At 31.9% G+C, this 144,179-nt stretch overlaps 13 protein-coding genes and 1 long non-coding RNA gene across 18 annotated transcripts in view; 7 read left to right on the forward strand and 7 right to left on the reverse strand.

The window, feature by feature from the left end:
* Window positions 1-5,508: 5,508 nt before the first annotated feature.
* On the reverse strand, window positions 5,509-15,218 carry LOC126838631 (uncharacterized). Of its 2 annotated transcripts, none has more exons than XM_050573194.1 (3): window positions 14,981-15,218; window positions 14,393-14,567; window positions 5,509-5,673 (listed from the first exon to the last, which is right to left on the reverse strand). In XM_050573194.1, exons 1-3 carry the CDS (start codon window positions 15,173-15,175, stop codon window positions 5,522-5,524), a joined length of 522 nt encoding a protein of 173 aa, XP_050429151.1. In that variant the 5' UTR covers window positions 15,176-15,218; the 3' UTR covers window positions 5,509-5,521. The 2 variants fall into 2 exon arrangements, with proteins under 2 accessions (XP_050429151.1, XP_050429152.1); XM_050573195.1 differs by lacking the exon at window positions 5,509-5,673 and adding an exon at window positions 14,144-14,309.
* Window positions 15,219-18,637: 3,419 nt separating this feature from the next.
* LOC126838633 (uncharacterized) lies at window positions 18,638-19,765 on the reverse strand. The gene is made up of 3 exons (XM_050573197.1): window positions 19,507-19,765; window positions 18,908-19,085; window positions 18,638-18,819 (listed from the first exon to the last, which is right to left on the reverse strand). The coding sequence occupies exons 1-3, from the start codon at window positions 19,636-19,638 to the stop codon at window positions 18,659-18,661; spliced, it is 471 nt and encodes a 156-aa protein (XP_050429154.1). The 5' UTR covers window positions 19,639-19,765; the 3' UTR covers window positions 18,638-18,658.
* A 1,405-nt stretch (window positions 19,766-21,170) lies between these two features.
* Window positions 21,171-22,358, reverse strand: LOC126838632 (uncharacterized). Its single transcript, XM_050573196.1, has 3 exons — window positions 22,080-22,358; window positions 21,486-21,660; window positions 21,171-21,397 (listed from the first exon to the last, which is right to left on the reverse strand). Exons 1-3 carry the CDS (start codon window positions 22,230-22,232, stop codon window positions 21,246-21,248), a joined length of 480 nt encoding a protein of 159 aa, XP_050429153.1. The 5' UTR covers window positions 22,233-22,358; the 3' UTR covers window positions 21,171-21,245.
* Window positions 22,359-44,092: 21,734 nt separating this feature from the next.
* LOC126838323 (RNA polymerase II-associated factor 1 homolog) lies at window positions 44,093-48,178 on the forward strand. Its single transcript, XM_050572659.1, has 10 exons — window positions 44,093-44,327; window positions 44,397-44,489; window positions 44,575-44,763; window positions 44,897-45,032; window positions 45,100-45,243; window positions 45,361-45,464; window positions 45,649-45,891; window positions 45,969-46,159; window positions 46,373-46,453; window positions 47,479-48,178. Exons 1-10 carry the CDS (start codon window positions 44,263-44,265, stop codon window positions 48,030-48,032), a joined length of 1,800 nt encoding a protein of 599 aa, XP_050428616.1. The 5' UTR covers window positions 44,093-44,262; the 3' UTR covers window positions 48,033-48,178.
* A 2,427-nt stretch (window positions 48,179-50,605) lies between these two features.
* LOC126838418 (ras-related protein Rab-39B) lies at window positions 50,606-53,189 on the forward strand. 2 transcript variants are annotated; one of them, XM_050572817.1, is made up of 5 exons: window positions 50,606-51,078; window positions 51,176-51,247; window positions 51,314-51,479; window positions 52,484-52,624; window positions 52,718-53,189. In XM_050572817.1, the coding sequence occupies exons 1-5, from the start codon at window positions 51,062-51,064 to the stop codon at window positions 52,853-52,855; spliced, it is 534 nt and encodes a 177-aa protein (XP_050428774.1). In that variant the 5' UTR covers window positions 50,606-51,061; the 3' UTR covers window positions 52,856-53,189. The 2 variants fall into 2 exon arrangements, with proteins under 2 accessions (XP_050428774.1, XP_050428773.1); XM_050572816.1 differs by having other exon boundaries at window positions 50,613-51,078; window positions 51,138-51,247; window positions 52,718-53,185.
* LOC126838417 (SET and MYND domain-containing protein 4) lies at window positions 53,109-57,773 on the reverse strand. The gene is made up of 8 exons (XM_050572815.1): window positions 57,402-57,773; window positions 55,957-56,101; window positions 55,720-55,892; window positions 55,416-55,653; window positions 54,636-55,223; window positions 54,433-54,564; window positions 53,561-53,762; window positions 53,109-53,474 (listed from the first exon to the last, which is right to left on the reverse strand). Exons 1-8 carry the CDS (start codon window positions 57,715-57,717, stop codon window positions 53,271-53,273), a joined length of 1,998 nt encoding a protein of 665 aa, XP_050428772.1. The 5' UTR covers window positions 57,718-57,773; the 3' UTR covers window positions 53,109-53,270.
* A 695-nt stretch (window positions 57,774-58,468) lies between these two features.
* LOC126839115 (inverted formin-2-like) lies at window positions 58,469-100,279 on the reverse strand. The gene is made up of 24 exons (XM_050574175.1): window positions 100,014-100,279; window positions 89,754-89,902; window positions 77,162-77,277; window positions 75,287-75,461; window positions 74,014-74,047; window positions 69,534-69,684; window positions 66,613-67,245; window positions 64,779-64,979; window positions 64,653-64,714; window positions 64,400-64,588; window positions 64,193-64,293; window positions 64,058-64,128; window positions 63,872-63,979; window positions 63,734-63,804; window positions 63,549-63,675; window positions 63,229-63,481; window positions 63,042-63,148; window positions 62,854-62,980; window positions 62,644-62,793; window positions 62,400-62,574; window positions 62,054-62,328; window positions 61,838-61,989; window positions 60,898-61,685; window positions 58,469-60,113 (listed from the first exon to the last, which is right to left on the reverse strand). Exons 2-24 carry the CDS (start codon window positions 89,818-89,820, stop codon window positions 59,291-59,293), a joined length of 4,956 nt encoding a protein of 1,651 aa, XP_050430132.1. The 5' UTR covers window positions 89,821-89,902; window positions 100,014-100,279; the 3' UTR covers window positions 58,469-59,290.
* Window positions 100,280-103,599: 3,320 nt separating this feature from the next.
* Window positions 103,600-104,766, forward strand: LOC126839138 (adenylate kinase isoenzyme 6). Its single transcript, XM_050574220.1, has 4 exons — window positions 103,600-103,799; window positions 103,870-104,024; window positions 104,091-104,236; window positions 104,423-104,766. Exons 1-4 carry the CDS (start codon window positions 103,769-103,771, stop codon window positions 104,616-104,618), a joined length of 528 nt encoding a protein of 175 aa, XP_050430177.1. The 5' UTR covers window positions 103,600-103,768; the 3' UTR covers window positions 104,619-104,766.
* Window positions 104,767-105,205: 439 nt separating this feature from the next.
* LOC126839118 (structural maintenance of chromosomes protein 6) lies at window positions 105,206-109,509 on the reverse strand. 2 transcript variants are annotated; one of them, XM_050574179.1, is made up of 3 exons: window positions 109,353-109,509; window positions 108,573-108,643; window positions 105,206-108,478 (listed from the first exon to the last, which is right to left on the reverse strand). In XM_050574179.1, the coding sequence occupies exons 2-3, from the start codon at window positions 108,592-108,594 to the stop codon at window positions 105,357-105,359; spliced, it is 3,144 nt and encodes a 1,047-aa protein (XP_050430136.1). In that variant the 5' UTR covers window positions 108,595-108,643; window positions 109,353-109,509; the 3' UTR covers window positions 105,206-105,356. The 2 variants fall into 2 exon arrangements, with proteins under 2 accessions (XP_050430136.1, XP_050430137.1); XM_050574180.1 differs by lacking the exon at window positions 109,353-109,509 and adding an exon at window positions 108,784-108,859.
* Window positions 109,510-109,754: 245 nt separating this feature from the next.
* On the forward strand, window positions 109,755-112,033 carry LOC126839143 (uncharacterized). Its single transcript, XR_007685792.1, has 3 exons — window positions 109,755-109,916; window positions 110,118-110,347; window positions 111,558-112,033. It is a non-coding gene; the product is annotated as an uncharacterized LOC126839143 (long non-coding RNA).
* Window positions 112,034-119,131: 7,098 nt separating this feature from the next.
* On the forward strand, window positions 119,132-130,023 carry LOC126839116 (uncharacterized). 2 transcript variants are annotated; one of them, XM_050574178.1, is made up of 22 exons: window positions 119,132-119,358; window positions 120,544-120,688; window positions 120,765-121,022; window positions 121,097-121,228; window positions 121,583-121,748; window positions 121,818-121,942; window positions 122,029-122,153; window positions 122,216-122,434; window positions 122,507-122,712; window positions 123,141-123,329; window positions 124,887-125,078; window positions 125,161-125,296; window positions 125,396-125,519; window positions 125,713-125,914; window positions 126,187-126,466; window positions 126,547-126,659; window positions 126,730-127,028; window positions 127,989-128,227; window positions 128,307-128,540; window positions 128,870-129,028; window positions 129,239-129,424; window positions 129,570-130,023. In XM_050574178.1, the coding sequence occupies exons 1-21, from the start codon at window positions 119,230-119,232 to the stop codon at window positions 129,386-129,388; spliced, it is 3,822 nt and encodes a 1,273-aa protein (XP_050430135.1). In that variant the 5' UTR covers window positions 119,132-119,229; the 3' UTR covers window positions 129,389-129,424; window positions 129,570-130,023. The 2 variants fall into 2 exon arrangements, with proteins under 2 accessions (XP_050430135.1, XP_050430134.1); XM_050574177.1 differs by having other exon boundaries at window positions 129,239-130,023.
* A 6,211-nt stretch (window positions 130,024-136,234) lies between these two features.
* On the forward strand, window positions 136,235-137,434 carry LOC126839131 (EF-hand domain-containing protein D2 homolog). Its single transcript, XM_050574204.1, has 2 exons — window positions 136,235-136,348; window positions 136,630-137,434. The coding sequence occupies exons 1-2, from the start codon at window positions 136,268-136,270 to the stop codon at window positions 137,269-137,271; spliced, it is 723 nt and encodes a 240-aa protein (XP_050430161.1). The 5' UTR covers window positions 136,235-136,267; the 3' UTR covers window positions 137,272-137,434.
* A 556-nt stretch (window positions 137,435-137,990) lies between these two features.
* On the forward strand, window positions 137,991-141,209 carry LOC126837986 (uncharacterized). Its single transcript, XM_050572038.1, has 6 exons — window positions 137,991-138,107; window positions 139,320-139,461; window positions 139,600-139,673; window positions 140,173-140,320; window positions 140,589-140,662; window positions 141,042-141,209. Exons 1-6 carry the CDS (start codon window positions 137,991-137,993, stop codon window positions 141,207-141,209), a joined length of 723 nt encoding a protein of 240 aa, XP_050427995.1.
* Window positions 141,210-143,501: 2,292 nt separating this feature from the next.
* Window positions 143,502-144,179, reverse strand: part of LOC126837991 (uncharacterized) — a 2,441-nt gene continuing 1,763 nt past the window's right edge. Inside the window, exons 2-3 of the mRNA XM_050572045.1 lie at window positions 143,875-143,998; window positions 143,502-143,614 (exon numbers count right to left, since the gene is read on the reverse strand). Of these exons, the coding sequence (XP_050428002.1) occupies window positions 143,502-143,614; window positions 143,875-143,998 (237 nt within the window). The remainder of the gene's footprint in view (window positions 143,615-143,874; window positions 143,999-144,179) is intronic.

The following is a 144,179-nucleotide window of genomic DNA, read 5'->3' on the forward strand; positions in this document are numbered from 1 at the left end:
TTTTATTTCTACTGCGCTATATCATAGTTGAATTCTTTTCAAAGCAGAATATACTAACCTTAACCTTGTAAATACTACTAGAAAATTACTATTTACCTATACCGGGTGATTCATTTAACGCCCTACACAAGTTTTGTAGTGTTTATTACTATATAAGACAATATTGAAAATGCTGACTAGTCGATAACCGGTTTTGATAATTATTTTTTAAGTTGTTTAAGAGTAAAATTTAATACAGAATGTGGAGTGCTGTTGAGAAATGCGCTCAGATAAAAACAACTCTATTCTCCACCGTTCCTGTTGTATTTTGGTTTATAAAATACCACTTTGGTTAAAAAAATAAAAATCAAATATTCATCTAGAAATAAAACTGCACTCTTGTCTAAAATTTTAATAAAATACATATTGTTATTTTGTGTGTTTCAGGTAACAAGTTTGTAATATACTTAAATTCAATTTATTTCAAATGTTTATTTTTTCTAACCAACAACTAAATTTTATTTAATTACCATTTTCCGATGATCTATTATTGTCACACCTGCACAGTAAACGTTAAGTTTACAAATAATAATTATATTTTACATGTCAAAACTCTAGGTTTGATTGTATTTTTTGTGTAAGTATTAAGCCAGAAATAATGTTTAAAAAATAATACTTACGAAGCATACGCTGCTAGACTAAGTAAAATAATAATCTTGATGTTCATCATATTTAATATCATGAAGGTATAATATCCAACGATTATAATATACAGTTTAACAAGACTGTAATATCTACTGTGTGTTGCTACAGTGTTTTTAAGACAAAAAGTATTTACTATTCTACAATTGTATGACGTAGGTCGTGTTAAGTTTGTTTTAGGACTTGTACACACAGATTATTCATATGTCTTCATTTCTACTTTCCTATATTACTTGTAAATAATATCAAACAAAAGATATCACACTTTTCATACATCCAGTGTAAAATATATTGAAAATGACTATATGTGTTGAAAATAAGTTTAAGCACAATAGCTACAAAAAAAAATATAGAGCTCGACATTTAGCGGTTTTGGTCGGTTAGACCGAATCAAATTGAATACCTTCCTAAATACACTCTGGGTCATCTAGACAGCTTCATTCGACGTCGGGAGCTTGGGGCTCCTTGAGACACCACGAGTCTGGTTACTGCGATGTTGAAGTAATAATTGTCACTTTTACTGCTTAAGACACTATTTTTAATTTTTTAACTTGACAGGAAGTTATGATAATGCAATGAAAATTAGTAGGCCTCTAGATGTCGTCTAAACGAAGGCGCGTGCTGAGCTTGACGACCCTGGGACCAAAATTGAGGCCAGAACCCTTAGGTCCCTGGTAAGGGATTTTAGGTCCCTGGAGTGTGGCGGGCCTCGTAGACTATGTTAAAAAAGAATTTTCAACGTTTACACGGTCCCGATCGGACGCGTTGCCGCGATAGTTATTGAATTCCAAAAAGTGGGGGGGGGGGTAATTTTTAATATGTAGTGGGCCTCGGTGGGACAAGGCAGCAACCGTTGACCCGGGGTTCGAAAAACGATTGGTTCGTCCGTAATGGCGGTTTAAAGTTAGCGGGGGTGGGGGTAAAATTTAAAAAATTGAACTTTGGGTACCTGGGCATCTTTGGGTACACCCTGTATTCGAATTAAAATTAATTTAAATAAAAATGTTTGCACTTCACTTTAGGGACACCCTGTATAAAATGTAAGTATATTTAAATATTATACATGGCTTTAAGACCTTAAGGCTACCAACCGTTTTCCTGTGGGGATCCGTCTATTTTAATCTTATCGACGACCACTTTGCCTAGCCTAGCCAACTAGCCGAGTCGGTTCGTTCCAGTAGAGGAGTAAATGGATAATGTACGAAATTGATTAATATTTTTTTAATTAAATAAATCGAATACAACGATACTTTGATAACAATGATACGTGCTTAAACTGTAGTGTACAGAATAGTTTCGGTGCCGCAAACTCGAATGGAATGCGTTTCTTCTTCACGCGAAATTTCGTCCGGATCGTATTGCTCTTCGTAATCACGAAGTCGCTGGAAATCTGTGGACGTTCTGAGCTTGATTAATGACTGGATCGCCCTGAAATTGACACCTTTAAATATTTCCCTCATAAATCCCACCAAAACTTGGGCGCACAGAATGATCAGCCGAATGTCTTCGTTCAGCAGGTGTTCCGAGGCTTTGAATACGGGATCCAGCGGAATCACATATTCATGCATGACGTACGTTATCAGGGATTCTTCGATTTTGATCCTCTGCAACGATTGAGGCGTGTGATGGTACAGTTGCACAATTGGATAATGGCTGTTTTTCTTCAAAGTGTCGATCACCGATTTTTCTAAGACGGGGAAGACTATTTCCGAGAAATAATCATCGCTATCCCACGTTTGTTTCAACGAAATGGTCTCGAAACCGTTATTCCTTTTGGGCAAGTACAAAAAATCACACCAACCGTTGTAGGGTCTTAAAAATTGTTTCACGTGCATCTCCCGGCGCGGTTTGTCTAACGCTTTCAACTTGACCAAGAAAGCATAGTAGAGACGCAGCATCATCGTCTTCAACGCTCGCTGCACGTGGTCGTGGAAGTCGACCAGCGACAAGATGTACTGCGAAAAAGACGTGCCGCCGCTTTTGATCTCATCCGATTTCAATTTCAGATACCTGACCAATCGATCTCCATCTTCGAACACTCCGAAATCCCGCAGCAGAGTAGTCGCCTTTACGTCGTCGAACACATCGTTCAAATACAGCAGGTCCTCGGTGAAATTTTCTTCGGTCAGTGGATGAGTGCTCGGTCCCGGACGCCAGGAAGTGCTAGGCTCCTTTTGGCAACAGTCCAGACTGGAGTTGTGACTCAGGTCCGGCCAGTGCTCGGACAGAAGTTCCAACACCGCATCCGAGTTTTCCTTAAAGTCGCTGGTCGGTTCCCACCCTTTAACGGCGCCTAAGTACGCCTTGAAGTTGTGCTTCCCTCCCTGTGTTCCCCTTGGATTGAACATCGTGCAACGGTACTCAAACATGGTGCAGAGCAACACCTTATACATACTGTAGTGCGCGACTCGCAAGACGGGCAAAAATTTTTTCTGTGGATCTTCGGTGGCGTGCGCGTGATCTTCTATCCGCTTAAAGTACAAATACATTAGCCACGACACTTCGGTTCCGGTGTCGTTCCGGTCCACGTTAAACGCGGTCACCAACATTTTCCTCGCCCATTGCCGGTACTTGGTGTTGATGTTTCTGTGTAAGGCATCCACTTGTATGGGATAAATATAATGCCGCGGATTAGTCCGGTGCAGATACGACAACATGTAGTACTGATCGTTACATCTTACTTGTAGCGAATCCGTCTGCCCTTCCAGACGTTCGAATTGTCCTGCCTTGAACTGCCATTGTCCTGCCACAAAGATGTTAACAAAGGCCGCCAGCGCGATGATAACCACCGAAGTGGTCCACTTGAAAAGGAGCCCAGGCATTTTCGATATTATACTTACTACTGAAATTGCAATAAATGCTAATGCAAGAGGTTCGGTACGCAGAGCTAGTATGGTATTTACTGTGCATAAACGTCGAAATATAACTTGGATTTTGATTTTAAACCGTCTAAGTGGAACGGTGGCAGGTGCGCTAAATAGTTTTTTATTTATTTAATCGTTTGTGTGTACGCTTTTCGACTGCGTCACGGCGGGTGTATTTAACTTTACACTAACCCAATACGCGTTGAAACACAATGTATATGTAATAAAATTTCTGTTTTTATTTCGACTACAGAAACACTAGTGTACATTTTCAAAATGATCAACAGCCGAGTTGTAATACTTACACATTTAAAACCGCATTATTATAGCCCGTCGATTGTGTATGACTGCAAGTTTTCCTATTCGAAAAGTCCATTACAGCTAATGGATAAAGCTAATAAAATATACAAACTACTCCATCAGAATAGATTAAAAAAATATACTGCATTACATTTGGGGGTTTGGTGAAGTTTAGATTTGGAGTATTTGTAGGATATCACATATTTTGTTTTGGGTATTTCTGATCTTGAGGGCGAAGGATTGATTTTGTTTTAACGTTGTATTGAATGTCACACATTTTTTACTCATAATAATAATTGGTTGTAACAAAACGAATTTGTTTTTTTTAAAGCTTGTTTAGTGTAAATAAATAAACATTTGATTCGGTGTAATGTCAAAAAAATTTGACTTATTGGAATTTTCAATGTAGAAAATTGTTGCCCTCAAATTATATATTTTCTTTTGCGTTTATGTGAGCGTTTGTTAAAAGAACTTAATATATTAAAATTGGAAGGTCTTAATACATTTTATAATTATTATTGCCTACAAATATTTTAAATATTTTTTTAAACTGCCGTTTTGAATTAATACAACGAAATATATTAAAATTTTGAATAAAACGACTTTAGTGACGGAGTATATTGAGGCGGGAGGAGAGGTGGGTCACGTGTCTATATGAATTAATACAAGTTGAAAAATATGTACATTTTTTGGATGCTTTTTTCGATATGAATACTTTTACTAAATACATTATATGTGTATGTATACAGAATATTTGTCTGCTTAATCAAAAAACATTGATATTTTCAATCAAAGCACATGTCTTTTTCAGATATCTAATCTGTTGAGTATTTTATAACAAATTTAAATCAAATTTATTTTAAATCCTTGTTTTTTCTAAACATCAAATAAATTCTATTAAATTACCATTCTCCGGTGATGCATTTTCGCCACACCTAAAAAGATAACGTCAATTTTTTCAATGTATTTTTACACACAAAACATCTATGTTTGGTTAAAACTTTTTTTTTTGGCACATTTAAAACGGGAAATAATGTTTAAAAAATACCTACAAAGCACACTAAGTGGACGAATAACCTTGATATTTATCACATTTCACATCATATACAGGTATATTTTTGAACTGTTATATATATTGTTTTATATATATATATATATATATTCATATACTTCAAGTTAAAATAATTCCTATGGACATGTGAACTCCCCCCTAAGTATTTTTTTTACAATACATAGGCTATTGCTGTTAAATAATTGTCTGAAAACTTTGTTATTATAATGTAACACGGTCACAGCAGAGGTTCCTTTGAGTAGAACAAACAAAATTATAAAAATCAAGTAAGTACGGTAATTGCAATGAAAAAATATTGAATAATTACACACTTTTGCCACATTTTAAATTGCTAAAAAAATTAAAGTCATTTTTCTTACAGATAAAAATAATGCTACACAAAATGTGAGTGATAGGTTTTATTTTAAAAGAAATAATGATTTCAAGTGAGTCATAAAAGTCGTTAAGAGGTATTCTATTTTAAAACTTTTTTTTTTTAATAACATTTTAAGAGATTTTTAAAAGAAATTATATTATTATTATTTGGCATACGATAATTATATTAAAAATGATACTATAACATGAAATATTATTAACATATTAAGGTCAGGCCAATCCTGTTTTCTTATTCTTTGTATTTTTTCCAAAGTGCTTGGTCTGCTGGTAACGTTTCTAACGCTACGTTATTCCTCTGTTTAACGAATTCTTCTAGGGGTATGCCTTTATTGATGCTATGGTTCTTAAAAAGTAGGTTAAATTCGTCTAAACCTATCCAATCTAAAACAAAACAATTATTTAGAATAAAACTAATAAATAATATTAAAGTTATAGGGGCATGATGTATAGTTAATGTTTACCTGCTCTTTTAACTTGCAGACTGCCAAAGTTCTTTGAGTACGCATCGATTAAAACATAATCTTCTTCCAAGCCACCCATGTACTTGCAAAAATGGTATCTTGTTACATGATCAACTAAGTGATCTAAGTATCTGCTCGCCATCTGTCTACATAACATGAACCCGTATTCTATGGCCTGTAAATTGTTTGTTTTTATATAGACTACAATATTTATTACTTTTGGCTTAGCAGATGCCAAAATGAATTACTACATCAATGTGAGTAAAGTAGTAAAATTTTCCAAATCTTTTGGATTACAAAAGTTTCAAGTGAAACATTTATTATATTGAATGAATTTAACTCAAACGGTTATGTACGTTTCTAATTTTATTCTAATATAACACAATACCAAAACAACATTATCAACAACTGTATATTAATTATTTGGATTACAAATATTTAAGACAAGAATTTTAGTTGTAAGCTAAAATAATTATGGTTTTTTAGATAGTATTTAGGAAATCTTAAACCTTTATATTACATAATTAATTCAGTATATGATATTAACAAAAAACTAATAGTATTAAAATAATAATAATATAAATTACTGCATCATTAGGATCAGCTAAACTTGATCCTTCAGTAGCAGCTGAACCTGGAGTTTCAGGATCAGCTGAACTTGATTGTTCAGTAACAGATGAACCTTGAGATTCAGGATAAGCTGAACTTGATCCTTCATCGGGTAGGTTCGGATGCATACAGCTAGCCGCTAGTATTAAATATAATAGCGAAAAAGAAATCTTAAAAATAATCGCTGTGTTAAACGATAAACTATAAACGGGAATAAACTTGCAAGACAAAACGAATGAAATTTACTGTCTAGAATGAACAGAACTCTTTAATCAAAGGCCAAATTTAGGTTTCCATTTGTTAATGTATTAGGTTTTTATTTTGTACTCTGAATATTTGTTACACGCATTTACAATAACATAAATTTGATTAATGTTAAGTACCGGGTGACTACGGTTAACTATGTCTACAGTCCTAAATCTTAAACTTTATTAATTTTGAAGACACTTCTTGCGAAACTAATAAATGATAGGGTTATTTTTTTTTTAAATGTATTAAACTTGTCACAACTAATAACTATAAGAGTATAAAAAAAAAGTGTAATTAAAAAAAGTTTAATACCTCCAAAGTTATTCACTGAGTCATAGTTATTAACTAAGCACCCGGTATATTGTATTAAACAAAACAACACTGTTAGTAATATTTGTTAATGTGCTTTAGAGAACATAATATTATATGCTTGTTCAAACAGTAGACTGTTAGTCATACATTAATGTACAAAATAAAAACCACATCTTTAAAATCGATCTAGTTAGATTATTTGAAGTCTCCGATGAATTTAACTGAAACGGTTATGTACGATTCTAATTTTATTCTTATATAACACAATACTAATACTAATACTATACTAATATAAAAGACTAATAGTATTAAAATAATAATAACATGAATTACCGCATCATTAGGATCAGCTAAACTTGGTCCTTCAGTAGCAACTGAACCTGGAGCTTCAGGATCAGCTGAACTTGGTCCTTCAGGTAGATTGGGATGCATACAGCTAGCCGCTAGTATAAAATATAATACCGAAAAAGAAAGCTTGAATACCATTGTTGTGTTACACAATAAACTATAAACGGGAATAAAATTGCAAGACAAAACGAATGAAGTTAACCGTCTTGAATGAACATAATTCTTTATCCAGAGGCCCAAATTTGGGTTTCCATTTGTTAACAAGACTCTGCTAGTAATATTTGTTATTGTGCTGTAGAAAACATAATGTTGTATGCTTGTTTAAACAGTTGGCTGTTAGTCGTACAACAATGTACAAAATAAAACATATATGCAAAAACAAAAACAACATCTTAAAAGTCGACCTAGTTAAATTATTTAAGGTCTCCAAAGTAAAAAAACGATTTTGATTATCATTTCATTTTAGGACTATTTTTTTTTACTTCAGCAACTATGATTCTAGAACAATTGTTAGTGTACCAGATTTAGCTGTATAAAAATAAATTATATTGTAACACTTCAACAATTCATTCAATCTCTTAAGGGATATATATAAATCAAAGAAATACATAAACTGAAATAATATTTAACACTATATTATAGTCTAAACCCTAAGGTTAAGTACATAGAGTACTGTTATACCTACATTTTTTAATTATTTTTAAAATCGATCTAGTTAGATTATTTGAAGTCTCCGATGTTAAAAACGATTTTGATTGTTTTTTTTTATTTTAAAACTATTTTAGCTTGGATGCAGAGCGGCGAAGGTGTTGGTTTTACTCTGATGTAGGGCTTTTTTTTTATCTGTATACACTGTAACCTTAATAATACTGGACCAATTCCTTCGAGTAGCAACTCTATAAATCATAAATTTCATCTAGTTAGTACTTTGTGGGGGAGGGGGGGGGTGTAAGTTGAAAAAGTTTACGTCTTCACAGTCAAAATTTGAAAAAACCGAACGAAATTTCAAGTTAGAACTTTTACTGGCTATAATTTCAAGAAAAAGAGTCGGATTGAGTTGAAATTCATAAAGAATATTTTTTTGGTATGCCCGCACACGTCAGTTGTATCAAATTTAAATTATACCCATTACACACCCTCCTAGGGGGGTACAAGTATTTTTGTTTTTTGGGGTTTTTAGCCGTAATTTTAAGAAATTTAAGTTGAAAATTTGCAAGTAGTTAGAACTCATATGTATCAATAACGAAAAAAAAAATCAAAGCGTTTAATTTAAAGTGATTTTATCCGAGAGGAATTGTACAGGGTATAGGCATAATGGAATCAAAGCAACGAGGGGACGGAGAGGTCACAGGTCAACAGGAATTATTATAAATAAAAGTGATTGAAATTGAATAAAATCACTTTCAAATAAATGCTTTGATGCTTATTTGTATATACAGCACCTCAATTTAATACTTTCTAACTTTGCTGGTTTATACTGTGCTTGGTTTGGACTGTGCTGGCTTGAAAATACTAACTACCAATTCGCTCTCGCGTTTTCGAAAGTGATTTTATCACTTTCAGATATAAAAATTCCTGTAAAACTTTGACCTCCCCGACCCCACTGTACTGGTTTTTTTTTTTTTTAATTAAATTAGAAAATATTTTATTTTTAGTAGTTAATAGGTATGCCAAGTACACATTGCATTATATCAAGCTTTAATGTTTTATTACCCTAAATAAAAAAATTAATTTAAAAACATTTTTTTATTGATTACTATAATATAACACAGATCTATTATCGCTTATGAAAAAAAATATTATTATGAGCTTTAATGTTATAGTGACCAATTAAATAAATTATATAAAAATTAATTTAGACATTATTTTCAATTTAACACAAGACGTACACTTTACATTTTAAACTAATTTTAATTTTAGTGAGAGTACGTTGTATATTATCTTTAAATCTGTAGATATTCATAATTAATTCTTAAACCAAAGACTGATAAATGTAAAATGTATAAAATTTTTGGACGAAAAAAAATTGTTAAGTAATGCATTTTTTATTTTTAATGAATTGAAATGAAATGATAAGGTTACGATTCTAACTTTCATCAAATATTACAATATCAAAACCATATCAAAAACTTATTTTGATTTTCATTGCTTATAACAAGAATTTTGTTTAAAAAGTCTTAAAACAATAATAGTTTGCTAGATAAAAATTGCTGTACAGGAAAAGTTGAATCTTTATACTACAAATAAATCAGCTAAATATTGACAAAAACCTAATAGTTTTAAGTAATAGTATGAATTAACTTAGCTCAAATCTTCTCTTCGGGATTAGCTGAACTTGAAGCTCCAGGATCAGCTGAACCTAAAGCTTCAGGATCAGCTGAACTTGAAGCTTCCCGTCGGTCCGAGCTAGTACAGGTAGCAGCTAGAATAAAATAAATTATACTTTACAGATTTAAACTACATGTATTCATTTATACAGCGCAATATCATATCTTATGTAAATAATACAAATCAAAATATATATTAAACTTTTTAATAAATCAGTGTAAAATATATAAAAAACGACCATGTGTTGTACAGTCATTTTACACGATTAATTACCATTTGAATACCTTAAAAATATTCTCATTTGTTTAATACATAAAAAACAATTTGGTTGTGTCAAAATAAAAAAATAACAAAAAACAAATTAACATAAATTAAATAGTGTTAGGTTGCTTTAGATTGTTTATAAATTATAATTGCAAAAAAAAACACTTTTATGTAGGTACTATTCATACAGAGTGATCATCATTGATTGACCGGGTTTTCCACTGTCCACTTTGATTTGCCATATCTTTGCGAACATTATTGTTTATATATATATATACATATACTTATACTTTAAGTTAAAATAATTCCTATAGACATATGAACTCCCCTCTATGTATTTTTTTTACAATACATAGGCTATTGCTGATAAATAATTGTTGGGAAACCTTGTTATTGTAATGTAACACGGTCACAGCATATGTTCCTTGTAAGTAAAAAACAAGAAACTATACGTAGGTGAACAAACGTTTTTTTTTTAAGTATTGTTGGTTTATACAGAAAATTTGTATTCGCTATAATATCTGTAACAACGTGGTATATCATGCAGACAAATTCAAACGTCCAAAAATAATAAAACAAGATATGGCCTAGAAAAACTGTTTTATTATTTCTGAAAATTTCCACTTATTGATTGTAAAATGTATACAGAGTTATTTTTTAATCATGGACCACTCAATATCCCATTGGGTTTAATGAGAAATTTAATTTTTATTTCCATGTAGTTTTTATACAATTTGTTTTTACCTCTCTCCCAACTTAGTTTTTTTTTATAGCAATTTTTGAAACTTGAATGGTAACACAAACATTTTGTGAACTTTTTAAATTTAGAATAATGTACTGGTCGGTCATTTTGTTTGAGTCATGAGTCTTAATATAAGATCAAAATACAATTTCCTTGGTAAACGATGCCTATATGTATAATTTATATACATATTTATTGACATTTAGTAGAGTACCTAATTAGGTGCCTATGTACATTGTACAACAAAAACATTTCAACATTATTGATTGAAAAATAATTTTTTTTTTTTTTATTTATTATATTTTAAATTGTTTCAACATAATCTTGTTTTTACAATATATTAATTAATAAGTTACATAATTAGGTAGGCATAATAGAGTAATAAAATAATTTATAATTATTTTAATTTAGCAAATTGTACATAAATTATGAGTTGTTTTAACTAGGTCATTAATCTGATGATACCGATGATGAAGATGACGATGATGATTCTGGAGGTAGTAAGATATCTTGTGGGAGACGTGGCTTTAGTCGGCGGTTGTTTGTTCTTTTCCCAATTTTGAAGTGAAGGGCTCCTTCTATTGTGTTTAGTTTCGAATGAAATTTTTTAAATTGTTCATTTAACCATGTGGTTAGGTATGGTATTCCAGTGTCGTTGTGGAGTTGTGTGTTTCGCATATACCATGGGGCTTTAAGAGCTATTCTGAGAAATTTGTTTTGTATCGTTTGTAATTTTGTAATTTTTGTTTGGGATGCGGCTGCCCCATATTGGGCATGCATATGTTATTAAAGGTCTTATTATTGAAGTGTATATTAGAAGTGAGCATTTGATCTGAAGTGTAGAGCTGTAATTAATTAGGGGGTATAAGATTTTCAATCGTGTGTAGGCTTGGTTTAATTTTTTATTTATGTGCATTTTCCATGTTAATTTTTCATCAAGGTAAACTCCAAGATATTTAATTGATTGATCTTTATTATTCCATAATATAGGCTGATTTTTGATTTTTAATTGAGGTGGATTTGTATATCTCTTTAAGGTAAATATTTTCGCTTCGCTCTTAGTTGGGGTTAAGAGCGAGTTTCCATTTTGTAAACCAGTCTGAAATTAGGTCTAAAGAAATTTGTAGATCTGATATTGAGTTTTCAAGATTTTTATGTTGTGTTATGATAACAGTATCGTCTGCGTACATGGCTAATTGGCATTTTTGTGGAACTGGGATATCATAGCAATAAATATTAAATAAGGTGGGGCCAAGGACTGACCCCTGTGGGACCCCTGCTTTTATCGGGTGTTCTTCAGAGGTATCAGTATCTATTCTTACTTTAAACGTACGGTTTGTGATAAATGATGATATTTTATTATATAGATAGGTTGGCAGTTTTAGTTTTGTTAATTTGGACATGAGGCCTTGGTGCCAGACCTTGTCGAAGGCCTGTGCAACGTCAAGAAAGGCAGTGGTTGTGTATTTTTTATTTTCAAATCCATCTACTATTATTTCTGAGATTCGCTGTAGTTGATGACAAGTGGAGTGGTGAGGTTTGAAGCCGAATTGGTGTAGTGGAATAATTTTTAGGTATGGTTTCAATCTGTGTAGCAGTATCCTTTCTAATAGTTTGGAGAGGGTAGGTAATAAACTAATAGGTCTATAGCTTTCTGGTGAACTGTTTGGTTTTCCAGGCTTGTGAATTGGAATGATAATTGCTTGTTTCCAGGTGTTTGGGAAATATCCTATTCTTAAAATGAAGTTTAAAATACTGGCTAAGAACGCAAGGGCTTTTGGAGTAAGGTTTTTAAGAATTTTATTAGTAATAAGGTCGTGTCCTGGACTTTTTTTTTTTGCAAGTCTGTCTATTATCTGTTGTATTTCCTTGGGACTGCATGGATGGATAGTATTGGTTTCTGCAGAATATGTATTTATAGAGTCTATTCGCTGTGTTATATTTGTGGAGGTAGCCTCAGTTGTGAAACAATTTTCAAAGTGCTGGGCGAAAATTTTACATTTATCAGTGTTTGTTTCATATTTTGCCAGTCCAGCTTTAAGGGGAGGAACAGTGTCTCTTTGTTTGAGTATTCTTTTTGTGGCGGTCCATAGGCTGGCATCGTTTGGATTCAGTTCAGATAGATAATTTTTGTAAGATTTAAATCTATTGTTATCGAGTTCCCATTTGACTCTACGTGTTAATTGGTTTAATCGTTTTTTTAATTTCTATTGTTCTTGTTCTTTGCCATAATCTTCTGGCTTTATGTTTTTCTTTTATTAGGTGTTGAATGTGGAGCGGTAGAGAGAAAAATAATTAAAACGCGTAAACAGTACTTATTGTGTACTTAACACAGATAAAATATAATTTCGAAAAAAAAAATTGGGTATCTATACAAACATAGCGTTTAGACATAGACCTGTAATGTAATATTATAATTTAACCATTATTTTTTATTTACTTGGTATATAACTTTAAGAACTTTTTGTAAAAAAAAAAAACCAAATGCTATACACATAAAATTGATAATTGGTTCACACTTATCTGACTATAATTAAATTATCACAATATGTAACAATCATTCAGTACTCAACAGAAAGCAGCAGGTAACGTTCATCTAGATAACAGCTAAATTTCTTCAAGTGCACGTTGTACTTAATAATGGTAAACCTATTGAAAAATTACACACTTTTGCCACATTTTAAATTGCTAAAAAAATTAAAGTCATTTTTCTTACAGATAAAAATAATGCTACACAAAATGTGAGTGATAGGTGTTTATTTGAAAAGAAAAAGTGATTTCAATTGAGTTATAAAAGTCATTTAGAGGTATTGTATATTGAAACATTTTTTTTTTAATAACATTTTAAGAGATTTTTAAATATTTTTAAAAGAAATTATATTATTATTATTTGACATACAACAATTATATTAAAAATTATACTATAACATGAAATATTATTAACATATTGAGATCAGGCTAATCCTGTATTCTTAGTCTTGATTTTTGAACTGTTATATATAATGTTTTATACATATATATATTTACATAGACTTTAAGTTAAAATAATTCCTATGGACATGTGAACTCACCCTTAAGTATTTTTTTAATACAATACATAGGCTATTGCTGTTAAATAATTGTCTGAAAACTTTGTTATTATAATGTAACACGGTCACAGCAGAGGTTCCTTTAAGTAGAACAAACAAAATTATAAAAATCAAGTAAGTACGGTAATTGCGATGAAAAAATATTGAAAAATTACACACTTTTGCCACATTTTAAATTGCTAAAAAAATTAAAGTCATTTTTCTTACAGATAAAAATAATGCTACACAAAATGTGAGTGATACGTTTTTATTTTAAAAGAAATAATGATTTCAAGTGAGTCATAAAAGTCGTTAAGAGGTATTGTATTTTAAAACATTTTTTTTTTAATAACATTTTAAGAGATTTTTAAATATTTTTAAAAGAAATTATATTATTATTATTTGACATACGATAATTATATTAAAAATGATACTATAACATGAAATAAAATTAACATATTATGGTCAGGCTAATCCTGTTTTCTTATTCTTTTTATTTTTTCCAAGGTGCTTGGTCTGCTAGTAACGATTCTAACGCTACGTTATTCCGCTGTTCAACGAATTCTTCTAGGGGTATGCCTTTATTGATGCTATGGTTCTTAAAAAGTAGGTTAAATTCGTCTAAACCTATCCAATCTAAAACAAAACAATTATTTAGAATAAAAAATAATATATAATATTATAGTTATGGGGGCATGATGTTAACAGTTAACGTTTACCTGCTCTTCCAACTTGCAGACTCCCAAAGTTCTTTGAGTACGCATCGATTAAAACATAATCTTCTTCCTTGCCACCCATGTACTTGTAAAAATGGTATCTTGTTACATGATCAACTAAGTGATCTCTATATCTGCTCGCCATCTGTCTACATAACATGAACCCGTATTCTATGGCCTGTAAATTGTTTGTTTTTATATAGACTACAATATTTATTACTTTTGGCTAAGCAGATACCAAAATGAATTACTACATCAATGTGAGTGAAGTAAGAAAATATTAAAAGTCTTTTGGGCTAAAAAAGTTTCAAGAGAAACATTCATTATAATGAATGAATTTAACTCAAACGGTTATGTACGTTTCTAATTTTATTCTTATATAACACAATACCAAAACAACATTTTCAACAAACTGTATATTAATTATTTGGATTATAAATATTTAAGACAAGAATTTTAGTTTTAAGCTAAAATAATTATGGTTTTTTAGATAATATTTAGGAAATCTTAAACCTTTATATTACATAAATAATTCAGTATATGATATTAACAAAAAACTAATAGTATTAAAATAATAATAATATGAATTACCGCATCATTAGGATCAGCTAAACTTGATCCTTCAGTAGCAGCTGAACCTGGAGTTTCAGGATCAGCTGAACTTGATTGTTCAGTAACAAATGAACCTTGAGATTCAGGATAAGCTAAACTTGATTGTTCAGTAAAAGATGAACCTTGAGATTCAGTTGCAGCTGAAATTGATCCTTCAGGTAGATTCGGATGCATACAGCTAGCCACTAGTGTAAAATATAATAGCGAAAATGAAATCTTGAAAATCATTGCTGTGTTATACGATAAACTTTAAACGGGAATATAAATGCAAGACAAAACAAATGATGTTTACCGTCTAGAATGAACAGAACTCATTATTAACCAGAGGCCCAAATTTGGATTTCCATTTGTTAATGTATTAGGTTTTTATTTTTTACTCTGAATTTTCGTTACACGCATTTACCTAAACCTAAATTTGATTAATGTTAAGTACCGGGTGACTACGGTGAACTATGTCTGAAGTCCTAAATCTTAAACTTTATTAACTTTGAAGACACTTCTTGCGAAACTGATAAATTATGGGGCTATTTTTTTTTTATGTATCAAATTTGTCACAACTAATAACTATATGAGTATAAAAAAAAAATGTAATTAAAAAAAGTTCAATACCTCCAAAGTTATTCACTGAGTCATAGTTATTAACTAAGCACCCGGTATATTGTATTAAACGATAAATAACACTCTGTTAGTAATATTTGTTAATGTGCTGTAGAGAACATAGTATTGTATGCTTGTTCAAACAGTAGACTGTTAGTCGTACATTAATGTACAAAATAAATCCAAAAATAAAAACTACATCTTTAAAATCAGTTAGATTATCTGAAGTCTCCAATGTTAAAAACGATTTTGATTATTTTTTTTTATTTTAAGACTATTTTAGCTTGGATGCAGAGCGTCGAAGGTATTGGTTTTACTCTGATGTGAGTCTTTTTTTTATCTGTATACACTGTAACTTTTTTAATACTGGACCAATTCCTTCGAATAGCAACGCTATAAATCACAAATTTCTTCTAGTTGGTACTTTGTGGTGGATAAAAGTTGAAAAAGTTTTCTTCTTCACAGTCAAAATTTGAAAAAACAGTACGAGTTTTTAAGTTAGAACTTTAACTGGCTATAATTTCAAGAAAAAGAGTCGGATCGAGTTTAAATTTATTAGAAGTATTATTTTGGTATGCCCGCACATATCAGTTGTATCAAATTTAAATTATACCCATTTTACACCCTCCTAAGGGGGGTACAAGTATTTTTGTGTTTTGGGGTTTTTAGCCGTAACTTTAAGACCTTTTAGATGAAAATTGTCCAGTGGTTAGAACTCATATGTATCTATAACATATTAAACAGAAAAAAAAATTAAAGCGTTTATTTAAAAGTGATTTTATCCGAAAGAACTTGTACAGTGAGTATAGGCATAATGGAATCAAAGCAACGAGGGAATGGAGAGGTCACAGGTCAACAGGAATTATTATAAATAAAAATTATTAAAATTGAATAAAATCACTTTCAAATAAACGCTTTGATGCTTGTTTGTAAATACAGCACCTCAATTTAATACTTATTTTATTTATTTACATTATTTTATTGATTGCTATAAAATAACACAAATATATTTTCGCTTTTGAAAAAAAAAAATTATTATGAGCTTTAATGTTATAGTGACCAATTAAATAAATGATATAAAAATTAATTTAGGCACTGTTTTCTATTTAACACGAGACGGACACTTTACATTTAAAACTAATTTTAATTTTAGTGAGAATACGTTATATATTATCTTTAAATATGCAAATATATATAATTAGTTCTTAAACCAAAGACTGATAGAACTTAATATTGAATTTTTTACAAAGTGGTAAAATGTATAAAATTTTTGGGCTAAAAAAAATTGTTAAGTAAAGCATTTTTTATTTTTAATGAATATAATTTAAATGATAAGGTTACGATTCTAACTTTTATCGAATATTACAGTTTCAAAAACTTATTTTAATTTTCATTATTTATAACAAGAAATTTCTTTAAAAAGACTTAAAACAATAACAGTTTGATAGATAAAAATTGCTGTACAGGAAAAGTTGAATCTTTATATTACAAATAAATCAGCTAAATATTGACAAAAACCTAATAGTATTAAGTAATAGTATGAATTTACTTAGCTCAAGTCTTCTCTTCGGGATGCGTTGAACTTGAAGCTCCAGGATCAGCTCAACCTAAAGCTTCAGGATGAGCTGAGCTTGAAACTCCAGGATCAGCTGAACTTGAAGCTTTCCGTCGGTCCGGACTAGTACAGGTAGCAAACTATATACTTGTTCATAATATACTGGTTTATATGTTTTTTTATTTAACAGTCTGTTTCAGATAACATATCTGTTGACTATTTTATAACATATTTTAATCAGATTAATTTTAACTGTTTTTTTTTCTAACCAACAACTAAATTCTATTCAATTACCATTCTCCGGTGATGCAAAGCATACGCTGCCACACTAAGTGGACGAATAATCTGGATATTTATCACATTTAACATCATATTCAGGTATAATTTTGAACTGTTATAATGTGCTGTTTAACCAACTCGACTACAACATCATACTGTGTGTTACTGCAGTGTTTTTAAGAAAAAATTAAATTATTATTCTAAAATTGATTGACATAAGTCGTTTCAACTTTGTTTGAAGATTTGCATACACAGATGTGTTAATATGTTTTCATTTATACAGCGCAATATCATATTATGTAAATAATACAAATCAAAATATGTATTAAACTTTTCATAAAATCAGTGTAAAGTATACAAAAAACGACCATGTGTTGTATAGTCATTTTACACGATTAATTACCATTTGAGTACCTTAAAAATATTCTTATTTGCTCAGGTTTTAATATATAATAAAAAAAAACAATGTGGTTGTATCAAAATTAAAATATAACAATTTAACAAATAGTAAATAGTGTTAGGGTTGCTTTAGATTGTTTATAAATTATAATAGCAATAAAAACACTGTATAGGTACTATTCATACAGAGTGATCATCATTGATGGACCGGGTTTTCCACTGTCCACTTTGATTTGCCATATCTTTGTGAACATTATATAAATTATTAGCTATGGTTTTATATGTATATTGTTTATATATATATATATATTTACATATACTTTAAGTTAAAATAATTCCTATAGACATGTGAACTCCCCCCTATGTATTTTTGTTACAATACATAGGCTATTGCTGGTAAATAATTGTTAGGAAACCTTGATATTGTAATGTAACACGGTCACAGCAGATGTTCCTTTAAGTAGAACAAACAAAATTATAAAAATCAAGTAAGTACGGTAATTGTAATGAAAAAATATTGAAAAATTACACACTTTTGCCACATTTTTAATTGCTAATAAAATTAAAGTCATTTTTCTTACAGATAAAAATAATGCTACACAAAGTGTGAGTGATAGGTGTTTATTTGAAAAGAAAAAGTGATTTCAAGTGAGTCATAAAAGTCGTTAAGAGGTATTGTGTTTTAAAACATTTTTTTTTTAATAACATTTTAAGAGATTTTTAAAAAAAAATATATTATTATTATTTGGCATACGATAATTATATTAAAAATGATACTATAACATGAAATATTATTAACATATTGAGGTCGGGCTAATCCTGTTTTCTTAGTCTTTGTTTTTTCGTATTGTTTCCCAATATGCTTTGTCTGCTTGTAACAATCCTAACGCTACGTTATTCCTGTGTTTAACGAATTCTTCTAGGGGTATGCCTCTTTGGATGCTATGGTTCCTAAAAAGTTGGTTAAATTCGTCTAAACCTATCCAATCTAAAACAAAACAATATTATTTTGAATTTAAATAAAACGTATATATAATATTATAGTTATAGGGGCATGATATATAGTTAATGTTTACCTGCTCCTTCATCTTCCACTCTACTACAGTTCTCAAAGTACGTATCGAATATAGTATAATCTATGTCCTCGCCACCCATGTACTTGCAAAATTGGTATCTTGTTACACGATCAACTAAGTGATCTCTGTATCTGGTGCTCGCCATCTGTCTACATAACGTGAACCCGTATTCTATGGCCTGAAAATTGTTTGTTTTTATATACGCTACATTATTTATTACTTTTGGCTTAGCAGATACCCAAAATTAATTACTAAATCAATGTGAGTAAAGTAGTACAATTTTTAAAATAATTTGGGCTAAAAAAGTTTCAAGTGAAACATTTATTATATTGAATGAATTTAACTCAAACGGTTATGTACGTTTCTAATTTTATTCTTATATGACACAATACCGAAATAACATTTTCAACAAACCGTATATTAATTATTTTGATTATAAATATTTAGGACAAGAGTTTTAGTTTTAAGCTAAAATAATTATGGTTTTTTAGATAAGAATGGCTATTTAGGAAATCATAAACCTTTATATTACATAAATAATTCAGTATATGATATTAACAAAAAACTAATAGTATTAAAATAATAATAATATGACTTACCGCATCATTAGGATCAGCTGTACTTGATCCTACAGTAGCAGCTGAACTTGATCCTTTATCAGGTAGATTTGGATGCATACAGCTAGCCGCTAGTATAAAATACAATAGCGAAAAAGAAATCTTTAAAACCATTGCTGTGTTATACAATAAACTATAAACGGGAATAAAATTGCAAGACAAAACGAATGAGGTTAACCGTCTTAAATGAACAGAATTCTTTATCCAGAGGCTCAAATTTGGGTTTCCATTTGTTAACAATACTCTGCTAGTAATACTTGTTATTGTGCTGTAGAAAACATAATGTTGTATGCTTGTTTAAACAGTTGGCTGTTAGTCATACAACAATGTACAAAATAAAACATACATCCAAAAACAAAAACAACATCTTAAAAGTCGACCTAGTTAAATTATTTGAGGTCTCCAAAGTAAAAAAACGATTTTGATTATTATTTCATTTTAGGACTATTTTTTTTTTTACTTCAGCAATTATGATTCTAGAACAATTGTCAGTATACCGGATTTAGTTGTATAATTGTATAAATATTAATTATATTTTAACACTTTTACAATTCATTCCATCTCTTAAGGAATATATATAAACATTATATTATAGTCTAAGCCCTAAGGTTAAGTACATAAAGTACTGGTATACCTACATGTTTTAATTATTTTTCAAACGATAAAGTTAAAATATTATTCAGCCACATAAAATGTGCAAATTTCAGTCATCTAGGTTGGTTGAATGCTACAATTTAATCAGTACATCTAGACAACTGAACAAACAAGATATATGTATGTGAAAAAAACCTTTTTTTAAGTATTACTATACTGGTTTTTTATACATAATTTGTATTCGCTAAAATACCTACTTGTAACAATATAGTACAATATCATGCAAGCCAATTCAAACGTTTAGAAACACAAATCCTAAAACAAGGCTTAAAACCACTTGTTTTCCACAAAAGATAATAAAACTATAAAAATTGTATATGTAAAATTGGTACACAGTTACATTGGATTAGGATAATTAACAAGTTTCAGTTGCTCCAACAGTAGTGTTCTCGGCAAAATTAACAAATATAATTGTACAGTCATGGTATTATTACCGTTAAAATTAATTTTTACAATGACCAACATATAAGAATATAACGATATAGAAGATTAAGATATGTTTATAAGGATAGTCAAATTAATTTGTTAGGTAGGCACTTAATTAATGGTGAACCACGGCCGAATATGATTTATGAGAATTTTAAAAATATATTGATAAATGTTGCCAGTAAATCGCGATTTAGCCCAGATATTATAAAACTACTAAAAAAACGTTTGGCCAGAACATATAATTAAGACTACATACTACCATCAAATACCGCAAGGAGATTTTATATCGGAAATGATCATATAATTATCAAGTCATACACATGTATTGATGTAAAATTACACACTTTTGCCACATTTTAAATTGCTAATAAAATTAAAGTCATTTTTCTTACAGATAAAAATAATGCTACACAAAATGTGAGTGATAGGTGTTTATTTTAAAAGAAATAATGATTTCAAGTGAGTCATAAAAGTCGTTAAGAGGTATTATATTTTAGAACATTTTTTTTTTAATAACATTTTAAGAGATTTTTAAAAGAAATTATATTATTATTATTTGGCATACGATAATTATATTAAAAATGATACTATAACATGAAATATTATTAACATATTAAGGTCAGGCCAATCCTGTTTTCTTAGTCTTTGTATTTTTTCCAAAGTGCTTGGTCTGCTGGTAACGTTACTAACGCTTCGTTATTCCTCTGTTTAACGAATTCTTCTAGGGGTATGTTTTTATTGATGCTATGGTTCTTAAAAAGTAGGTTAAATTCGTCTAAGCCTATCCAATCTAAAACAAAACAATATTACTTTGAATTTAAATAAAAATAATATATAATATTATAGTTATGGGGGCATGATGTACAGTTAACGTTTACCTTTTTTTCCAACTTGCAGACTCTCAAAGTTCTTTAAGTACTCATCGACTATAACATAATCTTTTTCCTTGCCACCCATGTACTTGCAAAATTGGTATCTTGTTACACGATCAACTAAGTAATCTTTGTATCTGCTTGCCAACTGTCTACATAACATGAACCCGTATTCTATGGCCTGTAAATTGTTTGTTTTTATATAGACTACAATATTTATTACTTTTGGCTTAGCAGATACCAAAATGAATTACTACATCAATGTGAGTGAAGTAAGAAAATATTAAAAGTCTTTTGGGCTAAAAAAGTTTCAAGAGAAACATTCGTTATAATGAATGAATTTAACTCAACGGTTATGTACGTTTCTAATTTTATTCTTATATGACACAATACCGAAATAACATTTTCAACAAACCGTATATTAATTATTTGGATTATAAATATTTAGGACAAGAATTTTAGTTTTAAGCTAAAATAATTATGGTTTTTTAGATAAGAATGGCTATTTATGAAATCTTAAACCTTTATACGACATAAATAATTCAGTATACGGTATTAACCAAAAACTAATAGTATTAAAATAATAATTATATGACTTACCGCATCATTAGGATCAGCTGAACTTGATCCTACAGTAACAGATGAACCGTGAGATTCAGGTGCAGCTGAAATTGATCCTTCAGGTAGATTCGGATGCATACAGCTAGCCGCTAGTATAAAATATAATACCGAAAAAGAAATCTTTAAAACCATTGCTGTGTTATACAATAAACTATAAACGGGAATAAAATTGCAAGACAAAACGAATGAGGTTAACCGTCTTAAATGAACAGAATTCTTTATCCAGAGGCTCAAATTTGGGTTTCCATTTGTTAACAATACTCTGCTAGTAATACTTGTTATTGTGCTGTAGAAAACATAATGTTGTATGCTTGTTTAAACAGTTGGCTGTTAGTCGTACAGCAACGTACAAAATAAAACATATATCCAAAAACAAAAACAACATCTTAAAAATCGACCTAGTTAAATTAGTTGAGGTCTACAAAGTAAAAAAACGGTTTTGATTATTATTTCATTTTAGGACTATTTTTTTTTTTACTTCAGCAATTATGATTCTAGAACAATTGTCAGTATACCGGATTTAGTTATATAATTGTATAAAAATTAATTATATTTTAACACTTATACAATTCATTCCATCTCTTAAGGGATATATATAAAAACATTATATTATAGTCTAAGCCCTAAGGTTAAGTATATAATGTGCTGTTATACCTACATGTTGTAATTATTTTTCAATCGATAAAGTTAAAATATTATTCAGCCACATAAAATGTGCAAATTTCAGTCATCTAGGTTGGTTGAATGCTACAATTTAATCAGTACATCTAGACAACTGAACAAACAAGATATATGTATGTGAAAAAAACCTTTTTTTTAAGTATTACTATACTGGTTTTTTATACATAATTTGTATTCGCTAAAATACCTACTTGTAACAATATGGTACAATATCGTGAAAACCAATTCAAACGTTTAGAAACACAAATCCTAAAACAAGGCTTAAAACCACTTGTTTTCCACAAAAGATAATAAAACTATAAAAATTGTACATGTAAAATTGGTACACAGTTACATTGGATTAGCATAATTAACAAGTTTCAGTTGCTCCAAGAGTGGTGTTAAAATTCATTTTTACAATGACCAACATATAAGGATATAAGGATATAGAAGATTAAGATATGTTTATAAGGATAGTCAAATTAATTTGTTAGGTAGGCACTTAATTAATGGTGAACCGAGGAATATGATTTATGAGAAATCTTAAAATATATTGATAAATGTTGCCAGTAAATCGCGATTAAGGCCAGATATTATAAAACTACTAAAAAAACGTGTGGCCAGAACATATAATTAAGACTACATACTATCATCATGTATCGCAAGGAGATTATAGATTGGAAATGATCATATAATTATCAAGTCATACACATGCATTGATGAATCTTCATGAAGTGTAAAATATACTCTTAACTTTTTTTTATCTAAATAATGCCCAACCCTGTCTGTAACAACATTATAACATACTATTAATATGTATATTACAAATATTGGACACCCATATAAAATATGTAGGTAAGTATACATTATGTTGCTTTGGTTGGCACACAAAACGTGTTCCTAAAACGTTTCTTCTATAGTTACACATTCTTGTTTGGCTGAAACAAAAGTTCACGCTTTTCCAATTGTCCGTTGCTCCGTTGGTCTATACAGTAGACACTACACACTTACACCGGTGCACTACATAATAGTATAATATAAATATATTATATTATCGTATATATTGTATATTACTATTATTATTGTTATTATAAATATTTCATATATAGGCAGAGAGACGTCAAGCGACCGTTTAACGACGGTAGTAACGTACCGGAGTGCACGAATTCAATGTCCATTCACATTAACAATAATAATAATAATACAAATAACAATATAAAATATTAAATATAATACCACCGGCTTTTAGAGAGGTGTACATGCAGTATAATATAATATATATATATATATATATATATTTTAAATATACAACGTATAATATACGTCTTTATTATTTCCAAAGATAATAATATTATTGTTACAACGTACACGGGTGTCTATCAAATTACTACAAGTATACTTACAGCTACACCTATATAATATATGTATATATATGCCTACTATAATAGTAGCAACCGACAGCGGAAATTAGTAGTGATAGCCAGACATGAGTCCAGACACACGAATCCACGGTCCATTCAAGTTGTCATAATACCATAAAAAAATTGTATTGTGCAACGCACGCTCTAGTTGTGTCTTATATTCGTAGACATGTATATATATATATATTTTATTTTTTTTTGTGCACCCAAAGCTCTTTTTTATAAGATAGACCTACGTCTCGCACTTGCCCGGTTAGGAAATATATGTATAAAGGTATATGATAATATGTACCTATCCCCGTTTACACTTAGCTATATGTAATATGTATCTCGTAGAAAGCTGTACCGCGGTTATTGTCGTGTTGTTTCTTATTATATACAAATAGTTTACAATATTACACGAATTAAGCACACATGTATAATAACATACATATACACATATTATGTTGGAACGCGACGGGCTGACACGTCTGGAACTGACTTGGAAACCAAAGAAAAAGAAAGGAAAAACTTACCATTCGTGTATTCGATATAATAGTAATAGTGTAATTTTTTTTTTTTTACCTTCTTTCAATCTCCTTGGTCACGATAAAACGTCCATCGAGAGTAAACTGTGCACAGCCACAACTTTATATTATATTATTACACCTGTTGTCGGCTATGGCTTGTTGCAACACAACAAATTATTATTACCCGCAAACCCAATGTGTTCTGATGGTTTTCTCGACAGCTTGAGCAAAGCTACTAGTTATTTACAAAAAAAAAAAAAAAAAAAAATATATATATATATAGTTTGAAATTATTAAAAACAAGTTTCTCTCGAAATCTCACAAAGCTCTGTACAATTTCTTCGTGTAATATTGGATCCAGCAGCTGATACAATAGAGGTGTAGGAAGATAGGGTCTAAACGTTGACTTGACGTTTAATAATTTACCTAACCTAACCGAAAAACATGACAAACACACAAAATCAATGTTGGTTTTATTTATTTTTTGTACCCTCTAAAAACATGCTACCGGGTATACTATAGGTATTCGATGCGGTTTTGGATTTAAAACAAATTTGCAACACTCGCCGGCTTCCTGCGGTATACATCCCCCGAAAAAAAATAAAAATACTTGGTCACCACCGTCAAATATCCACCCGGGATATCCGCCTAATGAACCTCAAAACTGACCGCACATCATATAATAGGTGGTTTTTTTATGCCGTGCTGAATTAAAGGCGAATATCGTTGTATTTTTTACACAAACGTTTTCTAAAACATTTTCTTTGTCAAACGATTCGCCATCGATACCTCTAAGTATGTTTTTAATACAATATAAAGCAACATACAGTAAAGCCAGGTAGTCTCCGTGTTGATTTGTATCAACAAGGTCTACAACGTAAACACATAAACAGAGTTGTGCAAATTCTTATTCGAATAACTTTTCCACAAATTATTTAAATAAAAAATCATTTGAATAATTATGTTTGATATTATTTGATTACAAAATTATTTGAATAATTTTTTTTTTATTTATTCAAATACAAAATTTTTTGAATAATTGTTTTTGAAATTATTCGAATAACTTTAGTTTGACGCATGCTAATGATCCAGAAGCTATTACAATGAGGAGGAGGGGAAGATAGGGTCAAAATGTTGATTTGATCTTTGATAATAATTTTGAGTACATATATGTAGTGTTGTGCAAATTTTTATTCGAATAAAACGTTATTCTAATAATTATGTTTGGAATTATTCGAATAATTAATTTTAAAATGATCGATTATTGATATTAAGCACGATTTGAATAACTATTTATAAAATTATTCTTATAAAAAAATATTTGAATGACTTACACTTGAATAATGTGTTACCTAGATGATTTTTTAGACAACGTTTTATTCGAGTTATGCACAAATTTGCACATAAGCAACAATTGTTTAAAAGTTGATTTAGTTACATTTTATAACAGCTGAATAATTTAATAATTTAAAATTTTAACAAACACTATCTAGGAATGAACGTCTAAATGTACTTATAAAAAGCCAAACGGTTCAAATTTAATTTATTTAATTACAATAAACTGAATTTTTCAAATGAAAATTGGTTTCTTACATAACCTAGTAAATAAGTCAAAGAACTAGAATTTGTTTTTGAAATCAATCTTGATTTGATCTTTGCTAATAATTGTGAGTACACGTAAGCAGTGTTTTGCAATTTTTTTATTCGAATAAAACGTTATTCGAATAATTTTTTTCCTATTTATTCGAATAATAATTATGTTTGGAATTATTCGAATAATTAATTTTAAAATGATCGGTTATATATTTTTTTTAAATGATTTGAATGATTTTGTTTTTTGTATAACTTATACTCGAATAATGTATATTATCTAGATGATGATTTGGATATAACGTTTTATTCCTAAGAAGATGCACAATTCTGCACACACAACGAGTAATTCTTAACCGAATCTTTTTGAGTTTTGGCGGTTTTTCCGTTGCTGTTGAAAACAACATTTCCACCGAATAATATGTTATAATGAACTATTGATTGTGAAGGGATGCGACCGCCGTAAGCGATTTATCAATTGGCCAGATTGCAAGAACTCAGACAACGCGGTGCCATGGGTTTGTTACCATACAGATGTATCAGGTGTGGTACTTATACGGTGTGAATCGACGGTGTAAACTAGTTTTCCAGAAGAGGGTCGTCGAGGCCGATCTTGACTTTATTCACAACAACAACAATATCGTCCGACCACTTTAATAAACAGCCGAAGAATCGTCGGTAAATGAAGACAAATGGATTTACAAAGCGCATGAAAAGGAAACCGAAATGAGTATTCCATCCATCGGTATAAACTAGTTTACAAGAGTTTGTTCAAAGGGGTTTTTTTTTAGTAGCTTCATAAAGAAGTAATTATATTCAAGAACCACAAAAGTCTACCGGGACTGGTTTTTAAATTTTTTTAACAGGCGATGATATAATTTTTTATACCCTCGCGGGCGACCAATAACAATACCGTTGACACCGATAATAATATGGACCAAGCAGGATATACAGAGCATACACATGAAAACTAATATGTATGTACAAATATTATAATATCATCTATACGCAGGAAGTGCGTTACACATATACATATTATTAAAATTTATAATATTTTGAATGCTATCGACTTATGCAGAATAAATAGATCCGTTCGGATTAGTTCCCACGTCGAATATAATATAATTAAAATTAAACAATATTATTATCAAACACACTTATTTAGCTACTACAGCAAACGCCGCTTTATACATATAATAAGATCTTACATGTCGATTTTAACAATTCCATTTTTATTGTACACAAACGCTTGAATAATTATTTTATTGGATTTTACAACCCTAATTTATTGTAATAAGTTTATATTATACTTAGAACAGGCTGATTTAAATTCAATAATAAAAAATTCTACTTCTTTGACTTATTTACTAGGTTATGTAAGAAACCGATATTCATTTGAAAAATTCAGTTTATTGTAATTAAATAAATTAAATTTGAAATTTTTTTTTTTAAAACAATTTTATACATAAAAACAAAAAATTTAAAAATCCGTTTCCTTGTAAAATAGCCAAAGAACTCGCGTATCTATCTCTTTAAATTGTTTCCAAACCCCTTAAACGAAAGACAAATTCCTGATCATGTACATTTTTTGTTTAATAAGACATTATCTATCAATTAAAAACAAAAAGATATTTTAAAGAAAACTAGCGACTATAGGAAATTTGTTCATTTGTTCTCCTCAACAATTATAATACAGTCACTTATGCCGTTCGGCTTCTTGTACATTTAAATGTTCATTCCTAGGTAGTGTTTTTTAAAATTAAAAATTATTAAATTATTCAGTTGTTATAAAATGTAACTAAATCAACTTTTAAACAATTGTTGCTTATGTGCAAATTTGTGCATAACTCGAATAAAACGTTGTCTAAAAAATCATCTAGGTAACACATTATTCAAGTGTAAGTCAATCAAATATTTTTTTATAAGAATAATTTTATAAATAGTTATTCAAATCGTGCTTAATATCAATAATCGATCATTTTAAAATTAATTATTCGAATAATTCCAAACATAATTATTAGAATAACGTTTTATTCGAATAAAAATTTGCACAACACTACATATATGTACTCAAAATTATTATCAAAGATAAAATCAACGTTTTGACCCTATCTTCCCCTCCTCCTTATTGTATCAGCTTCTGGATCATTAGCATGCGTCAAACTAAAGTTATTCCAATAATTTAAAAAAAAATTATTCAAATAATTTTGTAATCAAACAATATCAAACATAATTATTCAAATGATTTTTTTATTTAAATAATTTGTGGAAAAGTTATTCGAATAACGTTTTATTCGAATAAGAATTTGCACAACTCTGTTTATGTGTTTACGTTGTAGACCTTGTTGATACAAATCAACACCGAAGACTTCCTGGCTTTACTGTATGTTGCTTTGCATTGTATTAAAAACATACTTAGCGGTATCGATGGCGAATCGTTTGACAAAGAAAATGTTTTAGAAAACGTTTGTGTAAAAAATACAACGATATTCGCCTTTAGTTCAGCGCTGCATAAAAAAACCACCTATTATATGATGTGCGGTCAGTTTTGAGGTTCATTAGGCGGCTATCCCGGGTGGATATTTGACGGTGGTGACCAAGTATTTTTATTTTTTTTCGGGGGATGTATACCGCAGGAAGCCGGCAAGTGTTGCAAATTTGTTTTAAATCCAAAACCGCATCGAATACCTATAGTATACCCGGTAGCATGTTTTTAGAGGGTACAAAAAATAAATAAAACCAACATTGATTTTGTGTGTTTGTTATGTTTTTTCGGCACAACCGGGCTTACGCAAAAACCGACAACACTTGGGTCGGAAATCCATTAGCAATGACAATATAACATACAGGGTAATACATACATACATACATGATGTATAACGTCATTACCGCCATCCGTGGCGGTCTTTGTATTCGCCTAAATGCGGTCAGACTAGGACGGATATATTTTTTTAGTAGTAGCAGTTGGTTTTTTTTTTATATTCTATTATTATAAACTTCGGTTCAATTTGCAACGCAGACCCGACAAAAATGTCGCCTTTTATCGACTTCCGTGCAAAGAACATATATTTATATTCTTAGCTATATATCTTATAATATAGTCGATACATCCGGACATGTCGTCTTTCATTTATTTTTTACACCCTTAGACTAGGTTTTTGTAGAAGACTCGAGCTGCAAACTCGATACACTTGTATACATTTTACAAGTTTAGAGCCGTCCGGCTCAAATAAACACCGCCTGCAATAATTTTTAATCCTTCTTTGTATTGACAAAAGATAATATAATACAATATTAACGCTATTGAATGTCCGGTCGGCTATATCGTCTTGCACGGGATGCCGTATTGGTGGTAACCCAAGACAAATATTATTATTGTTTTATAATCCCTTTACGCAACGCATATGCTTCTATAATCCTTTAAGACTTGACCACGGTATATGGAACTCACACAATACAGGTATTAAATTTACACCTCACAACTGTCATATACCGGTATGGTATTATATTTTATGGAAACATCATAGTAATGTTATGAAACAAACTTACAACCACGGCCGGACAATAGAATGTAATATGTACAAAATAGCGATTATATTTTATTGGCGTTATTAATGCGTTAACGAGTCGTAGAAAAATAAACTAAAAAACAGACTATGCCTATTTGTAACAACTCAAAACAATTATAATATATTGTTAAGTCCAGTAAAATTCCAGACTCAACCCAAACGTCGTTAACTCAATAAGTAAGTTGTTAAAAAATTGGTTTTCCACTAATTTCATTAAAAATTGTATAGACTAATCAATTACACAAGTGGCTCTTATTGATTTTTAAAAAGTCACTTTCAAGCGGTTACCCTTTTGTTCATCAGCTTATGTGTCAGATAATCATAGGCAGAAAATGTCAATGTAAAAAATCTTACTAGAAATCGGTTATTATAAATCGGACTTGGACATAATGTTTTTAAATTAATAAATATCTTAAAATTAGGAAATACATAAGGTAGACGGACTTAAGGGGTTGTTCGGTGTCGTTTCGGTATTGTGTGTTATGACGTTTGGCTGCTGCTGCTTTATAACGGTTAGGGGTGCGACGACGATTTTTCCACGGTTTCGGATGACCTCGTTTGCAGCTATCAAAGACATAATATATAGCATAGGTCCCAGACACTAGGGCCGTGGATAGGACTACTTGAAAACCACTCGATGACTTCCACGGCTGCGGCAGAGGCGACTGAACAAACTGAAAAAACAAAACTAGAATAATATAAGTGATACTCGCATTGTTGAGCTGTTGATTTTCGGATCTCGGTTTAAATTTATGCGATTATAATATAAAACTATATAGGTAAATATACCGGCGCAAGCCCGTGATATAATAATTGTGTACCCCATCATCTATGTATAAGGAATTGTATACAATGTGTGTCATTGTAACCGGGAAGAGAGAGAGGGAGAGAGCGACCCCGAAGCTGTCGTCACTAAATCATCCCCTGCGAATCTTTCTGGGTCTCGCCCCGATTTATGTGTAACACACATACACACAATAATGTAGTGTTTGAATGGCGAAGGGACTCGGTGCGAAACAATGTTGTTATGTCGTATTGTTGTACTTAGATGATTATATATATATATACATATATGCATATATACTTGTGTTGTACTCGGCGCGCGCGTATATAGGTATACACATATATCTTGGATAATATATTGTATACAATATGAGAACTGGAACGAAAATTTGTTTGTCACCCGTTGAAGTCTGGCTGTCACATGTTTCTGGGGTACCTATCTCTTTTGCGTTGGATAAACTACTTGAGAATAAATAGAAAAACCCATCAAAAAACCGTTGACGCGCGTAACGTCAAAAAAAACGTCAAGTGGACACGTTTATACAGGGTGCCTATATAATACACAGGTATACAGGGTGATCCACTCTCAATATCTCACTGGGTTTAATATATACATTAGTAATTTCCCATAGTGTTTTTTATATGTTGTGATCTCATTTTTAAAAAATTTTATATTACAGTTACCTAATCCCTGTAAGCATTGCTTGTATGGTGGGTGGGATTAGGGAGTCTATAAATTAATTCGAATTAATATTCAATTGAACAGTGTGTGTTAACAGTACTTACATATTTTATATAATATATTATGGTTTATATATGGTTTACGTTTACATCGAAATAAAATCAAATACAATTTAGAAAGTTATATAATGTGAAAATAAATAGGACTACCAATGAAACGTAGACGTGCATGCCATTTTTTAATTTCCAGTTAAAATTTTTTAGTTATCATTAATTCGTTTAATATTGTTTAGCAAAGAGTTGTATTCCTCAATAAATATATAAAACCTTTTAATTATGGTTGTATTGGGTAATTAAATAAATTAATAATATTAGATTACCATTATTCACATTTCGAGTGATAATCGAACTATTTTTATTATGTGATTCAAATTGATTTTTGATCGTGTATATTTTCGTAGTCGATAGTTTATTATATAGTTGTTCAATATTTAACATCCTAAGGATTTTATACAAATCATTAGTACAATTTCCTTCACTATATTTTTGTTTTATTTAATATTATTCGTACTATTGTTCTATGTACTACTTTTAGTGGTTCAAGTGTATTACTATACGCTGATCCCCATACTAAAATAAGAATAATCTACTCTAAAAATGTTGACTGGCTGATAACCAGTTTTGAACCACTAAATTTTTTAAAGTTATAAGAGTTTAAAAAAACCTATCCTTCTGTCCTAAACGTGGAACTTCAATAAATTCAAAAATAGTTATCCAAAACTGCAGGTTATCGACCAGTCAAAATTGTGTTTAGTACATTATTGTCAATATTTAAAAAAAAAATGTGGAAAACTAAGATCACACATGCGACCCAGTGAGATATTGAGTGGCCCATATTATACAATATACTATAGACTAGAACAACTGCCGGGTGCCCCGGTACTGCAATGCAACCGTCTTGTGTAATAAGAAAAAAAAATAAAAAACGACTCGAGCAGTCAGTAACGTCGTCACGTACATGTTATGTTTTTTATTATTATTATTTGTATTTTTTTAATCATTATATATTATACACCGTGAGAAGAGTGGCGGGCGCGCGCGCCGGCAAAAGGTCTCAAAAGGTCGAAAAAATTATGACTCGACGGGAAACAATGCACGTCGTTCAAATGACATTGATAAACATTGCTGTGGGGCCACCTATGTGGAATTTGCGGTTTGGGGTCTTAAAAAAAACACACCCGGGATGCCGGAAAAAAATATAATATAAGTATATTACATACAGAGATATCGTCAGCTCGAAATTTTTTAACCGCTATTATCCCGTGGCTTTATTATTATTATTATTCTTTTTAAACATTTTTTTTCCCTATCCGCATATCATACTGTACGCGTTTTCCCATTTTGAATGATGTTGTCTCATTAGTGGACAAAAAAATAGAATGAATAAGAAGCGAGAAGTCACTTTGAGGTCACCGCAACTGGGCCACCAGCAGGGACGTTCGTTTTGTGTCCTAGTAGGTACTATGTATACCTATCACCGCATTAGCACCACCATCAGCAGCAGCAGATACAGAGATGTTAATAGTCAAAAAAACGATGCGGCGTGTAGACCATAACAAAATAGACAATAATACAAGTATGTGTTTGTTCACATGGTGTATATTATATAGGTCAGCTGAAGATGGCGGATACCAAAAAAAAAAAAAAAAAATACCAAGTCTATCCGGATGCGAACGGTAGGTAGAGTGTATCTCTAAAAAATTATCATTGGGAATTTTTTTTATTTATATTTAGCCAGTAGTTGCTTATATTTTATCAATTACCAAGCCCAGCAAATGTTCACTATCCAATTGAACGGCAATATTGTACATTCAGAGTAAAAGTATTTCCAATTGGCTGGAAACTTGTGACTGATAAAATGAGCTATCTCATTACCATATTATGATACTGTTATGGACTGACAACAATAATAATAGCGGTAAAATAATATATATCAATATTAATAAATACTTGAAGGAACTAACTGTATAAGTGGTAACGGTGTATTAGCACAACAGTATGTATTTAGGGATTATATTACAATATAATTTATGGTAACTCTATTTTGATAGAAAATTTTACCATGAAAGGAAAAGCGGATTTGGACTTAGCTATGGGATTCTCACACACCAGGAGATGTAACGTCTCCAAATTTAGTTATGGAAAGGTATAGATATTTTTTTTCTTCAAATTTCTATTGATCATCTATCTCTCTGTATTCAAACGGATTGGTCCGTTGCATAAATTGTTTTTTCTAATATTTGAAAATATAACGGTTGCACTTATCATTTATTTTAGTTTTGGCGAGAACGAGAAGCATATTATGTATAATATAATACCTATGTATAGTACAGTACTATATATCCAGTACTTATACTATACATTGTGTGTACATATACATTATAATAATTCGTGATGTAAATGATATATAGATCCGGAACGATAGCAAGTACGAATAGAGTATCGGATTTCCAAATCAGATAAACAAACAAACAGAATAATAATAATAACAATGTATTATAAATGACCCCGGTTCGTTTATTGCAAACTACTCGGCGGTTGATGGCAATCTCGTCGTGTAAAAGGGTCATATGGCTTGGTAAAAAAAAAAAATAATAATAATAACAGCCGGGTCGTGTGCAACGACACATCAGTCTGAAAAAAAATAACAATAAAAGAACAACCGCAAGTTTACATACACTTAATTTCCAACGAACCCAAAAGGGGATTCATTTGGAATCGAATGACATTGCAAAGCTTATTAGAACGTTAGGAATACAGGCCTTAACAATTACATGAAAAGACAGTCTGGTCGAGATAGTTTGGGTCGGGTTACAACACAAGGAAAAACGCACACAGTAATTGGGAAATTTTGTTATAAATCATAATTTATAATAACATAAGCGTTTGAAACATTTAAAGGGCACAGAGGAAGAAGGGTAGTAGTCCAATTATGAGAATTTTTCAGGAGAGCAAGCGCTAAGTTGGCACCACCATAACTTCTTGTTCGCCAAATGGATTTTGACATTTAAAAGTAGCCCCAAATGTACCATCGAATGGTATCATTGTCTAAAAATTGAAAAAAAATTGGACTTGTACCCTTCTTTCCATGTGCCGTTCATTTATGCCCATTGTTTTAATTAGATATTAGTAATAATCCCGTAGGTACCATCAAGTCAAAATGTGGAAAATGCTCAAAAAATGTACAAATAATTTATGAACTAAAATTTGTTTATTCCTTTAGTGAACGTTTATGCAATCGGTATGAGACACATACAAACCGTAGTTGTGTGTACAAGCAAAAACCTATATATTATGTAGTTGGACCAGCTAAAATATAGAGACACACAGTAGATGCACCGGGCTTAACTCCCAACAACAGTTTCTCTTAAAATTATTGAAATTTTATAGTTTTTCTTTGTGAAACAATTTTTGTTTAATGGATTCCATACTTCAATACTAAACAATATTGAAATTATTATCTTTTTTTGTATTTTCTAGTGTTGTATCGACTTTTTAAACTTAAATGGTAACATATGATGTATTTTAATTAAACATAAACCATTTGCTCAAAATGTCGACTGGTCGATAATGGGGAGAGTGATAGCCACATGATTACCAACTGTCGAAAAAGCTTTTGGTTTTTTTTATATTAAACATTTTTATACGCAGAGGTTTTAGTACATAAACAATAAAAATAGGTACATATTTTACTACATTACTACAATATTGTGAACATTTTTATCACCAATCCTTATAAGCCAAAAAGGGGAATTTTCGGTTTTTTTACATGGCAACATATGTTTTTAATTACATCAATTTTTAGACAAAAAATAAAAAAATATGTTAGCGTTTGAATTTTGAATTTACATTTATCTGTTCATTAGCTATGACTTTGCAAAGACACTACATTTCTTCTTAATAATTATTATTAAAAAAAACATAAATCTCCCTTTTTGGCTCATAAGGATTGGCGGTAAAAACATTTTAAAGTATTGAAAAATGTACCTAAAAGTTTGGAGGGGAAAAAAATTCTCAAAATATTCATGTTTTCAGAGAAAATGAGTGTCTTACGTTGGTTGGACCACCACGTGGTGTGTAAGGTGTTAACATAATGAAATTATGCGCGCAAATGCCGAATTACACATGCGTCCCGTCGGTTCGGTTTGGTCGTGAGAACCCCGCTGACGTCGAGTGGACCCACCCTGTACACCGTAGTACTTGTCAGGCACATACACAGCACACGTACATACAATGTGTACTATGCATGTATGCATGTATATATGTATAATATAATATAATATAGAGTGTGTGGCGTTTCGCCCGTGGTCAATCGGGCGTCAAATTCGGTCCATGTCGCGCACAGACATGTGTAATCGAATTAAGCTCGGTCCAACGGAAACCCACAAACGATTGGGCGATTATTGTGTAACCAACAATAAAAAAAAAAAAAGGACGAGCCAAAAAAAAAAATTATACTTGCAAGGTATTGACGACGACGACGGGCTTTTGGCAGTTTTACGGATTTTAACACTTGTACATTATTATTATTATTATTATTATTACAATCGCAGTCTCAAAAACACGGTGTACAATCCTTCAATATCCGTTCATGCGTGCGTGGGATTTGCCCGCATGTCGTCGATTGGCAAACACACTATACTTAACGCTCACGCAGTTTCTCGCCCCGTCGAGATTTTGGTCAGGGGCCCTTGACAATAAGACGTTATTTGTTACTGTTACTGTTTATTACATTATAATCGTACACGATTATATTATCATCGCAGGCTTAATCCAATTCCGCGGCAGAAAATCCCCAAAGGTATGCCATTATGTATGCTAATTGGCCGCACATTAAATTATTATACTTGTAATATTTTTTTTGACAAATACACACGAGTGTGTTGCATACCGGTTAGGTACACTCGCCTGTATATCGGTACTTCACTTTGTAATGTCTAATAATGCGTGTAAATCCTCCGGAGAATGTCGCATTACAAAAATATAATAATCGTACCTAGGTACTCGTTAAGGCGCGAATTCCTTGCTCTTTGGGTGTTTCACTGTGTTATAATACAACAATAACAATAACAATACTATTAGTGTGTATTATACCCTATATAGATTTACAAGTATTAGGGTGATCCTTGGATATGAGCAGAGTTGGGCATTTTTAAATAATAATAAATCATTTTAGTTTATTCGAATATTTTTGTCGATTACAGGAATTTGGTTTTGCATCAGACTACAATGGTAATAAGCTTATTAGGTTATATCTTATGTTCAACAGGTATACGTTTCTATACAATCATAAACTTGAAGTGCAAAGATAGAAACTAAGCGGATGAAATAATAATCTGAAATAATTAGGAAAATATGTGTTTTCAACGTTTGGTACCAATTGCGCGATAATACTTAAACTGTATGAAAAATGACCAGTAAATATGTATAAATAACAATAACATTAATTTATTATAATTATTTATTTTTCAATTGACTTTTAGATATTTCAGAAACATAATTTCGAATATTTAAGGAATAGTCGAATAAATTTAATTACTTTCAAAGTGGCGTTTTACGGTGAGAACTTTCAATATTATTGTAATAGGCTATTTGTTGTAATAGTAAATGTTGTGTACCTATTTGTAATTGGCACCGCCATCTCCAAAATTTAAATTTTAGTGCCATGTCATTTGTAAAATACAATTATGATAATATTATGTAATTAACGTAATTAACGGTAGAATAATTTTGAAAAAAAATGTTAAATCGTAGTGCCAATTTTAATTAAAAAGTTGAAGACCTAAGAAGGCTTTTTTTATTAAAAATCGCTATAGATAACGTTGCCAAAATTGTATTAATTCAAACTTAATTATTTAAAAGTTTGTGTTAAGTTATTTATAAGATAAATGTCAACTCAGTCGGGTACATGTGTATACTTAAGGGGACGTCGTACTGCTATTTATTAAGGAATTGGGTATAGGCAATTTTTTTTTCAAAATCTCAATTTAAAGCTTTAAATTGTAATTTGTAATTATTAGATTAGTAATAAGAATTCTTTTTAGGCAGTTAATTTATTTTTCTGACTATCGCAGCATCTTTGTCATTGATTTTAAATATTTTTTTCATCTAAACATAGCTGTTTTCTAGTTCCAAAAAACATGGCTTACTGGGTGGTTTTAGAGTAAAAAACCCAATTATAAATTTTCTAGGTGAGAACTTTTTCTATGTTTTGTTGGAAACCAATTTTCGATAGTTGGTTTGGATATGGAACAATATGGCATAAAGAAAGGGCATATTTTTAATTATTCAAATGTATATATCTTAAAATTAAAATCGAATTCCAACAAAGCATAGTTAAAGTTCTCATCTTTCAGACAAGTTATAATTTATATTCCTGCGTGCATTGTAGATTCATACCATTGGAAAGACAAAAATACTATTTTGGTGCTACTATTTTAAGGTGCGACGTTATTGTATTTCTGTCTTTGAGGCTTTTGAATACATGCTGAAAATATGGCTCCGCTCATGATTATTGCACTCAAGCTGTTACCGACAACCGTTTGCCACTGATTTTGTTGGATTTTAACTACCGCAAAAGGCATCTTATGTATTATGAAATAAGTCGAGTGTCTATAACTTATGATAATAATTTAATACCGTCGGTATTACTCTACTACTGTTGTGTGCAAAAGCCACGCGACCAAATGTCGAGGCGAGGGCCATCCACCCTTGTCACCCCGGGCTGCTCTCGTGGTCCCTTTGCACGGTCTATTATTGTTTGTCGAAGCCGGACAACGAAACGCAGCTGCTTCGTCCGGTTTCGCACGACAACACTATGCCTAATAATATATATGATACAATATTATTACAATATAAAGTATACACACACACACACACACACGGCAGTGGTCGGTTACAAATTAATTCTCGACCAGTAATCACGGCACGGCAGCCGCCGCCGCCGCCACCACCACAATCGCCAACCCCCTTTTGGACGACCACCCTGTAAAAATATTGTGATAAAAGCGCCGCTATAAAGCCCAAACAAACGTGTGTGTGTGTGTGTGTGTGTTTTTTTCCCACTTACTCATCGTATATAATATAATATTATTGTATATAATGGACCGTACCCACTCGAGTTCATACGCTTAAACGCGCCAGCGCTAATAAATAATACATTTTATTACTACACCCACCGTCGACGGCGGCCATGTTGAATAATAATATAGTACCTGTATAATAATATTATAGCAGCCGCAAGGACACGCGTTTAAAACTCACCCATAGATGTATTTTTCACATGGAAACATATAGATAAATAAAATAAATTTAATTGTATATTACTAGTAGTCCGATTTCATCAATTTTTTCATAAAAGCTGTTAGCGGCCATACGCAGTGTGGTCAATGTTTATATTGTGTTATCAATATATTTCATTGTGATAAAATAATTGGAATACACGCTTATACCTTGTCATTACCTCAATGGAATATCGGTAACATAATGTAAACAGTGTTTAACCACTGACCACACAGCGTATGGCCGCCAAGTAGTATCCGTTTTCCGCCATCTTTGTGGGAATTAGAACCTTATCACATGATTATAGCTGTTATCACTCTTTATAACAATTATTATTACAAGTTAAGTTGATAGCACAGAATCACAGATATATATATATTATTTTATATACACATAAATCCCACAAAAATTGCTAACGTCGACTTTGAATAATTCTTATCACTAGTTAGCAATCTAATGGTCAAAACACAGTACCCACAATTTCAGCTGAATGAAAGCTAAAAATACCATTTTGGCGGTTTAATTTTGAATCAAGTCCATTTTTTAAAGGAAAGCCAAAAAAATGACAATGTGTTTTCTAATAATTTTATTTTAATTTAATTTACCGTTTATTTCGTTGCCTAAATTTAATATCTTATCTACAATTTTACCAAAGAATTAAGATTAACGGTTGTGTCTTGTGTTAATTTAACAGATACAATGTTATTATAATATGAAAAATATGATTTTATTAAAAATTACTATTGTCTTAAAATTAAGATGTTAGTTTTGCATTATTTTGCTTGATAATACAATTTGTTTATGTTTAGCAATTATTCACCCTGACTTTTAACCGTTTTTGATTAGTTGTACCTGCACATTTGCCCCATTTCTAAAAATCTGGTCAAACCTGCTGTCTATTCCAAGTTGGAAAACAGTTTAGTTTATATTATCTATTTAGTTGTCTGCTCAACGTGATTACATAAAGGAAAACATTTAATTTATTTAGGCGCATTTATACTTACCCACTATTGGACACATACATAAAAAATAAATTAAATACACTATAACTATAATATATTATTGTAAAACAAGTTTGAATTACGACATGAAAACCACGAGTAGAACATTGTAGCACTATGGTTGTGTACAATTTGTACTCTATACATTATATTTATAATATTATTGTTGGCTTAACACGTTTGAAAACGATAATAAAGATTTAAGTAATAACAAAAAAAAAAAAAAACATTTCTGACATATTGGCATCAATAGAGAGAGAGTTGTATTCTCTGCGTTACGGGTCAGTGCGCATTTTAGACGTTCAAATCACGATTCTGTTGCAAAAGACAAACGCATTATTTCATTTTCCTCACATTGTTACACGGATTTATATATATATATATATATATTGTATTGTTAGCCGTTGTTAACAAGGTATTTTTCAGCTGAACCAACAATATGCGGCATTAGCTCGTGATGAGAAAACCGCGTGATGCGCAAGTTAAAAAAAATTAAATAAAAAAATATCGTCCCATAAACAAAAAAATACAATGGCGTTAACCGAAAATAAAAAAAAACATAGTGTGTTACAATTGACAATAAAAATATAAATGGGGGCTGCATTCGCAGCAAATATTTTATACACTTTGGTGAGTGTTGACTGTAACGATGGCTAGTGTAAAATAATTTTCTCGACTTGCCATAGGTACTTGCTGGTAATAAGCAGGATTAAAAAAATAGTTAAAAAAAAAGATAATTGTTTTTTTAAACTCTCTCAAAAAAGTATCGTTTCAAATTTTGGGTTTTCCCAGGAGACATAAAAAACTTGTTTTCTAGGTACATTTTTTTTGGTAAACAAAATCTTTATTATTTTCGCCTAATTTATTAACACATTTGACGGGTCGATTTTATTTGTAAAATAATAATTTTTTATTTTGATTTAGCCCGAGAAATGTTTTAAAAGTTGTAAAAATGCGCCTTTGTTCTAATCGAAACTTTTAAAATTCAAACTTTATATTTATTTAATAAAAAAAAAAAACACTAGTTCTGTGTATAAAATGTAACAATTTTATTTTACTATTATGTACAATATTATTTATATTTAAATGCTTAAAAATAAAAGTGTCACATAGAAAACAACTAATAACTTGAGAATTAATACTACACTTAAAAGTAGTCATCACAATACATTTTTACTTTGCAAGACTTTTTTTAATCACCGCTGTTGTACTTTGGTTTATAAAATAACACTTATATTGGGCACTTTTTTAAATAAAACTATGTTTTCTTATTACAGGAAGTTCCGGTATATGCATACTTGACCAATATTCTACCAAAATATCAAATTAAAAAAATGCATTTTGCAAAAAAAAGTCCTTGTTATTTGCCCTTGTTCTAATAAGTGTCTCAATTATTGTAATTATACTAAGAATGATGAAATCACTTTCAAATAAAACGCCTTCGATGCGAATCTCTGAGTATTTCTAAATCTTAAGATAAATGCGTGTGCGAATAATAAAAAAAAAAAATTATAGATCTAATAATCTACTCATCTAAAGTCAGTCTAATTTTCACACTTAAGCGCCAAACCTACATTTGAAAAAAGTGAAATAAAAAAAAATATACCAAACAATGTCAATTGTTTTTGTTAAAAAATTAGCAGTTTACATATTGTGGTGGATCACCCTGTATAATACAACATTTAAACGAGAAAAAGCTATCGTAAAAACGTTTTGAATTTTTTTTTATAAATGTATAATAAGTAATGACCAATCTCTGGAATTGAAAAAAAAAACTAATAATCTATTGCCAATATTGTCAGAGTGGGTTACAATATGCGTTTAACGTTAGAGTGTGCCTGATGACTATTATTATTAACTGTTTTAGTTTGTGTAGAGGAAACACTAAACAGCAATATAATATTATTATACTATCCACTGTCCTTATATAGTGCTTTTAGTGCACCTGAACAATAATGCTACTGCAGTCTATACCGGGTCGACTACCCGGAGAGTAAGTTATAATGGTTTAATTATAATACATTGAAAAAAAAAAACCACAACAAAAGACGGCAAGATCTCCAAAGGTGTCAAAATTGGTTGGAAATAACAACCAATTTTTCATATTTTTTTTTTCCCCATACAAAACGTCACGCAGAGTGTCTAACAAGCAGCGTATAATATAATATAATAATATTATGCTCCTTGCATATATTATATTATTATCATAGCTGTTGTATTAGCAATGCATGCGCCGGTGAATGCCACGGGGTAGCCCGCAGTTCCTAATTTCCTAAATAAGAAAACAATCCTTATTTTTCTTAGACCTACCTAGTGCATTGTTTTGCCCCATTTTCACAACACAAACGCCGTCGTCGGGGGCGTCGTTCTGTATGTGCACACACACAACCATTATAATAAATAATAATAATATGCACAATCATATATATATATATATATATTATATTTGTATTTTGTGTTCACTTCCTTAAAGCCGCGCCGGCGAAAAAACGAAAAACGTTCGAGGGGAACAAAATAACAATATATGGATTTATAACAGACAGGAACTGAAACCGGTCCTTGTGTACCTAATATACCTATACCTACCTATAGCATACATACGTGTACACGGTAGGCAGAAATCAGGTAATATATACACACATTTGAACGTGAGTACGCGAAACCATTTTTTCCCCCCCCATTTATAGGTATACAAAAGTGGTCTAATGGCGGACATGATGTCTAATTAATATACTATACTTAGTTTATGTTCTATCTATGCCTATGCCTTAGGCCGGCCCTGTTGGTAACATCACAAACAGTAGATATAATATGATATAATACTATCATAACAAATGGCTAAATTCTTAAGTGCTACTAGCCATGAACTAAGATATATCTTAAAGTTCATGCTATTTGGGCATCATTTAGGAAGAACGTGTAAAATTTGATTTTAAGGGGATTGCAAAGTGTTTTGAACAAAAGTTTTAAGCATATGTTCTTTTTTATTTAATTATTTGTTTACTTAACAGGCACAAGTGCACAAAACAAAATTTACAGTAATATTTGTATTTATATTTATTTACAAAATTAAGTAGTACTAAAATAAAGTTATACAATTATATGATGGCCACACTGTTACAGCGGGTTATTATCACGTAAGCGGTATTTTAATTTAAATAATTAATTTGTACTTGTTGAAACATACAAAATTCAGATTTCAAAGTATAGTATAATAGTTAATATCAAATATGTATTATTTGTATGTCTACATAATACACTATACTGATTACTAAATACTAAAATTAAATAATTATGTATATAGTCTACATAGTAGTTTGTACTACAATCATTGTATAGAAATCACCTCAAGTCCTTCCTATACTGTCAGTAGTGTAGTTAAAACTTAAAACTAAGAAATGTGCCCAAGAGTTTGCTCTGTAGTCTGTAGAGAGTAGAAACTAGAACTATTTATATGTAACTATTGTTTATTTCAAAGGAGTAAATATCGAATTAAATAGTCAACTAGAATTAAAAAAATAATCATCCGGAATTGGTAAGTATTTAGTAAATATGTAATATATTTACAATTTCTACATAATTGTATACTATACTAAATTTAATTAAAATTAGTTTAAAACGTTTTAAATTAAAAAAAACAATGTTTTTAACATGTTTAAAACATAATTTTTAAATTATATTAAAAACAGATTAAAACATTAAAAACATAGTTTTAAACAAAAAAAATAAACGGTTTTTTTGTATTTTTTTAGAAACTGTTTTTTTTTTTGCAACCCTGGATTGCATGCGGTCTGTTTTTTTTGCTTATTTATGTAAAAAGATTGCATTTTAATATTGGAAAAATTGAAAATTTTATATATAAAATTACAAGAAATTGACATTTTTTAATGAGAATCTGCTTCCTATACATAGTAAAGTAGTCAAAAAATATAATACAGGGTATTTTGACTGTTGTATCTTATGGCTGGGGGTTAGGTCAAAAATTTTTAAGGAGAAAAATTAAATATAACTGAAAAACCAAGTATTGATTAAATGTAACAAATGACATAATTAGGTACAGTCTATATATCTCTAAATTGATCAAAGTAAATAACGGTAGGTCTGCTACGAGTAAGTAACTTAATAAATGTATAAACAATAGATTTCATCCGTTCAAAATTCACACCAAGGTACATCCGTGCTCTTTGTGTTTTTTTTCAGTTACAACTAGAAATTAAGATTCTTCAAAAGATTGCCTATACCTTGACTCCTTAATAAAATAAGGATACCTAATATAATAGCTGTTTTAAAGGTACTTTAAGCGGTATCTACCGGATTAATTTACTACTAAAAAAGATATTGTTGGTCAGAGGCCGTTTTGCTTATCACATGTTGTGCCGTCTAAAATTTGTTTGATATTTTGGCATTATAAATTTTACATTTTAAATATGATAACAGTTTTTTCGGCCAATTATTATTATTAGTATGGAAACAACAAATTATAAGTCGTGACAAATTATGAGTAAATAGATTATTGTTGTTTTTGTAGACGTTCAATTGTATTTTATTATCGTTAGTACACAGTTTACACTTATCTATTTAGGAGGTACCTTCTAAGAAGTGTACCGATGGCTCCGACAATACAAAATAATGCAACGCCGGAAAAAAGGCCTCAGCGGCCAGCTGAAAGGAGGTAAGTTAAATAAATAACTTACCCAATTGGCATCCTGAAGTAGATAATTATTGCAATAATGTTTTCCAGATCTGATTTGGTGTGTCGCGTCAAGTATTGCAATACGTTACCGGACATTCCGTTTGATTTGAAGTTTCTTTCGTATCCGTTTCAACCGACCAGGTAAGCTGTTTATCGACATCGTAATTAAACAAACCAAAAACACAGTCAGGTTAACGCTTAACATAAAACACTATGCTTTAATCAGATTCATACAGTACAATCCGACGTCCCTCGAACGGTCGTACAAGTTTGAAATTCTCGCCGATCATGATTTGGGTCTCAACATCGATCTGGTCAATAAAGATAAATACACCGTTGACAATTCGGCTCAAATGGATCCTGCCGACGAGAAACTGTTGGAAGAAGACATGTTGGCGCCCACAAATTCCAAAAGGTATTCAATTTAAAATCTAACCAGTTTACAATAAAATTCAGCGTATCGAAAGACAGCATATAAAATATTCAAGCTGAACAATCTCTTTTGTTTCTCGTTCTTTAAGTATAATACAATGTATTGACAATTTTAGGTCGAGACATCATGCTAGAAGTGTATCGTGGTTGCGACGCACAGAATACATTTCAACTGAACAAACTCGGTTCCAGCCACAAACCATTGAAAAAGTCGAAGCCAAAGTTGGATTCAGTATTAAAAAGAACTTTAAGGTATTATTGTAATTACGATCAAGTTTGTGGTTGTTTGTTTAAACCCCCGTTAATTAACGTACACTAGGAAGAGACACTGTATATGGATCGAGACAGTCAAATGAAAGCCATTGAAAAGACTTTCGAGGATAACAAAAAACCCGTCGAGAAACATTATAGTAAGCCTAATGTTCACGCCGTCGAGACCTTAAGCTTTTTCCCAGATTTCAAGGTATGAAATACATTTTCAGTAATTAAACACTGATTTAATCGATATTCATTACGTAACGCCGTTAAAGTTAAATTATTTATGTTATTCCACAAAGATAAAAACATACTTGATTTTCAGAATTGGAAATATCCTTGTGCTCAAGTCATTTTCGATTCTGATCCCGCGCCCATGGGTCGACCTGTACCAGCACAAATAGAAGAGATGTCTCAAGCTATGATTAGGTATTTTTTTGGTTGCTTATAAACATATTTTATATTATACAAGAAAATGTCTATAAGAAATAACACTATGGAATGTATCACGCTGTTTTAATTCTTGACACATTTATCGAGAGACATCATTTTGTAATAGTTTCGAGTTTTAACATTAAAAAACATATTCGACAATAATAATGATAAATTTCAGAGGTGTAATGGATGAAAGCGGCGAACAGTTTGTTGCTTACTTTTTACCATCCGAAGAAACAATATTTAAACGGCGTGAAGATGCTGTTGAAAACGTTCCTTACGACGATGATTACGAGTATGAATACAAAATGGCTAGAGAATACAATTGGAACGTTAAGAGCAAGAGTAGTAAAGGTTACGAAGAAAACTATTTCTTAATAGTACGAGACGACGGCGTATTCTATAATGAACTAGAAACCAGGTTAGTAGTTTAGTTGTTCATAAAAACAAGCTTAATGTAGAAAAGTAAAATATATAATAATTTTTTTTAAAAATCAGAGTGCGGTTGAGTAAAAGAAGACAAAAGGTCGGAACACAAAGCAGCAGTACTAATACCAGACTAATCGTAAGACACGTTCCTATTAATGAACAGGAATTCAGTGTTCACCAATTCAGAGAAAAGCAGTTACAACCGTACGACGAGGAAGAAGAAGAAAAAGCCGAAGAAGCGGCCAAAAAAGCTATGCTTGGTAATTTAATTATATATTTGATACATTTTTTTTTTATATTACGATTTAAGACTTGAATGCCTAGTTTTCTTAAAAGTGTTGTTTTAATACCCTTCCCAGGTATTATACACTACTTGTACTAAAGTATATTTAGCGTGTAATCCTTTCAATTAATGGTTTACTTAAATTTGTCGATATTAAATACTAAACAATTGTTTCTAATTGAATTTTTAGCCGCGAAAGAAAGTGCTAAGGCTTTATCTAGTAAAAACAAAAACGACAGCGATGACGACGATGACGACGAATCGAAAAGAGGTAAACTTATTAAGTCACAGTTTAACACACTCATTTCCAATAGACAATAACTTTCAGTAAACGATAGTAATATATTAGCTCGATGTGAATCTGAGAAGGTATTGTTTTTACAATGATGTGTTTTTATTTAATTTTTTTGTGTCTGGACCCTCGATATCTCGTAAGCCGCTGAACCGATTTCTTCGCGTAGCAACTCTATAGATCAGAAATCATACCTGTAAGGTACTTTATCGGGCCAAAAATTTTAAAAAAAGTCACCCCTTTCCCATCAAAATCGAGAAAAACACCTAAAAAATTTACAAATTTTTCAACTTAAAATTACGATGCTCTATAACTTTTTTAAAAATAGTCGAAAAAGTTCCAAATTTATATTGAATTGTTCTTCAAACATAGTACTATCGATAAACATTAACAAAACAAAAAAATATCATAAACCCTTTCCCCTAGAAGGGATAGAATTTTTTTCTTTATTTCACTTTTTCAAGCAAAGTTTTAAAGATTTAGATGTGAAAATTAGATCAAAGGTAGATCTAAAATGGAACTATAACATATACAATTTTCTCAAAAATCTGCAGTCAAAATTTTTTTTTTATTAAGGAAAACCCCCAAAAATAGGGTAAATTTACACTTTGGTCGTAGTCAGTTTCCAGGTTGCTATGTGTGTGTGAATCAACAGTCAACAGGTAGTGAAAAATATTTTCATTATATTGTTAATTACGATATATGGGTAACTATGACAGTACATATAGACTGACGATCAACCCTTATCGTATCCACCCTGCACAAGACTAAATATTAAATTTTAAGTGCATTATTCCTGGTCCCACGATATCTTCTAAACCACTATAACCAGTTTGAACATACTATCCACAGATTCGCATCGAAGCGTTTATTTAAAAGTGATTTCATCACTTTCAGTTATAATAAAATCTGTAGACCTCTCCGTCCCCACTATGCCCCGACCACACTGTACTGGCTTTTTTTTTACTTATTCTTAATTTGCAAAAACAAAATTTGCGTTACAGACACGACGAAAAGAGATTCTGCGACTTCCGGCAGCGATGCGAGTGACAACGATGATCGAAATTCGACCAACAAGTCGAAACGTACGATCAGCGAAAATATGGACAGCGATAGCGATTCGAAAAACCGGAATGCAACGCGCGCCGGTGGTTCCGACAGCAACGACAGCGATAAAGAAACGAGAAAAAGCGCTGCACTGTCGAACAGCGACGCGAATTCAGACAGCGACACTAGTGTTGTTAAGAAAACGAAAAACCGCAAGGTGAGCCGACGCACTCCTAGAAAAGACAGTTTGGGAACCGACGAAAGCGGCAAGTCGGAAGACGATACGCCGGTCAAGGCCGCCAAAGACACGTCTCAGAGTGGCGACAGCGAGGATGAACGCCAAAGGAAACGGATCTCCAGCGAAGCCAAATCGGATAGCGATAACAGTGATGTCGAAGTCGAAAGTAAAAAGAGCTCGGAGCGTGCCGCCAGCGATGCTGGCGTAAACACGGACTCTTCTATAACCGACAACAGCGATGAAGAGAGCGTTAGAGCTTCTGATAGCGATTAATAACATATCGAGCAAATATGTAATAAAAGAGAAAACTTTGTATGTACATATATATGAAAAAAAAGCGGCTTATCGTGTTTGAACTGTTTATTTTTAACAAAGGTTTGCTTAATATTTTACTTGATTAAATTTATAAATTTATACAACCACTGTTTTTTTACATTCATTTAATGTGTACCTATAAAAGTGTATTTTCTTAATGGAACTTTCTTATTGATGTAAACAAGTTGTAAACGGGCTATAAATATCAAAAAAAATAGCCAATGTGTCGCGCTAAACACCTAATACATATTTTAATCACTAACATTTTTAGATAAAGACAACTTAATTTAGATTTTCTTATTGAAAAACTTTAACCAATTTCTATGGCTTTTATTAAACACTAATTCAAAAATATATATTTGTAAAAGCCTTTGTCAATCTTTGATCGTTTAGCGTGTTCGAAAGTTACGGTCACGTGACAGCATTAATAATTGTTCTGCTTTCAATCTTACACGGGAAAAGTTTTAAAACTTCTTGCATTGTCTCTTTGTTTGTTTGTTTTCCTAACTAGAAAATATTCTACAGTCGTGCCAGACTGACTCCATCATGAATACCTACATGAAACTTACATGATTATTACACTATAATATTATCATACACGAATAATAATTTGTTATTTTACACTTTTAACACTAAAGCTGGTTTTCAAGAATGAATTTTTCAATTTGGTAGCTTTGTAATGATTAATGTCTATTCTCTATTAGTAAATAGGTACTAATAAAGTACCTACAAATAAGTAGGTACACTGTATAAAACAATTCTGTTTTAAAAATATCTATCGATATTTAAAAATTCCTAGTTAAGGAAGGCGTTGGTCCTTTTCAAATGTCTGCTCCTAGTTTAAAATCTACATATCATAATTGATGTTTGTTAGTCATCAAAAACATTATTCGATGACCAACATAATATTATCAAGAAATTAGTCACTGCTTTTGTAATTGGTTTTAATAATATGAATAACCATTATGTAATTATTATTATTTAAAATCGTGTGTTCAGTATTCCGGATAACCTCTAGATCACTCTAGACATCACCAACGCTTTCAGAGGTAAGTCGCTTAAAATCATATTGTACATTAACAATAGTTGACTATTGTCTTATAATTTACAACAGAAAAGTACCATTTTTCTGTAAGTAATTTGCTAGAAAATTAATAGTACTATTGCTAATTATTTACCTTTTTTTAATTTTTTATCAACAACGTCTTCACTTATTATTTATTATTATCCGCCCTTGCTAGGAACCACTTGATTGAGTTATAATACAAAAATTGTTTGAAGGGCAACTGCCACAAAAATAAAATATAATTTTTACCATCGCACCTGACCCATAAAAAAAGTACTTACTTTAAAATTTCAAACCAAGTTTTAAAAAAATAAAAACACAATGAAACTACAGTATATCATCTGGGTTTTGTATATATTTTTTCTACTTAGTCTTATTTAATTAACTGTTCTTTTCAATAAAGTATAGACATTTTCTGAAATTTCACCTCACCATTAATGATACACTTTATACCTAGATATTCCCCCCCCCCCATCCATAAACAGGTCATTATCCTCATGTAATAATGTCAATTTTTATTGTATTATTAAATACATGAAATTTTTAATAATATGGTGTTGGCATACTTACAAAGTATAGGCACAATTTCAATATAAAAAAAATCGAGGGAGCTTAAGCTGTGCATTTTCAAGGTGTTTAAATTTAAATTAATAAAGTTAATTTTTTTTTTATGTTTGAGCAAGGATGTTGTATAATAATTTAACATTTAAAACACTAGCATTTTAATTTTACAACAAAAAATAATACAAATATAATACAGTTTACAGGTATTTTATACAAGAGTTATAATATACGCTTTGCTTATTCTGCAAATGTGCCAATTTATTATGTTTGTATTTTAATAAAATTTGACATTTCTAAATTTCTTTTTTATACTATATATATATATAAATTTGTAAGTCTTTCCAGACTCGTTGAAACCCTAAGCCAAATGTTTATACATTTTTATATGCAGAGATTTTTTAATACATATAAACAAAGAATTTTAGAGGGTGCTTATTTCGAAATTGGGGATGTTAATACTCTCTGAGCCCCCCCTCCCCCCAATTGCGCCTATGCAGTTATAACTTACAACTCTTGAACCACTAACTCGATTTACATGGGTTTTTATTTTAGTTTATCAGGTTTGTAAAAGTGAACTGTAGGTAAAGTTAGTGAATTATGGTATCGTTTTAAAAATCTTTCACAAAAATAAAAATGTACACTTACTTAATGGTTCTTACTGGTGTATAAAAAATGTGTAATTGAAATGAATTTGAGAGCCATAGACACGTGCCCAGGTTGATTAATGGGAAATGTGGCCCTGTTAAAGCACTTATAGGGCATAGGCTAGCTAATATAGTGGCTATAAGGTATGAATTATTTAAAAATTAAAAGTAAAACCGCTTGCACTTTTACCGTTCACGGTTGCAGCTGACTGTGGTTAGTGTGCAATACCGGTTACCAGGTCACGCACAACAGCTGACCGATGACCTTGAGAAACGGCCAAATCAAAAACCGTAAAACGCTCTACCGATAAGGGCATTATCTCAACATTTGCATTAAACAAGTCGAAGAGATAAAAGAAAACATTGAACGGCCTCAACGATTACATAAAAATTTACCTACCTACGCCGTAACTATTTATACACAAAGAATTATTGTTGTTATTTCCACTAGCTACAGTTACATTCAAACGATCAAATGGTAACGTGAGTGCGACGTTCTATTTAATTTTTTGCATAACACTTTAGTCGTCTTCGTCGGTTGTCGTCGAACGTGACAAAACAAAAATAATAGTAGATATATTAAAATTCGATTGAAAACCAAACGTGTTCATCCCGTTTCAATATGGCAGACCTAATGTTCGACTATCAGTTCAGATTGATTTTGATCGGCGACAGCACGGTGGGCAAAAGCTCGCTTTTGAAGTTTTTCAACGATGGCAAATTTGCCGAAGTGAGTGCACCACGTTTTTGTTGTTTGTACAGAGATCAATTGAAAAATTTTATACTTAGGTGTCCGATCCTACAGTGGGTGTTGATTTTTTTGCTAGAACCATACGGATACCCAACGGGCCGAGAATCAAATTGCAACTATGGGATACGGCGGGCCAGGAAAGATTTAGGTAAGTATCGAATTGAAAAAATAGCGTGTGTCGAGTTAACCGATTTTTACGGGGTAAATGTTTCAGATCCATAACGAAATCGTACTATCGAAATTCAGTAGGAGCTCTCTTAATATACGACATTACAAAACGAGCCAGTTTTGAACACATACCTGTCTGGATGAATGACGCTAAAAGGCACATTGAACCCCATCGGCCTGTATTCGTTCTAGTCGGTTGTAAATTAGACTTAGTAAGTAAAATAGAAACGCGGTGTGTGTTTTTTTCTAAACTAAAGTTATTCAAAAACCATTACCTTGTTGTCTTCACATCGTAATCAAAAAAAAAATTATTAATAATACGCGGAGACAACATTATTATTAAATTGTAATTAAAATACATTTTTAGTGCACTATTCTAATAATTTTTTTATAAACTATAACAAAGCTTATTAGGTATGTTTATATTTAACTATCTATACAAATATTATAAATCCGAAAGTGCGTTTGTGTACACATGACTAAACCACTAAACCGACCGTAATGAAAATTGGCAAAAAAGTTCCTTGTAGCCCGACAAAGGACAAAGGCTACTTTTGAGCTTCGATTTTGGACAGGAGAGGAGTCCGTCAGTACACTACGTTAAATAAGAACAGCTGTTTCTCGTTATTATAGTGTTTTTAGTTTAATAATGGAAACGATATATACAACATTTTGTTTGTTGTTTTTAAGTTTATAGATACATTCTCTGGCTAAGGTTTACTATATGTTTTAAGCAGAAGGGATGTGGTGGAAGTTGGAACCATTAAAGGAAGGGAATAGAACGGTGATAAGGAGAAATCGGTAATCCCTGGATTACTGATGAGAGATTTATTTGTTATTATTAAATATTATTTAACACGATATGTATTTATTTACCCAGGTGAAGTCTGGTACACAGTCAGGCTAGTTATTTGTGTGTATATAATATGCTATATAATATTTATGAGTTACTCTTTTTAAATTTGATTTATGTTTTATTTTCGTGCATAAATTCGATTAAACAAAAAAAATGTATTTATACAGGTTTGTATGATACTTGAGTAGATTTTATTTGCATTAACTAAAGTAATTTTTCAACGGTAGATCATAATTATTATTCTTATGTACATTACTGAATTTCTTTGAGAACTAACTTAAAAAATTATCCAATGCTTTAAACAACTATTTATATGCTAATTTTGGTTGTAATAAGTCAACATTTTTTTTCGTTTTACAGGTAAATAGTGGTTTCAGTAAAAGAGAAGTAACCGAAGAAGAGGCTAAACAATTTGGCGCCGAACACAACATGTTGACCGTGGAAACATCTGCCAAAACGGGTTCTAACGTCGAATTAGCTTTTTCCGCAATCACTCAAGAAGTAAGTACTTGCGTCAAACATTCAAAAGTTTGTGTCACAACATGATAAAAAAAAAAAAAACAACATGTATTATATTTTATTTGACGATTCCAGATTTACCAAAGAATAAAGAGTGGTGAATATCAAATGGAAGAAGGTTGGGACGGCATCAAGAGCGGTTATTCCCATCATTCGGCCAATATAGATTTCAATAACTACGTCGAAGCCGAACCAGCAAAATCGTGTTGCTAGCCTCCCGGAGGAATGTTATGGGATAATATGATTATGGTTCATTTCCTCGCGACAACAGAACGACGGTGTTTGTATAACAAATTATAGCTTTGACAATTTTTTTTTTTCCCCTTTATGTTTGTTTTGACAAATTTTAACCTAACGATAAAGTGTAAGTCACCTTTTGATAGGAGAACGGTACAAAAGACTAGAAATTATGGTTTATTATTATAAGTTATGATAATATACGTATATTTATAGAAGTAATATTAATAATTATAGATTTATGAATCATTTTTTTTTTTTTTCGTTGCACATAATAATTATATATATTTTTTTAATAAAACTATTTGACGACTAGCTATTTATGATCTCTACAAGTTATTTGTGTGTCTATAATGATATTTAAACAATAAAAAGTTTGTGTGGCGGCTACTCAGCGTCGAAGATTTCTCAAAGACTTGTTGCCAAACGATAGTATACATTTCTTTACGGCTTGTTGACACAAATGGTAATCTTTAAATGGCGGCACAAGATGTTGCTGCAACAATGTTAAGAGGGCCAGAAATTCTGGCAAAGCCTTACGATAGTCTCCCTTGTCCATTTTGGCGATTGCGTTTGAATATTTACACTCTGTATCCTGTAAAAAAAAAAATGATAGGATAATTGAATTTCCAGTAAACAATGTTAATACAATTTTAACTATTGAACGACGACAACATATACCTGCAAAACTTGTAACGCTTTAAATAAATTTGTGCTTTTAGAACAGACGGCACATTTTGCCGCAAAGTCCATCGACTCTGTAGAAACCGTAATAGCGTTTTGACAGCTTGAACATTTGATTCTTAGCGATCTGCTCATTTCCACTTGGTCCAATGTCGGCCAGTCTTGAAAACAAGCCGTGCAGTTACATTCAAACCAATATCTAGACAATTATTATTCCTCGGTTAGTCGACCGATATAACTCTTAGAAAGAAAGAAAACAAAGTTTTATTATAAATATATATCTTTTGAAACGCCATAATCAATAATTATTTATATTGATAATTTTTCAAAACTCCATTTTCATGTTTTATACTATGTATTATGTTTTAATAATACAACATTCTGTTTACATTTACAGAAAACAAATTATCGTTTCCAATAGGAACTTGCATATTAATTGATTTGAACAATAAACTAGGGTATTAAACTATATATGCCATCGTTGAACATAAGAATATTGACTGATTGAATTTCACGCCAAGTAAGTATAATAACCCAAAATGTATGTCTATACTTAAAGAAGCAATCTAAAATCCACATTCCACATCAGCAAGTCATGGGTGGCTTGTATACTAACTTGGAGTGGTACAATACGTCCTCGTGGGAGTTTTGGTAACTTCAATTATTATCTATGGAGGTAAAACCCTACTTTATCATATTACAGAGTACCAACCGCTCGACAATAAAGACTTTTTTTGTCTTTAGTGTGGTCATACTGTCTGTAGCCCTTGTGTTTACTTCACCGCTGCACACAAGCTGGTCAATTATGTTAGTTCGTCTCTTTATATTTTGTTACGACTTAATACTATACTTTTGGTTAATTATTTTACCTGTTTTTGAGATTTTTCTGACGTTCGTTTTTGGTCTGTGAAGTGTACACCGGGCCGTAGTTTTCTGTGATCGGTTCGCCGGCTCTTATGTCCCGAATAGTGTGCACTACCACGGTGGTGCCCCGATGATACCTGTATCCGGGGAATAGTTGATATCACAAGACGTGTACCCGTTGGCTCGAAGACATGTTCGTTGCACTTACCTGACGACACAAGGGTCGCAAGAGTGGTTGAGAAGTGCCAGCGTGGGATAAACGGCTCCGCCTATGAAAACGGTACTCTGCTGGCACTCTTGGAGTTCGGAAACTTCGAAGGCGTTGAACTGAAGCAATTCCAGATGGCGGAGTAGTAGGCTGCCCACGAAGGATTGGTCGTCGGTAAGGAATGCCGCGTGTTCTTGGTGGTTTTTTCGAAAATAACCGGTCGTTTTCAGACACCGCAACAAGTACGATGCCAGATGAGCCCTGTGCAAGACGTCCTGGACGGACCTGGAATCTCGGTGAGTGACCAAGTTGTACAGACCCACGTAGTCGTCGGGTTCGTACTTGACAACATTGGCGGGTACGAGCTGTGGCTGGTCGAGCTTGCGTTCCAAACCGGTAAAGTACTTCAGCGGTTTTTGGGTGACGATTCGAAGGGCCATGAGACAAGTGACAGACAATCCGGCTGCCACCAACTGGGGCATTATCGAGCATTCGACGGCGTGGTAAGATTGCAGAGCCGTCTCCCTGCACGGCTCCCCGCAAAAAGCCACTCTATCACAGTCCGGACACGGCAAAGGCGCCACTAGCCTGAAACGAGGTAAGGAGCGGTCCAGTTGTATATCTTGAATCATGTCGAGTGTCCCCCTCAGGATTTCGTTTGTCGTACTTAATAACACCTGTCACTGCCTCTGTCTCGACCCATTCTCTCTCGTTCTGCCCACAATCGATGCAACTCGCAAACTTCCCCTAATGTATACCTACACCCCGCCGCCGACTCACTTGGCAAAACAGTTGGTGCAGTGCGAATGACAATACTTGTGGAGTAGAACTGACGCGTGAGCTCTTTCCGCCAGCACCACTTTGCCCGCCACTATGTCCCTGCTGGCTTTGGCGTGTCTTCCTTCGACCGAATCATATTCAATACGCATAGCATCCGTCGCCGCCGGATAGGTGTCGTTTGGCGCTCCGTACACCTTGGGAGGACCGTCTTGCTGCTGTGCTGTCCTGGGTTGCGATTCTGAAAACTACCGTTCTTTAGTCTCTGTAACGAGCGAACGCCTCTACCTATTCGTTTGAGACATACCGTTTTTGGCGTTCTTGTCTTTGGCAAGCATTTCCACCATGATCTGCACGTCCAATTGCCATTTCCGGCGCTTGTCCAGTGATAATTTTGATTTGTCCAGCGTTTGCAAAGTGGCTTTGAACGATTCCAAAGCCGATTTCAGACGATTAGTAGCCAGCAAACACCTCGCTTTCCTAAACTGCCACAAGACCCGTTAAACACGGACAATTATTGTTTTTGACAACGTTAACAAACCACCTTTCGTGGATCTTGTAGAGGAGCTCGTCTGGGTAACCATGGCCGAAGGCCCTTTGCACGTCTGCTATGGCCAAGTCGTAGAGATTCAAATGGTACAGACACGCTGATCGATTGGCATAGAGAATTGCCAGTTGTGTTGACCAGTCTAGAAAAGGAGACGGCCATCATAGAACAAATCCGACATCAGCTATTCTTAGCTGGGAGCCCAATAAAATGCAATTTCAAAGATAAAGGGCATAACATTTCTAGGAGAACTACTAACAATGATCTAAATTGATCCAGCTGACAGTTGGTATATCTTAGCGCCGGAAAAAGAGATAAGAGAGATGAGAGAGATTAGAGACTGTAGGGGTAAGAAAGTTATGAATCTGATCGAAATGCTTAACCATCCACATCCCTTTACAACAGCTTGCGTACGAATCCACGGTAGACATTTTATCTCTAATCTCTTATCTCTCTTATCAGATAAATCATCAGAAATTTTCGTTATGATAAAAACTGTCGATTTTTCCGGTTGTGTGCCAAACATAGACCTAATAAGAATGAATATGTGCGATAGAGATGAAGCTAGTAAGGGAATACCAAAGATGTTGTAGACGATGGACTCCTTGGAATTATATCATCACATGTTATATTATTAAATTTAAATATATATTAATATTATTTATATAACACATTTTTTTTAAATCAAATACTGACAGTTATTTAATATTATTTAATAAAATACAGTGTAACTAGTTCATAAATTATACATTATTATAAAATATACTTGTTATTTACAAATTAAATTAAACTACCTATTACAAAATAGTAATAAAAAGGAGTATAAATATAATTATTAAATAAAATGGTAAAAACGAATAAATACTAAATAGTAATAAAAATGGTTATTGTACAAAAAGCTGTGGTTTGTACTATAATATATTATCGGTTGTGAAAATGTACAAGTTTTGTATAAAACTGCCTCACTCTGCTATCGATTTTATTTACATTCTATTTGTTACACGATGGATTCTTATATTATCAAATTTGTTAATCATTTATTTTATAAGCTGTAATAAATGGTTATTTAATGGCTCCTGGTCCATTCAATGGCTTGGCGTGTTTACAAAATAATTTTCCAAATTAATCCTAGAGAAAGTTTTTTGTTGTTATTAGGTGTATTAATTTAATACAATTTTACAATGATATGAGCGGTCCATTCTGATTAGGTCTATGGTGCCAAAGCAAAGACATAAAATGTCAATATCTCTTATCTCTATTATCTCTCTTATCTTATCAGATAAATCATCAGACATTTTCGTTGGGGTTTTTCCGGTTGTGTGCCAAAGCAAAGACATAAAATGTAAAAAATTGTTTATTGTTGATAACAGTGAACGATTCTGGTTAGGTTAGGTGATTTTTGCTACAAAGGGTTTATTTTCCCTTGTCCCTCGTTGACTTACCACCGCCAGTTTGAGGACATTGAAAAACCGCAAGGCTGTACCAACTCAACGCTTGGACGTAATCGGACTTTTGGAAATATCCGTTTCCGGTTTTTTTCAAGTCCAGAGCTTTGTTTCCGTCTTTGTAGCCGCCACCGATGCCACTTGGTTCGTCGTCATTTTGTGCACCGTACAAACGCCGATACAAAAACCGAATCTTTTGCTTGTCTTTGGCGAATTTCGAGAACTCGTCAACGTCTTCGGGTTTCAAGGTGTCTCTAAACCGGGCGTGCCGGATCGAAAAGGCTTCTGTTGCCACAGGCAAATCGTTCATCATAACAACACTGTGCTAAAGTGTGTAGCTGGTACACACAACTGACGGCCATGCAACCATCTCGAGGGGCCGTTAAGCGTTCAAGGACCTAATTTTAGAATCACAAATTGGAATGGTTCCAGCCCGGCTATGAAAACTTCCACCGAACAGTCGTTGCACTGTGACTACTTGTAAGTGACATTATTTAAGATAATACATATTTAATTAGCTAGAGAAAACATACGATACGGTCCATTTATGGACCTCTTAAATGTGAAATATGTGTCGGTTTCAATTAGGCAACAAGACCGTGTATCACTCTAACCGTGTGATTTAGAAGTTTAGATGATAAAATATTCACATAATCTAGTTGTACATATTTGTTATGTCCTATTACCTGTGCATTTAAATTGTTTACTATTAGTTTTGAAATCACAGAAGGATAAACATCGACCAATTATCATATGCAAGGTTATTCATTAATTCAGATTAGTATTATTTTTACTCTATACATAGTGAGCATGACATGTAGGTGTTACTACACAGTTGGTCAAGACTAGTTTTTCAATCACGTTCATGTGTGTGTGTGATTTATATAGAGCTCATAAAACAAATATGGAATAAAATATAAAATAATATTAAGGACGTTTTACGACCTCCGCCGCCAGCTGCTGTGGTTTCTGTCTGACGTTGTTGTCAATAAAGAAATCCGTAGACAATTTTCGTTTTATTTCGTTTTATTACACAACAATTATTATAATTTATTTAAAGAAAAAAAAAACAATAGTGTTAGTGCAAAACATATTACGCTTGTAAAGCTCTATTATTATTTCATATAGGTATATATAATAATGATGCTTAGGCCTCAATTGTGTACAAATCAAGCGTTTAAAAAAATATAAAAGTTGTACAAGTTAAAGTCAAATAAACCGATTAAAAAAAAAAAAATAATAATAATAATATAGTTTATAAATTTTGAGACTATAAAAAAAAACACAGTGTAATAATTGTTTAATATAGCTTATATGAAAGGCACCTTTGTTTTGATTGTGTATCAATGCATTCTGACTAGATACCAGATTATATATATAAAAAAATCTATATTATACAACATATATTATAATAATGCATATTATATTAGTTTTCAAAATACCTACAAAGTTAATAATAAAAATAAAAATATTTTTAAAAAAATAATACAACATAGGTAATAATAATAATTTCTACTAAAAAAAAAAAATCTATGGTCCGTGTGTGGTTGGTTTAAAATTGGTAACGGGGATCCGATTTGAGACGTCCAACAACGCCAGACACTTGGCTGCTTACGACTTAAGTTAACTAACTATAAATGACCTATCGGTGAAAACAATTTTTTCAAAATTGCCAGATGGTATAATAGTGTAATATTATTGTCTATACTCTCCCGTCTCGCCAGAGAACGGTACCGCGCAGAAACCAAAACACGACCCATGCATAATTGGTCGCGGTTTCTGCGCAGTACCGTTCTCCGGCGGGACAGGCGTTTCTCGAGTATGAGTGTGACTTGTGTGTGTGTGTGTGTGTGTGACGTGTGAGCTTATAGAGTTGTCAAGTGTGGCTACTTGAACGTTGTTTTCTTGACTAGAGGTTTTGGTTTGCCAGCGGCGTCGACCAAGTCCTTTGCCGTGCTGGCAGCCGTGGGCCTCATGAATCCCAACGTCTTGGCTGCGCCTCTGCTGCCTTGGTTCTCTTTGAAACTCGCGCTCTGCAACGGTCTGGGCTTGGCCACCGCGATGCCGCTGCTGCCGCTGCTGCTGCTGCTCCTGCTGGCCACCGTCACCGCGTTCCTGCCGTTGTGCGGTTGCAACGCGGCGCCCAGAGGTTTCTTCGCCTTCAGGTCCGTGGTCAGGTCGTTTATGGCCTTGGTGTACGCGGATATGCCCGGGATTTTCTTCACCACCGTGCCGGCCGAGTTGGTGCTGCTGTTCAGCGAACTCCTGGAGCTGCGCAAACTGCTCTTGGAACTAGACCTCTCCACCGGTTTCGAACTAGCACCGTCAGCAGTCCTGACCAGACCGGGTCTGTGCACCGTCGTCGTCGACGTCGGTTTGGCCAAAGGTCTAGCCAGAGACGAGGTGGTCCTTACCGCGGTCGACGGCCTCTGCGCCGTCGCCACGGCTGGTGTCGTTGTCCTGAAGCTGCTGGTCCGTTTGGGCAGTTCGGCCATCTTTTTCGTCACCACCGCCGGCCTGACGGACGTCTTGAGAGAATTGGTCTTTCTCAACGCCGGACCTCCGCCGCTGCTGTTGGTGTCGTTGCTGCCGCTGCTGTCGGCCCGGGCTATGGTTTTGGGCGGCATCGGTTTTTCCGTCTCGAAGTTACCCGAAGAAGCTTCTGCGCTCAACGATTCGGCCGACATCAAGCTCACGGACTCCTCGAACCTGCGAAACGCCGCAATAATAACAGCTTATAAGGCAAGTATTATATGACAAAATATCGAGAACACCCGAAGTCAGCGTTAACGTTGGATGGATGTCACACCCGGCTGAGGCGGCGAAGAACGGAGGGGGGAGATTAGAGATAATAGGTAAAAATTGAGATAATAGATCAGATATTTGAAATCATTTATTAGAGATAAGATATCAGAGATACTAGATTAGTGAAAAAAGATAATAGACGAGGGATACAAAAATAACGATAATGGATTAGATATAAGAGAAAAGAGAGTAGAGATAAAAATAGGGATAATAGAATAGAGATAAGATATTAGAGATACTAAATTAAATTAAAAAATATAGAGATAATGGATAAGAGAAAAGAGAGTAGAGATAAAAATAGAGATGATGAATTAGAGATAATAGATAAGATATTTGGAATAACTTATTGGAGATAAGTGAAAAGAGATAACAGATGAGGGATAAAAAAATAGAGATAATGGATTAGAGATTTAAAAAATAGAGAAAAGAGAGTAGAGATAAAAATAAAGATAAGATACTAGAGATGATACATTAGAGGAAATAGATTTTAGATAAAATATTAGATATGATAGATTAGAGATTAGAGACAAGAAAAGTACTAAAAAGTTCCAGGGTCTCATACTTGAACATAAAGACATATACATGTGCCTATGTATCCTATGTTGTAGTGTGGATACTCGTAAGTTTTTTTTTAACATTATCCCCTTCGTGAGAACGTACTAAAATATAACCAAGTTATAGCTCTTACCCTTCGTCGTTCAAATCGTGTTCGTTCCTGACGGTGGTCTTCATTGGCGGCGTCAAAGCCTGCACGCGAATTTCCGGAATGAACTCGTTGCTCTTCATGTTGATCGTCGAATCGCCGTTGTCTTGGATGTTTATCTTGGTCACTCTGCCGGATATCCGGGCCGCCGGTTCGGCAGAGTTTTTCTCCGGCGGCAGTTGTCCGTAGATTTTCACTGCTTTCATGATGTCGCCGTGGTCCACTACACTCTGGTTTCTAGCGGTCCTGGGCATGGAAGAGTACAACCGGGTCCGGGCAAACTCCTTGCCGTCTTCGCCGGTATCGTCGCCGGCGTTGTGGTACGACGACGGCTTGTCGACGGTCCTAGGCAAATCGTCTTCGGCTGTCTTTCTGTATCTCCGGGTACGTCTTGCCGCCGAGAAACGGTCGAACTGACCGTCGCCCAGCGTTTCTTCTTCGGCCGGCTTCTTCGGCGGCGGTGGTATCGTCTGTTGTGGCTTGACGATTTGCCGGCGAGACGTGGGCGGTGTTTCTATGTTGTCCGAATCTATGTCGGCCCTGTCGGTCGGGTCCAGCGGGCCGGTCGAGTCGGAAATCTTACGCCGAGGAGCGAACGGAGGGAGCAGCTTGTCTTCCAAAGCCTCTGGACTGGTCAGCGGTTTCCTGGGCACGCTGGACTTGGCTTCTGGCTGGTCAGCACCGCGGATATAAACCGTCAGCCGTTCCGGACCGGACGTGTTCTGTCCCAGTTTTTCGATGAAACCTTTCCGCCTGTCTTCCTCTTTGATAGCCTGGATTTGCATCAAAGCGGAATCGCAATCAGGTTAAGTAATAAAGAATCTCTTATCTCTCATCTCTAATCTCTCGTATCACTAATCTCTTATCTCTCTTATCTCTTATCATAATGTCAATAGCAATAAATTGTACTACGAGCGAAACTCACGTGTAAGGGTGTGCTATGGTTTTCGAAATTAGACAAGAGTATCGGTTTCTTTTGGTATCTCTTGGAATTGCTGTCGATTTCTTCGGTCGTGTTGGGCACGTTCAGGTTGGACTTGCGCCATTGCGATTTGTCCTTGACCGGGCTCTGAGCTCCTGTGACAAATCACAAAACCGTGAAACTTTCAATATTTTATAGCGTTACTCGACTGTGGCTTACCTGCAATTGCTTCCATGACTCCAACGACGTCGGTTTTCTCGATTGTCGGACGCCAGTCGGTGTAAACTCTTTTGTATCCCTCGTTGTTGGTGGAGTCGGCTAGTTTACCTTCGGGCAACGTGTCCAATATGCTACTGCGGCCATCGCTTTCCGAGTCGTTTTCCAAAGATCGCCGGTTGCTTTGCACTCGCTGAGCTTTCCGCCGCAAGTCGTCCGAATCTTTCTCCTCTTTTTCGTTCTCTTGCAGCCACGCTTCGATTTTCTGTCTCCAAGCCCTGTTCGCGAACGGAGATTAAAACAAATTGTCCGAGAGCTATTTAGAGGGTAAAAAAAAAACAATAAGTACTTTGGTTGTTTAGCTTCTTCTTCGGGCGTCGAAGCCGTCGTGGAAGTAATGGACGATTTGTTCTCGACCAGAGGTGAAGGCGAATTGGCCCGCTCTCGGTCCGCACTGAAATCGGCGCTCAACAGTTCCGGTCTCTTTTTGCCACTTCCTCTGAATCGTCTGGCCCAGGATCGGTCTGAGAAATTCATGTCAGTTCGATAATGATAACTCTAAACGGCTCTGTTGTTTTATATGATTTCATTACCTAAGCTTCCCCACGATTTTCTCTGTGTATTAGCAGACACCGGCGGAGCGTCTGGGTTCGAAGTTCTCAAGAAGTCCATTAACGTCACGTCGTCTTCCTCCGACGGTACTCGACTTCTTCGACGACGTAGGCTCCCGTTTGGCGTGACGTCTGCCAAAAAAAAAAATAGAGCAATCATATATATTTTTCAAGTCTGTTTCTAAAACTTACCGGGAGACAAGTTTTGATCTTCTCTGGTGCCGTTGTCGATTGCGCCTAAACGTCTTCGCACGACGGCCGGCGAACCAGTCATCGACAGGTTGTCTTCTTCCGAAGTAGTATTGTGCGGTCGCTTTCCCTGGACAAAACGATAAGCACATAACTATTTATGCTAAATGTTAATTGTTAAACCAACTCACTTTGTCGAAACTCTTTTTGTGTGGAAATCCTGATCGGATATCGTTCAAAAGGGAATCCACAATGTTGTTCTCGGCGTCCGAAGCGTTTACCTGCGGATCGCTAGTGACTGTGGACGAATGTGGCATTAAATTTAAATTTAAAAAACAGCTACCATAAATAAAAGACAATGATGCTTGGAAAACCTACGGAAACGTTTTTTAACGGCCAGCTGCTCTTCTCTTTGCCGACGTCTGGCCAAAGCCTGTTCTTCTTGGACTTTTCGCCGCTCGTTTTCCGCCACGGCCAGTTTGAACTTTAAACAAAAATTGTGAACGATCCGAAAGCATTCTTCCAGCTTGAACGTGTTGACGTCCTCGCAAAAGAAATCCGCCAACGTCTTCCTCATCGAGTCCAATTCGGCTATATCGTTTTGCAGCCCACCGACTTGCCTTTCGGCCACCTGCAAGCACCACCACGTCGTCGGTTAGTATAATAAGCAAACACCGATCCTGTGCAGCTGTGTCAACCTTGAGAAACTCGATCATTTGGTTTTTGATGTCTTGCTCTGTGTTCGGCAATTCTATTTGCTTCCTTACCACTTTGAACCTCGAGTCCAACGCGTTTATCTCATTCTGCAGTTGTTCCACGGTGGTCCTACAATACAACGACACATTAATCGTCCAACAGAAAACAGTTCTGAGTTTATTCTTACTTGGTCGCTTCTTCCAGCACAGACATTTCACTTGGAAACTTTAGTAGATCTTTGCGGTTCTTCTCGGCTTGCTAAAATAACAGAGTTAAACAAGGTTTATCACATGTTTCTTTTTGGCAGTTCAATTGACACACTTACCAAAGCGACGTAGTGTATGAGATTCATACCAGGTTTGTTGGCTCTTATGTCGGTGAGCTTTTGCAACGAACTCAACTTGACGCCCGCAGCTTTTCCAGCATAACCACCCTTAAAATATAACACAAGCAAAGTTGTTTTTATTTCTTATGTACCATTGATCCAATCAAATAAATCATTGTCACTTACAAAGTTCAAAAAATTTCCTGCACAAATGACCATGTACAAAACTTCTTGGAAACGTTTATTGGTCATCAAATCTAAACAGAATTTTTTTATTATTACTTGACTATACTTAGTAATATTAATTGTGCTTTTTTTCACCTTCGCCAGCGACGATCATTGAATTTATACTCGGTTCGAGGTAACTCATATTCGATGCGAATTCTTCTTTTAATAACATACTTTCAATGCGTAGCTTGTAACTATTATAAAAACAACACGGTGGCGTTTATATTAATACACAGACGCACGTGTACACCTTAAGGGCGAATCGCAATTCTAGGTCGAACGTATACTTATTATTATTACTTGGGAATGTCGATTAGTTGTAACAGGAATTTCTCGGCGTTACCCAATTTGGTCTTGTCCCCGTCAAAGGCCCTCAGCATTTCCAGCTCGTCCAACTCGGGTAAGATTTTCAGCAGACCCCGAAGCTTTTCCGCTCCTATGTCGTCGTGCTCGCCATCCCGGATCAGTTGTATAATGTCTTCGTTCGAACTGAGGAGAAATAAGACAATATTAAATACTTAAACATAAAACCCTGCTAGCCAAACACACACACCTTCGGAATTGTTTCAAAAAGATGTTGACGTTAAGACTTCGTTTTCCATCCAACAAAACTATCTGCAAAACAAAATTGGTTATTCAAACGAAAAATAAATTCACCACACGGATATCGTTTACTTACTTCGGTTGGTTCTTTTCTTTTCTTGTCGCACTCTCCCGTATCCTGGCCGAGTCGGAAATTCAACACACCCGCTTGGTTGGAAGGAGCGACAGGAGCTTGCTGACAAAACAGACCTTCCATTTCCGACCAATCCAAATCGGGCATGGGCGAATTCTGATGACTTCTGGCCACTAGCGACCAAATATTATGGCGTCCTACCACCTTTGGAAAAGTAGTAGAAAAAAATTGTTAACATTACACCAATAACACAACCACGAGAATCACTCGTCTGATGGTGCACTTTGTCATTTACTGATAACAGAAACCCTCCTCAGCTCAGTGTGACCACATTCCAGAAATGAAAAGGATTGTACAAAAACGTTTAGTTATAATTATGTTAGTAATATCATAACTAAAAGACTAGAAGTGCCCACACTGTATTACACGATATGTTAAACTATTATTGAATATCAAATAAAGTTTCATTTTCAACAATTACATTTCTTTAATAGAGAGTGCTCCATATTTTGGTTTTATACTAGCCTGTGCCCCTACCTAATCCAGTTGTTGTCACACACAACACATATATATATATATATATATATATATATATATGTTATGATAAACTAGACTGCCTAACTAGTATACATGCCGCCACCGGAGATAGGCGAATTAGAACCTTATCACATGAAAATATAAGCGTATTTTCGCTGTGGTATCAACAAATATGTTTACTGATTTGTGTTGATAATGTTTAGATTGATAAGGATTGTTTGCTCGCCGCCAAAATGATTTTGCATTATCATATCATCATTTTGCATCAAAGTAAAATAACAAAACTAAAAATAGGTTCAGACTTCACTCACAAATTATGGAATTTATCGAAAAAATGTTCTTATAAAAGTTGTTAATTTTGATAAGAACATTTATTTGGTAAACAAAAAATACATGGTTTCCATTTTTTTGAAAACATGTTTTTGACCGTAAGTCGGAAATTTTGAATTTTGGAACGTCCCCCTATAAACTCTCAAAGTATGAACTCTAATAAACAAGTTTTTGATTGAATTCGTTTTTTCGAGATAAATCACAGAGGTCAAATAACGCAAGTCACAAAAATCAAATTTTACATGGGAGCAAAACAAAAATAAATAATAAAACTAACGAAATGAACATACGTTACAATACAGTTTAGGACTTAGGTCCAACGTTAGTTTACCACTTGCTATCCAAGCAGCATTTATGGAATATTGGAAATACGTTTAAATACCTCTAAAAAGATCATTAAATGAATATTTTGATTATGAACGTGGCTCATTTTTTTTAAAACTTTTGACTTGCGATACGTCTTGACCTCTGTGGTACAGTATTATACATTATTTTATATACACATAAATCCCATAAAAAAATTAAAACTATCCACACTTTATGCAGATACATCAATAATACATATGGATCAATATCATGGATATGTCCTGCAATCTTGTATTTCTAATACCTCATCTCTAACCCACTATCTCTATTAATTCACATCCATAATCTTCCTCCATACTTCTACATAATTCAGTACTCCTCCATAATCCTCCATATTCCTCCATCATCCTTCCGTGATCCTCCTCCGTAATTCCTTAATACTCTTCTATACCACCTCCATATTTCTGCATAACCCCTCCATGATCCTCCTCCGTAATTCCTCAATACTCCTCCATATTTCTGCATAATTCCCCCATGGTCCTCCTCCATAAGACATATCCATGTCAAAATGGTGGACGTCGATCTCAGTATTCTTATCACTAGTTGGCAATCACCTAGATTCTAGTTCATTACATGTATACATATATCTGTGGTTGTTGTTTACCTTGTTATCAGGTATTTTGTTCCAGTTGATGGTTTTCATTTTGGTCTTGGGCGTGGGCGTCTCCTGTTGGGGTAACAATTTGGCGAACGCGGATTCCGGCGGAGGAGGCGGAGGCGCGTCCACGGCGTTGGAAGACCCGTTGTTGCCCATCGCTAATGAACGCTTGTTGGCGTGTTGTGCGGACGGCGATCCGGCCGAGGTGGCTTGTTGGCTTTGCGGGAAAAACGGCGCCGGTGGTGCTGGCGGGGACGGTACGCCCATCAACGGCGGCGGCGGCGGAGGGGGCGGAGGCGGATTTCCGGATTGGAGCGGCGGCGGCGGAGGCGGTGGAGGCGGCGGCGGCGGTGACGACGGGTTGGCAGACAAGGGAGACGTCACGGCCGACTGGCCCAGCGACGGTTTCCGCCCGCAACAGCAAACGCGCAGGCCGACATCTCTCGGTTGACTCTGGCCCAGAACGCTGGGCGTGCGCAACAGACGGGACGCGTCCTGACGGTTCTCCAGCAGCGTCGAACGATGGACCAACGTCTCGGCCGTATCCCAGATTATGTCGCTGACAGCTTCCCGGGGATCGATCCTCAGCAGATGCTGTAGGATGCTCAAAAAAGGTATTTCTTGTGGCGTGTCCGCTATCTAAAAAATTTTTACAAAGAACCTGGAGATTACTATAGCAATTGTCAGCGAATCCATTATCGCCGTACAAGTAAAAATAACTACTCATCCAGAGCTGGGCGTATTCATAATCATGATTATGGTTTTGAGTACAACCACATAGGAGGGAAAGTGTGATTATAAATATGAGTGTATTCACAAGCCCCCCCGACTCATGATTATGATTGTGAATATGAATACGGCAAAAATCATAGGCGTGATTATGGTTTGCCCGTATTCATGGTTATGATTTTCGCCGTATTCACGTTGATTTTGATTAAAAATGCAGTTATGAATATGATTGTGATTGTGAATACCGGGAAAATCATAATCACGATTATGAATACAGCTAAAATCATAGCCATGGATATGAATACGGGGAACATCATAATCACGCCTACGATTTTTGCCGTATTCATTTTATTCATAATCATAATCACGACTGTATTCATAATCATAATCATAAGTCAATGGCTTTTGAATACACTCATATTCATAATCACACATTCTCGCCATGTGATTATACTCAAAATCATAATCATGATTATGAATACGTCAAATCAAGTTGGCCACACTGTTTAATTTGAATTTGCGCGGGGACTCAGATTTTTGAAAAAAAAAGTCTATAGATAACGCTATTTTGGTTATACATGGCCATAATGTTATTTAATGGCAATTGAAACTTATTTTTTTGATCTTCAGTAAAGTTAGGTGAAATGAGATATTATATGGTGCTGTTTCGATAATTCCCTACCGTTTTTTTTTTTTTGAAGAGCGTGTCTAACGATGATTCTGGAACGTTTTCAAAAACCAAAATAGATTAAGGAAATAATCTTGACTTTTTAAAAACCTTAACCTCGCACTACAGTATTTATTTTATTCAGATGGCGCAAAAAATATCGTTAAGTTTCTTGAGACGGACTACGAGCGCGCCAAATGAATCATGTTAGTTGTCCAAACTTAATATTTTATAGGTTGCTTTAACTAAACATTTAGTTGGCCGACTATTTATTTAATTATTCCAACTATAAATGTATTGTATTCGTATATTAACCATAACTGTAGTTGGTGGCCAACTATGTATTATTTTGTTGAAAGATCTTACCAAAATATTTTTATTTTTAGTAATATTAATGTGCTTAAAAAATGTATTTTCAGTAAAACATTAGGGTCGATATGAATAAAGTTGATCGTCTCTCTAAAAATAATTTATTGCAATTAACAATTAATGCAAATATTTTTAAATAGCTGATAACTGTTGCTTCACTCACACACAGTAAACTGGAAACTGACTACGGTCAAAGTGTAATTTCCTCCCTTTATTTTGTTTCTCCTTTAGTTTTGACTTCAGATTTTTGAGAAAATTGTATATGTTATAGGCCCTTTCTATATCTACCTTAGGTCTAATTGTCAGACCTAAATATCTAAAACTGCTTGAAAAAGTGAAGTAAAAAAAACAAAATGTCTATCCCTTCTCCGGGAAATGCTATTTACATGCTTTTCTTTAAGTCGCTACAAATCTTGCAAAATCAATTAAGTAATATATTCACAGTTATTAAGTACCATTAATAGGACTAAAAAGTAAAAAATAAAATAAACCCATTTTTTTTTTAAAACAAGCTTTTCAAAAAAATAGTAAAAAAGTGAACCAAAAAGTAAAAAATAATTTTACTACAATAAACAGTTTACCAATCAATTGTAACACATTCCTTTTTCAAAATGTCAATTACTTTGAAAACAACCGGAAATCAACTATAATTTTAAATAACGTTAAACATCTTTAATATTTTACTAAAAAGAAAAGCGTGGGCCATATTCAACAAATTCATTAAGTATTATGAAATGTATGTGTCACACACTAAAAAAATGTATCCAAATTTAAATTACAAAATAAACTTACATTATAAAACATTGTCTGATAAATTTATCAGGGGACTTGGTCACAAATCAATGATGTTTAACATTATTCAAAATTGCAGCTAATACAATCGATTGGTAAATTATTGTTCTTGTAGTAAAATTATTTTTTACTTTTTAGTTCACTTTTTTACTATTTTTTAGAAAAGCATGTTTTTTTCAATAGTTGTAGAGCGCAGTAATTTTAAGTCGAAAAATATGTACGTTTTTCTCGACTTTGAAGCGGAAGGGGTGACTTTTATTTTTATTTTTGGCCTCGTAATGTAACTTTTAGGTACAGAGGTTCTTAGGTGGGATTAAGGTCGGGTGGGGGGAATTAAACGAAAACCAGATAAGCTTGTAATAATTGTTACCTGCTTCAAAATGGCATAAAACAAGTCCACGTGAGAGTTGATGTCGACACCGCGAAAAGGTACGTCCAAGATTTGCGATTCGTCGTTTTCGCGTTGTTCGTCGAACACGTCCAGCTGCACACCCAAGTCCGGGTTTTCCGCCGCTTCCTTCCTTTAATCAGAAGGTTAGGGCTAAAGGGACAACACTCCAACAAGTATGTATCTAAATAGTAGTCAAGTATAAAGTCCCCCAAAAAAAAACACACACACACACAATCAGACAACGATGCTGTTGTGCCGAACCCGGTTGCTGAACGACTGACGTTTACTGGAAATAGCTTAAACACGGTTTTTATCCGGCTACTAAGGAAGTTGCTTTTTTTTTCTCACCGACAACAACCGTCTAAGACATGGCAGCAAGGAGATACGATGTACTATTCCTGTACGTATTTAATTCTGGACTCCAGCGCAACGCTATACAGCGTCAGTCGTGTGCGCCACAATAGAACCCTGCCCGTTTGAATGTGTGAGTAAATATATACATATATTACATTATATGTTATTTGGCTAGCAGCCCGACGGCTAGTCGGATGAAAGAATTCTTTTTGTAGAGTACTAGCAAAGCAAATGTGTACCCAAAATGCATATCCGTAAGTACTACCTCGGCGCAAAAGTGTATTAAGTAAAAAATTTCAATTTCCCAGTTTTTTGGTTCACCTGGATTTAAATTTCGCTCTCTATACACTGATTTATTTATATGTATATGAAGGCCACAGAGGAAGAAGGGTAGTAGTTCGTGGTGAATTCCTCTCCATCTTACATAAGAACAAAAAAATAAATCACATTAAGTACTATTCTACTAATTATTCTTTTGTATTTGCTTAAACGATCTATTGACAACTGACATAAATAAACGAAATGATAGCATATATTGAAAAAAACTATTTGAAAAAAAAATGTTTCACAAATGGACTACTACCCTTCTTTTGCCCTGTGCCCAATTGACTGGATCAATTCAAAGGCTTGTCACAATTAACGAAATTAAAATACAAAATAATAATGCAAGAACATTCGTGAAAAGTGCAAATACATTAAAACAATTTAAAAAAAAAATGAAAATTCTCAAAGATTAGAAAAATATATTATATACATAAATAATATGTAAAATATCTACCTTTAGCGACGTTTGGACTCTTAGATGATTCCATTCAAGTTCATCCATTTAAGTTAATTAATTAAATTGGTTAATTTAAATTATTACTCGATTAGTTTAACGAATGAAACTATTTGATTAGTTAATAATAATTTATAATCATTAATACATTATTTAAAATTTCTCTCTCTTGTAAAATTTACTTTTTGTGACTACATTTGAGACCATTTTATACTATATATTGGATAGGTTAATACAAATAAAAAGCTATAACAACAATATTATGAAACATTTTCGAATAACAAAAAAAAGACAACAATTATTTTTGAATTGTATGCTATAAGGAAACATGCCTGTGCGCAGAGTTGTTGTGCATTGTTTGAATAAAACGTTATCTACATATAATCATCTAGATAATACATTATTCAAGTAAAAGTTATTCGAATAATTTCAAAAACTATTATTCGAATGAAAATTTATTTGATTAATTTCAAATTAAATCATTGGGATAATTTTTAATTTTGTGTTTTTTTAAAGTAGTTATATTTTTAAGCAATATTTTTTTTTGTAGAAATATAATATATACTACATTTACAAAATATATATAAAACTTGTATGATTAATAGGAAAAACATTTTTTTATTCGAAGAATTACAAAAACAATTATTCAAATTAATCGAAAACGAATTATTCGATTTACCTTTTATTCGAGTAATTGTTCTAATAAGAATTTGCATAACTTTATCTGTGCGTTTAGATATAGTTTATAATTTTTATGGACGTTGTATTTTTTTAACATGTACTCTACACATATATCATAAAAATAGTTTAAAACATAATATTTTGATCTTTAAAAAATATTTACTTTCTTTAACGATTGTTAAAATTACAATTTTACGTTTATACATATTAAAACTAATAGAAATATAAAATATTAATTTTTACCAACTAATTTTAAGAAATAATGTTATGGAAATAACAAAATTTGTTTTTCGATTGTAGTTGTAATATTTCTAAATTTTACAAGTTTCTACATTTCAGTAGGCATAAGTACTTAGCATGTACAGTAGACTGTGTCTAAAAACACATTTTTATTTACTTACTTTCTTAACCGATAGTAGCCTATTCAAATAAAACTTCAGTCCTATAGCTTAACTCCAAGTACTTCCTAGTTCATTTTTTTTCCATTTGATTCACGTGGAACATTTTTGATTTTAAATAAAAATATTTTATTCAATCAAATTATTTGTAAAGAAAAATCATTAAGAAGTACTTAGAGTTAAGCTAGGGATCTGACATTTTAGAGATTACTCATTTGAATTGGCTAACTCCAATTAAAACGTCAAACGTACAGACTATAATATAGTTAAGGTGTTTTTTTTTAAACATTTATTTATTTATTTGTTATTATTTTAATACAATTTATCTCGCCTGTTAGTAGTTTAGGTGTTTATTGTATAGAAAAGAAAATTTTTGTACGGCCTTTATCAATGTAATTACCTAAATTTACCTTACCGAGTAAGTATAAGTAAATGACAATTTTTTACTCGAGCTGTAAATCAAAAAGGTTAAACTCTTTTTTTTTTCTGAACATAATGTTGGAGCATGTGATTTTATAGCAATGCGTAACGTTTCTCGAATGAATATACTTTATGTGTAATTTGTTTAAACGCATCTTCCGGCACATAAAATATACTTAATCGATTGACTTTATCCGCAGCTGTTCGGGTTGTTTACAGTCGGCCTAAGTTGATATTATGATAGACTAACGACTAACGATGGGGTGCTGTGAAATTTCAATGGAATCCATAAACGTTTAACAAAACAGACTACACACATTAATGCAATATGGAAGCCGAGAGCTCTGAAGGGCTTGTGACAATAAACACCGCGTTTACAGTGTATATTATTACATTATTATTATTAACACTACTTGCGTTGTCTGAAAAAGAGAGTCTATAAATAGTGACTTATAAGAGTCAGTGCGGCTGTTTTTGGACGGTATGCGAAGACAACGCAGCCGGATATTATTTAGATCTAGTAAATTTCTTTTAAAATTGTTTCACTTCGCTTGGGAAAGTCACACAGAGGGGAAAAAACATTTATTGGCATGTGTCTTTGGGAATTTTTTATCGGTTAAATGTGTATATATATATATGTACAAGTTTTCAGTTAACGTTTCACATCGGTACAAGATGTAGTCTCGCTTATTACAATAAGGACAAACATCTTAAACTGGTTACAACAATTATACTATGCGTTATTAGCTGTTTCTGCTGTTATACTATAAAAAAAAGCAACAAAATTAGATAAATTGTAGCATGCCGTTAAATTACTTTGACATAAATAAAAGAGGTGCATTAATTTACAATCCAACAATATACATTTTTTTGTATAAGTACCTACAATTTTTTTTTAAATTGTTTTTTACAACCTTTTACGAGGAAATTAATTTTTATATAAAACTCTACAAGTTCAACATTTTATTTATTTTCTTTGTAAATTTACTTTTCAATGAACGACATTAGAATTGTCCATACAGCTTAGGTTTGCAGTCTCCTAACATTGTTCATGGTTAAAAAACTAATTAAAAATGTTCAGTAAGAATAGTAATTTTAATCGATTGAACTAAAATAAAAATAAAACAGGAAAAATTGTCACTTTCAACTTATTATTTTTTTTTTCTTTAAATTTACCAGATTTCTTAATTCTTAAAACAAATCAACCGGTTGTCCCGGTTAGATAATTAGTTTACCAAGTTCCCCTGAGGTCTGAAATTAATTGTTGCGGTTTTTTACTTCAACCGTTTTGCAATGATTTTTTTTACCATATTAAGCGATAGGGTTCTGTAAAATTACATTTTTTTTTTCCATAAAAAATAACAATTTATTCTAAATGCAGTTAACGTTAAAATCGATTGAAACGAAAATAATATAAGTTGATCGACAAATATAATTATAACAGTTAATTGATTGCTTATTTAAACGGTGACTTGTAAGCTAAACAATACACAATTGTCTACAGGCGAGTATAATTAATATATGTACATATTTTTACAGCATCCGGGTGACTTGTTTAAAATTCGGTGCAAGAGAAAAAATATACATATATAACAATAATGGCATTGTGTAAACGATGCAAGACAACTAATTGGTCCAGAGGACACTGGCTTTAGAGTCGCTTGTCATTCGGTTAAAAACCATTAAAATAAGAAATTACACGGGGTTAGGTTATAGCTGGTTGCTTAACGTGTGCTTGTGTAAAGGAATAGGTAGAAACGACCCATTGGTGTTGTTTTTGCCCATACGATTATATACATCTACTTATTTACATAATTCGTACAATTACCTCAGCTCGGTCAGTATCGGCAGCAGTTTAAGACCTGGAATGAAAAAAAAAACAATAACAATAATAATAACCTGATTTCATTTTCCATTGGGCACCAACATCAATGAAATTAGTACTTATAATAAAATATATTTTACTGTTGTAGGTTGGAAACGACTGCAGATTTTCTTTGTCGATAGTAAATAATAATAATAATGGTAAAATGGTTATTTTTCAGTGAAAGGGCTAGTTTTGAGTACAACAACAACGATAACACGATAACGATAATAATACTGTAGCTAGTTAAAAAATGATTATTAAAAAAAATTGTATCTGTGTACGATAGTCATCCGTTATTATTTTCCATTGGATTGCATAACGGCGAGAGGCCGTTAAACGGATAATAAAGTTGAAAAAAAAAATTATAAACAACAGTATCTAATATGAAAATTAATGTAATTTAAAGTATGTGCGACACACGTGGTTATGTAATGCTTCGGTTCGACATTCGTTGCACGTTTATTAATAACACAGTGTAAAAAAAAAAAAACGCTTGTAGACTTTCTAGAATTTTAATTTTGTTTTGACAAACATCTCTTTTTATTGAGCAATTAATTGAAAAAGTATGAAAATTTAATAGGGGGGGGGGGAATGTGTTTTTAAGAAAATCTAAGAGTATTTACACACTTTATGCAGATACATGGATATGTCCAGCAATCTTGTGCCTCTAATATCTTATCTGTAATCTATTATCTCTAACCCCATTTTTTAATTGTAAAATACTTGAATAATTTGTTTTTTAATTGGTACTTTGTATTATTTTCTCGACAAGCTCTTTCTAATGAGCTTAAAAATCAACTTTCTGTCCCACATATAGTCTAAGAGAAACTTTTTTCAAATTCAAATGGGTATGAAATCCGATCTGCCTGTATCCTAATATCTTGTATTAAAGCTAAGACAATACCTATCTTCTCTTTTTCCTATTCACACCAAGCTCTTAAAGTTAACAACGTCAATTTTTTTAATTTATTTTAATTGCCATACCTACTAAATTCTCACTATCCCTATATAAAAAATCTAGTTATCCAATCCGCTCCACGAAAAAACTTTAAATCATGGATACGTTATCTCATCTCTCTTATCACTCATCTCTTATCGTATATCATTTATTTCTTATCTTATCTCTTATCTATTATCATTAAAATTTAAGTGTAACGCAAAAATGGCGACCTAAAATTTCTTGAATAGTAGGTACGGTAATTACTTAATTTTAGCATGTAAATATTATTCTCACCTATGAACTCGTTTCGTATTCTTATCCGGTCCCGGAGCTGCGGTGTCGATATTATGAGACAGTTGATGAAAGCCACAATGGCTGTCTGGTAGTCCGTCGTCTCTTTGCCTTTTGACAGGGCCCATTGCAGTTCGCGGACCACGATCTGCAACCGGTACCTCTCATTTTTCTGTTCCTGCAACGAAAATAGGAATGACAAAGGGTTAATAAAATAACAATCGTACTTCTAATAAATAAAAACTGTGTACATTAAAACCACGCTCCACGGAAAAACATTAAATCATGGATATCATGTTATCTCATCTCTCTTATCGTACATCTCTTATCTCTTATCATTAACTGAAAATGTAAGTGTAACGCGAAAATGGTAACCTGAAATTTCTTAAATCCAGCCCAATAACATATCCATGTTAAAAACTGCGTGTGTTTAATTGCATTTTCAGTTAAAATAAATAAATAAATAATTGATCAATAAGTTAAATATATATTAAATAAATAAGTTTGTGTGTTTATGCGTTTTACAAACGATAAAAGAATAAAATATATATCTTAAATAAGATTAAAATTAAATAATCAGCAAGTCCAGGTTATGGTTAATTCTAGATCCCCGCCTCCTTTTTCTGTATTCATATATACATATTAAAATATAAAATAAAGGAAGAAGTGCCTAGAACACAGAAAGAGGCATCTCATCTAGAATTAACCTAGAATTTATAACTGCTTATTTGTTGTTAATATTTTTTATCTTTATTTATAAATTATTTATGTCCCTATAATAAAGTGTTGCACATGGATGGATCAACGGTATTCTCACTGTCCCTACAAAAACCAACTCCATGGAAAAACATTGAACCATAGATATGCCATTTCTAATCTCCTATCTCTTACCTCTTATCTCCTATCTCTAACTGAAACTGATAGTATAAAGCGAAAATGGCAACAAGAAATGACATAACAGACAATTTTCTGATCCTTTGGTCGTCTAAAGACGTTACTGGTTAGGTAAACTCATTAAATGTTCATTTGATACTAATCCACAATGGATAATAACGGACGGTAGGATAGAAGCGTGCAAAATTTACATATTTTATATATTATATATTATTACATAGATAAAAATGTCATGATTAAACTTATCAGTTTAATGTGTATAATGAAATTATTGTTTCCTCTTTCGATAGTGTAATTAGATGAATTGAATAGATTAAAACACACAAATCACTGCCTATTATTATTGTTGTAAATGGTACCTAATAATGCTTTTTAAAGTATTCATCTGGGTAGGTACATTATCAACCGACAAGTATTGACTACTTAGATAAATAGTTCAATGATTAAATAACTTATAGAAATTAGGTAGCTACTATTTAGTGTGCAAAAGTCGGGGGAAAAATCTAAGTATATACAGAGTGTGTACCACGAAGGTCTGACAAATGAAATAACGTTTGCTATAGTGAATATATTTTTTTAGTAATTAATTTACACTCATTTGCGCTATAAACACCACGGTTTGTATTGCTCTTAACCGTTTTAATGATTTGCCTATAATAGATACTGATTTACTAGTTATGGCCGTTTAGCTAGTCAAATATCAAATTTTTAAACAAGACCATAAATGGACACTTTGTCGTGGTTTGCGGAACTGATTTATTTCTTTAAAAATATAATTCACAAACTTTCAATTTGTACTTTTATAGTGTATTGAAAAAACTATCAAGTAGGTAGGTACATTAACTGACATAATTCAACATTCAACTGTCTTCTGAGCTTGGACATACTTTATTAAACAGTAAAAAAATAGGTATATATTTTTACTTTTTAGGTAAGCGAGCGCATTAATAGTAATAATAATTATTATTATGGTATACTACTTGCCTTGTAGTGTTGAAGGGTATCAAGTGCTCTGCCGTGGCCTTCTATGTTGTACACGCATAGTGCAGATAGTAATTCCAATACTTGCTTTTTCACAGTGACATTATTGGTGTCTAGAGCTGAAACACGATTACAAATTGCAAATATTAAACAACACACTGTAGAAAATATTCACATCGAATTTATGACTCACACACAGACATACATGAGTACAATATAATAAATCTATCCCGTCAAAGACAATGCATAATTATTACTATACAACCGTTTAACCACTGTTTGTACAATTATTATTATTATTATTATTATCTGGAATAGTTGTCGATACGAATAGCGGCTGATGTTATTAATGTTTTTATAATTGTTATATCGCATGACTCTTGAGTATGTGTTTTTTTTTTTGTTGCAAAATAGTCTCTAAAAAAGTAATAAACAAATGGGGGGACACTTGAAAATTGGTCTGCTATGTTATTTGCAAACGTGACGTTTCGTTTTGGACGTACAAAATAATTGTATTGTTTGCCTTAATAGGATAAAACAGAAACCAACATTAAAAACAGATTTACATTATTTTGTGCACGTTCAATGCATATTTATAATACGTTCAATGTATAATAATTGCATATATTTTAATGTATATTACACATAATACACCCAAAATTGTGTACAATCCACAAAATGTTGGCATCTTAAGAGAACATCTTGTCCTATATATTTTTTATTTGCAGGTGTTTTATCTCTAAAATCATTTTGAAGAGCACCTCATTCTGTAATGCTTGAACAAGTTTAGATTGAAACAATGATTTCAAACGGTTGCCAATGATGTACAATCGTGAATGATTACATATCTGTTAATCTTACATTAAGATTTTGCCAAAAACTCCTTAACTCTTAATCTTAAACTTCTTAAACAGTAGGTCTTACGGAAGCCGGTTTTGACTGCTTTTTATTATTTGTGTGTGCTTAACACACATACATATTATATTATAAATAATTGTTCACACATAACATAGAGACCAAAAAAGGCGCGATAATTTCATGTTTACACGCATCTAGCAAGCATCCTGCCTCTCTGGGTTGTATAAAAAAATGTAAGTATATTCATTTAACTTTTTTATTGCCGGACTAAAATATAACATCAGTAGTCAACGGGTGTGTGCATCAGTGTAAACAGTAATGTAATTAGTAAACTAAGCCAACTCCAATGCATTAATAGACACCGTGAAAAAGAAAAAAAAACTACTCACATTACAGTATAGGTAATAAACTTGTACCTACGACACACCCAAGTGTGTGTCTTGTACAAGCTAATTAACTGACCATTTCAATAATTGCCAAGGTATATTATAGCACCTCCATACACCTTCGAAACATATTATCTATTACATTTGAATGTGTTGTGTTGAAATTTAATTTGTCGACAAAACGCAAGTCATACATTAACGTTCTATGTATATATATATATATAGACATAAGCGTCTTTTTGCCATTTTCGGGAGAAGCAAATTAGGATAGCCCAACTTTATGAGATATTAAAATAAACCGAACTGTAATAATGTCTTCGATTCACACAAAAATAAGTTCTAATGATAATTATATTTAGAAAACAAAATGGCAAGGATATAAGTGATATTATTTTCAAACCCAAATTTTCAACCATACAATATTTGTCAATTCAAAACCATATGCGCTGGATTTACAACTTTTCATCAATCATTGAAAGAGATATTAAAGAAAAACTATAACGAACATCACCAATAAGAAATAATTTCTATTTTGCTCTCCAATAAAAACTGATGCAAATCAAACTGAAAAATTGGGTACTCCTATTTAGCTTGTAATTTTAAAACACTTAATAAAAATTGTATAAATGATAATAGTACTTCAAGAGCCTAGTGTAAAATATTTATTAATAGAAAACCTTTTCAATACAAAAATGTGGTGGTTTTAAAAAAGGTATAGTTAAAGCTGTTTGTGGTCGACAAAAGGTTTTTATCTAAATGATTTAAACTAATTTCAAAAATTCAATCAAACAACTAATACATTTTTTTTTTTTTGTAGAATTTTACTTTAGTAAAGTAATATTTCACTGTAAGACGCCACAAGTTCAAAATAGAAGTAAAAAATATTCTGATAATTTACAATATTTGATTGAATCGTAGCTATACAGCTCTTGGTAATCAGTGACGTCATTTAGACCACACAATACCTGAGTATTTGAAATTCCACATTGTTAGAAAACTGATAAGCTACAATGAGAAACAAACAGGGCTATATGTTTTACATGTTATTTTACAATAGCTCCAGGTACAAATTTTTGCGACTGTCGACAAATACTCATTGAAGTAATTGTTTTATTAAGTGAATATATTGAATTTTCTTTGTCCTGAAATACTTAAACTGAGCACATCGCTGTTTGGAATATTTCAATGTATAATTACATTTGTTCAAAGTAATTTGAGAGGATTTTTCAACTCCTTTACTTGACAGTAAAATGATTTTAACAAGAAATACTTATCATAATGAACCACGGTATACTTTAATGTAAAAAAAAAAAAAATGATAAAAAACATTATTTTCTAACCAAGACTAACAAAACCTACAAAGTAAAAAGTAGTTCTGCAAAATATGTCGTTTGTCTCTATTTAAAGTTAGTAGTTACAGGACCTTTCCGGTATACTACATAGATACATATTATAAATTTGACTGAATGATTTTTTATTGAAGGTTTTTATAATATATTAAATTGTGTATGTAACTAATTTCTTCACAGAAAAGCTAAATAAACTCTGAGTCAAGTATTTAGGTATAAATGTGTTAAATCTTTTATTGGTTAAAATATCATGTGGATACTGTGTAAAAATTAATATCTACATCGCAGTAAGTCATAATGAAACGGTGGAGTTATTACTATAGTGCGATAAGGCAATATTTCGAAATAATCAATTTATTTCACTATAAAGTAAAATATAGGTATTGTATATTTTCAATATAGGCACCTTATCTTGAAAAGTACACTTTCTGGAAATGCATTACAAATGCACTACTAACGAACAAATTAAAACATACATTTAAAATTGGTAAACTAATAATATTAACAATGTTTAAATTTATTTTATTAAAATAATAAAAATATAACTATTTTTATTTAATTTAATTAAAAATCGATTAAAGCTTTATTGATGTTTGCTAGTGTTTAAGACTAGCACTATAGTATTTTCAAATGTCTTCATAAATCTGAAGAAGTTGATATACATATGATAATAATTCACAAAATAACTATCTAGATGTTACTATTCAATGTCATATAATGTATATATTATATCCAATGGACCAAATTAAGATAAATAAAGTCAATTACAGAAATTGTATCATCACTCAGCCGCACTAGACACGTTTGTTTTGGTCGTGAAACTCGACTGGAGCCAAACGAAGGTCATCAATTCACGTTCGTTACCTAATTAGCAGTGTACTTAGTAAATGTATAATTACTCGCATTGACTTTTGTGTTATACATTTTATACAATGAATCACGTTCAATTTAACGAGAATAAATGATAATAGTTAATGTACATACTTTTAAAAACATACAAAGTGGAGTATTTATTTTTTTATTACATAAACGGATAATAGTGTCAACTAAACGTTTTATATTATAATCTTACATCTAACAAAAAATTCATTTTTTTCAATTTTTGAACATTTATAAATGAAACATATCATTACACAAATAATTTTAATTAATGTACAATATATTGATTCTTTCTTCATAATATAATTTCTACTACTTTACTGCAATTGAAATTGTTCAATATGTGCACTTGCACAATTAAACACTTGTAAGTCCCAACTACAGTTATTAAAATTATATTTATCTATTTTAGTATTGAAACAAACAAAAAATACCTTGGTCTTGGCCATATAATATTATAAACATTGAACATGATAGTTAACTGCAGTTATAACTAATAAGAATATAATAGTAATTAATGTATGTAAATACTTCAAGAGAACTATGTAAGTTTAATTAATGTAAATTAAATCACTACGGATTATTTTTTTAATGCCAACGCCCATTATTCTCTTCTTGTTTTAATTTGTATGTTAAGTCTAATAACAATATAAAACGTGTTATAATAAAATTTAAATCCGATTTATTAGCAAACGGTGGTCTTGGCATAAGCTCAAATTACCAACTGTTTTTTGTGATTTTTAGTAAATAATTTATTCTTACACAATAAATTTAACTGTCGCACAAACATCAATAAAAAATGATCACAATCAATAATAACTGTTACATCATGAAAATAAATTTTGTGACCTTTTTGCATTTTGTATCCATTAAAACGGTAATAATTATGTTAATTCTACAATAAACATAGTCCTTAACACAAATAACAGCCACACAATGGCACATCGGTGTACCTACCGAACAAACAGTGTGTCTTTACGACAGAGAAAACAATAAATATATTTTATGAGCTAGAAAGCTATTTTTTTATTGGATACCTGTCATTGTTTTTAATTATTTGTATAAATTTTACTTTTTAACGGTGTTCGTCGCGCGAAACAAAAAAAGAACATTAATTCGATATTAAAAAAAAAAAAATCAACCATTTTTCAATAATAATTATACCAATTTGTAGGCGCAGAACAGGTAAAATTGTATTATGAAGCAAGCAAAAGGGCGAGCTGCAGTGTGACCAGAATGGCAGAATTAAATTTCTCGGGTACATATTTTTTTAATTTGTTCCACTGTGCAGCGTTTAACAACGTTTGAAAACATTCTTTATTTAAAGTGTTCACGCCTTCTTTGCCACTTCATCGCCTAGTATAGGGTGCATTATATTATAATAATATGATGTTACAACTTTATACATTATTATTATTTACTCTAAGCAGCACCTTTATCCGAGGGCCCACCGCACCCAACGTCTTCGAGGAACGAGAAAAGAACACATCGATATTATTGTACAAATAAATGTGGAAAATATATTATTACAAACCGTGTGGAAATAGTCGTACGTTTGATAACACCGCCCACATAGCTGACACGAGAGCCTAACGAGAGACCAAGTCGTTTACCTCCACGACAAGACGGTTTAAAAACACCATGAGTCAACTCACACCGGCAAAACAATGCGTTTTAATCAGACCCACTTACACTTGGAAGTGCTTATTAATATTCGTGTGTATTAATGTGACCAAGCAACAACAATAATTAGTCCTATTCAACGTCGTGTTATTTATATACCTACTTGTAAAATAGAGGCGTTTTGATTTTTAATAACGTTCTCCGTATAGTCTCATGCATATTGTGCATCTGAGCAACAGCGCTTGCCTTGGCAGCTATAATACATTATAGCTGCCCGTGCCTCAATGAAATCCGTACAATTAGTTCATAAATATATATTTATATAGGCATTATATATTATGTGTGTTCTATGACGGTTCCTATTGTTTGTATGTATCGCATGTAGAGATTTTTAAAATTGACATCATTACTATATTATGTACCTTTAAAAGGATTTCAGCCGGTGGTTGGACTACTAATAAAATGATATATTATATTATTTTATCATCCGCATAGAGTAGGTAGTACTGGCTACCGCAGGCGGGTTACTATAAGATTCCTACATAAGAAAATATATGTTGTCAAACCGATTTGAAAATTTTACATCACACCTTATTACAATGATAGATACTGTTCGGGTAAAAAGCTATTTTATCGCCGCCCATGGATACATATATTTTTTTATTATTATTTTCTCGTTTGCGCTACTAGTTACTACCATTGCACAATATTAATACACGTTCAATTAGATTTAAAATAATGGTCATGCGAGAGCGTTAAAAGGTTTTCCTAAAAAGGAATAACCACGCCCAAATAGGACTCCGTGCAAATACTAATAATCATTGTCTATGATCCTATATAAATAAAAAAAAAAACAATATTAATTAACGACAAAGCCGAGAAAACAGTGACACAAGTCCGACATCGGCCACTCAATATGCAAACGTACAAATACTATGTTTTTGACCGTTTCAGGTTGTGATTAAGCAACCCAAAATCGGTATATATAATATTATAGCAGTGGCGATGAAGTAAGCGAAAATTCATTTTGAAAACGTTACACATCACAAAAAAAAAAAATCATCGACAACTCTGCACACGGCCCAGGTTTTTAGCTATATTATATATATTTTGGTCTGTAGTACTAGGTCCGTAGGTGTTAAAACTGGTTATTTCGCCAAGTATCAACGTGTGCAGACATCATGCCATTATACATATATATATATATATATATACATTATACATAATAGAGACAAGTACGAATCGCACATGACGTACACCTGTGTGTATAATATTATGTGCGGTTCCATCGCAGGGCACTTTGGCAAGATTGTGTTCTTTGAAATTTGTCAACCGAGGCGATTTAAAATATTGTTACTCGGCAGCTTGTTTTGAAAAATTCCAAACAATTTTCCAATACTTGTTGTAAAACAGAAAATTCGAGTCGCTGGCTTGAGTTCGGTTGAGGTGAAAATCTTAACTTAAAAATACACAACTTTTATTTTAATACAGTAAACAGGAGCGATCGTGGGTAATTATTATTATTATTTTTTTTTTTTTAATAATTATGTACACTGTCGGGTTATGGAAATACCGTGTAATTAAATAAGTGTTTATTGAAGTAATTGAAAACAGAAACAGGGCAATTTAAAACAACAATTATTGAAAATCGGTTAATTGCGAGTCGTGTAATTAGTGTCCCGTACCATTGGTAGTTTACTTAAGTAGAATTTATTGATTTATTACATATTAGCTTGGATCATTTACAATAGATGTACCATACCCCCCCCCCCAAAAAAAAAAAAAAAATCGCCGGTTGCAGACTAACTTACTATAGTCAAAATTCAACTTTTAGAGTTCACATCTGTACTTAGGTATTCTCTACTTATTACAACTGTTTTAAATTTCAATTAACAACGTCAACAAGTGTTCTCTGCATATTCCTAGTATTTCACGGTTTCAGAAATAACTAGTTCTACACCTAAAATGCTCTTCACTAAAACCAAATGGAAAACCACTAAGAATTCGTTGCTACCTACTTTTAAATGAGAATTGTACTGTGGACATGTTCAGCTCATACTGTATTTTTAACATATTAAAAATCTTCATACTACTGACTAGAGTAGAGAGCGAATTAGGGCAAACAAATCATTATCTTTTAACGCCATAACGTTTCAAAACAAACATCACGTTATTTTTACAAACACAGAGACACTGTTTACTGATCAAAATAAACGAGATTAATAAAATATATATTTTGTTTGATTGGTTATTTAAAGAACCTCAACGCGTTCCTTCTCATCTCCATATATAGGATGGTAGTCAAAACAGCCGCAGTGAGGAATTCTTACTTATACGTCTTTCCCCTCGGGTAGGTTTTCCTTAAGTTATAATTATATCATATAGGTAGTAGTTTATCAATTATCCATAATTGTACACAATGCAGTCCGTTGTTTTCTATATAATCGGCTTCGAGGTTAACAAACCATTTCACACGTTTTGGAAAATATGTTTATCGATTCAAAAATTCAGTTCTATGCTATTAAACGATACCAGCATGGCCGCCAGCAAAACAATATAGTTAACACCATCACGTTCTTCAAAACTTCTTTTTATAATAGCTTTATCCGATTTATTCGTGTCCAGTCTTGTCCTAATACCTACTTTGCAATGTATATTTTAAATTTTTTGTTTAGAAACAAGTGCCTATTTTGAATTGGTTTTATAATGACACATTCTGCTTATTCGGTTTTCTTTTCTCTAACCGTAGGGCTGTTTGTAAGTAACACTTAATGTGTATCCGCTGTCTAAAAACCATTCATTATAGTACCCTTATAATACTGACTTCAGAGATATTAATGTTTTTAATGATAATTTTGAAAGAAAATAAAGCATACCGAATGGCGTTGAATATGTGATTATATCAATTATTGGGAATTTCATTTTCTTGACAATATATTTTGATAAGTAACTAACAACATTGAACCTTTTTGGTTTTTAATTTCAATTTATCATAATTCATAAATAAACATGTTAATACTTCAATTAATGTTATGTTTATTTTGTGAACATTTGTTCACAGTTTACTTGTTTAAATGAATATACACAAACTATTTGCATCTTTCAGTCTTGCTAAGACAAACCGTATTCGTTTTTTCCAATTTTTAAAAAACAAAACAATAGTTAATGTCCATTGAAAAAGTAAGTTGCTTAAAACCACGGTAGATTACAATCAACCGTGCTTAAAACGATAGATATATCAAGTGTTACCTATGTGTAATTGGTTCTATTGTAATTTGTAGTCAGGTTGGTCCACAATTTTAACAAAAAAACACTTATATACATTCCGGTTAAAAATTAAGGGAGGACTAAATAACGTTTTAAAATTTCATTTGCATTACGGGCAACGTTTTCAGTTCCAATAGTTTAAACATATTATAGTTTAGTTTAATATAGCTAAATTAACAAACACCGGTCGCTGCTGGATATTCCCACGTTTTACTACATATTACATGTATTAACTTAGATTGTCTATATTTTGTAATATTTAATAGAGGCCTAGCGGCATTTTTATATGTATAAACACACCATATATAATTATAATTTATATCAGAATACAAAATCTGTTTCATACAAAAATATTAGGTTTTCCGTTTTGCTGTTGGTCACAAATTATTAATCTTATTTACATAGCTTTTAATTTTTAGTAATCAATATAATAATGAATAGTAAAATTTAAATAAAAAATAAACAATACAAGTATAACTGAAATTGAAAATATTAGTGAACACAATTGCAAGGTGATTAAACAAAGGGCATAAAAAGGGCAAGGGATATATCTATTGGTTGTTAAAGATGAAACCCCTGTAAAAATTGTGATAAATTACAGATTAGTTAAGCCCTATGAAACGTACTAGTTACAATGATATTAATTGCATCAAGAACTAAGTTTATATTGAAAAGAGATTTATTATAAATATACAATCAATAAAGTATAAGAACAAAACTAGCAACATGGATCCACAAGAAATTATTATTCTCTAACCACATTTATAAAACAACATGTTCAATTTTCAGAATTTTTAAAAAAACCGTATAGTAAGATAATAATAAAAATACATTCATAAAGAAAATCTGTGTTATAGGTACGCAATGTAGTGTATGTTATGTCTAAGGTACTTTTAAGACTAAATCTAATTTATTTTATTTTATTAAAGTTTCTAATAAAATGTTCTAACATAAACTATACATGTAGCAATGGATATGTAGTTTAAGTATTTCATTTTAACTGCAAAATTACAGGTAGGTACCATAATGACATCATGACTTATACATTGACTGTCCTGTGGACTTAAGTAAATTAAAAATGTTAGTCATACTGTCGTCGAATACTTAACTGAAGACAATAGATAATCCCGTCTAACCCGTTTTGGATGATTACCTTTTTTAAGTTATTAACATCTTTCACAGCTTATGCAAGCGAGAAAAGGTGCAATGAATTGCTTTGTGTGCACGCTTCACAGAATTAATTAAGATGCTCGTTTCTAAACTTTTGTCCTTTACATAGGTACAACGCACCACCCAGCTGTGATAGTAGTTCAAAAATACATACCTATATCGACAAGTCATTATTTTCAGACATGCGTCCTGTTTTTATTTTGAAATGCATTATTATGCAGTAGGCAAAGACAATGTTTACAAAAGAAAAAAAAACAGTTTTAAAGAAAACAAATGCAGTGTGTGTGTGTTTAAATATTATATACCTACTTAAATGTAAATTAAGTATTATTTATGACTGGAGGTGCACTCACGGAAATGTTTGTGCAAGCAAACGGGTATCTCTTTTTGGTAATACAATGTGAGACGGGCATACACGACTTAAATTATATTTTAAACCACTACAGAATTCCCTATCAGCTGTATTCTATCAACATCAACAACGTTGTTCAACTTTGATGGCAAGTAAAATGTACTTACTGTGTGGGTATGGTGCGCATTAATATTAGAAAAATCGAAAAACTCATTAATAAAATATACATGTTTTATTACCGTTCTGGCTTGTGTAATTAACCTGACCGCCGATCAACTGGAGAGCATCGCCAAGAGTTTGTGAGCTCAAGGTCAATCTTATCTTCTAACCATAGAGCCCATGAGATTTCGTTTTATTTTTATTTGCCGCGGGCAACGAATTAATTTGTAAATTCAAATAATAATAATATTATGAAGTGTCTTGCATACACACAGAACATGTTATTATACATGTATAATATGTATAAAAAAGTAAACACTCATAAGAAATAGATATAATTGTTTATTTTTAGCTTCTACGCGTAGTAGCTGAGAAGATATTGTTTAAATAATGATGTTATTTTTTTGTGTGTGTATGTAGCAACACTATAGACCAGAAATTGTACCTACAATGTACTTTATTAGACCAACAAATTTAAAAAGTTCACCCCATCCCGTTTAAAATCCAGAAAAACACACAAAAAATGTACATATTTTTCAGCTTGAAACAACATATCTTTTTTAAAACTAATTGAATTAGTTCCAAATTCTGCATGGGATATTTTTTAGTCATAATACTAATACTAACGTCGACAAACCAAAAACAATCACAAACCCTATCCCTTAGAAAGGGTGGTAACTTTTTCTTGAATACACTTTTGTGTTATGTGAAGTTTGAAAGCTTTTAGGTCTGGAAATTAGACTGAATAATCGCACCTAGTGTGTGGCCATACATAATATAAAATGTTCTCAACAAGTTCAAAAGTCAAACATTCTTTCAATAAGGAAAACTAAATAGAAAGGGAAAATTACACTATGACAGTCAGTTTGCCATGTCTGAGTTGATCAATATAGTCAACAGGTATTTGAAAATATTTTTGTCATATCGTTATTGACAGTATGAGAAGAATATTTTTTGCGCCACCCATGAAGACCTTATGCTCTCTTCCCACTAGGGCTTAACCCAACTGTACTGGCTTTGCTTAAATGAATTATGATTACAATAATTATTGGCAAACTACTGTGGCGGTCGGTCGGAAACCAATAAACATAATAATATAATACACTTAACTGTATCGACTATCAAGACCCCGAGCCAAGATTAAGATGTAATCTGCGTGCAATGCGGTGTAACGTGCTCTGTAATCTTTAACTATATGCGCTGACGTACAACGAGAAACGTTACACGCAACATATTACTGTAACATTATAATTTTTATTATTATTTTATTACCGAACCTGATTTGTAAGCAAATGAAAACAACAAAAAAACTTAGTTGTATTTGGCAAAAAAAAAAATGTCATTCCTCCTCATTATCATCGCGATCACGGCACGTTGGCACGTTAAACTAATCTTGAAAACCAGAGATCTTTCTGCCCAGCATCCTAGATCGCCTACTATTACATAAAGTAGGTTTTTATTTTTTATTTTTTATTGGCGAACCGGAATAACACAGTAATATATAACATTATGTTTTCAACAATCGACACGTTCTCCTCGGACAGGTGGGTGAGTGGGCGGGTCGGACCTATTAACGCCTAGTGTTACAATAATAACCGTGTATTTGCTTAAGTATACCATATTGTAACAGCAATGTATAACTTTTTAAAATCAGAACATTGTACTAATTTACGAATTTGTGGCAAATTGATATCACTTTTCGTGAAAACACTTCAACTAAATAATTTGATCCAGTGCGATATTGAGTGACCCACGAATTACACGATTTAAAGGAAGGGCATTATTATCTATTGGTTGTAAAAGATGAAACCCCTGTAAAAATACCATGTGACAAATTACAGATTAGTTAAGCCCTATGAAACGTACGGGTTACAATGATATTTGCATCAAGAGAACTAAGTTTATATTGAAAAGAGATTTATTATATACATATACAATCAATAAAGTATAACAACAAAACTAGCAACGTGGATCCGCAAGAAATTATTATTCTCTAACATCATTTATAAAACAACATGTTCAATTTTCAGAATTTAAAAAAAACCGTACAGTAAGATAAAAAGAAAATCTATATTATAGATATACAAATGTAGTGTATGTTATGTCTAAGGTTTTTTTAAGACTAAATCTAATTTATTTTATTTTATTAACGTTTCCAATAAAATGTTCTGCAAAATTACAGGTACCATAATGACATCATGACTTATACATTGACTGTCCTTTCAACTTTGGTAAGTAAGTAGGGTCGGACCTATTGACGCCTACTGCGTATTTGCTTAAGTATACCATAATATAACAGCAACTAGCCGGTATACATGGCGATGGGTCACTCAATGTCTAACTGGGTTTAGTTAATAATTGCATAGTGTTTTCATACAATGTGATCTTAGTTTCCACACATTTCCACAGTTTTCAACGGTAACGCATACTATTTTGTTAGCTTTTTAAAATGAGAACAATGTACTAATTTACGAATTTGTGGCAAATTGATATCACTTTCTATGAAAACACTTGTGGCCCACGATAAGGAAAATAAAATCACTGCCTGTTACCTGTAGCTAGTTTGACGGTGTACTCGGGGTTCTCGACAATGTAATCAAGTCCTATTCTAGACTCCATGTCTAGATTTTGGTACTCCTCCGAGCAGCCATTCCGCACCGACCCGGGGTTTCCTTTTGTTGCCGTCACGCGCGGCTATTATCTGTAAGACAAACACAACGAGCGGTTTAAGAACATCATAATAATAATAGTAATAATAAAATATTATTGAGTTGGCCCGTGCATAAACACTCGACACCACAACTGGCTAAATGTCTGGTGCAATAAACCGCGCGGTCGTACCTATGCTATGCCTACGCCACCAGGTCGATCAGGTGAAAGTGACAAAAACCCAAACTGTTTTGAAGATCGACACTGTGACAAAATGATCGGTTGGAAATCCAACGTATCCGTGAATAATTGCGTTTAAACTGTCGGTCGCAAGATAAAGTACCTAAGTAACAATATTATGTCTATTATGTAGCCTACAGGCTATGATGTCACAAACTGCAGTTGGGGCCAGCTGGTGTGTAATTGGAAGTCACAACACTGGTCGACGCTGAATATCAGTAGTGTTGTCAATAATACCGGTAAAATATATTAAAATTGTAAATCTTAAAATCAACGCAGGTAGGTTAGGTTGGGTTAGGTATTCATTAGCAAGTTAATAATGTAGAAATGCATAGGATAACAAAACATCTTGTCAAAAATAAGTTCAGGCCAATCTAATCTAAGATTATGTACATAAAGAAGGATAATTTCCATCGCTAGTTTATAATATGCTCTAATATTTAGAGTGTTGAAAATCCAAGAGTATAAGTAATTTATATAGAATTTTACAGGAGAGTAAAATAAAAATTTTATTTTCCAAATGTTCTTCTCAAGTTGGTTTTTTTCAATCATTTTCAAAAATTGTAACGAAAAATACAGATTACCAATTAAATTGTTACATAAGTTGTCATTTTGGTTCTCATTACTTTGATTGCGCATTTCGTGGCGTTATATAGAAAACAACCATCCAAAAAATTCATAAAAAATGAGATTTCCATGCTACAAAATAAATGTTGATCAGGTTTCAAAAACACACATAACGATAACAATATTGAAGTACAAATGTTTTGTAAAACATCAAATCGTTTCCAAACCGGTGATTTCAAGGGACGGCCGCAGTTTTTGTGCTAAACGCCATTGAAGTCAAATTTGGAACACCGATCTACGATTTTTGTCATTTATCAGAGATCACGGACTTCTAGCCGTCTTGTACCCAAATAGAAAACGCGCAGTTCAATTTTCCACTTCTTCCAGTGCAAGTATGAGCTTTCTGAAAAACTGCAACGGTGTCCAAAATATGTTTAAAGGACCTCGGTCCTGAATGTTGGCGGTTTGACGGTCGATTCCATTGACAGAGTGCGGCTGTGTGATATCTCATAGGTACCGCCAATAATACAATTATTCTCTCTTTCCGGAGTTGGCATTGAACGACACTAAAACACGACTGAACCTCATATGACCAGACATGGTAGTTACTAGAATATTATCATCGCGCGTGTCGCAACTAGATTTTTTTTTTCGTGTCAATCCTCGCCAAGGACGTTTGTGTAAACCGTATCCATTCGCATAGGCTGTAGTCGTGTAGTGTACTATTTAACGGTCGCCGCATGAGATATTTTTTTATTATTTTTTTTATGCCGGGTACAACGACCGAAAAACAAGGGTTCAAAGCAAAGCACGATACAGTAATGAGGTGGAAAAAGGAAACGAAAAATATTAAGAGCCGGTGAAAACCTAGTGAAATATTATGAAGTCATCGAAAAGGTGTGAGCTGCAGCGTGACCAGAATGAAGAAGTCATTACAATTTTAATTTGAAGCAATAATATTGTAATACGAAGCATATTGTTTATTGGTCACATTATGCTACGTGGTGACATTCGAATTTATCTATTGGTCCGTATAGCTGATTATACTGTGCAGTGTTTAACGACTTTTAAAATAATGATTTACTTAAAGTAGTCACACAGAGTAACTTGAATGTGATGCAAACAGTAGGACTAAAATCAGTCTGTCTAATTAGAAGAAAAAAATATATATCTATACAGTATTTTGAAAAAAAAAACAATAGTATTTTAAGATAAGGGGTGAAGATTTGATCTTATAGAGTACGAGTCGCTTTACAATGAGGACTTTTTTTTTCTCATATGTGGTCATACTGGTTCTAGTCCTTCTGTTTACTTCACAATAGCGTACAACCTAGTGTTTGTTAGTTCATCTCTTTATATTATTACTCTATGTGCTGAGCACAGGGCATTATTCGATGTTAAAGCTCTAAACATTTTTACTCTTTACATTTGAACCAGGTACCGAAATCCAACGACTTACCTACTGCACTACATAAGTTGATAGTGTAAAAATCAATACTGCTCCATAAGAAAATGAAGATGTTCCAAAAAAAAAACAATAATCACCTATCTAGCTATTTTAGAGACTTACTAAATGCTATTATGAAACTAAGTGTATATTCGATTTCTGGACTATGAAACAGTTTATCAAATCTGTTAATTTTTCAAGTCACTAACAGCGTTTGAAGAAAAATAAGTATTCGATATTTTCTATAACAATACTGCAATACAATAACATAGTAAATTAAGGAGTGTGTGCGTGTGTGATTGATATTATAGGTAAAACGGGTTCGTTCAACTCGGTGGAAAAACGAATTATCGGACAACGAATCGAGCTGTTCCAAGTGGAGCTGTTTTTTTATATTTATTTTTTAGTTTTTATTTCATAAGGCGTTTGCGGAGATGGCAATCGGAAGGATTTCTATCAAATAAAAATCACGTAGGTTCAAGAAATTACAGTGATTTTTATTTTTGTGGTTAAACTCTGGCAGTTGTGCGAATTCGAAGCAGACCGAAGGAAAAATTTCCACAGCGAGTGGGAGTCCTCTTAGCAGCTGAAAGGAGTGGCAACAGAGTACACAACAGTGAAGTCATCATCGAAAACTATCAAGGAGCGAATAAAGTGGCTAAAAAAAAAAAATAAAACCATACAAAGCTTTTATATTATCGTTGTCGAGTCATTTTGGTTTGGTTTTTTTTGCTCGTGGGCGAATATATAATTTCTGCGGCTAAGCTTACCACGATGGTGATGTGTTACAGATGTGTTCGCCAATTCGCTATGTGAGTGATTTTTACTGTTGATAACATATTATGAAGAAAGGCGTTTGTCGGTTTACAAACAATTTTCTTAAAGACAGCGAAAACAAAATTAATTTAGACCGACCGATATCAACCGTTTCCGAAGCGCAAAGTTGGCCCCACTGTAACCAGTGGTACCATTATATCAATATTGAAAAAAAAACAAATACATTTCCTACCTGTGCTTTTCATAGTTTGTGTCTAACATAATACCTTATATTACGTTGTATGCGACAGTGAAGTAAACAGAAGGACTAAAACCAGTGTGACCACACCAAAGAAAAAATTAATCTTCATTGTTGGGCGGTTGGTTCTTCGCGTCTTATCTTAAATACAGTATCACCTTGATACAAGAGTATTCTTCTAATTGGGTATACCGACTTTAGTCTCTCTTTTTGCGTTAAAGTGTACATTAAAACTACTAAATAATCCCCAGGGTCCACACACAACATTTCTGCAGTTGGAACCGCGGTCGACCGACATAGACTGGGCTATTACTACATAGTATAATATACATCATATATTGTATAACGCTATTTGTGTGTGTGTACGATGCCGGTGATCGATGCCCTCGACAGACAATAAAGATCTTCGACCCGAAGCGACGCCCCCGCGTTTTCTCATTACACTCGCCTCACTTCTTTTGAAAAAGAAACATTTTGACACCTATAATATAATATGCCACCTATATTAATCGCCACTAAACCGTCCCACGCGATTAGGCGCGCTCACTTGCAGTTTGGGAGTTTCATTTTTTACACAATAATTCTCCACATTAACTCTCATACTTCATACTTCTTTTTTTATATAATTAACTTTCAATTAAAATGTATGTGGCCGCCCACGTATGTAGGTATAGTTATTTTAATTAACGATTATTGTCAAATCGCATGGAACAGTATACTGTACATATTATAGATAATATACCTACCTATAGGCTCGTCAACGCATTATGTAATTTCTTCAATATTATAATTTCGGCCAAATCAAGTTGGCCACACCGTGTATTATTTCAATTTGCGCGGGTGGCCCACTGGCGGGCTCAGATAGATAGGCGGGCTCAAGTCAATAGATAACGATAATTGATAACAACGTTATCGAAAGTGATTTATTTGCTCCTCTGTTAAGTCGATAAAGAACACACGAATATGAAAAAAAACAAAAAAACCGTTTTTGTCACCGCTATTGTAATATTGTTATGTAAATCGGTCGGCATAGGGTCATTTGGAGAATTCAGCATCAGTACCTTAACCGGAACGAGTGTTGTATATGATATTGGTATCCGATTGTAAACACTGTGTACCTACCGCCGAAACAGGAGAGAAATCTGTGTAACAGAGACAATAGACAATGAATCAATTTTCATGTGTGCTTTTGCCGCCAATGTTCGAACTAACGGCTTACAATAATAATACCATGCACTGCTGTGTGGTACTAGTTCAGAAAACGCATATATTATACTATTAGGTACTATTATATTGTTTTATGTTTTAACACACGCGTGATACGGATAAAGGCGGTGATTTAAACGAGGGTTAATGAAATGAATGCATAATATTACCCATTATAGTAGTATGGTTTTTTTTTTTTTAAACTGACCGTGTGCGACTATAGGGTTCAATGAACACCCGTGACAATTATTATTATTATTCGGATTCTCCTGCTCGGTTTTTAATATAAGCATCGGTTATGTCACCTATATATATATATATAGTATAAAGCCGGAAAGTCGTCACTTCTTTGGTTTATTAGCCAGTCTTTTCCGTATACGAAAATTATTGTTTTAATATTCTCGATGGACGACCATATTATAGACTTAGGATAGTGACGAATTGGCCATTGTTTCCGATCGTTCACGTCAACGTGACAGGAAGTGCACATACAAAAAAAATAACGTTACTAATAATCGATTCCCAACTAACCGTTATGAAAAATATAATATTATACTATAGGGCGTTTTTTTCCCCCAAGTATTTGTGTTAAAAAAAATGGATTTTTTTTAACAATAAGTAATGTACCGAAAAATCACAATTTTCAATGTCCCGATTGGAAAATCGATTCTTAAACAAACATTTGGGATATTGACTCCTACAGGACGGAAAAATAGAAATCGAAATAACTATAAAAATTCTGGTCCGATCGAGTCTAACATAATATTACGTTTGAATGTTTTTTTTAAACCCACAAATTTTCAATTATTTACCCTTAACAACCGTCAGTCTTGTGTACATACTGATTTCAGACTTACAACCTGCACTAGATCACTTGAAAAGTAACCAAAAGAAAATAAAGGTCTAAAATTTAAGGTAAGTTCGACTGGTAACAGCAAAAATCGTTATAACTTATACAATTATTGAGCTAGAGAGTACATAAATTGTGCAAACTAAAGATGTCAACGTTCAATCAGCGAATCACCCCAACAATCTTTCGTTCAGTTCATCTAGACAACCGATCAAACATACTGGTTAAATATTTAGAGGAAAATTCGAAACCGCATAGTCGATACTTATAGTCTTTGGGGAAGCAAAATAATGTTTTATTTTGAATACAGGGTGATTCACTGATTCGTTAATGATGAGACACTCAACGTCTCCAAAACCCAGTTTTGGATAACTACTTTTAGAGTTACTATAAAGTTTAAAATTTAAGACAGAAGGATGGGTGGAGTGTAGTATTATTTTTTATTTGCGGGCATTACTCGTTGATTTTACACTTTAGTAACTCCAAAAGTAATTGTCCAAAACTGGACCAGTCAAAATGTTTGGCAAATCAATCTTAGCTCTGGAAGAAAGTAAAAAAAGATAAAAAGTTTGAATATTGTCAAACAACTTAAACTAAAGCGTCTCTGCAACTACAAAATTGCAGTAATTATTTTCAGAGAAAATGTGAGTGTCTTATTCTTAATAGATCACATTATGTCTTGTATATTAATTGTGATTTTTTTAAAAACCAAATTTGTTAGACGGAATGGTAATTATATGTGTGTACGGCCGGTCTTAGGGTTTCCAGCTCTTCTGGTCGTTCAATATTAATTAAGCCGTTTATATTCCTTGATTTGTATCGTGACAGACGTCTCGGTTCTCTTCTAAATGCGCAATCACGTACATCCGACTGGGTTCCCATTGAAACCGAAAGCCAAATGCATATAATATACAATGCGAGGTACACATTATCATACGAGTGTGACGTTAGTGCTTTTTTTTTTTTTTTTTAATTTATTACTATAAGCCCGATGGCCGCCGCTGGTCTCTACTAAATTAATATTATACACATTGCCCGAATTGGTCAATCGAGCACACTAGCTAAAGCCTGAAATACAGTAACAGTTGTCATAGTTTTACAGGACTACCAAGTTTCTTATAAAATCATTCAGACTTGAAACTGTGTGACTCGTGTTACTTTTAACACTATACAGAGTCATTACTCGCTAAACAAACTAATTTGTTTCTAAAGATTATAATATTATATACAAGAACTCTGGTATGTTTTAGTAGAAATTTTACTAGCAAAAAGGTCAATTTCCATAAAATTGTTGGTTACTGTGTTTTAGTATTGCTCAGCGACCAAAGATTTGGTCAGAGCGATACGTTTATTATTTTTAGAGTGTTCTTGTACAAATATTAATTTATTTTAAACGTATATGGTATTATTAAGGTGCCTTTGCAGCTGTGTGTCTTTGGTCAAAAAGTAACTTCAACCGTACTCTGAACCGACAATATTTTTGAAAACAGATATAGATTATTCCGTAATTACCTGATGTATCGATCGAAGTACGTTTTTAATATTATTGTGCTTCACGTAGAAATTATTAATTGACTAAAATACATTTTAAAATTGTGCCTCGATCGATATCTTGTAAATTTTATGAAGACTTAAAATGTTTTTTTCCAACAAGAATACTTTACACGAACTGTTTAAGTAAAAAACAAACCATTTTTGTTTTTTAAATAGGACGAAAAAGGTACTTTTATATAATACTGTTTTGTGTAAACATAGTTTTAGCATTGAAAATCATCGATGAAACGGTGTACCCGTATTATTTAATTGCTAGAAAAGTTAAGAAAAGAAAAAATGGACTCTATCTCTGCTAAATATTGATTAACTAGTAGTAAAACAAATAGCAGTAATAAACGTGAAATTCGATACTAACAGTGGGAGTGAAACAACTATGTTGCACAACTCGAATAGCGGACGTCTCAAAACAGCTGACCTTGACTCGACCAAAAACGACAAGTGGTGGACTTTTCAGCAGAAAATATCATATTTTTTTCCCACATAGGACTGTGTTACTGTGTGTGTGTGTGTGTGTGTGAAGGGAAGAAGAGCGTGCAGAAATGGTTAAATGGTCGCTGGTAATAATTATTGTGTTTAAGACAGAAGCAGAAGCGACCAAACACCGTGTGTTTGGGAATATCGCAATATGTTGGATTTGTGTCAAATACAAAACAGTAAGGTCGAACGACAGTTGTTGTTATAGTGGCGGTGAGTGGTAGTAGGCGAGCCGGAGGAGCCCTTATTAGGAAACTGGCCGTCTGTCCGTCCCGTCCTTCTTTAAATATTGTTATTATAACGCCAACCTTGCCCCCGACACACACACACACACACACACAAACGGCAAGTATTAGTCATCTTCATTAATCAAAAAAATATAGTGTACTTAAAATGCGCGAATACTCGGCGGTGTGTTACCTATATATTATCGGCTATTATTTAACACAGGAAGTCGTATACACCGTTCATTCGCAAAGTCTGTCCACAAGCGGTTTTACATAATATACTATCCAAAAGTGACGATTTATAGCGACCGTTTTGTGTGTATAAAAGTATATTATACGCGAATCGATTAATCTGATCTGCAAGACGACGCGAAACCCATTTACAAGACGTATAGCTCGTTCTTGTTTGTGCAAACCTTATGGGGCTCCCATATGGTTATCACAAAGCATCGCCTTCTACCCAAATATACAACGTCCGTAGTTGGTAGTATTGCTAATATTGTCGGTTTGCACTCGCACAGTAAATCAGTTACCTTTAAAATATAAACTTTTGCTTTTTTAACAATATACAGATTGTTAGGCCGAATATGTCTATAAATACATATTAAATATCCACCAGATGCCATGAAATTATAAAATCCAGTGTTAAGATATTTATAAAAGAAGAACTCGAGGTCTCAATTAGTAAGTTTTTTCATAATTTGTTCAACTAATAGAATATGAATACTTATTCTACATTTTCAAAATTATTATAATTTAAGAGTTGCAATGTTAAACGACAAAATTTGCACAAACGGTTACATTTAGGAATTTATCGCCTAAATGGCTAGTAATTTGAGAAACAGTTCTCGCCAGTTTAAGACCATCATCGCGCAGAAAAAAAGGTATTTATCACACAACAATCTCGAAGACTGACACATTTATGGATTTGACTTTTACTCTCTCAATATAATATTAACAATCGTTAAACAAAGTATATCCTTACATTGACAACCATTCACAGCGTAATCATCAGTAATCTTGTCAAGCAATGTTAAATTAATGCACTGTCAAAGTAATTCTGAAATGCGCCTAATCGAAACACTTCATATTTATTCAAACTGACGACTTAAAAATCGCATGATATAATAAAACCCAGAGGACGTCTTAATGATATAAACGTCTCAACGACATTATAGTATTTTTACCGAGGAAATGAGTATATTTTGTGACAACCAATTTTCGTTGGTCTCGTTAACATCTCAATGACAAGTTACAAAATTAATGAAATATCTACCAACAAACAAGTAATAACTAGTGTTAACAGACCGAGGGTGTGTCACGCCGGTATGACATGTATTGCTGGGCCCCTTTTTGATTTTTCGTGTCCGGTCAGACCAGCTGCGGCGAATGATGTACCTAATAAAAACGATTTATCTATCCAAGAGCAGAAACTTAAAAAAAAAAAACGACAACAAACTGTTGGGAAAATAATCGTTCTATGTCGTGGTCAAAATACACAATATGGACTGTTTTATACATATTTTTGAGCCAATAACAAGACTAAACTCAAAACGGGCGTGTAGGGCTTTACCGTGTGTTCTATTGGTCGATAATAAAACCTAAGTATATTATGTTCACATCCTGGAAATATCACGAATTAACTGCTTTGGGTTTTTAAGCAAAAAACGTTATCACAACTAGACCTACTCGTAAAAACGTGCAGCTATATATTTTTATCTTCTGCGAATGCGGTCATAAAAAACTTAAAAAAATTTAGATTTTACACTTGCTAAACGACAGGATAACGATTAGTTTGGCAACCGTAAAAACTATAAACCATCAACTGCAATCGTTGTACCGTATGTTCTCATACAAATTATAAATTAGTGTTTTTTTTTTACATACATATAGGCTAAACCTATACAATTAATGCCCCCAACAACTTTAATGCTCTTCTTTAATGCTCCCATTTCGGTCATATCCATCCTTGATTCTGGGTTTATTTTATATAATTATTCACTACCCATTAACAATGTTTATAGTATGTATTTTTCTGTATTTTTATTTTCGTTTTATATTTTGTTCTTATTTTAGTTTGTGTCTAGCTGAAATATTTCCATTAAAGGCTAAAAAAAAATAAAAATAAAGAGACTTGACTACAAAATAATAATATGCAAGTATAGAATATACTGTATTACATATAGGCACAGATAATATTTATAAAAGATATTTTAATATAAAAAAAAATAAAATACCAATTTTAGAACCTATTATTTAGAATACTATGGGATACATTTTAATTTCACTATTTATTTATTTTTACAAATTACAGCATGAATATTAATATTAACTAACTAACTGAATGACGTATATACACAAAAATACAAACCAGTCGAGTCGGCTAAACTCTTTTATGTAATCGAAGTTGATTTATTTTAATTGTAACAAACGGGTTTGGTTTGAAAAAAATATATATAGGAAGTATATGTAAAATAGAGTTAACTGATAATGTATTTTACAGTCGAATGTATAATAAACCGTGTGTAATAATAAATAAAAATTCATCGAACTTATTAAAACTTTACAACAATGTATACTTACCAAGGATAATATTATTTCTGTTTCTCGAGCTGTGTTCCAAGTGTTAAACGTATTTCTTTGGCCACTACACTTTACAGTAAACGTCCAAAAAAAGGTTTATATTTTTTACTTTAAACTACATTAAGGTCCACCGGGTCCGCGTTGAAATTTGCTTTAAAAGTGCTAATAAATTATGGCAGAGACATAAAAAAACGCAAACGAAGAACGGGTTTATCGATGACGAGAACGTGTTGATCGTAACGGCATAAGAAACAAACTGCGGAGGTAAGGCGCCACCCGAGAAGACACCTACGACATGTGTTCCTTGATACTGTTCAAGTCCATTATACCTAATGCGGTTATTCCCTTTCCATAATTTCTACCGTTTACCGGACTGAACTTCTGTCTACTGGGGCCAATATCGTTCATACATTATAGTTAACTAGTAGTATTATAGATACATATAATATACATCAAATAATACATAGTATTATTCGGATACAAATGAGTATAATATGAAGGAAAAAACCAATTAAATATTTTTATGTCAACTTCGAGTATTTTTTTTTTTTACAGTATTTCATGAGTAATTACCATCCATCGTTGGTGTAACACATAATTGGGGGCCCCTGGCTGAGCAGGCTCCTGAATTTGATTTATATTATTTACCCTCCCCACCCCTTTTGGCTGTGAATCCCTAATGTTGAAAAATATTCAAAGCCCCCCCGGTGATCTCCAGACCAAGGCCACATTTATTATTTACCTTATGCTATGATGGTTTATTTTATATCATACCTGAACAACGCGCTTATGGTTTTATAATAATATAATAATGACATGAAACTGTACAGGGTATAATATAATAGATTTATACACATACAGATTACAGGGTGTAGTTTTTTAAATACAAATCAATGATATATTATAGAGATTTGAACGATGACTTAAAGTTCGACCTTGCCCAACAAACGGACCTGGTCAGTCCAAGTACCTACCTAGTTGTCACATAAAAAAAATCTAAATTATAGTTCTGTATTACTAGTGAAATCATTATTATTGTTATATCATAGCGGTAGCTAAACGATGGAAATTTTCGTATCCTAAAACGTGCAGGCGACCATATGGTAGTGCCAAGGACTATGAAACATTGAAGAATCGGCATCTGGGTCATCGAGTATTAATATTGTGTGTAATGTGTATGCGTGTATATAAATATGTTATTATATTATTGTACAATTCACGAAGATTGATTATTATTTTTTTTTTATTATGACGTGTCCCATCTTACCGACCAAAAAAAATAACGTCCCATAAAGGTGTTGCTTAAATTGTAAGACATAATAATTACTATAGGTACACTGTTTGCACCTATAAACCCCAATGCCTAAATTATACTTACTGCAGTTCTCAATATAGTGTCCGATTATAAAAAAAACATAAAAATCTATACTTATTTAATATGTATTGTACACTTTAGCTGTTATCCCCACCATAATATTGCAATAAAGGTTAACGCAATTTCTTAACTAAACACCGAAGGGGGGCTTATAAGATTGACTATTAGTTCTACCTCTCTCCCTCCCTTTCAATCACGAGGGTCTATAGATGATAACAATAAATAGGTACAAGCCTGACCCGCCAAACATGTAGTATCTAAATCTGCTCAATACAAATAAAAAACCCATTCCATAAATTATTGACACATAACTCCCACAAAACACGAATTCCAAACATGTGGTAATATAACCACAAAGAAATCAGGGTCAAGTTTGACTGATAAAATAAAAAAAAATAGTCATATCTTCTACTATTTTTCAGCTAGACAGCCGAAATTTTTCGACACTTATCGATTCCAGCCAATCACATAAACTGTGCAAAATACAAACGTTTAAATTCAATCCCAGGAAAATAAAAAAATTTCTGTCAAAATGAAACCCCATCACTCAAACACTAACAAAAATTGCCATGGACGAACACACACACATCCAAGGACAGAATGCCAGGTCGTACTCCCATTTGGAGATTAGAAAAAAAATATTTCAAGGAAACCCTTGGGGTTCCTTTTTGGGTAAACAAAACCCAGTACAATTTAAATATGTTCAACCGTGCTAACCGCCGTCATAGGGACTAGTGAGAATGTATTTTCAACATGTACCCATAATGTGTTAAAACTTTCATGGATTAAACTATGGTAATTAGTTATAGTTGTCCAAAACGACAGCTAACTAATGATATAACACGGATAGATCCGAAAACGATCAACTTATACTTTAGACATGATTAAAGTTTGTAGATACTAGTTTATGATTAATAGCTTATAGGGGACAATAATTAACACAATATTTGATCTGCGCTATTGATTTTGATAAAATTATGATATAATAACCAGGTAGTGTTGTTATAACAAAATACAGTCTTAACTCTCAAGCTCTAATAGAGTAGGTAGAATGACCTACACTGCTCTGTTAATTTTGTCTGTTTAACAAATTTATTAAAAGTTACCATGCACAAAACAAACGAATAATTTGATGTGTACGTTTCTTGCTAACAAAGCTTGGAGAAAAATGTTTTTTCTCAACAAAACATTGGCGAAGGTTTGTATCTCATTCTCAATACCTAATTGTCATAATATAAAAAACGACTGATAGCTATTAGTTTTGAAACCAAGAGAAAAAAATCTTGTTGGACTGGCGTGTAACATAATTTTTTGGATTCTGGCCACAAATGCGTGAAATTATAGCATGTGTTAAATCATTTTACAGTAGAATTTCATTGTCAATCCAGTGATATCTTTAAATTGAATTTATTTTCAATATTTTAGAAATATAGTACGAATTTTTTTTTTTTGTTAAAATGTAAAAGTTTGAAACGCAGCCTAGTAGAAAGTATATGCCAAATATGTGATTATACTTTCAGTCGCTTGAAAAAAAAAAACTGTAATAAGATTTCCGTTTGTTCTTGTTTTGATCTTCCTACTCTTTTCAACGGCTTCGCAACATCAGCTTTATCATTATTAACAAACCTATTTGCTTACGGCTATCAGTTTTATCAATTTATTATTATTTATTAATTAACATTATTATGCTGAAGAGTATGTGGTAAAAAAAAACATTGTTCTATAATCACTTACACATATTATTAGGTATGACATATCAACGGTATTATAGTTATTATTTTACAAGTGTCCCAGACACAAAAATAAAGTAACATGAAAATAATAAAAACATTATTGTAGTTCCAATACCTTCTCAATTCCGCGTCGAAGCCAAAAACTAATCTTTTACATTTATTTATTTTGCATTGTTTGAATTTTATGATATGTACACTTATTTACAAGTCACACCAGTTATGTTCAACAATAATAATTTAACAATTGCTTGTTACCGCTATTTCTAAATCACATTTTTTTTTACAAATAATACACACTCAAAAATAATCATATTAAAATTATACGAGAAGAAAACAACAACCGCGGATGACGGTAATAAAAAATATTTTGAAAACCGCCAACTAAAACCAAAGACGTTATAATATCTTTACACGGATGTTTTGCATTATGAACTGATAACACATGTTATCATGTGTTATCTTTGGTTCAGGCACGTGTTGATAATATTGCGGTATGAACTATGAAAACATAAAACTATAAAAGTGCAAAATTATAAGTATTTTCAATTTTGTACCGTTTATTGTTATTTTCGTTCATAATAACGTTTACAATATATTGTTCACGGAGAGATTCGATTTTCGTGTAATTGGCTTGTACATTTTCCACCATGAGAAGGAAACCCAATATTCTTGTTACTGGTATGTTTATTCATTTTCTCTAGGTACTTTAAGTATGACCATTGTCAATTTGTTTTATTCTACTCTTCAGGCACTCCTGGTGTGGGAAAATCTAAACTATGTGAAGAATTAATTCGTAGTGGTTTGAACATGGAATGGATTGACGTCGGCCAGGTAGCAAAACAATTTGATTGTTATTCCGGATTTGATGAAGATCTGGAGTGTCACGTACTAGACGAAGATAAGGTAGATAGTTAGCTACTTATTAAAATAATAATAGTGTTGTTTACTTATAAACCACATATATTTTAGCTTCTCGATGAGTTGGAATCTCGAATGGAAGAAGGCGGAAAGATCATAGACTATCATGGTTGTGAATTTTTCCCTGAGCGTTGGTTTGATGTAGTATTTGTTTTGAGAACTAATAATACGTTGCTCTATGATCGGCTAGTAAAGAGGTAAGATGTATTACCTTAAAGCCTTTAGTCTTGAAAAAAATTTATGTGTGTAATTTTTTTTAATTTTAGTCGCGAGTAGAGTTTGGTTTTTTTTTCGGTTGAACGATATCACTCCTTAAACATCTTTGTTTTTATAATGTAGATAGATTAGACAAATCATATTAATGAAATATGTCTGTTTCTTAGAGGTTACTCGACCAAAAAACTACAGAATAATGTTGAATGCGAAATATTCCAAACTATATACGATGAAGCGAGGGATTCGTACGATAAGGATATTGTACATGAACTCCAAAACGAGACTTACGCAGACATGGAACGAAACATAAGTCAAATTAGTGCATGGGTAAATCAGTGGATAATAGATAATGTAGACAATTAAAAGACATAGTCTGATCTATGTTGTACCTAATCGTCATAAGTAATTACTTAGTATAAGTTATCATATACATTTATATTTTAACTTTTATTACTAAAAAAAAACCTATCATTAACTATTATGTAAATATATGTTATTATTTATTAAATAATTTTGTATAAATATTTATTTTATTTTTCTTAAATTGATTTATCTCCATGATAAATTATTTACAACGTCAAACGCATGGTTTACATTTTAAGTAGGTAAAATTTATTTAAACTCATCGGGTTAACTCAACTGGGTTATTTAATGTGTGAACTTACACCGTTGGAGGACCAAATAGACTAGTGTAGTTTATTATTTTTATTATTATTATTACTTAACAAAAATATAACTAAAAAAACAAAACGACAATTACATCAATAAGGTACTTTTTACATAAATTGTATGACAAAATATTATGATAAAATATGTAAACACATTTGTACACTAAATAGCCTAACATGCTTTGTATACTAAACAAAATGGGGGGGGGGCTCTTCGTTTTGTTGTACTTAACAGAATTTAAAAAAAAATTACAAAGTTTTTATTTACTTACATACAAAAAAAAAAAAAAATGACAATATTGCTAAAATTAAATGAAAAAAAATATATATAACTGATTAAATATTACACAACTCAAAACTGTAATTAATTAAAATAAAATACATAAAGAATAGAATTTTACAAGTACAACAAAATGAACAACAAACATACTGGTTATGATCTTGGTTCTTTTAACTTGACAACTCTTATATTGTGAGAACTCTGTATATGTGATATATCCTGAGGAGTTAAGAATATAAACTGATTTTTCCTGTTTTCAATGGCCATCATCAGCAGCTGAGTAGTAGCCAACCTATTAACGTTGTCCATGTAAACATCGTACTCGTCAATGGAGTAGAACGGAAGTTGCACGTTGCTCCACAGAGCTAAGATCAAAGCGACGGTCGCAAAAGTCCTTTCGCCGCCCGACGCGCATGAAGTGCTTATGTTGTCAAACATTGTAATAGTCATCGAGCCGCCTTCGTTTTGATCTATTTCAAGTTTGCCTTTGATTTTGCGCAAAAGTAAAACCAAATCAAACGACTCGATCACTTTGAGTCGAACGACTTCAATGTAGTTGCATAAAAACGATATTCCCAATTCTATCAATTTGTTATTGGTTTTGTATATTTCTTCGATTTGATTAAGCAACGTTTTGTGCTGAAGGAATTCTTGTTTTTTCTTTTTGTACTCGTCTCTCAGCACGAGGTGATTGACATCTTTTTTCTTCAGTTCCATTTCAAGCAGTTGATTCTTGTGATTGGTTTCTTCGATGTCTCTCCGGATGTCTTCTTCGTCGCGAGCGGTTTCGATTTTCTCGCACAGAGTTTTGGCCTCTTCCTCCTTTTTAGCGACATTTTTTTTCACGCTATCGGCTTTTTTTTCCAATTCTCTCAACGCGGTCGTTTTGGTTTTTAAATCGTCGTTGATTTGTGATATTTTCAACCGATTGCCCTTCACTTGGAACTCGAGAGTTTCTATTTGTTCCATAATTGCCGAGCGGTCCGTTTTCTCAATTGTCGACTGAATTTTAAGCAACCGCTCGTTGATCTCTAAAATTTCCTTTTCATACTTAGGTATTGGTTTCATCGCGTCTTCTTTGGATTTTTCCGCTTTGGCTATTTTGGAATTCACGTCGTTCATTTCTTCGGTGAGCGTCGTGATTCTATCGTCTTGTTCTTCGTCGCACTTGGCTCTGAGGCTGTTTATCTTTTTTGAGTATTCGTCGAATTTCGACTTCAACAGTCTGGTTTCCGTGTTTGTTTTATTCAAGAGATTTTTCTTTTCATTTTTAGACTGTTCGAGAGATTCACATTCCTGATTGAGTTTACGGATTTTTATTTCTAGATCGTTTTTTTCGCGCTTCAAATTGTTTATCGCCACTGAAACGTCACTTTGTAAAAGAACGGGTTCGCATGGGTTTTGCAAAGAATAGACTCTATAAGATGGGCTAGGATAAACTTGAGTGCCGTCCAACGTCAGACTAAAATGACAATTTCTAGGCACTTTGGATACGTTCTCCATCATGGGCATCGCTTCGACGGTATCGTCGACGAGCATTATTGTTTCGATTTGGTTATTGTCGATCAAACAATTACCAACAACCGGATTGGTAAACGTTAGCATGCGAAAAAGGCTATTTTTCGTTTCTTTTTCCATGATGTTATGAATGTGATCGAAAAATTTACTCGTGATTACAGTCGGCTTCCTTGTACCGCCCGGTATTGTCCTATCCATTATTGCTTGAAGCACTTTGTTGTCGGTGAAATTATCGACTAAGAACGTTCTCAGAGCACCTCTGCCCAAGTGATTTTCTATAGAGAATATCCACTTGTCATTGTTTACTTTTATGTGTGCCCCAATAGGTCCGATGGGTTTTTTAATGAACTTGTTTTGTGCAAAAGCAGTTTCGATAGCATTCACTAAATTCGGCATCCAGTTACCGTAAAAGTTGATTCGATCTTGTTGTTGGGACATACTGGCAATGTTTCTGTTAAGTTCACCCACTCTTCTTTGCAATGGACCTATCTCGTTGTTTTTCAAATTGCCAATTTTCTGTTTTATATCGTCGATTGTATTATTAAGAGTCTGCTCGTGTTCCACGTTGGTTTTCCAGGCGGCCTCCACTTCGGCAATAGTTTGCTCGTAACGTTTTAGCGATTCCTTAAACTGGCCAATGCTATTAGTATTGCCTTTCTGGTTTTCAATAGCTATATGCTTTTCCAATTCTTTTTTGTCGTTCATTAACATTCGCAACGTTGATTCATAATTCCTAACCGTTTGTTTGATTATGTCGTATTCGCTTGCTTTATTCTGTTTCTCCTTTTTTGCTTCCATAAGATCGAAATGGTTACGAGAGCGAGCTTCTTGGGCATTGGACAGTTCATCCTTTTTGACCTTTAAAATTTCCGATGCATTTTCAATTTTTTTCTCTAAATTGTGGATTTTGTCGCCGTAATTAGTAATGTCCTCCTTGTGGTCCGTTATCTGCCCTTTAATTCTGTCGTATTCTTTTTCAAGTCTCGATACAATATGCCAGGCGTATTCATTTTGAAAATGACTCCTGCTCTTCTTAATCGTTTCCAACTGTTTGGCCTTCTTTTCGTAAACTTCGTACTCTTTCACTTCTTTGAAACACTGCTCCAGAACTTCTTTAGCATTTTGCCATTTTTCATAGTATTCTTCGCCAATACGTTTTGTATTTTCAATACTTTCGCTGTACACGTCAGCAGACGTAGCTCTATAGAACAATTCATATTTGGCCTTTGGGTTGGCGCTTTTATGAAATGTTTTCACCATTGCTTGGTTCATAACACATATTGGGTTTTCCACTAAAATGTTAAAGTGAAGCACCATGTTTTTCAGTTCATTTTTATTGCCTTTTACGGAACGACCAGATTCGTTGAGAAATTTATAAGAACTGGCTGCATCTGTGATTTGTCTTACCACAGTTATCTGTTTCCCGTACACTTCCGGTCGATAAGGTCCCGAGTCAAAATTACCATCTCCGCCGTTTGCCAATGTTATCGATATCAAAGCCGAATGACAACCATATTTTATTAAGGACTTGATTGAAGTGGCTCTATTAGTAATGGTTGCTCGTCCACCTAAGCCAACTACCAGTGCGGTTTGAATGGCACTCTTTCCACTTCCGTTTAATCCAGATATGAAGTTAATTCTTGGGTTTAGCGTCAAATGGAAATTAGAATGACACATGAAATTTTCAAGCGTAATGGATTTTATACTACCGTTGTACCAATCGTCATCAGAAAATTCTCCTTCTTCTTCGCTATTTTCTATTAATTGAAAAAAACATTAAAAAAAATTAACTATGTAATATATTTTAGAAGATATTGGATAACCTTAAAATATTTTAATACAAATTCTTACTTTGGCTATGGCTAGAACTCATATTGAATAACTATTTTATCTAAACATTGAACTGATTTATTGATATAGACCTGAAAAAATTAAAACCAATAATTATAACTCAATTATCAATTTAAACAATATTTCTTAAAGTATTAAAACTAAAATAAACAGAGTTGAAACAAAAAACGATCAGTGTTTTTTTTTTGGTTTAAGCCCATCAAATACTTACCCAAAGTTATGTGGTTGGTAAAGTTATTGTTAGTGATAGGAATTCGAAAAATCTGGATTTTCATAACAAAAATTCTAATTTAGCCACATAAAAAATCTACATACATTGTTAAATAAAGACAATACTATTTTCTTTTTCCACTTATTATACTATAATGTTATGTGTGTGAGTTGAAATTTTTATTTATATCTGGCATCTTTCAGACATCTTGAAAAAATTTTAGACTTAGACGCATCATTAATATAACACTTTTTCAACACTCATGAACACTGTTGAGACAATGGTGTCCGACACAGTTATGTAGGACCTATGTGTTCATAACATGGTGTTGGACTAGTTTCTAGCACTCGTCTAACAAAATCTGCAAAGGGCATCTATTGGGCACTAACATTGCTACTCGAGTACGAATACACAGTACACTATACTACATTATATCTGATTAATAATAGTTTAAACGATATTATATTAATTATCAATCAAATGTAATCGTTAAAATCGTATAGAAAGAAGTGAATCGCTTAAAAAAAAAATATTAACTGTTTGTTACTAAACCTGTTAATTTGATTTACCTTATTTCGAAAATGATAGTCACACAATTCACATGAATTGGACATTCACGTTTCAGTTAATAGTGAATAATCATTTTTTTGTCACTCAAAACTAACGGCAGCGGCGATCAGATTATTTAGATATTTTATAAGTTAAACGTTGGTCGTTTACAATTTAATGAAAACTGAAAAGTCAATACTGTAATTGGCGGCAAAATATACAACAGCAGAGATAAGACGTGATAAGTGATAACAGTATAACCTAGAAAATATGCCGTGGCAATTCCACAGAATTAATGAAACCAGAATGGAAACCTAGTTTAATTAAAACAAAAAACCGCAGCCATTTTCTGAGTGGGTCTAACCCTTATCATTCGGTGTGCGTTATCATAATATTAAAACTGCGATTTGTGTTTTGTTAAATTTGAAATTTATTAATTTCAAAGTAGATTTCATATTATAGTCTTTTTAAGCTTATAAAATGGGAAATGAGGGATATAAATGTATTGTTAAAAATTGTAATGATAAAACCTCCAAAATTAATAAAACAATAAAATTTCATTAAATTCCAAAGAATAAAAAAATGTAAGTATATATTACTTTTGGTTTGTTGTTAATTTATATTTATTAGTATATTACATTTTAAATAATACATTTATGTTTAATTTTTAATTTACAAATGTACAACTACGCATATACAGGTTAAAAAAGGGTCCAGCCCGTATAAATAAAACAATAATAAATATATAAGATATACATTTTAAATTTACTACTTTATATTTTAAGGTGTACGATTTGGCTAAAAAACTGCAATCGCGTAGACTTGAGTGTTAAAAGTCCTCTGAGCCTAAGTAAGACATTCAGAGTATGTGGCACTCGTTTTGAGAAGAAAATGTACTTCACTGAAAAACTTTTGTTACATAGTGCTGTACCCACTATATTTTCAACAGCAACAACAAGTCCAATTGCATCGACTAGTACGACGACATCTAGTACTTTATGCCTTATTGGCTTTGGTACGTTGTCAGTTGACCGTTTCATATCTGTGGGGAGAACGCCACACGTGCAGTTTTTTTCGTATGAAACCTAGTGGTGGCATTCGGTATACAGTGCTCCACATAATGATCTTATAATCACAATCCAATACTTGTTTTTCAAAGGTTATTTGTTTTAAGTTATGAAAACAATTATTTTTATAATATTTTTTAAATTATTAGCTTAAATTTCAAATTAATCTATACAAACTCTCTTGGACGGAGCACAATAGAACACAATAGTGTAGACAACTGGATTCTAATTATTTAACTACAAACTGTTAGATTACGGGTTAACTAAGCAATATTGTTTAGTCAAGCAATTTTTTTTTATTTACATATTGTCCTTAATATTTAAGATATTTTTAATAATAGGACCATTTATAAAAAAGGGGTGGGGCAGTTGTATGATAAGATACATGTACAACTTTAAGTATTTTTCTACACATTGTTGATACAAAGAGTTACTAAGATTTTAGTAACGAGATATTTTGTAACTCGTGTCAATTATATAACAAGAAATTATTCCAATCTAATCAAAATTGAGACATTTATGGCAACTTTGTAAATGGAAACTATTATTTATCAAAACTACTAATATTTGGACAGACAATTTATTAAAAATGTATTAGTCGTGCTCTCTTCTGTTAATATTTTTTTTTTTAGTTTTTCAACAATGAAAATATATCTTTTACCATTCACAATTCAAAATATAAGGTTTTATTGTTTCTGAAATTTAATATTTAATCGACAATACAATTAGTAAATTTCTTCTAAAGTAATTTCTTTCATTTTGATACTGCTATTAAGAGTGTTATACCTGGTATACGATTTTTAGTCACTCTTAAATTATGTGTGACTTAGGTGAACTCCTTATGTCAGTCACACTACTATATTATGTGACTGTGGTAAATGGTAACCCCGTGTACCTAACCTAAGGTTAAAATACAATAATGTAGGCAGAGATGGTCTTAATGTTTCCCAAAACACTGCCACAATTACACATCTGTTTATTTAGGAGTAATGAATAATAATAATATTTTTAGCATAAATCACCTATAATAAACATATTTTTAATCATATAATATATTAATTTTGAAATAACTAAATTATTAACGATATATTTAATTTAATTACCTCTCAGTTGAGCACAAACTGTGCTGCTAAAGATAGTTTGGTTTTTTTTTTTTAGGTTCTTATTTTAACTCAATTTTTATTGTACCTTATTCAACCTGGTACAACTGCAACAAAATCGGAGACATTTCTCCGGAGACTGCCTAGAGAGCAGGTAAATAAAACTATCAATACAATATTATTATCTTTTTGACGATCATTGAAATCGTTGAATTAATTTTTATATTTGTTCTGCTTGACTATGTCATCTGTAGAGAGCGATATTTGCTTCATGCGTATTAGGCCGACGTTGTACTTTTTAGTACAAAATTTCCAATCGGAAATCGTTTAAGTAACTACTGGCCTATGAAATGTTGAATACACTGTATAATGCGTGGCTTTATACAAATAAAAACAACTCGAACTTTAAATTATTGTACTTACGATTACTGTTATCAAAGTCTGTTGCCAATATAACATACATAGAATTCTTCACTCGTTATTTGGATAGCCGAAAGTTTTCCATGACGATTTCCATTTTAAAATGTTGCTATTACTCAGACAAATACAAATTGTTTTTTATACAAATAAAAAGCCAAAACGCGTTTTGTATATTAATCATACATCTAATATAAATATATATATATATATATAATATTCTAATGAAAAATTATCCCATGGGTCGGACTAGCCAATTTTGGTCGTATCGTCGTATCGTGCAAGTACTAAAAAAAGGAGTTGGTGAATTTTATATTATTAAAAACAGCTAAGCATCGCATTTATTCATATCTTTTGTTAAACGACAGAAATAAAACTACAACTGTATACTTGCCGAATAACAAAAATAAAATCTAAAATAATAACAATTTATTTAATTCTTCGGCATACGGGACACTCGTATAGCTTCAATGTAAGCCCACAGATCTAAAGCTCTATTATTATAGCTTATAAGCCAAACGCATACAGGTAAAGTAGGTAGTTTCATTAAAATATAAAATGAGGGATTTTTTTTTTTTAGAATCATTTAAAATAGTAATATTTTTTTTATAACGACGAAACTGCGGTTAGGTTTTATACTTGTACCAATATAGTATACGAAAATTTAAGTTGGAGGTTATTGTTGGGCAGTGCGTTTTGTATGGCCAGTTAACATTTTTTATAGGAACTGCATTAAAAAAAAAAAAAAAAATCAATAAATATATCTTAATTAAAACAGGTGACAAAAAATCATGTTTTTTATTAGACTTACAAAGCGATAACAATTGTTTAAGCTAGAACATCCCTAATCTGCCGAATCTGGATAACTCGTCCATAAATGTAGAACAAGGGCGGAGAGTTAGCGATGAATGAGTTACTAAGGGTGAGGGATGGAGAAACCCGGCCCAGTGTGTAAATGTGAACGGCGAAAAGGAGTAAAAGAAAGGGACTAGTAGAAAACACGACCTGTAGCGTTGTAAAGAATATTTGATGATATTCAGTGACTGAAATGTGTCCATGTGACAAGTGCGACAAAGTATTTGTTTTCAAACACGGAAAAGGAAACGGCTGTTATTATAATTAGTTAGTAATTATCAATATTAATATATTAAATGTGTACATTTTATGTATATAAATATTTGGAATCCATCTAGGAAAACAAAACAAAATATAAGTAAGGCTTTTTCAATCGCACTAAATAGAAGTCGTTAATTGACACCGTTTCAAATTTTGTGTAACTTCTTTGCACTTATCTGCAAAGATATATTTAGATGTCATGACGAAAAATAATTAAAATTGGTAGAAGGTTATTATAATATGACATAAGATAGTATGTTTTAGAACATTTGGTATATTTAACTTTTCTTTCTAGGTGATTAATCCTGCAAATTACCCGGAGAAAATAATTTTCTCTTTATTCCAGTACTCACAAATGATACTTCTTTTAGACACAACTATTTATTAAGTCCTCGCCTTGTTTAACATTTTAGGTCATGCATTCGATAACGATTTTTCTATCAAACTGTTAAATGAGAATAATGTAACTATAAGAATCTATCATGCATGCACGCTATATTAATTTGTTAGGTACCATAGAAGAGTACACAGTATTTATAATAATATATATATTTTACATTTATATTATTTAAGTAACTGGCTATCCAGTTATATTTGTAACAATATTTTGAACTAAGCCAAAATGATCAGAATCACTGCTACGTGTACTTGTTTTTTGAGCAAGACCATTCGAGTTTGAGCCGAAAGCACTTTAAATGGTAAATTTACTACCACTAGTCTCTTCCATTGATGTGACGGTCGACTTAACAGTCGTATAAAGGTCATCGCCAGACTGTTTTATTATCATCTGTAAAATTGGTTGACAATAATAATTAATATAAAGCATTCCGTTTTATTATTTATCGGCAAATTGTTTTATGTTTACGAATTTCAGATATAGTTAGAATATCCAATAGGAAAATATCCGGATATTATTAAATATATATATGGACAGTTATTATTAAAAGACTCCGGTCAGAATTAATAATTGATCACGTTGAAACTGAGTTAACAGGTACTCTATGATGGTTTTCATAATTTTTCAATCTCACTGAACTGTCATCTAGACTCTAGGTACATTTTCGTTTGAAGACGTTCCCTGGAATCATAATATATTGTGGGAACGCTGGCAATATGTATATGTAAGACGAGCGTCTCGAGGCGACTGCAACAACTATAGATGTCGCGAGCTTTGCAATATGTTGCCATGGTTTGTTATTTGTCTATATAATCTATTACTTTTATATGGATTTTTTTTTTTGTTTGTCGATATTTTGAGAAATAAATGTTACAAATATTCAATGCGAAGTCAACTTACTTTCAACGGGGACTTCGGCTTCGCGACCGGCTTTTGCGGGGACTGTAGCTGCACCTTTGCTACTGTTTTCGGCTTTTGGGCCTTTAAGTACGACCTACCCGGTGGAACGCGGCTGCCGCCATTCGTGGACGACTTAGTGGGTCGTCTCACGTTCGGGACATTTCGCTTGTCATCGACCGCCGACTGTCTTGGCTGGATCAAACGTCGACGGATCGGGTAATCGTCATCCGGAAATATCGGTGTATGAGCTATACGGCGTTTCCGGTTGTGGGACGTGGACGGCTTGGACATGTCGGATTCCGAAACACCATTGGGTCTCGGCAGTATCTACAATAATAAGCCGAATAAATGTTTGTAAAAAATATACAGAACAATGCTTATTTTAATGTATTTGTAGTAAATACAATGGCTAATTTTTAATTGGTATTTTTTTTGCTTTTAACCAAACTGATCCTTTGAAGCCTGACGAATTTAAAAAAGCTTATATTTTAACTAGAAAAATACAATTTATTATGTAAAGTGTTTAATTGTATAATTTAATGAAAAAATACGTATGTATGTATGTATTTTGTGTTAAGATGGCATAGAAAATAGAATGTATCGGATGCCACTAATGTTATGTCATTAAACACACATAACCAATGTTAATAGGTATAGTACTGAACTCACGGATGGTACATTTGAATTGAGCGGTCGGTTCAATTTAACGATACCTGCAAATTGACCCATTTCGAATTATTTAAGCATATACTAATATAAACGTATTGTTTAATGTATATTACTTATGCTGCATTTGTCATTCAAAGACATTGTTCTTGCAGATGACTAAAAAGATATCGGCGAATCTTGTTTAGCTGATGAATATAAAGAGGCAAAAATAATTTTGCAACAGCGTATGCTTTAAGTCAAACAGATAGGTCAAAATTATTAAAAAAGACCGTATGTATAACTGTAGAGTAAACTTTTATGAAAAATATAATGGTTAACGACAGTTGATTATAAAACATAGATACTTGTAAATATTTATAAATCATTACTTTAATTTGGCCAATTATTAAAAATAATATCGTACTACATTTAGTTGTAGGTACACTATTATTGGATAATTAATAGGAAATTCAGATTTTGCGCGTTACGTTTTGATTTTTACGATGAACTATAGGTATTATACTTAGTAAATGATTATATAAATATAATGCAGTCGGATAGGAAAAACGAAACGTTAGACGTTTTTTTATAGACTAGAGTAATACTTAAGACAATTAGGGGGCTCCTCAAACAAACAATTTTTGTGAATAAAGCCATTATAGTTTATAAATCTGTATTTTTAGATTATTTTTTAAATGAACATCAATCACCCTTGACGTGCGCCAAAAGACAAAACGTTGCCAGTAATATTTCTTTTGGTCATACAGAGTTCAATAATTGAACCCATCCGGATTACTGCAAGGAAAACAAGGAATATAGTATTCTACAGTGAAACATTAAACGCTCGATGTGAGAAGAAAACGCGATTGTTAAGTACTTCACGGGTCTAAATTAGAGATATTTATGTATTTTATACAGTAAATGAAAGATGATAATTTAAACTTTAAGAGTTGTCGATAGGAGAAAAAATATTAGGTACTAGATGTTGACATGGATACAGAAACGTGCTTTGAAAGAAGATAGGAAAATCAAGTCAGATCAATTATATCCTGCACAGTGGAGTCGAGGCATAGTGATGAGAACGGAGTATATTGTAGTAGGAAAGATTACATGTCTACAGTAACTATTTTACAACTAAGATTTTGTACTTTTAAAAGTATATAAACAAATGGTATTAAATTTGATTCACGTTTTCATATTAGTTTATGAAAATTGTTGTAATTAATGAAAGAACGTCTTTGTAAAACAACAATTATTTACAGCAATAAACTATTATAAACTGGGTCTTTAAAATCTAAACTTGACAATATTCGTAAATCGTAGTCGTTTAAATAATAAACGGCATTTCCTTAGTTTATATAATTTATACATTTTTTAAGAGCAACGCGATTGGACTATCGATAACCGTACATTATTTATTGGTTAACAGTTGCTTTAAATTTATTCTGCCCGCAAAGTGCATTGTACAATTATAACACATTGTACACGGATGGTAATTAAAAGTAGTGGAAGGGGGGTTGAATACAATTAAATATCTACTATGCTATAATGTATAATAACGGGTCACGAAAAATTGAAATTAATTTTTAAAAAATAGATGAAATATGTCAGATTTCTTCTGTTGGCAGATTTCTGTAGCCGGTTTATTTCATTTATGGAATACTTTAAAATTAAAAAAATTGTCAAACACTTACTTAATTTATACTCTAACCGTAACAATCAAGTCTGCTTAGAGAAAACTTTTGGTACATTTAAAAAAAAATGGTAATTATGTTAACCCAACTCCATATCAGTTCTTATGTGTGTTTAAAAAACAATTTTATTCGAACTTGTCTTGAAGATCTAGATGAGATTTCGTCTCATATAAACAATTCAGATCTACCAACAAATTAATTAAATTTTTCGAATTCGGAAAACACTCCTTTTAAATTAACGAGTCTAAAAGTAGGTACAACTGACTATGGAAATTTATCCCTTCCAAATCAAAATGCCTTATTTTATAAATGCGGATATTTGACTAAAAAATGAAAAATACAATTTTTCTTATTAATTTTCCTAGGGTTAGTGTTAAAAAATAATGTAGGGCAAATATTAAAGGAAACATTCATTTTCCACATCCATGTAAACACTTTGATTTAATATTTTTAATAAATTCATACACACGTTTCAGAATTTTTAGTGTAATAAATATCCACAATAAAAATCGTATATGTCTGTAAAACAATCAAACAACCGTAAATTACCTATTCTGACCCATTTGTAGATTTTTTTTTTATCTTTGTAATTTTGTAAAAAAAAAAAAATGTATTATGTTTAACGTAAACCGTGTGTAGGTACCTAACCTAACTAAATTTTCTATTTTAATGTTAGTTGTTTCCAATTGTATTTTCAATCGTTAAATAAATTAAACATTTTTCTTTGGAATTGATATTTTAGTTACAAAAAAAAATTATTCAAAAGTCAAAACTTTGGTACATAGGTAATATGCACGAGCGAATCTTTTATCAGTTTTGTACATTAAAAACCTACCTATTATATTATTATAGTAAATCAAGTATACCTACTGAAATTAAAATTCTTCTTGAAACTAATTTTACCATGATAATTTATACAATTCTTCATTATCATTAATCATAATGTAAACAATGGGCTCTTTGATAAGAAAAGTCGGCCATTTACCTGACTTCGACATTAATTCAATGCCGTCAAAATCAAATTTTGAGTCGACATCTATTTTCAGGTGATTAAAAATTTAACTTGTTATTTTACTTTTGTACCTACACGTCTAATTTTTTTTTAAATGGTTTAAAGAAAGTGTTTGGTTTGTAATGGCAGTGTTTAATTGTATTATTTGAAGAAAACTCCACTCGTGAGTACTTTTTCTATGAAGTCTTATTATTGTAAATGTATTGTAATATATGTTGTACGTATATTTAGACAAATATTTATCGAGTCGTCTTCAGATTGCCCAAAGATGAAAAAGATGTTGTACAATATTCATTAAACAATAATTTATACTTCTCACAGTGGTATCACTGATCCTACCTGGAATCTGGATGTAAACGAAAAAGTGACGACTATTTGGTAAAGACCCATTTAGTATTATGTGTTACATCTATAATATAAAAATATATATTCATCTATACATACAAAACTAAAAATAATAATATTGTATAGATATAACATTATAGTGGTGTAGCCTTAAAAAGATGGCCGCCGCGTTTTTGTGTGATAAGGATCTTTAAAAAATTAGTTTTAAAATGATGAAAAATGGGAATAACAATGATTTAGTCTAGAATGTAGTGATCAATATCAAAACTAACATGTTCCATTGTATCCTATGAGTTTTGATACTAAAAATTCTTTTTCAATCTTAATTTATTTTATACTGTTACTACATGTGTCAAAACTGAAATTTTGTAGTTATTCTTTTTGACAGACGTTTTTGTTTATGTCGTTCTAAAATATTAGACAATATTCAAAATTGTATCTTTTTTTATTTTATTCCAGAGCTTTATCAGTTTTCAAAATTTAAATTTTAACGTATATATTTAATGACTTTTTTTAATTAAGATTCAAAATGTCGACTGGCCGATAATCATTTTTAGATGATTACTTTAAAAATTTTCAAAGTTTAAAAAGTAATTATTATCCAAAAGTGCATTATCGACCAGTCAACATTTTCATCAAATTATTCTTAATTAAAAAAGTTAACTAAATTTATACGTTACCATTTAAGTTTCAAAAGCTGATTGAGCTCTGAAAATACTAAAAAAAAAAAAAAACATTTAGTAATTTTATAATATTGTAAAATAACATAAAAAAAATTTATAATAATTACATACAACTTCCGGATGCACATCTGTTCGATAAAACATGTATATATATATATATATATATATATGATTGAATTGTGTTAATTATTATATTGTATAGATTTTCTAAGACCTCTACCGGATACCGATGATAATAATTATTGTGAAACGAACCTAAAAATGCATTTATAGCATACCTATTTATTAACATCACGGTTCCAGGTCACTGCAATACTAATCGCCTGACATCATAAACATATAACTATTGGTCATAGATAATAATACGATGGTTTCATTAATAATATGTAAATGGAAATTAAAAAAAAAAACAACTTTCAATCAGTCTATTTATTATTTTAATATATAACAAAATATTTTATGAATAGTACACGTTGTTATTTTATTTAATAATAATAGTACAAAACCACTTTTTTAGAATGATGTCTCGAGTTACTTGGGCTGATATGATTGATTACGACCAGTCAGGATGTGCCGACGAAATGCTAAAGAAACAAGTTGAAGCTACTCCTGATGCCACAGCTGTCGTTAACGTCGATGGTTCAATAGTAAGAATTTAAATTATTATTATTAGGGGAACTAAGACTAAAACGCTAGGTCACTTTCTCAAGTGTCTACCGAACAGATTTCGATAATTTTTTTTTTTTTTGTTATATAGTTTAACATCTTTTCTATGTGGGCTAAAAGCCCTATTTTTTATTTCTGTTTTCAAAAAAACTGTAGATTTAAGCATTTATATGCTTGCTTTTTTTATATAGTTTTTTTCTAATAAATATAACTAATTCTCTAATTGCAATAGTCGGCATTTTAGCCGGCATAGAAAAATAGTATATTAAAAATAGCTACTGGATCAGTTTTTGTCAAATTTTACCTATCTTACCTGTATTCTCTATGGCATCAGTAGTTACAGTGGGCAAAAAATGCGCCTAAATTCTTATGTTACTCGTGAGACGTACAGACAGTACATTTTGGATATCCGGTCCGATTAAGGCGTAAGGTATAGGCAATTTTTCGAAAAAGTAGATTTAAAATTTAGACCTATGGCAATTGGTAGCATGTACCTATAAAATATAAGAACAAATTTAAAAAAAAAACATGATTATAACCACATTTACTGTCTATAAAACGATTTCCATATATTATGTATTATAATGGTTTTTTACCATTTACATCACTTTCAGCTATGATCTTTCTTGATCTCTCCAATCCTGTTTTGAAATCGCCATGCCCCGAACTTAACCCACTTGGCTAGCTTTTTATCGTATTTGTTGTACACTCTGAAGTTTGACTCGTGCCCTAATTAATATATACACCATCACAATAATAATAATACACACATGTTTAATTAATAACGTTCAAACTGTATACTTACCTACTTATGAGTTGTAAGAAAATTAGACATCAAAGTGTCAAACGGGTTTAAAATTCGATAACAAAAAATATATATTATTTCGCATGACTGTAATTGGCTTATTATTGCAAATAAACTTTACTTTACTTTTAAACTACAATTAAAATGGACGACGTGCCAACTAACTAGTTAATGTTTTTCCTTTTTTTTCAAGAATTACTTGTATTAAAATAATTTACTGTCTTAAAATATGTTGTGTGATATTTTTCATTATAATAAGTTGTAACCTATTTGCTTGTAGTATATTTTACAAAGGGAATTTATTGATGTACATTTTATTAATTGTTGGTAAACTAAAAATTAAAAACAATGTTTTTTACAGACTACTTTTAAAGAATTAGACGAAATGACTGATGTTTTAGCAGCAAAACTAAAGAATTCTGGCGTTTGCCTCAATACAATCGTTGGTATAATGATGGAACGGTGTTTAGAATACACCGTCAGCTACATTGCAATTCATAAAGCCGGTATTATATATTTATTGCATGCAACAGTTTTAACATTAGTGCATAATAATTTATTATACCTATTATTTTTGTGTAGGAGGCGCATTTGTGCCGTTGGAAATTTTGTATCCCGACCTACTGCTAAACTCTGTACTTGAAGATTCAAAACCCAGACTGATTGTTACAAAAAAAAAGTTTGAACAGCGATTCCAAAGACAAGACTTGATTTTTTTAGACAGAGGCTGGTTTGAGGATTTCAAAAACACTGTAGACCTGTCACAACCAAATGAATCAAAACAGTTGGACGATTTATCGTGCATAGTATACTCGTCTGGTACTACGGGGAAACCAAAAGGTTCAGAAAATAATAAGAAACTATTTTTTTTGTTGAAAATAATGTGCTTACTTGTTTTTTGCCTTGTTATATAGGTGTATTGTGCCCGCATCGCGGAGCTGTATATTCATTCACGTGGAGACACAAAGCATACCCTTATGAAAGCACCGACAGAGAAGCTTGCAATGTATTTTTTATATGGGAGATGTTAAGACCTCTTTTAAAAGGTATAATCCTCGGCTTGACTTGTCTATGCTGACCTCGGTTTCCACTTTTCTCTCATTGCTTTTCTTGATCACTCTCAAGACGCGCCTGGCATACTTTACTAAAACCCACAATACTTTCCATGTGTCATCTCATTCAATCTCTTAAAGATTAAATCATTATATACATAGAATTTGTCTTGTTTACGTTAACGTCAATTTTAATATTCTTGTTGCATCTATTTGTCTATTATTGGGTTCTTATTCAATAGCTGTTAATAGTTATTGTTAATCTTGTTAAAAACAAATTGTGTTTTAAAAATTTAATTCTAAGTTTATAAGATAAATCGTGACTGATCTTAGACTTTTTTTTTTAAGGAGTTCCAATGTATATCATTCCGGACGATGTCGTTTATGATCCACCACTGTTGTTGCAGTTTCTTCGAACGAATAAAATTACAAGGATGGTTTTCACGCCATCTCTTCTTCAAACAGTTCTCGATTACAAAAATCTCAACGCAGCTAAAGGTCTAGAAACACTAAAGTAGGTTATTTGTTAATGGAACAATTTTTTACATTTACATTATAAATTGTATTACCTAATTTATTTCAGACAAATATGGTTGTGCGGAGAAGTGATGACTATGTCATTAAGGGATAGAATGGAGCTAATTGCACCGTGGGTTAAAATGTTTAACTTATACAGTGTGTCTGAATGCCATGACGTCGCGTGTGCTGGTACATAAAACATATTATTATTATTATTTAACGTTAAGGTTTAAGCCAAGGCGATTGAAACACTTTTTTTCATATAAAATGACAAGATGTTTCCAAGCGCAGTGAAATCGAAAACGGTACATTTGCCCCGGTCGGTCCACCATTGCCGGGAGTACATTTTTTCATTATGGACAAGGAATTTAAAATACAGAACATCGGCATGCCGGGAGAAGTAATAAGTGAAATGTGTTATTTCGTCAACGGAGTTGACACTATTTTAACATATGTAAACAGATACACGTCGGAGGGCCAACTCTTTCCATAGGATACCTGAACCGACCAGAATTGAACGCACAAAGATTCATAACACGGCCAAAGACAATACCATTGGAAATCGGAGACCGCCTATACAAAACAGGCGATTGGGGTTATCTGCGATTCGACGGGAGTTTAGAGATTTGTGGTCGATGCGATTCTATGATAAAAATTAGAGGTTACAATGTTGAATTGCAGGTCGATCACACTGACTGAAAATACAATGTATTCAAAAGGGACCTTAATTTAACACGGTTAAATGTGTTCCAGGCTATCGAAGCGACCATTTTAAACGAGCCCGAGGTGAATGCCGTTTGTGTTTTATCAGTCGGGGAAGAGTGTACCAGTAGCACGCATTTAGTAGCCTACACATCACTAATGCAACAATCGACATTAACCGCAATGGAATTGAAGAAACGATTGAAACTAAAAATTCCATTTTACATGATTCCGTCGTTTTATTTATTCCTCGAAAGGTATTTTTTATTTTTTACATTAAATAATTTGTATATTTTAATTTGTAAACATATAATCGGTATGGCAATGCGATAGTCAATATAATATTATGATCATAGTCGTTTTGTTAAATCCACTTGACAAAACATTTATAGAATTAAATTAAATGCTATATTTTAAACTGTACAATTACATTTGTATTTTTATTTTGTTGTTATAATTTTACATAACTTTAATTAAAAACACTTACAATAATAAATGTATAGCTAAACAAGACTCTGTTATTATCGAGTTTAAGTATTTATCTTCTTCTTTGTGTCGCCATTAGTTTTTATAGTTACCTACTGCAGTTCCTATGCTTCCTATTGCTAATACACGTATTTCATAATTTGTGTATGTGTATTATGTTTGAATAAATTTAATTATAACGATCAATTTGTTATTATAGATTACCAGTCGTGGAAACTTCGGGAAAATTAAACAAATCAGCACTGCCTAAAGTAGATTTGAACAAAACAAATGACATTTCTATAGACAACTGGAAAACCGAAACTGAAAAGACCGTTGCCACTATATTTTGCAAAACATTACAAATGTACACCATTGATGTTCTGGATAATTTCTTCGAAAACGGAGGGTAAATCGTGCACAATATAATATAAGCTATCATCTTTAATATTATGTTACAGCATATATGTATAAGTATGTAACGAAATACGGTATAAATCTACTTTAACGGGTACATTTTTTTAATTTTTTTTTTTTTTAATAACACATATTTGCCTGTACAAATACACGTCTGGGGGAGAAATGGCCACTTGTTGGCACTCTTGAGTGTCAAATTTGTCTGGCAAGTGTTAGCATTAAACCCAAAAACTGCGAAATTCAATAAAGCATCTGAGCCCTAATTGATAGAGAATGACCAGACGTCAAACGTGAGAAACTCTAGAATTTACTAGAAAAATATGAACACAAAAACTGTGAATAATAAAATTACATTACAAACGAACGGTGGCTTTGATGAAGGTACGTGACGTCATAGGATTAAGTGTTATGTTGGATCGAGTGGAGAGAAGTGGTCAGGTTTTTTTTATAGGTGATAAGATAACTCCAATGATACTTAAACAATAGTGTGTAAAACAATAGTTTTACAAGCGTGTAATGAGACCGGCTGTGTTTTATGACTCAGTACAGTATAGACAATCGTTGTGATAACGACCACGTTATTAAATATCTCTCCATTAAACATATTTATTCACCGAAAATAATCGCTTTATTTTTATACTATTAACATCATAAAAAGTGCGCGTGCAATCCAGTGTCGATTTTGAGTTGGACTGCCCAAAATCAAAACAGTGCTCATTGCATGTTAAATAGTGCCCTCTTATCGGCGTTCTTACTACTTGTTTATCTAATTTAATAATATCGAAGGTAATCAAATTACACTTATCCAAGTCCACAGTGCTCATTTATATCATTACAAATCACTTGCATAATTTGTCGTCTTATTGTGAGTACGAATAACACGCATTTTAAGAATAACGACACACAAATTAGGTCGAGTGGGTATCTCTCTGGATATTTTAGCTGTACAATTGGGTTTAGAGTCGTTGGCCTCCAGAAGGTTGTACAACGACATAGCTTTTATTCATAAATTAATAAACTGTAAATTATCCTTTCCAGAATTCCTATGCAAAACATACTTAAAAACTCCAACCTTTAATTCAAGAAATAATCGCCCGTTGTTAATACCACAATGCTCCACAAACTTAATTAAACATAGTCCGGAGTATCGCATATTAGATGCATATAAGTACAATGTACATAATTAGGATTTTTTCCTTTCATTCCCAACTTAAATGAAAAAATATTATATTAAATATATTTAAGCCTACACGTGTTTATTGTATATAAATATATTTACTATTATTTCTATTTGTACATATCTAATACCCAAGTTGTTGCTGTATATTATTTTCTATAACTTTAATAACTGTACTCGTTACCCCTTTGGGGTGTTAAAACTTTAAATAAATAAATAGGTATTACATTTTAAACACAATAGTTTTTGTTTTAGCTATCTCTATCATTTCAGCCATTGATATGTTTATAGATCCGAGACCGTCCCTACTCCACTGTGCTCCGTTCTCTCTGTTATGGATGTTTTTTTAATTCATTTTTTTATTTATTATAGGCATTCATTATTGGCTTCAGGTGTAATTGGCGAGATCAACGACAAGTTTAAAACTGATTTCCGTGTTCACGATTTGTTCCTCAATCCCACGGTTGTGGCAATGTCTTCTTTACTAGATAAAAACATATCCACGAATAAAGAAATAAACTTGGAAGAGGAACTCGAAAATCAAATTGATAACTCAATTATTATGTAACGATTATTATATATTTTTATGGTTAAAGTGTTTGTTATGTTAAACATTACAATATAGTTAGTTGTTATTTTATTTTAGTCCAAATAAAATGCTTCGCGCGTTTTGGAGGTCTGTGGACATTAATCGAAACAAGTTTCACAATGGAAATGTTTTACTGACTGGATCGACAGGATTTTTAGGAGCTTTTATTCTTCACAGGCTATTACAGACTAAAGTAATATTAATAGATAGATAATCATATTAATATCTAATAATAATTTGACATGAACTCGTATAAATACATTTCTAAGACATGTATTAACTGTTAAACTAGGCAAACGTTTTCTGTTTGGTAAGAGACTCGGTTAAATACAGGCCGTTAGAAAAACTTGAACGAACGATGAAAAAGTATAATTTAGACCTTGAACCATTTCATTCTAGAGTGACTGTCTTAAAAAGTAAGTACATTATTTGTGTATTGGCAATACAGGTGATTACTAATTAAATACAGCGGCTATTGTATTTGAAGTAGTTTTGATTATAATATTTATAAATAATGAAAACGCCAAAATATAGATTTTGGGATTTTCCCAATATTGGGAAAAATTTTAAAACTTTTTTAATTATCACAAATTACAATTATTATTTCAGGTGACATTACCTTACATAAATTTGGATTAGGCGATGCCGATTATGATGCCTTGTGTTACGATATCGACTATGTTATACATGCTGCAGCACAAGTAAACATATCTTACCCGTATGGAACATTGTACAAAGATAACGTTTTTGGAACTAAAAATGTCATCAAATTTTGTTTGGATGAAAAATTAAAGCCTTTACACTTTATAAGGTAGTTTAAATACATTATACTTATTGTTGCTTAGAAATATGAACTCCTCTCCACCACCTGTTGAAACATTGCTCTTCTCGTTTAATTTTTCAATTTCTTTGTTTTATTTAAATTAACTGTTTATTAGTAAATTATTCATATAAATCAAGTAGGTACTTGATTTATATGAATTATATGATATCGTTCAAGGCTTATCCGGTATTTTTAATAATAAAATTAAACGAAAAAAATGCATTCAAAAACAATAATCATTTTACTTGTACATATTATAGTTCGTCATCTGTTTTTCCCCGCGGCTTAAGAAATATACAAGAAAATGACGACATAAAGAAATGGGCGCCATTGTTAAAAGAAGGCTACGGACAAACAAAATGGATGTCGGAAAATTTGATTTTGGACGTTGTTAAAAAAGGATTTCCGGCTTCAATATTTAGATGTGGAAACATAAGTGGAAGTAGATACGTGCAAAGCTGTTGGAACACGGCAGATCTTACTTTACTTCTCATACAAGGCGTTCTGTACACCAACACATGTCCTGATGTCGATTGGCAGGTGTATATTATTATATTTTGGTTTTTAAACTGTTAAAAAGAACGAGGTATACCTAATGGTACTTATAAAAAATTGCATAGATTGAATTGACACCTGTGGATTTTGTAGCAAATACCGTTGTGGAATTGGCCCAGACGTTAGATAAATCTTCAGGGAAAATCTATCATCTGGTCAATGATCCTTATGATTCAGAGTAATTTTCAATAGACTATTAACACATGATCAATTACAAAATATCAATGATTCATTTTGATTTCCCATAGAAACTTATGGCAAACTATGAAAGAATTTGGCTACGATTTAAAGAAAGTGCCCTACGAAGAATGGTCAGAAACAGTGGTTAACGAATCGATGCCCGAGTTGGCCAGTCTTACTTATTTGCTGAATTCTACGCTTAAACAAAAATGTTACTTAGAAAATCAATCTACCGTAAAAAGGACAAATTTGGATGCATATTTATCTTCAGTTAACACGGTGTATCCTAAGTTAGACAATCTGGAATGTCTGAGAATACTAAAAACTCTAAACGCGTTAAAACTAATACCACAACCCGATGTTAAAGGTAATAATAACAAATATTTGTGATGTTGATAATAAAAAGTTGGAAGAGGCCTTCAAAGTAAAACAGAGGTTCAAGCATAAAATCGTATAACGATATCACAGATTAGATAAAAAGGAACTATCTGCACAGAATAAACTGATGGCAGTCTTAGAGTTTATCAAGAAACGGTCAAAGATCTTGAGTTTTAGCCAGTGATGCCAAAACTTAGATAATTCCTTTTTTTCTCTCTGTGATTCATGGCTACACTGTTCATTTTTTAAATTTCGCACACCGACAAAAATGTCGCGGCTATTTTCTGCATTTGACGAATGATCAGTTTAGCCGAAATGAAAGAAAAATCAGAATTTCCATGCACCTACCAGCACTGTCCGTTTTAGCCCATAGGAGCCCGTGTAAAAACTGTATAGTTTGTTCTCGGTTTTCTTCTAATTCGTGATAATATATTCGGTTATCATTTATTTCTTATGATTGATAAGGAGTTTGTATAATAATATTGTAAAATATCTGCACGATAATTTTAGACTAATTCATGTGGCTACACTGACATCTTTGCGAGTCCCTAAGCGGTCTTTTTAAAAAATTCCTTTGTTTTCGGTCGATTGAGCTATCTGTTTTCTTATAGTCCGTGACTGTAGTCTTAAGTACAGCATAAACAGAAAAGAAACAACACAATTTGTACGAATATATGTAGATACAATTAGTAATTTTAGTATAACCAGTTCCAGGTTGGTTAGGTTAGGTTCAAAGTCAATTGACTCTTAATTTAAGCTGAACATATCCAAATAAACATATGTACTGGTTATATATATAAAGAAAAAAATAATACAGTGGTTGGGACAAGTCAAAATCCGTAGATTTTTAAAGCCATGATATAGCTAATGATTTCTCAAATCTATCACAATATATTTACAGTATTTTTAATGACTTTATTGTTCTATCAATAAGAATTTAACTTTTTAGACGTACCAAGTGTACCACAGATGCTACAACAGTTACCGTTAAAATCAAAAGTAGTATTGATTACTGGAGCTACTTCAGGAATTGGTTATGAAATAGCCAAGAAGCTTGCATTGGCTGGAGCTATGGTAGTTCCTACTGGTCGAAGAATGGACAGATTAATAAAATTGCAGAACGAATTAATTGCATTAGGCATTACCAATGTTGTACCATATAAAATGGACGTTACCGATCAATTGGATGTAATAATTAATACTTACCAGTTTTCAATATAAATTAAAAATCGTGTACAAAAAAATATATACTGTAAATTTTGTTTAGGTTCAAACAGTGACTGAGAATATTGATAAAACTGTTGGTCCAATTGATATCTTGGTCAATAACGCCGGGGTTTTGTTTTATACTTCTTTTGATAAGGTCAAGTTAAAAGAATGGGAGGAAATGGTTCAGGTTAACTGTAATGGTATGCTTAATTGCCTCGGGGCTGTACTTCCTTTTATGACATCAAGAAAGTCAGGTCATATAATTAATATTACATCAGATGCTGGTCGAAGAGTGAGTAAAAAAACTGTATATTTATTACAACTTGTTAAATTTATAACTGCCAAGTAGAAATATACCTTAATACCACAAAGACAGGAAAAAAAAGAACTTTGGTCAAACTTATCACGATGGAAAAAATTGACTGTGGTTGGACTACTTTGAAGTTCTTGAAATAAAATCAAGAGAAATATTTTTTAGGAAATTTTACACATTACAATGAACGCTTCTTTTCGTTGTTACTTTATTTTTCAATACAAGCAATTTAAAATAACACTAATGACCATTGCGGGGCACGGTGTGTTAAATATAATCATTTATAATACATTCTATGCTTTATTTAGTCTTTTGCAGGCCTTGGGGTGTACTCGGGTACAAAGTTTTTTATGGAAGGTGTGTCTGGTGCGTTGAGAACTGAAATGACTGACTATAATGTAAAAGTAACGTGTGTTCAGCCTGGCGATGTCACAACTGAATTATTTAACAGGACAAGCGATTTCGAAGTAAATACAAATAAATATTAAGGAATCTGTATGTTGATACGACATACATTAGCTTTATCCCTCCTATCATCCCCAGACCCTTCGTGCTTAGTCTCCGAAAAATAATATATTTAAAGCTGTGACCTTATGACCAAATTGAACATCAGATCTGCCCATATAATTACAACTGTCTACGACGTGTGCCTACTTATATACTGTTTCTATTTGTAGGCGAAAGAACGTTACGACATCAGTTCCAAGTGTGGAATCCAAATCCTGAACCCTTCAAATGTCGCAGAAGCAGTTTTATTTGCATTAACACAACCCTCATTTTGTGCTGTCAATGAAATTCTCATCCAACCGACAATGCTTCCGCTTTGATTTGTATTATCATCGAATGATGTGTTATATTAATTGGTTTGTATTAATTATCATTTATATGTTGTTTTTGTTTTGTTTTATTGACACAACTCAAATTGCAAATCAACTACTAAAAGTATACTAATTTTCTAAAATTCTATTCTATTCTAAGCCACCGTACTGGCTTTTTTTTCTTTAATAGATATAACGATAAACAGTATGAGGTAAACAGCAAGCTAACAAAATGGAACTTTTTAATCGACTTTTATTAATTATTACTTTTTGCTATGTAAAATACCATGACATTTTGGACATAAAAAATACCTAGAAACCTTCAAATTTGGTCTCAGAAAATGACTTCAAGCACAGTTTACATTTATAAGGTTTTTCCACCAGTGTGCGCGCGTTTGTGTACTTTGAGGTAGGATTTACACGAAGAGGACTTTGAGCATACTATACATTTATAAGGCCTTTTGCCAGTGTGCCCAAGTTTGTGGTGTTCAAAGTGGTCTTTTTGAGAAAATGTCACAGTCGTCACCCTCAATATTTTGTTAAGAATGTATTCCTGTATACTGTACCTATGAAGTATAATATTATATTTGTATGTATTTGATATTATATATTCTTAATATATCGTTGTACTCGCTTATGATCAAGTATTAATCAAGTATTTAATTATTTTCTTTTATAATTTGGTTTTTTTTTTTTTGTAACCTGGACAGGTATACACATTTCTGTGTACCTTTCAACCCATACAGTACTTTCACAACGACTGTCGCATTGTAAACGAACGAAAAACACCAGTTGAATACACGCACTTAGATACATTCTAAGAACAGTGATATTTTATAAAAACAATATTTTATAGGTTCACCAAATCGTCGTGGCTCCTACCTGCAAAATAAACAAAAATAATTGTTGCAGAAACACCTGGGGAGGTTAGGTTAGGTCACACTTCGCCCCGGTCGTACTGTACTAGACTTTTATTGACATTTTTAAATAAAGAACAATTTACCGAAAACGTAGAGCAATTTCCAATATTTGGAGTTTTGATATTTTAGCTTCGGTGCGGAGCTGAGAAGGTATTGTTTTTACAATGATGTGTTTTTATTTTTTATTTTTGTGTCTGGACCGTAAACCGCTGAACCGATTTCTTCGTGTAGCAACTCTGTAGATCAGAAATCATACCTGAAAGGTACTTTATAGGGCTAATAATTTTAAAAAGTCACCCCTTCCCCATCAAAATCGAGAAAAACACCCAAAAAATTTACAATTTTTTCAACTTAAAATTACTATGCTCTAGAACTTTTTTAAAAATAGTCGAAAAAGTTCCAAATTTATATGAATTGTTCTTCAAACATAGTAATATGTTACTAAACATTAACAAATCAAAAGTTTTTCAGCCGAGTCTGCAACCACGAAAGAGTATTTTCATGTCTCGTTGAAGTACCAAATAAATTTAGAGTAGTGGTGGAATTATAGATAATGATATAGTATATTAACAAGCGGTAACAAGCCAGTATATTAAAACGTCAAGTTTCTGGCTAAAATTATAGTGTTTATTATCTGGCTTAAAACAATTCATAGAGAATTTGGGCTCTTAAACTGTTTTGAATTTATTATTTAGTTCTAATTTGAACGTTGAACATACAACATATCTCTTATCTCTTATTTCCTATATCTTATCCCAATCCCCTACCCACTATCTCCCACCCCTATCACTCACCCCCTATCACCTACCCCATATCTCCCACCCTTATCTTGTAACCTCCCCAACCCCATTCTCCCCCTATCTCCTACCCCTATCTTTCACCCCAACCCCATTCCAACTCCCAACCCCATCTCCGTGTGGTAACGCTTTTTTCGTTATGCTTTTTTCGGTTATGTGCCAGAGCAAAGACATGAAAATGTCAAAAAATATCATAAACCCTTTCCCCTAGAAGGAATAGAATTTTTTTCTTTATTTCACTTTTTCAAGCAAAGTTTTAGAGATTTAGATCTGAAAATTAGACCGAAGGTAGATCTAAAATGGAACTATAACATATACAGTTTTCTAAAAAATCTGTAGTTAATTTTTTTTTTTTATTAAGGAAAACCCCCAAAATTAGGGTAAATTTACACTTTGGTCGTAGCGTCAGTTTCTAGGTTGCTATGTGTAGTGAATCAACAGTCAACAGGTAATGATATTATTTTCATTATATTGTTAATTACGATACATGGGCAACTATGAAAGTACATTTTTATTGGCAGACGATCAACCCTTATCGTATCCACCCTGCACAAGACTAAATATTAAATTTTGAGTACATCATGCTGGTCTCGCGATATCTTCTAAACCGCTATAACTGGTTTGAACATATTATCCACAGATCTGCATCAAAACGTTTATTTAAAAGTGATTTTATCACTTTCAGTTATAATGAAATCTGTTGACCTGTGATCTCTCCGTCCCCACTATGCCTCGACCCCTCTGTACTGGCTTTTTTTTTTTTAGTAACAATTGTGGAAAAATAGCAAAAATTGTAAAAAATGGACCTACATTCGGTGGCATTAGTTGATAATATTTAAACTATACTTTTGACAACAATATTTTTGGCGATACAGCTGCGACGGCTGACGATACACAAATAAAACATTTTACCTCGACGCTAAAAGATATGCTTACCCGGTGAATTGTGAAATTTAGTACCTATTTTTTTTTGTATGTAACACAATAGAAGTTATAACAGTAAATCGTTTTAATATTATGTTTATTGTAATTTAATAGATGATTAAAAAAAAACAAAGAAACAACCTATATTTTAGAAAATATAAATATGAATCGGTCATACAAATAAGGGAATAAGTGAATAATTCCAAAATTATGGAATACACAATTTTTTAAAAGACCCTTAGTAAATTTTGTTTTATGTGTTCAAAAGATCACTCCTTGGTTCTTTAAATTCAAGAATCACTAATCAATACTTCAAAATTGTTCTACTTGTAAACGTTGACTCGCGATAATGGTTTCTGGAGCAATGTTAATACGATGTGGCCACTTAGAAAAATCAAAACACATTTTCGAACAATTGTGTCTTAAGCTGGTTTTAAAAATAGAAGCCTAAGAAATAGTTTCTCTCTAGATGTACATAAACGTCATATAACTGCAATTCCATATATGCATATTCTCTTGTTGGCATTTGGATTTTTATCTGGTTTCAAAAATATTCCTAATAAAGATTTTGGAAATGTTAAGTTTACATAAACAGAAAACTTTTTCGTTTTAGGATTTGAATTCTTCTTTTTTTTATGGACTGTTCGGAGAGATATAATTCTAGTGACCATTGTTTATTTTAAAATTCACTCTCAAAATTATGCCTATTTTTTTAATAATTTAAACACGACTCTTATTTTGTGAATATTAAACCAATTTTAAAAATGGTTTTCTCCTCATTTATGAAAATAACAATCTCTACAAAAAGGCTATTGTAATATATTTTTTAATTAATTTTTTTAAGGGAAAAAATCCTTTATACGAATAACTAACCGTTTAATTTGGACAATCATAAGGAAAGGCCATAATTCATATTTATGTATGTTTCAATGTGTTTCCTTCGAGGGAAAGATGGTATAAGTTTTTTCAAGTTCATTTTACACTTACTTCGAGTTCTGGAGCTATTAAAATGAATGCATAGACCGCGTTTAACAAAATCCACCTTGACATTGTTAAAAGGCCTCTCACACCTGTATATATTCTATTGAGCACAACTTTTTGTAGGTAACATTCTTATTTTTTTTTAGATTTATATGAAACTGTGTTATTACTTGAACCATACTTTCTTAATACTAATATTTTTCTGCGTGTATGTGTTATAACTTAGATTGTACTTAGGCCGAATGACCTTTGTCCCACGGAATTTTCAAAATCAAAGACGTTTTGTCCACTAAAAGCGGTCTACTTATATGAAATAGTTTATTTTCAGAAATGTCTACAAAAAAATTGTCTGATACAATAAAAGTCTACAATAATGTCAACTAGAAAAAATATTGTTTAACCCATTCATAATCAGCACAATCTTACATATTATCATGGTTTATCTATTTCCTATAAGCAAAGCTCGATTTGCATGTGAAGTGCAAGTGGTGATTTAGTTACATTTTACTAATATTATTTACATCTAATAAACAATAATAAACTAATATAACACAAAAGCGGAGAGAAAAAAGCAAAAATATAATGACAGTATTATGTCTAACTATGAATGAATATATAGATATAATTGTACAAATAATAAATAGGTATATTATAATATTTAGCTTAAAAATATTTTACAGATCATATAATAACAATTGACTTATACATCTATTGACGTTAGTTTTGGTATTAGTTCTTAAGTATTTTTTTACATTTAAATTTAGAAAGTTGAATAATTTACGTGCTAAGTAATTAATGAATTTTTGGCATATATTTTTTTTGCATAATTAATTTTTATGTCATAAGCTGTATTTAATTACGCTTATTAAATATAAAATCATCCAGCGAAGAAAATTGTTTTAATGTAAATAAAATAGCAAATATTTTGCACAACAGACTTACAGGTAACACATTAAGTTTGAACAACTATAAATGTTAATAATCTTAAGTTGACAATTATTAGTCTACAATTATTTATTGTTTAACCCATGTTATTTCCCCAAATCTTGCAAGTATGATAATAATTCCAGCTATCGTGCATCAGTCGCACATGGAATTACAACAATTATTAAAAAAAATATATACATCAAGAGCCGGAGTGAACACGATTATTTATAATTTGGCAATTATAATTAGCCATTATCATTTAATTAGGCTGTATTGATTACATTTCAACAGTAACATTAGTTTGTTAAATAACAAAAATTGCTTATAATTTATATTTGGATTTCTTGAGTTTGGATTTTGGTAAAACCGTATACTACAGCCGGTATTTTTGTAAATTTTACTCAATTTGCAATATCAAACATAAACAGATATTTTATCCACGCGTAGGTTTGAATTGAACATCTATTCGGTTTCTCTAGGTTTTTTTTGCAGTCGTTGTTGTAAGTTTTCTTATTTGTACAAACGTTTCAAATGCAAAAATATTTCACTGAAAAAAAAAATGGATTTTTTGTACGATCTAGGTCGATTCACTACCATTCGTTTTGTTGACATTGTGCATATTGTTGTTTTCAAGATTTCACATCATTTTTTTGTCCCTCTGAATAATTTTTCTGTTAGAATAAAATATACAAAACCAACTTCACGTGTAATACATTTACACTATACAGTGTACTTCAGTTACATCTACTTTAAGTCTAATTTTAATTCCAAAAACTATTGTAAAAAACAAAAAATAAACAAAATTTTCCCCCACTTTTAGGGAAAAAAGGATAAATTAATTCCAATATTTTTCAAAACAAACATGCTCAATTTAAAAGTGAATTCAATAAATTAAATTTCATCGCTTATTTATCAAAATTAAATGTATAATATTTATATATATATATATAAATATATTTAATATCATATATAATTAAATGTATATATTTAAAACAGCTAGCATAGTGAGGTTGAAGCATTTAGAGTGGGGGGATATCACAAGTCATCCAAAATTATTATTAACAGAATGTCATAAATCACTATCAAATAAACTGCATGTACTATCATAGTTATTTTTATTAAACTATTATAATGCTTTCATGGTCTATTTTGTACAAGAAATTGATAAATCCATAACGTTTACAAGATCTTTCAAAAGTATTATGTTGGTTTTGCAATGAAATATTTTTTCGGATTTATACTCGGCCATTGATTTTTAATTTTTGTTTTTATGTTTAACATATTCAATGTAGATACATAATATATGTGTTATATATGTATTTTATTTTTCCATTCCTTGCTGCAATTGGTTTTGGGGCACCTACAAGTATCCACATCTGGTCAATGACAATTTTACTATTTTAATTTTTATATTTATTTAAATTTCTTTTGAACGTATTCCATGGTTGTATCTCTGTTATTATTTTTCTGAATAGTTGTTTGTTTATACAACCTACTTTCCTACACGAAAACGTATCGAAAAAACGTTTTAAGTTGTGTTATTTATTGAAATAAGAAAAAAATATTTGCTTTTGATGTTTTCTATGCTTGTCCAAACTGTTACCTGTTGCGCTAAATAATAAATATATAGCTGAAAACAAAAACAACATCTGTAAAATCGACCTAGTTGTATTATTTAAAGTCTCCACGGTCAAAATGATTTTGATTATTATAATATTGCGGGACAATTTCTCTATTTTACTTTAGCAATGATAAATTGGTTGTATGGTTGTGAAAAAAAACCAAATTACATTATTATGACTTACACTAAACTGCGCATCTCTTACGGAATAAGAGACAAGGGCTCCGTGTGCAGGGTGGATACAACAGGGGGCTATGGGATCCAAGAAGGACTTTCCCTATTTGGATATGAATTCGTTGTACTGTGTAAACTTAAACCATATGCCCTATAATTTGTATTACCCACTTTAACCCACCTTTACATTCAACCCACTTTTGTGGCAGTGGCCAGTGAGCGCTGACCATGTTCCTTGCATTGTCGCTGCCCGACACTGCCTCCAAGGGCTGTTTTAATAATACGAAATAAAAAAAAATGAAATATATTTCGTTAAAAAAATACCTTGGATTCAAAAAAAGAATCCAATAGTAAATATTATCCCATTGCAAATAAGTCATACAGAAAACAATATCCTAAATAAACACATTTTTGTAGGAGTGACATGTTTAGTGTACTAAACATAATAGCATAAGAAATTGCCATACAGTCAACATACACTGAGTTCTACTTCAAAGCACTTGTCAACAGTTTCAACAGTCATTATATATATATTAAACTTAAAATGAGTACTAATTTTTTTTTGGTTTTCGGTTTAACGCTTGGCTTCGCCGCACAAAAAGCGTCCGGAGTGGATCACAACCCGGTAATCATTTTTTAATTATAATTTCAAAGATATTTAAACTTAATTATTTTATTATTTAAAGTAGCACATAATTTACACATATTTTCTTGGCTATTAAATTAAAAACTTATTGATTTATTACGAGTATAATTTTGTATTTACAATGATATATAGTTAACAGTATAGGTAAAAAGATACTAACCGGAGCATAATTTATTACGCGTTATTTTTAAAAAAAAGTTTATATTATTCAAATAATTTTTTTAATTTTTTTTAAAATGCTGCGATATTTGCACATTTAGACGGACGTGACTACGACGACCACGACGGAATCGGCTGCGCCCAGCGAAACGGCCGAGGGCGAACTTTCGGCCGTGTTGAACAGGAGGCAGCGGATCATCGAGGCGCTGGAAGTCGGCAAGCCGGTGGTGCCGCAGTTCATCCGGCGGGCCGACCCCGACAACGTGTTCCTCGAGTTTAAGGAGTTCTCCCGCAAACTGATCGGCGCGTACGAGGCCACGTTCAATAAATTCGACATTGGCGAAGATGGATACTTGGACTTGGAAGAATTAAAGCGAATGATGGAGAGATTGGGCGTACCACAAACACACTTGGCGTTGAAAACCGCGGTCAAAGAAGTCGACGAAGACGGGGACGGCAAAATCAGTTTCAGAGAATTTTTGCTTATTTACCGCAAGGCCCTCGACGGTTCTTTGCCGGTAGACTGCGGTCTCTGCGAATTGGCCAGACTAACCGAAATCAACGTGGACGATGTCGGTGTCATTGGTGCCAAAGAGTTTTTCGAAGCTAAAATTGAATACCAACGTCAGGCGAATCGTTTCGAGTACGAGTTGAGACAAGAGACGGAAGAGAAAAAAAGGTTAGACGACGAAAAGTCTCGGAGGAAAATCGCATTCAAAGAGAAGGCCGCTATTTTTCAGTAAAATCTGTGTTCAGGAAAATGAAAACCTTACCCACAAGATTATCCCATTTCAAATTAATCACATCCCGGCGTCGTAGTCTGTGTGTTATTAAAAACCATTATGCTTACCTTTATAGTGGGTATAATTTAAAAATACTAAATTATTATAATTCAAAAAAATATGTTATTACCTAAATTATTTTTATATTCGATTTTCGAACTAGCTGTGTTTAGAAAACTTGTGTTTTGATTTGTAATATTTTTGTTTTTTTTTTTTTATTATTATATTGTAGTTTGTATAACTTCGTTTTGCGTTCTATATTTAACTTGATTAATATTTGTCTATTGCTGAACTCGAATAAATTGTAATATAATGTAAAAACCGATCACAGAACCTACTAAACGTGATTATCCCAATCCTCATTACAAAACTACCAAATTGATTAATTTTCTTTATTATTTAAATTTATATTATAAACTTTTTGTATTTTTTCTTTAAATATCTGTTTTGTACAGATATTTTTTTTCTAAACTTTGGCCGTTAGCTGTTTTTACTAATTTGTATGTCAATTTTTTCAATTTTTTTTTTCTCGAAAAATTCAATGTTTAAAAAATTATAAATTCTGATCGTTGAAACGTATATGAAAACCAGACATTTTACAGGAATACCTGAAAATGTGTTTTTATAAAAGAGGGGCTCCTTGTAGGTCATCTAATACCTTATACGAAATAGAAAACTACATGTTTTCTAATATTTTGGCTAACCATTGTGTAGTTACAATAACATATGTTCACTTTTTGATCAAATACGAACTTTGCGAACTTAACAAGCCTTTGCCGGACCTATTCACGACCAAGGTCAGTTCGCAGTAATATTAAAATACACTTGGATATCCGAAGGAATCTCGGTAGGAGTAACGAATACTCGTTTGGTGTATTTTTTTATTATTTAATTAAAAAAAAACAAAAATACTCTTAGACTTGCTGTTTCTTCGTTAGATGCGACCAAAGAACTGGAAAGAACTATTAATGATATTTTTTCTATCAATAAAATACCTTTCATGCATTATTTTTTTCTCTATAGACAATGCTACATGAAGAAACTGGCGGTGTGGTTTAGGTGATATCGTGGTTTAGACATATAAAAACCAATAAATAAAGAAAAATAGTCTTCAAATCAGTGTCAAGTTAAATATTACCATGAAACTATTTGCAAATTAAAATAACTCTCAACAAAATTAAAAGTTTAGTGACGCCCAAGCGGTCTTATCGTTTTATGATTTCAGAATAGCTTGTAATAATTAATTATTTAAAATATCTATGTTTACTCCCTACTAATACCACACAAATTTGGGAGACCTGTGTATTTAAGTACATTTAATATCACACTAAGTGATTTCTGAGTAATATGATTATTAAGTGTACTTAGAATACATATATTCTAAGAACTACATGACTCGAGGAAATTTAACGCCGTTGATTTAAATATTTTGTATAATATAGCTGTTAGCTGTACAGTTTGAAAAAATCGCCGTTCAACAGAAGCTGAAATGTGTACAATAAAGAATGATCTTTACGGCTTGCCGTCAAACGTTTAGAATAAGTAATTTTATTAGTAATTAAATAATGTTTAAAAGTAAGTTACTATGTACAGAGACGGGCATTATTTAGACATTTTTTTATCTAAATAATTATTTAAATAATTTTTTTATTCGAATACTCGTCGAATAATTTTTTGAATGACTGGTGTATAGTTTAAATCGGATATTTATTATTCAAATAAAAAAATAACTGATTATATGATTTATTCCGAGTTTTTTTTTTACTATTTATTTTTTCTTAAGTTATTTTTTCTTATTATTAACATAACTAAACAATTTCGTATTGCAATTTTTAATATAAAAAGTGTTAGAATAAAATAATTTTTTGGATAATATAGTTGTTCGAAAAAAGCATCTTAGATTTTGTAGAATAAAACAATTACCGAATAAAAAATCTTAAACGAAGAGCTCGTTTCAATGAATTATACTTATACTGAATATACTTTTACGCTTGTTCTGAAAATTATAGACAGGTATTAGAGACTTTATCAAGGCAAACTTGGACAAAGACGGCCGAATGGATTTTGCTCGATTAAGGGAGATATTGTACAATATATCATTTATATTTGAGGAAGAGATTGAGGTACCCAGTGCGGAAGAACTGACTATAAGTAAACAATACAAAAATGTTGATTAAAAAATGTTGAGTAATGTTGATAATTTAAAAAATTATCAGAAAATTTTGAAAAAAAACATTTTAATAATCGAGTATTTTATTTTGAATAATGTATAATAAAATGTACTTTCAGATTATGAATATTCAAATGACCAAGTTCATATTTACCTCCTATCGTTCTCAACTGAAGCAACACCAAAGTTAAATGTAAATAAAAACTTTACTACTATATACCAGATAAAAGGATTTTTTTATGCAGATTTATAATACTATTCTTTTCTATTTTTTTTTCCAGTAACATAAAAACTTTAAATTCAAGTTTATAACCTTAAAAGTTGTTCTACCAAAAAAACGAATAATCATCTAATTTTTACACATAAAACTGATTTTTTTTTAGATTAAAAACTAAATTTAAATGTTTTTCTGTTCTGGAAAAAAATGAATATTAATCAAGACTATTTGACATAAAAAGCAGATTTTTAATAAAAACATTTTATGGTTTATATGAAAATACTATACAAAAAAAATTATGAAAAACAAGAGTAAATAAAAAAATTGAAAATACTTATAAAGTGTTGCCCATGATTAAAATAATCGATATAAATAAATTTGAAGCGTTTTGATTTCGCTAAAATAGGCTTAGTTTTATGGGTAATAATTATAATATACATTTTATAATTAAATATTCTTATTCTAAAAATTATAGAAGTTGGTTATAGACATGGTAGCAAGAGAAATGGGAGAAGTTGAAGAGCTAGACTTTAATCAAGTAAGAGCTATATGTATGAAATTAGCCGAGCGACCTGAAGATTTCGACAGTATAGATGTATTTAAAAGGAGAGCATCAGAATTAGGTAATTAAAAATATAAAATAAATAAGTTAAGTATAATATTAAAAAATTATTGAAAAACATATTAACAATCAAGTATGTCATTTTTATAACTTTAAAAATTTATATTTTTTTGTAAACTAAGAGGTCGTAACTAATAAACCTATTAAAAAATTAAGAAAACGGGACTATATTTATAATAAAGATGATTTTCTGTTTTAACACATAGCTATTCTCAACTCATTTGACCTGATTCGTTTGTTTAAAAATGTTAAATTTTTTGTACTTTCAGCCAATAGATTTAATAAGCAGGAAGTTTTAATCGTTGTCCGAGCGTTTGCTGCTATAAAAGAACCGGGATTAAATGTAAATAAAAACTATAAAATTATAAATAAAAGGCTTGTTAGGTTGTTTTTGTGAAGATATCCAAAATATTCAAACGTTCAATTCATCTATGTATAATAGGTTAAATTCTTATAGCACTAACAAGTATTAGTATTTATTATTGTTAAAAATTCTCAGATATATTTTATTATATAAATAATGTAAATTATAGTTTAATAACTTAATCTTATATTTTTACCTTCCTCATTTTCACATCAAAGTGAGTATTTATATAATAAAATGACTACTATAATATTGCTATTTTTATGCATATAAAAACCTCAAGCCATATATTATATCTTATACCTTTGTAAATTGTAATACACTATATAATTCTTAATTATTACTCATATAACAAAAGGCAACAATAGAAACAGAGATCCAGAAATATAATGATCGTGATGTAAAAGAATATGAAGAGTTTAAAAATATATTCTTGAATGTAAAACACATATGGAAAAAACCCATGAAATTCTTTTTGGTTGAAGAATGCAGGAAGACATATACAAGTAATATCAAAATAGAATAATATTCAATTATATGTGTCAAATAATATGTGCAAAAACTATTGCAGAAACATATTTAAAAGAAAATTTGTCATTTATATAGATGTAAATTGTTTAATTATTTAAACTAAAATTCAACATTTCTAAAAATAAAAAACAAATTAAAATAATAATGATAATGTACAAATAAAAATTTTGCAAAATGTGATATACATATGAATATAACTAATATTGCATTATTATTCTACAATTAATTGAAACAAAGATGTATTTTTAGTGTAACATTGTTACTGTCAACTCATTTGGCCTGATTCGTTTGTTTATAAAATGTATACAATTTTATACTTTCAGGAGCTAGATACAACGCGGCACAAATTGAACGCATTGTCATGCAAAAATTTTTTCCTTCATAGTTTGATTATTATAACTGTTCTCGAATTATTGCATATATGTAATAAACACACACATACAAACGTAGATTTGATTGATTAATAAACTATTTTGCTCTTATATTTTGTTAGTATTTATTGTATTACTTTTAAGTGTTATTACCCAATCCAAGTAAATCAGTCTACGGTTCAAACCCGTGATCAAAACCAGTGATTTTTTTTTTTAACTAGTCACTTTTTATAATGTAAACATATTATTAAAATAGAACCCTTTTTCATGAAATATTTTGAATACGCATGCTTTGGGAAATTTTCAAACTTTCTGTTGGTAAGCTTATTTCGAATTAAGTTCAATATTCTGTGTACTTCATGAAAACCAAAAATCATAAAAGGAAAAAACGCGTCGATGAAATTAAGTATCTTCTAAGCTCCACTTGGAATCTAAAATGTACATTGCTTATAACTATATATCTTTTTCCACGTTTACCCCACCCCCTCCCCAAAGTACCAACTAGATGAAATTTGTGATTTCATGATTAAAAAAGTGACAGTGTATATAGGCAAAAAAAAGCCCACACCATAGTAATAAACCAATAAGTATCTCTGCTCTGGATCAAAGCTAGAAAATAATTACAGTGTGGCAACTTTGGCCGTTAGGTGTATTGTTTGTACATTTTTCGAATTTTTTTTCTCGGAAAATTCAAGGTTTAAAAAATTATAAATTCTAATCGATGAAACGTATATGAAAACCAGATTTTTTACAGGTATTCTACGAAAATGTGTTTTTTATAAAAAAAGAGGTTGTATATACATAGTTCACGTTATAATACCTTAAGAAAACTGGAAACTATAAGTTTTCTAATATGTTTGCTTGCCATTGTGTAGTTAAGATATAATGTGTTCCTTTTTTGATCAAGCACAAACTTTGTAAGCTTTGCAAACTTAACAAGCCTTTGCCGGACCTATTCACGACCAAGGTCAGTTCGCAGTAATGTTAAAATACCCATTGATATCTGAAAGAATCTTGGTAGGAGTAACGAATACTCGTTTGATGTATTTTTTTATTATTTTATTAAAAAAACGGAAATACTCTTAGACTTGCGTCGTTCGATGCGATCAAAGAACTGGAAAGAACTACTTATAATATTTTTTTTATCAATAAAATACCTTTCATGCATTATTTTTTTCTCTATAGACAATGCAACATGAAGAAACTGGTGGTGTGGTTTACATAGGTGATATCGTGGTTTAGACATATAAAAAAAAAAAATCATGAAATAAAGAAAAATGCCTAGTCTTTAAATCAGTGTCAAGTTAAATATTATCATGAAACTATTTGCAAATTAAAATAACTCTCATGAAAATTAAAAGTTTAATGACGCCCAAGCGGTACCAACATTTTATAATTTAAGAAAAGCATGTAATTATTAATTACTTAAAATATCTACGTTTACTGCCTACTAATACTACACAGATTCAGTCACAAATTTAGGTTATACTTTGTATTTAAGTTAGATTTATTTGATACATTTACCCTAAGAACTACATGAAACGAGGAAATTTCACTCCGTTAGTTTTATAATACAGCTGTAAGCTGTATAGTTTTAAAAAATCGCCGTTAAACGTTCAAATGTGTACAATCAAGAATGATCTTTACGGCTTGCCGTTACATGTTTAGAATAAGTAATTTTATTAGTTATTAAATAATGTTTAAAAATTAAAACCGACACACTCACACACCACTACATTAGGTTTTTTGACCGTGCATTTAGTAGAAGGTAACTTGTATAGAAAAGAAAAAACTGACGATGCATTGCACCAGATTTGATAAAGATACACGGATTATGCTTGTAATATAGATGTATATATTTTTTAAAATACATATTTTATAATATGTCACATTAAATACATGTAATATCTAAATCTTCATCGACCGCTGAAGCCGTCCATTGATTTTTGAGCAATAGATAATTCAAAATGTTTTACCCCAAATGTTTCTGCTAAGGCTTCAAAAGCTGCGTATGTAACTGGGTCAGTTGCTAAATAAACGTAAATATATAAATTATTACAAAATAAATGTGTAACCCTTTGTTGCCACACAATTGCGCTTGTGATTTTTGATATTTTTAATTGTGTTATCACAAATCAATTTAAATGACAACAAACAGTCGTTTCAAAATAAGTGTTTAATGTAACTTGTTAAGATATTTTCAAATAATATAAACCGTAAAATACTTTGCTGATTAATTCGATTTTAAATGAAACACATCGTTTGAAAAAAATACATTTTACAACTTACCTGGGTTAGTCGCTTTAAATATAAACTTGAACGATGCTCGGGGAACTGTTTCACTTTTTAGTTGTTCTTCAGACATATCCTCGACGGCTATACCTATCGAACTTAAAGCAAATTTCCATACTCCCTAAAATTGTATTATCATTTTTCTTAGTACACAAGTTAAAACAATTGTTCACAATATTTAATATATTAGTACAATTTTAAGTATTATTGTAGACAAATAGATAATAACTAAGTACTTTATAGTCTTATTAATTATTTAAAATTTCATTTAAAACACACGAGCGTTTTACCATCGCTGTAAT

Source organism: Adelges cooleyi, unplaced genomic scaffold (assembly GCF_023614345.1).
Source record: "Adelges cooleyi isolate 19-005CV unplaced genomic scaffold, UGA_ACOO_1.1 ACOO_flye_CR_arks_rails_tigmint_CR_PRNA_30, whole genome shotgun sequence".
NCBI classification, from domain to species: domain Eukaryota; kingdom Metazoa; phylum Arthropoda; class Insecta; order Hemiptera; family Adelgidae; genus Adelges; species Adelges cooleyi.

Coding starts and splice junctions, on each gene's coding strand:
- LOC126838631 (XM_050573194.1), bottom strand. CDS start 15,175: ATGCATCCGAATCTACCTGAAGGATCAATTTCAGCTGCAACTGAATCT. Junction 14,568..14,980: donor TAGCTGATCCTAATGATGCG/GTAATTCATATT, acceptor AACAATTTACAG/GCCATAGAATACGGGTTCAT. Junction 5,674..14,392: donor TCTGCAAGTTGGAAGAGCAG/GTAAACGTTAAC, acceptor GTTTTGTTTTAG/ATTGGATAGGTTTAGACGAA.
- LOC126838633 (XM_050573197.1), bottom strand. CDS start 19,638: ATGGTTTTAAAGATTTCTTTTTCGCTATTGTATTTTATACTAGCGGCT. Junction 19,086..19,506: donor CAGCTGATCCTAATGATGCG/GTAAGTCATATT, acceptor AACAATTTTCAG/GCCATAGAATACGGGTTCAC. Junction 18,820..18,907: donor AGTGGAAGATGAAGGAGCAG/GTAAACATTAAC, acceptor GTTTTGTTTTAG/ATTGGATAGGTTTAGACGAA.
- LOC126838632 (XM_050573196.1), bottom strand. CDS start 22,232: ATGGTTTTAAAGATTTCTTTTTCGGTATTATATTTTATACTAGCGGCT. Junction 21,661..22,079: donor CAGCTGATCCTAATGATGCG/GTAAGTCATATA, acceptor AACAATTTACAG/GCCATAGAATACGGGTTCAT. Junction 21,398..21,485: donor TCTGCAAGTTGGAAAAAAAG/GTAAACGTTAAC, acceptor GTTTTGTTTTAG/ATTGGATAGGCTTAGACGAA.
- LOC126838323 (XM_050572659.1), top strand. CDS start 44,263: ATGGCTCCGACAATACAAAATAATGCAACGCCGGAAAAAAGGCCTCAG. Junction 45,465..45,648: donor ATGTCTCAAGCTATGATTAG/GTATTTTTTTGG, acceptor GATAAATTTCAG/AGGTGTAATGGATGAAAGCG. Junction 46,454..47,478: donor TGACGACGAATCGAAAAGAG/GTAAACTTATTA, acceptor TTTGCGTTACAG/ACACGACGAAAAGAGATTCT.
- LOC126838418 (XM_050572816.1), top strand. CDS start 50,971: ATGGCAGACCTAATGTTCGACTATCAGTTCAGATTGATTTTGATCGGC. Junction 51,480..52,483: donor TCGGTTGTAAATTAGACTTA/GTAAGTAAAATA, acceptor TTCGTTTTACAG/GTAAATAGTGGTTTCAGTAA. Junction 52,625..52,717: donor TTTCCGCAATCACTCAAGAA/GTAAGTACTTGC, acceptor TGACGATTCCAG/ATTTACCAAAGAATAAAGAG.
- LOC126838417 (XM_050572815.1), bottom strand. CDS start 57,717: ATGATGAACGATTTGCCTGTGGCAACAGAAGCCTTTTCGATCCGGCAC. Junction 55,893..55,956: donor CTCTACAAGATCCACGAAAG/GTGGTTTGTTAA, acceptor GTGGCAGTTTAG/GAAAGCGAGGTGTTTGCTGG. Junction 53,763..54,432: donor CAGAAAAATCTCAAAAACAG/GTAAAATAATTA, acceptor ATAATTGTCTAG/ATATTGGTTTGAATGTAACT.
- LOC126839115 (XM_050574175.1), bottom strand. CDS start 89,820: ATGGAGTCTAGAATAGGACTTGATTACATTGTCGAGAACCCCGAGTAC. Junction 63,805..63,871: donor TCATACACTACGTCGCTTTG/GTAAGTGTGTCA, acceptor CTGTTATTTTAG/CAAGCCGAGAAGAACCGCAA. Junction 61,990..62,053: donor AGTCATGGAAGCAATTGCAG/GTAAGCCACAGT, acceptor GATTTGTCACAG/GAGCTCAGAGCCCGGTCAAG.
- LOC126839138 (XM_050574220.1), top strand. CDS start 103,769: ATGAGAAGGAAACCCAATATTCTTGTTACTG. Junction 103,800..103,869: donor ACCCAATATTCTTGTTACTG/GTATGTTTATTC, acceptor TCTACTCTTCAG/GCACTCCTGGTGTGGGAAAA. Junction 104,237..104,422: donor TATGATCGGCTAGTAAAGAG/GTAAGATGTATT, acceptor TCTGTTTCTTAG/AGGTTACTCGACCAAAAAAC.
- LOC126839118 (XM_050574179.1), bottom strand. CDS start 108,594: ATGAGTTCTAGCCATAGCCAAA. Junction 108,479..108,572: donor GAGTTCTAGCCATAGCCAAA/GTAAGAATTTGT, acceptor TTCAATTAATAG/AAAATAGCGAAGAAGAAGGA.
- LOC126839116 (XM_050574177.1), top strand. CDS start 119,230: ATGATGTCTCGAGTTACTTGGGCTGATATGATTGATTACGACCAGTCA. Junction 121,943..122,028: donor CCATGACGTCGCGTGTGCTG/GTACATAAAACA, acceptor TAAAATGACAAG/ATGTTTCCAAGCGCAGTGAA. Junction 127,029..127,988: donor ACCACAACCCGATGTTAAAG/GTAATAATAACA, acceptor TTAACTTTTTAG/ACGTACCAAGTGTACCACAG.
- LOC126839131 (XM_050574204.1), top strand. CDS start 136,268: ATGAGTACTAATTTTTTTTTGGTTTTCGGTTTAACGCTTGGCTTCGCC. Junction 136,349..136,629: donor CCGGAGTGGATCACAACCCG/GTAATCATTTTT, acceptor TTGCACATTTAG/ACGGACGTGACTACGACGAC.
- LOC126837986 (XM_050572038.1), top strand. CDS start 137,991: ATGTTTTCTAATATTTTGGCTAACCATTGTGTAGTTACAATAACATAT. Junction 138,108..139,319: donor CGGACCTATTCACGACCAAG/GTCAGTTCGCAG, acceptor TGAAAATTATAG/ACAGGTATTAGAGACTTTAT. Junction 139,674..140,172: donor AAGCAACACCAAAGTTAAAT/GTAAATAAAAAC, acceptor TAAAAATTATAG/AAGTTGGTTATAGACATGGT.